The sequence below is a fragment of the Poecilia reticulata genome, chromosome 10 (assembly GCF_904066995.2).
Source record: "Poecilia reticulata chromosome 10, P_reticulata-male-v2, whole genome shotgun sequence".
Lineage (NCBI taxonomy): Eukaryota > Metazoa > Chordata > Actinopteri > Cyprinodontiformes > Poeciliidae > Poecilia > Poecilia reticulata.
This window is the reverse complement of record NC_088839.1, coordinates 5,712,153-5,849,773: the sequence shown is the minus strand read 5'-3', so window position 1 is coordinate 5,849,773 and position 137,621 is coordinate 5,712,153. Positions and strand designations below refer to the sequence as shown.

Here is a 137,621-nt window from a genome sequence, read left to right as displayed (position 1 = left end):
AACCATTTTCATGCGAGAACTGAACTTTTCTCGACATCAGATAATTGGGATCACAGAAGCAAAAAGCTCCTGCTGGCTTTGTGTGTGTGTGATAGAGACAAATTGGGGGGTGGTGGCATAGATCAGTGGACCAAATATATTTTCCCTTCCTCCCCTGTGTAGGCCGGACACGAGGCATATACAAGTGTCATCTCCTGCCGTGTGTGTGTGTGTCAGGACCCGTGCATATGTCCGCTGTGTATTGGAATCAGTCACAGCCCGCCGCCTCCCAACACGGCTGAAAATCCCCTCTCATGGACCACTGGCCAAAACAGCCCATTTGGACAGAAAGATCAGAGCGCCAGAGGGCCGTGGGATGCTGCTGCCTCTGCAGAGTGCCCTAATAAAATAATAATGCACCGACGGCACTCTGAGAGGTGGACAGAAACAGCTGCCTGGCCTGGAAAAAAATAAATAAATCTATTCATGTAGATTTATTCTTCAGCTTTCTTCAGAGAGACTTTTACTCACTGCTAGATTGTGCCATGTTGTTGCCTTCCGAAAATAAGTCAGTTTTTGTTAAAAGGGATTTTGGAGAAAAAAAAAATCAACATCTTTTATTGCAAAAGATGATTTAGGAGGGGGGAAAAAATCACTTTTGGCAAAAATTTTTGCAGGTATATATATATATTTATATATATATATATATATATATATATATATATATATATATATATATATATATATATATATATATAGATATATATATATATAGATATATATATATATGTATACATATACATGATAAAAAAAAGGAACGAAATAGAAAATGATAACTGACAGAAAAAATGTTTTCTTTTACTAAGGTAACAGTCTAAAGCAGTGGCTCTTAACCTTTTTTGAGGTACCGAACCCCCCAGTTTCATATGCGCATTCACCGAACCCTTCTTATTCCTCCTCCCCCTCCCCCCTCTCCCCGACACGCAACATACTTTTCGGTATTCTTATTTAGTAATATAATTATATTAGCTGTGTTACCACCCCCACGCCATTAGAGGCAGTAGCAACCCCGAAAAGATGCGACTAAGGAGCAGATTTAGACTATAGAATTTGGTAAAAAGAGTGGAGCTCCTTCAATCTGGGCTCCTCCGCAGCTCTGATTGGCTAAGCAATGTAACGTGATCCTCTGCAGCAAGTGATGGCAAAGCGGGGCGTCATCACGACTTTACACAAGTGTGTCTTTACCTCCGTGGCAGAAACTCCGCCGAACCCCTGAGGTTCGATCGAACCCAGGTTAAGAACCACTGGTCTAAAGTATAAAATGAATAAAATAAGGGCTTTGATCGTTTTTTAATCATATGTCAATACAGCTGTCTGTAAATAGTTCTGCAGTAAACCTTTTTGGGTTCTTCTTTCACCGGTCTCTGGTCTGTAACAGAGCAGTGACGGAGCAGCAGTCTGAGAGCAGAACACCTCTACAGCTGCTGCCTCCACTGTCAGACAGATGTCCTCCACCACGTAACAGGATCTGTTCAAGGAACATGACAAAACCCATGAAATAATCACACACACACGCGCACACACACACGCGCGCACACACACACACACACACACACACACACACACACACACACACACACACACACACACACACACAGATGTCCTCCAGGGTGGCCCTGCCACACAGCCAGTGAGACCAAAACGAAGGGTCAGTACCAACATTTCACTGAGACACATAGACAGAATCAGCGTTCTGGACTAACAGAGGCGTCCCAGAGTGGAGGGATCTGGACCATGTGAGGTTAAATCCAGACACAGACAGGATGTAAAAATGTATTAGGTCTCTGTTTTTGTTTGCTATTTTCTAAAGGTCCCATAGTATCCAACCTGTCATTCTAAAACAAATTTGGCATTGTCACTTAAGGTGCGTTTCCTTTAACCGTAGAATTGTGCATATTAAAATTATGAAAACATGAGAACATTAAACATGAGATTTATGCTGGGATGATGTGATTTCTTAGCCGTATCAAAATAGATGTATATCACAAAACACTTTTTTAGAAACACTTTTTATTTTACCTCACATTACTACTGGTGGAAATGACAAAAAGACAACAGGAAGTGGTAGGAGGATGATGATGTTTTTTTTTTCTGACATTGTTCAGCTGGCTCCACCAGGATCACACAGTTGATTAAAAGTTGTGTGTCATTCAATCATGTTGAATCCATAGCTCTAACGTAAAATGGCCGACTACAATTTCCCCAAAACGCCGCATACGTAGATGCTCCGAAGTAGGCGGGGCTTGTTGCTCCAACAACTGAATAAGACACCAGCATCTCCTCTGATTGGCTCATGAATGATGAGCGCTGGCACCATGGCTAAACTATTAATATATCTCATATAACTGTTTACATCAGTTGCTGCCATGATTTTTACCGAGTTATCATGTGAACAAGTTTATTAACGTGTGATTTAATTTAATTTCTTATTTAATCGAAACACAGCAATTGTGAAATTGTGTTTTTTCAACAGCAGAATATCGACAAAGATTTGTGCACATTTGTAATGGAAATGCACCTTTAATTTGACTGGGTTTTAACCCTAAAAGAACATTACAGATGCTCCTATTCCAACTGCTGTGGTGATGTTTTTCTACATATGTTTTTTGTATTCTTTGCCTCTTCGGAGGCATCGTTGTTTTGTACGTTTTCAGTTTTGGTATCTTAGCCCAACGTGTTCAGGTACAAAATTAAGCCTTCTGCTCTGGGAAACTTTGAACCAGCCATGTGTCAGTTCAAATTGTTTATAATGTCCCCTTAGCTTATAATGAGTAGATATAAAATGTAGATATAATAAAATCTGTCAGCGGGAGGTTGCTTGGAGTTCTTTTTGTGTGATCTGGGATTAGCTCTCAAATCCAATTCAGAGCAACACGCATCAACACATGAACTAACACAATTAAAATGAATTTTACATGAGATTTACTAATATTCCCCTGAACAAAACTTTAAAAGGAAGTGAACAGCATTTGCTTTTCACACGGCTTTATCGTAACTAGGTTGTTATTTGAGCTTCAAAACATAAAAAGAAGAAACAGAAGCAACAATCCCTCCCAGACGTCTATTGTCTCCTCTGCAGGGTTGTCTTGTTGAAAGAGCCATGCAGACCAAGGCCCTCTCTCAAGGCAAATGCTGGCAGCTACGTCTGCATGTAGCTAGCCGTAGTTTGACGCCCCTGCACAAGCTGAAGCTCCATTGTTCCATGAAATGAAAACAGTTCCCCTCGGCCATGTAGGCGACATCTCTAGGGGGAAATCCATGTCGTGCCAGCAATGCTGGAACCATAGTATTTCATCTTTTCACCAGAGAAGAAAAAAGATTCCTCCACCTGTCCATGTTCTAGTTTGGGTTTAGTTTGCAATGTGCAAAGGGGCAAGCTTGTGTCCTGGGAGGATCATAATCTTTTTTTATCTGTCTCTTTCCAAATAGTCTTTGAATGAATCGGCTCCCTTTTTGTTGCAGAATGCAGCAGTAAGTCCTGTTGCTTGTTTTTAAGGCTCTGAATGGTTTTTACCACATCTTATTTATCGGACCTCCTAAGATTTCCTGTCTCTGGGAGATCTCTGTGGTCGTCCAATCATCTTGTACTGGACACCCTGAGGTCAAGGTTCAAACCTTGGGGCACTCTTGACTTTTCTGTGACAGCCACCTGGTTTTAGAATAATCTTCCCCTGGATTTTCACTCTATTACCTGATCCAAGCATTTTAACTTAAAACTTCTATTTTTACCGAGGTTTTTAATACAATGTAGCGTTATATGTGGTTATTGTTCTGTCTTCTGTCATGTAAAGTGCTTTGGTCTTTCCTACTGGTTGTTTTGGTTATAAATAACCAAATCAAATCAATCAATCAATCATTGGGTTGCCATCAACATCAGAAGGTATATGTGTGTTTCATCAGTAGCTGTGTTTCTATTAGAAATGTGGGCTAAACTTTGACAGTATTCAAAGATGTCAAAAAAAATTTCCATTAAATAAGAAATCACATGTGAATAAGTTTTATTTTTTTTACACAATAAGTCATTAAAAAACATGCCACACCACCATCCTTCAGATACAGTACATCCTGTTGACATCCGGTTGTTGACCATGTGACTCATGTGATGTGAAAAAAAGTGTTTCCATTACAGTTTTGTGAAACAAATCAATCTGGTTATGGCAGGGGTGTCAAACTCTAGTCCTCAAGGGTCACTGTCCTGCAGATTTTAAATGTGCCACAGGTACAAAACACTGGAATCAAATGGCATAATTACCTCCTTCTTGTGTAGATCAGTTCTCCAGAGTCCTGTTAATGACCTAATTATTCTATTCAGGTGGTGCAGCAGAGGCACATCTAAACGTTGCAGGACAGTGTAGCTCCAGGACTGGAGTTTGACACCTGTGGGTTATGGCCAAAAAGAAAAAAAAGGACACTCGCCAAAACAAGAGTTTTTGAAATTGGTGTTTCCATGAAACAAATTTATTTTCAAAATGTCAAATTGTACAAGTACATGGTCAATGGAAACACAGCTAATGACACTCATCTGGATTGTCCAGTAATTTTTTTTGACCAGATCCTTCAGAACCTTCTTTTAAATGTGTAAGGTCTATACAAGGTATTGGGAAGGTTGAAGTTCACACAACTTGGTACAGGAGAGCGTTTAGGTCTGTGATCTGACACAACTGACTACCTACAGTAGTAAACTGATATGTAACACTGTAGAACAAAGTGGAAGTACAAATCTGTACAAAGAAGAGGTTACTTTGGTGAATCGACCGTAATCCACTGTCTGCATCTTATGCCATAAACCGCTTGGTTGCCTTGTTTCCTCTAACGGCGGACGCCAGGTCTTGATCTTTACTCTTACCTCCTTTCAGTCAGAAGAAAGGCACATGCAGAGAAGCTGTAGAAGAAGGTTGAAGAACTGTCAATAGAATCTTTGTTATGCTGTTCACAAAGGACAGATGTTGGAGTCTATACACACATATGCACACGCACTCACAAGTCCTGACTTTGCCATCACATCCCCTGCCAGGGCAAGGCCAATTAAGCTGGCACTGTCTCTTGGCCTTAACTACACCCTCACTCTTCCACACACACACACACACACACACACACACACACACACACACACACACACACACACACACACACGCGCACACGCACACGCACACGCACACGCACGCAGTTCCACTCAAACACACTCGGCATCTCTCTCCTCTGACGCTTCGTCTGACAGGGACAGATGGACATGTGTGAGGCTGATAAAAGAAGCGTGCGGTCCCTCGCGCCCCTCCCCACTCCTGAAACGGCTCAATGAAGATTGATAGGACCACTTACGTAAACCCTCCCACACAAGCAAATGCTCCTAGATTAATAGCCGCACTCTGGAGAACTCGTCAGACAATGGCTTTCCTAGAAGTCTGCGGAACTCTGCAAACTTCAGGCTAAATGACAGGAGCATTATTTAACATCCTGATGGAATTGATGGCTGTGTCTCTTTTTTTCTTTTACAGGCTTGTGAGGGTTATGGATAGTGAATCAATAAGAGCAAAATGATGTTTTTGCTCTTATTACAAAGGGTACTGAAGAGAGACTGGGGGACTGTTTGGACGAGGCGCTTCCAGATGAGTGAGGGACATAAAATGGACGAAAGCAAACATCAGGGATTGGACGGGGGGTTGGGATGAAGATGGGATTGGATCTTAAAAGTCTATTTAAAAAAAAAAAAGAAGATTGTTTTGTACCTATTCACAAATATGCAATATGCATGTGCACTAAAAGAAATACTTCCAGGGAAGGTATTTTTATTTTTAAATTTTTGTATGTCATTGTAATCGTAAAAATATGGCACAACTTAAGGAGAATAACAAGAAGTAAAGATAAAAACAGTTTAACCACATACTGCCAGATCGCTTCTGAAAGGAAAAGGAAAAAATGAAGAAATTTTATGTACCGGTGTGTTATTGTAATCACTGTGGTCGGCCAGCAGCCAGATCAAATGAACATCTTTCTGACTCTGTGTCCCTATAAGCTCCAATCAAGGCGCTGAATTGCAAACAGGACCAAAGCAACAAAGCAAATCAATGCTGCCGGGCCCCTGTGTGCTGCTGTTTACGGCCAGTTGATCTGGATAAAACATCAACAGACCAACAGACAAAGGTACGGAGACACAGAAAGGATTTAAACGAGGCAGCTTTATCTCAGAGTAATTACACACTAACACCTGACCATAAGCAATTATGAAAATAAAAGAATACACACCCTTATGTCTGGCTTAGCTCTCAAACAACAAGAGCTGATATGCAAATTTGGGTTTGTGTATTTCAATCTCCATACCAAACTGTTATTTTTATTTATTTATTTTTGACTAGGCTGTATAATGTACACTGGAAAAACACAAAATCCTGCCAAGTATGTTTGATCTAGACAAAACTAACTTAAATGTGACTTTTCATCAAGTTGTAGGAGCTTGTTTTAAATCAATAATTTCTTAATATTGATCAAAAGTATTAGCTCCATTGGCAATTTTTTTTCACCTGTAACAGGAGAAATGTCTTTTAATTTTTACCATTTTTACAGAGAGTATTTTGTTTGCTAGGCACACTGCATCATTTTGTAGCACAATCAAACAACTATGTTACCTTCAGCTATGAAAAAATACTAAATATATAAAATATGAATTAAAAGAAATTAGACTTTGTAATTTAACATCTCGAGTCTCTTTAAAAACTCCTGCTCTTTTTGAAACTCCACCTTCAGGAAGTCATCACAACAACAGAGGAGCATGGCTCTACGAAATTCCTATTATGAGCTCAGCTGATGCACAGGTCTATCAGGTAGGTGTTTGCTAATTACTGCTGGCTAGTCTGAAGGAGCTGAGCGGGTGAGTGTCGAGGGAGAGCTGCTCTGTGAGGCGGTAGTTTGGAAACTGAAAGCGGGGTTAGGCCCAACAAGGTGTTTTGCACATCTGAATGGTTGCCATGGGGATTAAAGGATTTCTCAAACATGCATGAAAGAATCAAAGCAATGCTCCAGGTATGATTTTGATGAGGGAATAACATTATGACATGATTTAAAGATCAATCATTTTACATCACACTGCCCCTTTGATGATTTATTGACTTAAAACAAGCTCCTACATATTGCTCAATATGTACATATAAGTTAGTTTTGTCTTATTTCAAGTATACTATGATATTTGCGCTAGGCCAAATGTACTTAGTAAGAATTTGTGTTTTTGCAGTGTAATGGATCAATACCAACATTAAAGTGCCCATTGAGACAAACAGTGCAGTTGACAGTGGGAGCAGCCTTTGCTTTCACTTCAGTGACACACAGCTGCTGAATGAGGCTCTGAGCTTTGAAGCCGTCAAGTGAGAGGTCGCTCTGATTGTCAGCTGAGGTCTGACAAACATGAAAGTGAAGAGAAAAGGGAAGGAAAAGTCGTGAGCACTTCACATAACCAAATTCATTCTGATAAATATCAAACATGCAGCTGTGTTGGACCATTGCTAATGAACAGATGAGTTCTGTTATCATCGGGACTAATGGAGTCTGAATATGAGCAGATTATGTTCAGTTTCACTTGTGGACCGACACCCTGACCCATCTCACTCACATGAAGACGTGATACATACAGACCCCCAGGTCGGGACTCGAACCCAGGGCCTTTCTGCTGCAGGGCAAGAAGGTTTGTAAAGTTAAACACAGTCAAAAATGAACAATAATTTGTGTTAACTATCTTGTCAAAAGAAGAAAAATGGGGATTCATTTTTCAAAGTCATATTTTCACCATGTTATTCATTCATTTATAATCGTCACACTTTCAAGCTAAATATTTAGTTAGCAAGATCAATATTTAGCTCCAAAATGAATATTAAATACATGAAATAAATATTTTGAATATTTGCACATTTACTAAATATTTCGCTGTGAGCTAAACACCAAAAGTGGACTATCAAAATAAAAGCTTTGTCTTGTGAACCTGTATATAAACCCCTGCTGGTGAACTGGTGCATCAAAGTTGCTTTAGATCCATTAGTAAAAATCAATAGTACCATCAAAACAGCTTATGTTATGCTTTAAGCTAAAATGTTTTAAGCTGTTTATTTAGCTTCAAGTTGAATATTTAGCTCAAAGCTAAATATATATATATATATATATATATATATATATATATATATATATATATATATATATATATATATATATATATATATAATTACAACTTGTGTTGTAATTTACAAATTAAATTAATTTATTTTTATTTTTAAAGGTGATGTGATGCCAATGTGCTGATATTCTTTTCCAGCAGAGCGTAATCTTGTGAGTAGCAGAGATGATGAGTTAGATATATGTGATGTTACTTTTCATAGAATAAGGCCTCTTTTGTTTTAACTATTACACTAATGCAGAAGTCGGGATAAATCAGATCTCAATCTGTGCTCAGCAGATATCCTTGTAAAATGGATGCATCATCTAGCTTCAAACAACGACTGAAGGATTGATTCCCTCTCTCTCTCACAATCACACACTTCACAACAATTCCCTGAAGACTTCTCTTAAGTCTTTGCTTTCTTCAGGATGCAGATTTCAAAGAGATTCTTGTTGAAATGACGTACGGGGGGTAAAGAGCTCTGGAAGTTTGGAAATCACAACAACGAGACTTCAAATCCGCAGCGCCTCGTCGACGCACAAGCTCACACACAATGCTCCGCAAAAAAAAAAAAAAAAAAACCTGCACGGCGACTCAACCCACACATCCATCCCACACAATTATTCCCTCTCAGATAAGACATAATCTCAGTTCACAAACACAGGTTGTGTGTTCTTTTTTTGGCTCATGAATTTAAAATGTGAGCACATTTGATCTTGCTGCCACAGACGGACAGAAATGATCTGCCCACCAGCAGCAGCAGCAGCTAAACAACATGACTGCACTTGGCCACAGTTCATTCTTAGGTTAGGAAACCTCTTCAGACTCTGGGTCAAGGAGAGCATTCTCCTTCCAGAATGAGTCTCAGCCATCGGGCCGCGTGTACAGGGTTCTTCCTGCTCGTCTAGAACCTGTTCGCTCCATCGTCACCTGCTGTTCTTTTGTCCAAAGCAGCACTTTGCAAATTCACCTCTCAGCAGAGCCAACTCTAAGCTCAATGAAACTGAAAAATTCAACAACCCAAGTTACTGCATACGCATTTTGCTTGTCATTTGTACATTTTACACGTTTGGGCTGGAAAATGTGAATCAGATTTGGAGGCCCTGCCGAAGGCCGCCATGTTTGTTTATATGTGAGACAGAGAGAGAGAGATGGAGCTTCAACATCATCGTTTAAAAACAAGACGCGGCTTGTCTGGCCACATGGAGACATGAGTTCTGGCATTTATTCCCTCTGGAAGCCGATTGTAAAAACGATCGTTTTTCGTAGCCTAAACGACAAAAACCTTTTCCTCTCTGTGTGGACAGGGCCTTGGAGCACAAGATGTCTTCTGGATTTCATGATAGTGTTTTTCGAGTCTCTCTGTACAAATAAAAGTAAAACCGAAAAAGAATGTGACAATTTAGCAAGTTTAGAAGTTGTTCATATAAAATAACATAACTTAATCATCAGTATCTAGCTGCTACTGACCCGTTTGAATCCTGTAACAGCTTCTCTTCCTGCCTTTTCCTGTGACATAACGATAATGTCTGAACTTTTGATGTGATTTTACTTGCACACATAATTGGGAGCCTTTTCTCAGGATCAATATTGGGAGTAAAAGTCCAAAAGTCTTCATCACTAATGTGTCTGGTGTGGCAAGTCACTAAGCCTTCACTAAATAACTAGAGTTATGATGCAGTTAAATTACACACAGGTAGACTGTTTACCAGAGCAATAGGTAGCACTGGATTTTATTTGGGAATATCAAAGTAAGGGAGAATTGAATACAAGTACATGTATATCAGTTTGTGTTTTAATTTAAAATACTTTTGAAATGTATATTTTTCTTATGCTAAGACCAACAATATACTTTAAAAAATGGTAAAACTCAAAAACAACAATACTAATAACTAACGATCAGGGGCGCCACATAGGGGGGAAAAGATATGACAATTCCAAGGGCCCCTGACCGACAGGGGTCCTTAGAATTCCTCATCATAAAATGAATTTATTTTTTGTTCATAGAAATTAAAAAAAAAATTGGGGCCCTGTCAATTACAAAATTAATCATATTGTGTTTTTGAAGATTGTTTTTAGCAGTAAAAATTTAATGTTTCCACTCCCAGACCAAAAAGCACACATCCATATTTGCCCTGAACCCCTCCCTGCATGAAATGGTTCGCTCCTGCTTAGCTTGACGGTGTTCAGCAGCAGTCAGTACAAGACAAGGACGACTGTCACAGTTACTATACTGCTAAGAAAAATGATAAAATCAGGTTTTCAAAAAAAAAATAAAATAGAGAGAGGGAGACAGAGAAATAGGTAAGAGTGTGAATTTGTAACCAAGTTTTTCCTCTGAGAGGTGGGTAGACTGTGTGAGATTGTCAACCATTTAACATATTTAGCATAGCTACAGACTACTGTTTGCCTCCTTTTCACTACCATTTAAAGAATTAAGGAAAAAAATTACCAAGATAATCATATATTTAACTTGTCCCTATACCTTTTACCACTTAACAGTAGCTGAGTCAGTCAGTGACAGTTCTTAACCTACGTCCCTCCTGACCCGTCCTCTCCTAAGTGAAATTAAAGCTGGAGTATGTAACTTTTATAAAAAAACATTTTTTCTCATATTTGTTAAAACTGTCATTATGTTGTGGCGATATGGTATAAGAGATAATCTGTGAAAAATCTATTTCCTCTGCCTTCTCCCAGTGCTATCTAGAAACAACCAGTCAGTGGCAGGAGAGTTTTAGTGCTGTCAATCACAATCTCATGTGGCTGCTCATCCTTCCTCCCCCTCGCTCTGTGCTATACTGTAGCTGGCATAGCACAGCGTATAGCTAGCATAGTGCAGAGCATAGCAAATAGCTAGCATAACGCATAGTTAGCGTAGTGCTTAGCTACGCTAGAAAATGGACCAATTTTGACAAGAAAAGACAGGAGCCGTTCAGCAGCCCTGCTGTATGGGACTAAAACATGTAAAACGGAAAACTAGAATCAGTATGAGGCAGCAGTTATGCTAAAATATATATAATAATTATTGAATAGTGAATAAAAGTAAGAAAAAAACATTTTAAAAGTTGATCTTTATTAATATATTTTATATTAATGTCCGAATGTCTACGGGTTTTTGCTAAGGGAACTCTGGCCTGAAGCAAACTTTCTTTTGCCACGGATAAGTTTGGGAAGCCCTGTAGTCTGGTGTCCAAAGTAAGCAGATTAAAATCTGCTGTGTGGGGCTTTCAGAATGAAAAGGAAGGGTGAGTGCCCAATCCCCAGCTGACTCTCTTGACTTTATCAGCGCCAAGTGATTATTCTATAAAAACAAAAAAACAACATAATTAAAGTCCAAACCTCAAACACAAAGGGATTCAGGAATAATAAGAATGCTTTTGAAAAACAAACCCACAAATGAAGTTAGAAATAGAAGTCTACTCATTGTCTTTGTGTCCCTTGTGTTCTTGTTATGGCCTCCTTCCAGTGGCAACCAGTCTGATTTGGTTCAGAGGGACTCTCTCTCTCTCACACACAACACACACACACACACGCACGCACACACACGCACACACACACATTGCACTCAGACACATGCTCAAAGACATTTTGTTTGTTTAAATCAGGCATGACAATGGAGCCACCGCCTTCAGCTCCATCCGCCACACAGTCCACGCAGAAAGCCAACAGGGGATAGAAGCTTTCCTCTGTGGACGGGTTTTTGTTCAGTGGCCAGGTATTCTTCTGTTGTTGCCTATCCGTCGTTCAGCCATTACGACCTGAGGAGGATATTTCAGAGCCGTCCACTGCTACTCTGGAACGAGGTACAAATGTAGAAGTGCTCTAAGGTTTGGGCACTGATGAAAGGATGTGCCATCTTTTCATTGAATTAGAAGGTACTGAAGGTTTTAAAACACTTCCCATTGTGACGTATCTCGGGGAACTGGTGTCTGAAAAACCTGTTAAAGTCTGAAGTGGTTCCCCTTGTCTTGAGAACTGTTTGTAGTTAAAATGACCAAACACTCAAGTTGTCCATGAAGTCTAAAGACTTTTAGACTTAGTCTACATCCATAGCCTTCCTATATACCCCTACTGCTTTGATGACAGGGTAGCATTGTAACCTGATGTAAAGCTCCAAAAAGTCGATTTTACATTTTTAAAAATCGTACTAAGTTACTCCTAATGAGAGTTTAGACTCAGGAAGGAGACTGGAGCCATGCTATCACCTCCTTCCTGTGTCGAGGCATCAGCTCTAACCACGGCGTCATCTCGCAGCTCCAGTCATTTACCTTTACATCAAAATTGGATCCTTCTTTGTGATTACTGCTGAGTGATGAAATGTCAGGACACATATTAAGTCCTTGGAAATAAATTCATTTGGGCATCAAGACAACACTGCACACACTAAATCTTTAGAGCTCATCCACCCATGAAGATCCAGGCCTTTCTAAAATGTGGAATTTAGATTAAAGCAGCACCATTGGCCAGCTTGCATTTGTGTGTGTGTGTGTGTGTGCATTTGCGTGGGTGTGTGTGTCCTCAAGGGCCATATCCAGCCAAATTGAGTAGTTTTATGAGGCATGTAGACAAAGTGCTGTGTCAAGAAAAACTTTGGTTTGAGTTTAATTTGTGCATTCATCACCTCCATTGGCTGTTCCCTCCCTGCCTTACGGATCTCGTCTTCTCTTACGACCCGTCAGCTTGTGGTGGAATTTGACAAATGTTTGGGATCCCTAGTTGATACAGGTGGAGAGCTGGGGGGAGCTACACACATTAATGTCAACAAGAAAATAAAACCGTGTTGCAGAGTTTGCGTATCGCAAGTTGGCCTCTACGATAGGCAAAATAATAAAAACTAGTTTTGTAAAGAGAAATTTAAATATCTTGACACGAATAAGCTAAATCACAAGAGCTAACAAAAAAGTCATCTTGAATTGTCTAAAGTGAATTCAGTTGAGGAGCTGTGCAGTTACACATGTGAACTATACCATGATTCAGGACAATTGTTCAGATATTTTTCTGGACATGTTGTTCAAATTCATTGTCAAGTAACCAATGTGAATGGATGTTTTTAATGAAGCTCTTGGATGTTCATGCCCATCAAATAGCATGTCCGGTCCACTTCAGGAATGGGCTGTAATGCAAGAGGTATGCCGATATTAAAACTTAACCAAGTTAATTGAGAACTCCAATATTTTTCATGAAAGCTAAGCTGAAAAGAGGGGTCACTGTGGACTTTTTAGCCCAGAAGAGAATTCATAAACAAACATATTTAAAGTACTTTATGATCTCTCAGGCCATCTGCTACTAATCTGCTTTAATGAGAACACAGAGGTGAGGATTAACTTATTATTATTATTATTATTTATTATTATTATTATTTCTTCTCCAAAAACCCAAGACACAGTTCGAAGTCTGTGTTGCTAACCTCATGGTTAGCTCTGTTCTCTGTGGACCAGAAACCACACACTCTCAGATAATAAGTTCAGATTTTGCCATCAACAATATCCTATCAGACAGTAAATATGAACCAGTCTCTACTGGGGGAAATTTACAGGCTAGCCGTAGCTAGGTCTGAATTAAAAAAACACACACAGGCTCTATGGGCTCCTGATTCACTGTGTTTGCCCTGAGGCAAAGGTTTGCTCTCACAGGGTTAGGCATAATAATGCCAAAGGCAGCTGAGTGAAATTTAATACAGGGGTGATCATGATGCAAGTCTGTCAGCCTGTTACCATCAGGTTGTTAATCAGCTAACATTATTGCTCGGTGACCGTTTATTTTGGTTCCAGTTGGTGTTTTATTCCCCCATCGCTCTCCCACTTCTCGGTGCAAATAAAATAAATGTACTTCAGATTTATGAGCCTTATATCCATATGAAAAATGTATTCTAGTGGTGTAATGATGGCAACATGCCACAATGTTTCTCGACTAAGTCTAGCTTAAAATGGACCTTCTAGCTGCTGTACAAAGATGAGTGCGTTAAACTTTATCCTCTATGTTTGAGGCTCTTTGAAGAAAGGCAGGAAGTATTCATTGTGTTGCTTTTTTGATGACAGAGTTGACTACTATTTGTAGGCTTCCACCCGTTTTCAGATGTCTGTGTGACAGCATTGTGAGTGTAAAAGAAGAAAAGACAGGATCCGAGATGAGTATGGGAGCTGGCTAACCACTAGCAAAAATGAATTAGCTGTTGATGCCAATTTCTTTCCTAAAGTGTCGCTAAAAATCTCATCTGGTTTTCATGAATCCAGTGTCATACATATTGAGCTGGTTGTATTGTTATATCTTTCTCATCTCCTATCAGTTTTTATTTAGCTGCGTTACCCTGACAGAAGCAGCTGAAATTAGCCTCCTCTTGGTGACGGCCGTCGTCGTCCAGCGGACATGGAGCTGCATCGAACAGAGTCAGTTGAGGTGGATCAGGTATCCGATTAGGATACTTCCTCTGAAGGCTTTCCAGTCACGCTCCACTGTCTGGGTTCCTTCCTTAAACATGGACGCTACTTTAAATGGTGACTTTAAAAAACCCTTTGTAAGTCTGTATAAATATTTATCACTCGCTTATATGTCTGTTTTCTTAAGTCATTGTTCAGACATCTTATTCAGTCTTAGGTGATTTGTATTGTAGCTAAAGCAAACTGAATTAAACTATGTAAGCATTTTAGGAGTCTACAATTACAAAGTGTTTGCAAGCTAGCTAGCTGATGCTATGTGCTGTTCTGTACTGTTGAACTTTATAACTTAATGTCATTGGCTTGTTGTAAACATGATACACAATGGCCTCTTAAACGGTAGTTAGTTATATAAAAAAAATTATCTGTGAAAAAAATGTACAGTTTTCAGTCTTGGGTAGAAAAAGAAATAAATACTACCCAGTGGAACATGGTAACCTTCTGTTTTTATTGTCTTGTTTACAAATACCTTCACTTGAGTTCTGGGAATGTTCAGGTCTGAAAGGTAAAAAAGAAAACCACACACGCACGCACGCACACGCGCACGCACACACACACGCACGCACACACACTCCACATCAATTCATACTGAACAACTCAGATGTCAGGGTTACTGACCTGTGTTTCACTTTCATTTGTTCAGATATTCTGATTGAAAAGTTTCCTTTGAAATTACAAATATTAAAACTGAATCCAGATGTCAGACAATGGCTTTCCAAGAATTTCTCGGTGCCTAGACTTTTTCAGATATTTTTACATTAAATACCACTGATTGCCTGAAGTACATCACAGCATATTGACGTAATTTCAAATATCTGTAAAGAGGCGGAATAGGTAATATAAGTGCAGGAGGTAATGTAGATAAAAGAAATGAACAATACAAATGAAAGTTGAGTGTCTATCAATCATGTCTCATTCTTCTCATTACCTTTTTCCACACTTTCTGTCATTATCATCATTGTTTCTCTGCCTCTGTAGAATGAATCAGAGGCCTGGGCGCAGAGTTAATTTCCAAGTCATTAGCCAAGTGTATCTGTATGTGTTTCTGTGCATAGAGGGAAGCCAACTGTCAGGCAAAGTGACCGTTGTGTGCTGTGAGTTTCATGCGATAGGAGTTGTAGGACTACAGTTCACCCTCTGGGCAAGTCTGATTCAACATGAAACACGTCTTCTCTCTGGTTTGATGTTAATGTTTTATGTGTTCTTGTGACACAGTGCAGCTGTTTTCTCAAAGTTTGCCCAAACTGAAAAAAGGACTTGTGAGATTATCTTCAGACTTGAGTTTGAGATTTGGACTTGCGTTGCAAAAATAAAAGACTTCAGACTCAATTTAGTCTCTATTAAGTCTGATTTAACTCTTAGTTGCAGTTATTCAGCTCATATAGTGAAGAGTAAAAGGAAGACTGTGTTGGCGGATTATGGGATGTCAATGGTTAATAGCAATCTGTTCATGTTAGCTAACAGATACTGGGTTGTGACGACCCACTGGCCCTTATAGAACCCAAAGTCCTGGCGCTGGAAGAGGTAGCTCTGTTTGGGCTGGGACTGTGTTGTGGTTTGTGTGCAGTTGAAAAGAAAAAAGTAATACAGAATTTGGGAAAGAGTACTCAAAGGGTAAAATAGGCTTTAAATGTCTTCAATGTCTCTTAAAGGGTAAGTATAAACTTTAAGTACCTGCCAGGTATTGAACTAGAAGTGTATGTCATAATAAAGGCAGTGGTGAGACTGGAACCCAGGTTCTTTTCAGTTTTATGGCTCCAAAATTAAAATAATAAAAAAAAGTGATTGAATGGGTTAGAGATTCTTACATTTTAGGGTTTTGTAGCATGCTTGCTTCATTTTCTTTTTGGCTCTAGTGGCCTTTATTTGAAAGTACTCAGACAGGAAAGTAGGTAACTCAAAACTGACCCATGAAACAGAAATGTAATCAAACTGCTGAAATCTCAGACAGGGGATGTTGATAAATAAGTTGTGTGCGTATTTCTTTTATGTTACTTTAAATTTCTGTTGTCTTTGAGTAAAGTCATTTTTATAGGAAAAAGTCTAGAATTATGCTCAGCTCTGCAAACAGCTACTGTTGGGCGCTACAATGTGAATTAAAGTCAACCCTATGTCCTAACAGCGGCAAATGTGTGTGTGTATTTGTGCGTGCGTGCGTATGTTTGACTGTCAAGTACAACATTATCCCACCAAGGCGAACATTTTCATGAAAGTGTTTTATTACCTCTTGAGTGAACAAAGTTACTTTGGCGCCTGGGGGAAGGTGACTCATTCACACGTATATAACAGCACTGAGTGACCTGGGAGGACCTGCACAACAACTTAATCCAGTGTTAATCCAGCCATCCACAGCCTCTGGGTCTCTCCATGGTCCCTATTTGGCATTTGCGGGCTATGGCACAAAGCTGATCTTGGTTTTTCATTGTCAGGAAATTAGATCCAGTTCAGTGCCCCAAAAGTCTTTAGATGTGTTTAAGCCCCCTGTGCAATGAACTCTGCAAATTGACTTCCAGCTACTTTAAATCAGAAGCTTTCTCAAGTTTTGCTACTTTTCCTTTGAAGGAAAGAAATTTCCAAATTTTTCCTGGTTTCAGATTAAATCAAGTATATGGTACTTTTTGTAGGGATTCATACCTTTTGAACTTTTGAAGATGATTGTGGTTGTGCAGATGATCTGTGTATTTTATTAAAATTTTATATGGTAGACAAGTGGCGCATGGTAGGGAAGTGGAAGGATGATGTTACTCCTGCTTCAAATTCCAGGACTGGTTTTGAGAAACACAAGCTGCTTGGTTCGGCTTGTCAATGACAATATTCCTTAGCCCCTTCTACAGTATGTCCTCTGAATAAATGTCAGAAACATGTAATACTTTTTAGCTCCTCCAATGACACAGTTTTACTTGGGCCAATGCAGAATAGCATTGGCACAAGGAAATGCATAGCTAAATGTAGCTAAAAGTCCTCTGATTTCATATTCTGCTGGCCGTTTGACAGCAGAATCAGTGGATCAGCCCATCAGTTGGTGGAGTAACAAATTGACTGATGAAATGTGTGAAGTCAGTTCAGGTAGATAGCATGCAGAAATGAACCCTTGTGAGATACAGGAGGAGCCAGACCCAGAGTAACCCTATAGTGCTCAGAACCTCCAGGTAGCATTGGCCCAGACCAATAGGCATTAGTCCCAGACCAACAGGCATTAGTCTCAGACCAGTAGGCATTAGTCCCAGACTAACAGGCATTAGTCCCGGACCAATAGGCATTAGTCCCAGACTAACAGGCATTAGTCCCGGACCAACAGGGATTACTTCCATACTAAGGGACCAACAGGGAATAGTCTGTTAGTCTATGAGACTAATCCTAACATGGGCCACCAGAACAGACAACAATCTGAGCCAACCTATAAGCAACAAGTAAAGCAGAACTATCCTGCCACTTCAAGTTAATGCAAATGAAAATGAAATGGACAGTCTGCCTGAAAGAATTAAATGATTCTTGGCATATAAAGGCTGAGTGACCCTAACGTCCCAAACTGATCACCAAGGCAGTATGAATCTCCTCAAACTGGCTGTAGTTTAGAAAGCTGTGGGGAGCTGTAGGGAAGCCTAGACACAAGTCAAGACCAAATCATCTCCAGCTGGGTTAACTGGATAATGGTGTCATTGTTGGAACACCCAGAAAACTGGATGCTTTGGGTTGTTGTCCTGCTGGAACTGTGGTCTCAATTTCCAGTACTCAAGGCTAGAGTACTGAAACCTTTAGATGTCTTTTTACTTCAGCAAAACTGGGTCCAATATTAGCTCATTAGCAGAGCTCTGTAGAGCATAACTGCATGCTAGTGAAGCAGTTAAGCCATTTAACTCCAGTGTGTAGGACAATGGACACATCTAAATGTTGCAAGGACTGCAGTTTGAGTCCAATGTGCTTCAAATTGAATCCCTGCCCAATCTCAGCCTCCAACAGGTTTTCCTCCACTGTCCCTGTGTCTTAGTGCCACCCTATTAACTATATCCTGTATCATCCCATGGTTCCTAAAGAGTCTAGAAAAGTCTAGAACATAACGAAAATACAGCATTTTGCAGGATGAATAACTATGAATACAGAGAGTGTATAAGAAATGTGTTTTTCCAGACTTTCCTGAAGTATTTTATGCCTGTGTTTTAGCAGGAGCAATAGATGCTGATAATGGTTGTATCAGCTGTCATTATGATCGAAAATGACTTTAAAATCAACAACAAAAACATTCTCCATTCCTTTTATCTGAACCCAAATTACAAGATTAAATGTCTTTTCTCTTCAGTCTTTCCCAGTCGTTTGCTCAATAAGGCTCCTCCAAGGTGACTCTCACACCCCACCCCACCCTCCTCTTTCCATCACACACCTCCCTAATACTCTGTCAGTCAGAAAAGATCCAGCCGTAAAAGAGAGTGAGAGAGGTGTGTGTGTGTGTGTCTGTGTGCGTATGGTTTGCGTGTCTACGAAGCAGTCAGGTAGCGATGAGAGAGGAGGAAGGACTGAAGGAGAAGGTTGGGCTGGAATAAAGTGAGGCGGGCTGACAGACAGACAGAGAGGAAAGGAGAAAATAAAGGAGAGGATAAGGCAATGATTGCTCAGATCACAGGCGGCTGGCTGATGTCTTGTCAGGTGAAGCTGTTAACTTGTCAGTAACTGTGTGTGCTCAGACATAAGAAAAGTCAACCTGCAAAAACTCGCATGCATGGAAGGGGAACCTGTATGCATAAAAGGGAAAGGTCTGGATAAGAGTTTAAAAGATGATCGTCAAGAGACGCTTAATCTAGCATGGACAAATAATTCTTCTAAACAGCCCGAAGAACCGCACTGATAAGAGAACCAACATATACCTGGCCTGTCAGAAATATATACAAAGGTACAGCAAAGCCACAACTAAATTGAAACAATAGTCTTAAAAGAAATCCCTTGGAAACCTACATTAGACAAATCTTGGATGACAAAAAAAAAAAAACCTGAGTTCCACTTCATTAATTATAAATTGTGAGTTGAATGTATGTAATTGGGGAAGCCAATTAGTGATAGGTTTTTCGATATGTTCATTTGTGGATTTGGGTAGTTTTGTTCTTTTATACAGTGCTATGAACTGGTTTAACTTTCCTTGTAGGATTTTTTTCTCTCTGAAATGTTCAAGCTGATCAAACTATTTTTATCATAAGACAAAGAGAATCTGACTAAATATCAAATGCAGTTTTCAAGTAACAATTTTATCTTTTAATTGTAAAGAAGCTATCAAAACCAGCCCTCACAGCTAAAACTGCTGTCAAGTTTGTGATAACTGGCAATAACTATGTTTGCATCAAACATTTTATGCGCATTTTGAAGTATTGCATTGGAAAATGTTAATGGAAAAGGCAAAATTCAAAATAACTTCCTTCATTTTCTAAAAAAGGTTTTCATCCTCACTTGAAATGTGATTGTATCAAACACTGGAGATGATGCCCTGAGTTTAGAAGGTTTGTTTTTAACTTAACAACCGCTTACATCCATCTTTCTTACCTTTATTTTCTCACTCTTTTTCTTCACTCTCTTGTGGTTTATCACACAGCGCCCCCTCTGGTCGGAAGGAAAAACAGTGTTTATTAAGTTATCTAATCTGCACATTTGTTGTACACAAACTTGGAAAATCAACAAGGTGGTTTTTGGCTTTCTGGAAAAAAAAAGTCAGTGTGCTAAAGAGATGGAAACACATTTGCCAAAAACGTTCTGATGTTTACCTTGCATGATTGATCAGCTGTTTCTGTTAGAATCTTTAAGCTAACGTAAGCCACTCTAGGTTTAAGAGTCCACTCTGTGTTTTTCATGTAGGTTTAGTTTGTAGGTATTCACGGTGGATTTGTTGATGTTCTTCAGTACTTCACTGTTTCATGTTTTCTTCATCTGTTGCTGATACTTTAGTCCTTACTTTATTCCCACAGAGTTGGAAATGGCTTTGTGGCCCTTGCCAAACTAATAGATGTCAATACATTTGTTTTTTACTGATAAATCAAAGCATGTTTTTACAAGTCTGGCAATTCTTGTTGCCAGTCTGGTTCTTTCATTTCTTAAAGTTTGCAGTTACAAATGCATAAACCTGTTCTCTAGGGGTTTTCTTAAAAGCATGGGATTAAAAAAACATTTTAAATAAGATTTTTTTCCTCAATTTCAACATAACCTCTGCATAGATTCCTTATCCCTTATCACTGTTTATTAGTTTCAGTCATATATATACTTTCCATTGCTCGATGTTCATGCTATAATCTGAGGGTAACAAAAAGATCCTATAAACCTGACAAGAATGGTAAAAACAATTGATGACCCATTCGATTTCAGAAATGTCCTGCTGATGTCCAGTTTATGTTTTGGGTCTTTAATGATACACAGATTTTATAAAAATGTTTTACATTGTTGAGCAGGTAAAAAAAAAATTCTACATTTTTAAAAAATTTTTAATAAAATAAATTTCATGGTCCGCCAGTAGTTCAAATCTGCCACTTTTGGGTAAGACGTTTGGACACCAATGGGGTTTTGTCATTTTTTTATGTTCTTTAGTTTTTTCCCTATTAGTTCTGCCTTGTTTCCATTTCCACTTCAGTTCTTCCGTTTATTTCTTGTTTCTATTCTCTGCCACTCTAGTTTAATTATGCTTCTTTTGTGTTAGATTTATTTCCTGTTTCCCTGAGTACTCTCTCTCAGTCTGTCTCCTGCTCCCTCAGTCACACCTGCAGCCTGTTCACTCATCAGCTCAGGTCTTTTATTCAGTGTTCATCCTCCCCAGTATTTAAGCACTTCATTCTCACCCACTGAGTTTTCCTGTCTACTCCATGTTCCTCCTTGCCAGAAAGTTAGATAGTTTTATTATATACCTTTGCTATGACTCCTGTGTTGTTTTTTGTATTTCACCTTTTTCATTAAGTCACCAAATTCACTGACCACCTCCTTTGTCTCACTGCATTTGGGTCCTAAATCGACCATCTACACACCATGACAACCACTCTGTATCATCATCATTTTTGCCCCAACATGTGAACAAACGGTCCAAGGCAACAAGTTGGTCTCGTCCTCTTTCAGTGCCTTGTCCCAGCTGCGAATGGCTCTGGATTATTTATGTGCAGCCACATAAAGCTTCCCCCTCCTCTCCGTCTCTCTGTTATTTTGCCACCAGTCCCACCATTTTCTTGCTCTTCCTGCCCACTCCATCATGCACACAGACTATTTTATGTCCCCTCTCAGTATTCATGTAGCAGAGCATATGTCTTTTCTCCTTGCATATTTATGAAGTGTTCAGCGGGCCTCCCTCCCCCCGGGGCTATCAGTAGTTATGTGTGTGTCCTTTATGCCTCCATTAAGTGACACGCTCCAACTCACCACTCAGGGTTAAATAGATGAAATTATTGCCCCCTTTCTGACAAGTCCCATCTAACATCTGTGAGTGTGTGTTGTGGCCATTAGCGAGAAAGCTTCTTCCTCCGATCTGCTGATATCCAACCTCATTGAAAATGGGTGAAAACATCTTCGAAGTCCCAGCGGAGCCCGGCGAAGACGGGAATCTACGTGTGTCAGAGTTGGGTAGCAACTAGTTGCATTTCTTCAATTACATTTACTGGAGTAACTTTTTTTAAAACTAGTATTTTTACTACGCTGCACTTTATACTTGAATAATTTTACTATGAAGAATCACCACTTGAGTACATTTCTGGATTCTCTACCCAAAGTGAACAACTTTACCGCATGAACCAAAAATTCACCAGACACAGATCTGCAGTTTTTGTTACACAGATCTGCAGTTTTTGTTACAGTTTCATAAGTTTTTTTTTTATTATTATTGAAAGAAACTGATTTGACATATCTCCTGATATGAATTATTGTCATTCTGGTCCTCAAAATACCAAAATTTCCACTTAACTTTATATTCTGGTCCATCTGAGGATGTTATTTTTAAATATTAAATGATCGATAATTTGATCAGTTACTCAGTTGATCACTTTTACCAAACATGTTTTTACTCCTACTTGAGTAATTTCTTGGATGACTACTTTTTACTTTTGGTAAAAATATGTGGAAGTAGTGCTACTTTTACTGGAGTATTAATTTTTGGCTACTCTGCCCACCTCTGGTGTCTACAGATGTCTACCAGTGAAGTTATGATCTGCTGCAGCATTTACGGCGGCGTGTTCGTTTGCTTCTCATTCTAATACCGCTCGCTGTCTTTCATCCCAAACATCCTCTTCCTCAGTAGATCAGCTATCCCAAGCTGCATTTCTAAATGATCCTCCCACCTCCCATATTAACAGCTGCTAAAACGGATTTTCTTTAGCACTGCAAGACTTTCATCACTTTGGTTTTCCTTTGATCTCTTCCAGACATGTCATCATCGCTGGCTGTGGGTTGGAGTCTCTCATTAGGAGGAATTTTAATCTGCAGGACAGGTGAGTTAAACATCGCTTCAGACTTGGTGCTTAGTCACACCAGTGACACCACACACACACACACACACACACACACACACACACACACACACACACACACACACACACACAGTCTGAGATTAAAGCACATACTGTTTATTTCAAACATATTTACATTCATATTCAAACACTGTGTTACGCATTTAGATAACTATTTGTTTGAAAAGGATGTAGACTGAAGTATGAACTTATTTGACCCAACTCTCCTTGTTTTGTGTCTTACTTTACACAACATTTAAATAAAAAAGGAAAAAAAAAAATTAGATACATTGATCGCTCCGCGGTTCACCTTTTGCGGTCTCGCTGCTTCGCGGATTCTTTGTGTGCAATTTTTTTCACAGTGCATTGTGTTCTGCGTCCTGATTGGCTAAAATATATGTAATACAGATTGGCCATTCAGGAGATGGAAACTGAAACTTTGAATGCTTGCTGAAAAAAAACTGTGGCCGGAGGCTCTGCCGTAGATCCAGCTGTGAATCTCGCGGGGCAGGTTGGAGGAGACGCTTTAATGACACGACACCGGATCACATTAATGACGTGATTGATGCACATGCACATCCGCTGACCTGAAAACAGGTTTTGTTCTTTGGTTTCAATGTAGAGTATTTAATTATGCTGTGTAATAGTTGTAAAAAAAATAAAGGTAACTATTTCGCGGATTTCACTTATCGCAGGTTATTTTCGGAACGCAACCCCCGCAAAAAACGAGGGATATTTTTGTGAAAAAGTGCATGATCGGTGATCATTGGCTCTTGTTGCCGATCCCGATCACCTGCATCTCATTTGGCAGCCTGCCTGTGCAGCTGGTCTCCTCTTTCCTTCACACTGCGCAAATGCGCAGCAACAAATCCTAAGCGATGTGGAACTATAACGCACTGAGTGAATGGGGAAGTTTGCGTGTTGCAGCGGAAAATTGAAGCACGTCAAAATACATCAACATGACGAATCTAATATGGCATAAAAACAATGACATACTTGACGGAGTTTGGCTACATGGACCTTACCAAGCTCCGCCCAGAAACGGCCCTCGAAAGTCCCATGTGACTTCATGTCTCACATTAAGCTCCTCGCAGAGCTTAGGTTCTATGGGATTTTTCGTTTCGACTGACTCTGCAGAGTATTTCTGAGTCGATTAGTTTAGCATTTCTGCTGGATTTTCACAAAATATCTCCTCCCTGCTCTGCATAATTACTCCGCTCAGTCAGAAACAGCCACTCAGAACTAGCAGTAATCAGCTAGCCGCCATGCTATCAGGAAGTTTTCATTCAGTAACTGGATTGTTTATTGTAATGGATCCTGTATTTGCCTTTGAATGTTAAGTTTTATACTTGAATTTTTTTTGGCAATGTTGAGAGGTTTTATTTTGACTCCTTGCATTATTTAGCCTCTTCAGAGCCTTCATATGTTATCAGTCTGTTAAATATAGTAATGTCAATAGCAGTACGATTTGCACAATGCCCGTTTTGTTTAGTTTTCTTCTTGGAAAAAGTTACTAAAAACGAGTTTTTTGTCTAAATTAAGGTGAATTCATGGTTCCTTTATCCGCATAATGTAACCGGTAGTGTTTATGATAAAAATAATAATTATGTGATCGGTATCGGTGATCGGTATCGGCAGAAAAAAACCTGATCGGCACATCTCTATATCTAATATATATATATATATATATATATTTTAGAGATGTGCCGATTTATATATATATATATATATATATATATATATATATATATATATATATATATAAAGAATAATACAAAAATAAAATGAGCATTGGTACATTTTATCGCAGGACCCGCAGAGGTAGGTGGGATATCTATGTGTAGTTGTGCTATTTACATGCTTACTATTCAAGCAAAGATTTTGGTACATCTTTTAGGAAAAAATCCCATAACTTTATTAAAATTTAGATCATGGATGGACATACCGTTTTTACACAAATCAATAAACAAATTCTAGAAATAAAACTCCAGATTGTGTAGAAACACTCTTTATGGTGATCCCTGCGGACTGTTTTGTCCATCCATCCATTTTCTTACACCCTTGTCCCTCAGTGGGGTCGGGAGGGTTGCTGGTGCATATCTCCAGCTAACGTTCCAGGCGAGAGGCGGGGTCACCTGGACAGGTCGCCAGTCTGTCGCAGGGCAACACAGAGACACACAGGACAAACAACCATGCACACACACTCACACCTAGGGGCAATTTGGAGGCCAATTAACCTGACAGTCATGTTTTTGGACTGTGGGAGAAAACCGGAGTACCCAGAGAAAACCCACGCATGCACAGGGAGAACATGCAAACTCCATGCAGAAAGACCGGGGCCGGGAATCGAACCCAGAACCTTCTTGCTGCGCTGTGAAGCCCACCGGACTGTTTTGTACCAGATATGTTTACATTTGTGTAAATATGAGTAAATTAAAGTTGAACTTGCTTTATGAACCTCATTCCTGTTGAACTGTCTCCTTTTGAGAATCTGTAATGTTTCCAAGCAGAAGTTTTTACTGATGGTAAAAACTGAACTCCAGTTAGTCAGAAACCACAGTGATTTTTCATTTGGTATCTCTTCAAGTGGTTCCTGTCGAAATCTAGCGTGATAGTACATTGAGTTCCACACGAATGCTGTGCATGTGTTCAGGTTTAAAATGGCATTGCATGAATGCACCAAATTAAATTCCCCATGCTGAAAATGTACTTCACTGTGTGGTAATTTAAGGTGATATCCTCCCTCACAGAGAGTAAAAAAAACTAAACAATGATGGTGTTCTGTAGCAGCGCTGATCATGTTCAATTCATTTTAAGTAGGTTTTGTATCGACCAGCACAACTTCCCCTGATGTAGTAAATCTGACTCATTTAAACATCTTCACCCAGATGTCACACTCTGGACCCAACCAGCTGCTGACCTCCGAACTCCGTGTGATGACACGCTGGGCGAACATTTCCATTTTTTGAGAAGGGAAAGAGAACATCAGAAGGGATTAAAAGGCATAAAAGAAAAAAAGTGACGGACAAATGGAGTGCTAGAGAGAGCGACACAGAGACGGGCGGTGTCAGAGTGGGAATATGGAAATGTAATATCCGGCTGATAAATCATTGTGACTGTCAGGTGCTCAGTCATCTGATAATGTGACAGACAGAGCGGCCGACGGCTTCCTCCCCAGCCCTCTGCTAATTATAGACAGACATAATGAACCTAGGTCCAGAGTAAGCCGCACCAAGCACACGTGTGAAAATAATCTCATCTTTATTTGTGTTTCATTTACGGCATGGTAAACTGTGATCTGGCCTTTAAATCTCTGTGGGAAATGCAAGGATGTGTTCTGGACCAGAGATATAAATATACAAGATGTATTCATACTGCACCAAGTACAGCCTAGTGTTTGTTTTTTTTATTGAGCAACACAAAGAACACTGCTTATGAGTAAAATATGAAGAACAGCCATATGTGAGGGAATCTACTGTGTCCATCTTCAATTACTAACACCTGCTGCTAACAGGCCTCAGGTCAACCAGAGGGAGTTTCAGAAGTTGCAGCTGTGCCTTCATTTTATGATATTATAAATTAGATGCAAATCATATCGTTCACAGTTAGCCCACCGTGTTTAAATTTAATTTAAAATAAAAATACAATGTTAATTTTTTTCCCTCCTTCACTGCATCACATTTTTATATACGTTTTGTTTAAAAAACATTTAAGGCTAAAAACAGAATGCGCAATAGTTTCCAAAAATAACCTGCTTTTCCAAGGTAATCACCAAAACAGCAGACCAACAATCCAATCCAGTAAGTCTTACGCTCTTCCTTCCTGACCAACACCAGGCAGAATTCTTTTCACTAGAATTTTTTAACACGACTCTTAGTGTTTTTAGTTTAAAATCATTAAGATTTACTACAGTTTTTGGATTATGCTGCAATTTTTTCCTTGAGACCTTCTGTACGTGAGACCTCGTTGCATTCCAGAGCATCAAGTCTCTCCACAATAGACAACAACTTGTCTTTTGGTTCAGCTAACTCTTTGCGGATACCAGTAAAAACCTGGGTAAGCTGACGAAACTACCCTCTCACTGCAGCCAGCACCGTTTTCTGATCTGCAGTGGACTGGAAGAAGCCGGCCAGCGGCTGAATTAACTGGTGGTGGCAGCTGGGAGAGGGAAATGTTTTGTGGGCATTGATTTTTAGGACCCGTTACCAAACAATGCAATAAGCATAAAGAATTACAAAGCTTGTCTACACTGATTCTGTAAAACATCTGAGGATCTTAACGCAACAGAAATACTTTTTAGTATCACTAATTTTATCTGTTGCCTTTTAAAAACAGAATAGCTTAAAAACTGCTGGCATAAGATCTTGTGGATTACGCAAGGGCCTTTAAACACCAGAATTCACTAAGTCATACCTTTGTTATCCAGCAATGCACCACATTTCCAAGATTTGTTAAAAATAGGCTTGGGTAATAACTTTTGGATTGTGCCATTCAACAAGCCCATTGGTTTGATTTTGAAAAAATCAGTACTTGTTCACAAACTCTGAACCCTGGTCTGTAAGAAGCCTTTTGGGTGCAATAAATTTGTTAAAGCAATCAAATATACAACTCATGACCTCAGCTGCTGTTTTTGATTTGAGTGGGGAGGCCTCTGCCCATTTGGTGAAATAATCAATCACACAAATGTACTGACTACCATTATTTGTTACCGTCTGTTTACCCACTAGATCCATTCCCACCAACTCAACAGGCTCCATCACCTGTGAACAGATATGGACGAACTGTTAATCCCAGTCATTCTACAGCTACATACACATGTCATCTGGTTCAGTTTAACTTCCTCCCACCTCTATGGGGTTATATTCACTCTTTTCTTTAAGATTTGCCCTTTTGCTCTGGCATTGGGGGCACTGAGCAACCTGAAATACAAAGAGAAATTAGATTAAAAACTATATAAAACCCCTAGATAAAGAGAATTAAATGCATAAAGACATGCACACCTATTTCTGGATGTCATTCTCCATCCCTGGCCAATAACAGCGACTGGCAAGGGCACTGTGGGTTTTTTGCCAACCACAGGTCCCTCCCACATCACTATGGAATTCAATGAAGAGTTTGTTAGCCTCCTCTGCTGTGGACACAACTTTGGCCAGGTGTTCTGTCTGGTTTCTGTCTTTGCATATATAATGCAGTTCCCCATCTAAAATGTTTAGACATGTTTAGGCAGCCATTTGCATTCTTTAATATTAGGCTTTATGGGATTATGATAATATATAATTACATTGCAAGTTGATGCATTTATATTTACGGCCTTGTAGTTATGCACTTGCGTTTGAGAACCAATCTCTGCTTGTTTGTTGCCCCTTCTGGGTATCTATTCTGAACTTTAAAATCCAAGATTTCTTTCGCTTTTCTGGAATCCATAGATGAGTTCAACTGACTAAGTTATAAACATAATACATTTTTGTTATCAATGTAAAAAGCTTAGGTATTGTGTGGGGACATTCGACAAGCAAGTGTCTGATGCTCTGTACTCTGAGTCTGAGCGGTCTTTATGGGAGCAACACACATCAAGAGATCTCACTATACCATGACAAAGGCAGAGCAGAAGAGAATCAAACCGTATGGAGCCAGGTGGTCAGAACTCTTCCATCCGAGTTACTTCAATGCCATCAGATTTGTTGTCATAGATCCAGTGCACAACCTTCTCCTTGGTACAGCAAATTGTGTTCAGACTTTGGGCAGAACTGGGAATTTTGCCAACAAAATCCCTTGATGAACAGCAAAGAAGAGTGGAAAACATCAAAGTACCCTATGAGGTTGGAAGAATTTCCTTATGAATTGCTTCCTGCTTTACAGGATTTGCAGCAGCTCAGTGGAAAAGCTGGACTACCATTTATTGACTGTTTTGCCAGAAAGTGGTGATCAACAACAGTCAACAACAGGACATGTGGTTTGACTATGATCCAGCTTGTATTATATTCTGTCTGCCGTTTCCAGTCTGTTGATGGATATGACGCTGGAGCAGAAACCTGCAGACATTTCTCTCACAATGTGGGGATTTGGTTTTCTGTGTGTCAATTTAGTTCCTCTGTTGTCTTGTCTGCCCTTGATTGCTCCCAGCTGTGTCTCGTGTTCCCTGATCCTTGTGTGTTTAATCCCACCTCTGTTCCCTGCTAATTGTCGGATCTTTGTCTAACTGTCTTGTCTGTCTTACGTTATGTTATCAACCAGTGCTACTAGCTTTTGAGTTCTTTGCCTTTATGCTCAGCTATTCTGCCTGGGCTTCTCTGTGCTCTTCGTTGTTCACCACTAAACTACAATTATTCATCATAACATGGGTCCACCGCATCTACCTCACCACCAAAACCCACAAAATATGTTAAACTCTTTGGCCTGCTGCACTGCACCCCCAACATGCATTTACATCTCCATGTTAAGGAGTGCATGTTGGACTACGGACCAGTTTATTCAATTTGGTGTTTTTCATTTGAGCGTTTTAATGGAATACTGGAACAACTGAAGTCCAGATTATGAGGAAATTTCTTCAGAATCAACAACTTACACATCAATGGCATACCATTGATGTGTGAATATGGTGCTGGAATTCATGATATTTAGCAATCACAAATGACTGGAACTTTACTTGATGGCTGACCTGATATGCTTTATGTAAAGCAGAAGAACTTCTCCTGCAACAGGAATAGCGGCGCCTCTGTCTCCATTCCACCACACAACCATATAGGTTAACAAACGTGCAACGACGAAAATGGTATTACTGACATTGACTGCTTTGCTATGACATCCATAGACGGAGCAGAAAGGTCAGTATGTGTATATGCTAAGTGTTGTGGAAATGGTAACAGTTTTAAGGAACCAGTCATTGACCCTTTAGCAGAGCCATGGCAGGCATTATGAAGAAGTTAATAGTTGTGTGTGGAAGTCCACTAATACAATGTTATTGTACATGTTTCTTGGCTCAATCCCCACCCAGACGTTTTTTAATACGTAAATCTGTGACTTTGACACCAGACAGTATGACTGCACTGCAGAAACAAGACATCATTCCCACAATGAATGGGAAGCAGGATGTCAACAGAATCAAACTCCTCAAGGGAGAAATCAGGTTCAGTTACGTAAGTCCTCTGGTTGGGGTGAGGAGAGAAAACTATTGCTGTAACATTTATAATCCCTTGAACTTTGACTTTTCATTTACATTTAAGACTTTCTGCTCTCTTCACTATAAATCCTATATTTTATTTGTTCAAAATGAACCCTTAGCCTTGAAATGGTGCAGCATTGATCTCTAAACATTCAGCTAGTTTCCTGTAATGGTGTTTTGTTTCTTTCTGACATTGCAAGCTGCTGTACCATTTAGTTAATGTGCAAACCACATTGATTCTTAGGAGACAAAACAGGGGATCGTGACTATTAACCACTTTATTTCCTTTTAATTAAAATCATCATAAAGCCAAATAGTTGAGTGTAAAGCTATTTTTATTCAGTAGAATAATTAGTGGTTGAAAAGCAGTTCCTAGCAGATGGCTTGCTTCAGGTAGAAAAGAAAAATATTTTGATAAGGTTGCACATCTGTAAAACTGTCTGGCTTCACAGAACACCAAAGGTTTGTTGGCTTTATGACATCAGGCTGTTAAAATGTTACAAAAAATGATTTAATTGTTCATGGGTCCAGGTAGAAGTGCAAGTGGTCGTCAGAACCAAACTATCAACCTTTCAGCGCATAAAGAAACTAGAACCAAGCTGGCTATCAGAATCTGGACAGGAGGAATGGGCATTTATCACATTATGAAAATATATTATTGTGATAAGAATTTAGATTTATCTCAATGATGAAAAATTCAAACAAGGGACATATTAAAAAACCCTAATAGCAAAGTCAAAGTATTGTCAAGATTGTTACTTTTTGTCCATGGTTTGGCTCCAAGGGAATACCAATAAATACCAATGAGTTAAAAAAATATGATTTATTATTCAGTGATAAAAATAATTTCTCTTGTAGCAGCCAGTGGCCCGAAACAGTCAATTTTAAAATAGGCAAGACTATTTTATTGTTAGTTTCATTATGACAAAAATACAATAAAATATCCTGATAAAAATTGAAGCCCATATCACCCATCTGTAAAACGTTTTCTGACAAAAGTGACTCAGTTTTGGCAAAATATGACTCGGGTTATTATTTTAGAAAGATGTCTGAAGTGCAAGTTTATCGTGGCTTTTAAACATGTTAAATCTAAATTGTGAATCCTCCCAAAATCTCAAAGGTTTTGTGTTGTAAGGACTAACCCGCAAAACAGAAACGGTGGCATAGAGAAGGAAACAAAGTACGTACAAAAAATAAGATTACTAAAATAAAGCAGGAACTACAACTCATTAAAAGACAAAACAAAGTATCTAGAACCATGATAGTTTTATACTTTCTCCTTTAGAAGATGTAGCTTTTTCTTATGACATGTCTTATAACTTATGACATGGCATCGTCAATACCTAGCTTCTCTCACAAAAATGTCCCTGTCAGTCTAGTGGTCAGGATTTGGCGCTTTCAGCGCTGCTCCCTTCTTTTGTAATACAAGCTAGCAAGAGGTCTTTGAGGATCAATGCCAAGAGTACATTAAAGACATGATGAAAACAATGCTGCAATTGAAAGTGAAGATAACATTCCCTGACCAGGAATTGAACCCGGGTCATGACAATGAGAGCGCAGAATCCTGAACACTAGACCAGCATGGACCATTTTGTTGTGGAGAATCAAGCAAGAGGACTTTGAAAATCAATACCAAGCGTGCTTTAAAGACGTGGTGAAAACAACAATGCAATTGAAAATTCCTTTCCCTGACCAGGAACTGAACCCAGGCCCCAGCAATGAAAGTGCCAAATCCTGACCAATAGACCATCAGGGACCTTCTTTTATAATAGAAGCTATCAAGATATCTTTGAGGATTAATACCAAGAGCGCTTTAAAGATGTCATGAAAACAACAATGCAATTGAAAGTGAACATACCTTTCCTTGACGGGGAAAGCAACCCCGGCCGCGGCGATGATAGCGCTGAATCCTTACCACTTGTCCATCAGTTACCATTTTGTTGTGGAGAATCTAGCAAGAGTTCTTTGAAGATCAATACCAAGAGTGTTTGAAGAGATCATGAAAACAATGAGGCAGGTGAAAAGAAACATGCTATTCCCTGACCGGGAATGGAACCCCAGCCGTGGGGGTGAGACTGCTGAAACCTGACCCACTAGACCATCAGGAACCATCTTTTGTAATAGAAGCTATCAAGATGTCTTTGCGGATCAATACCAAGAGTGTTATAAAGACATGATGAAAACAACAATGCAACTGAAGGAGGACATGCCTTTCCCTGACCGGGAATCGAACCCGGGCCACGGCGGTGAAAGCACCGAATCCTTACCACTAGACCATCAGGGACCATTTTTTGATGGAGATTCTAGCAAGATGTCTTTGGAGATCAATACCAAGAGTGCTTTATACACGTGAAGAAAACAACAATGCAAGTGAAAATGCCTTTCCCTGACCGGGAATCGAACCCGGGCCGCGGTGGTGAGAGCACCAAATCCTGACCACTCGACCGTCAGGGACCATTTTTTGATGGAGAATCTAGCAAGATGTCTTTGGAGATCAATACCAAGAGTGCTTTATACACGTGAAGATAACAACAATGCAATTGAAAATGCCTTTCCCTGACCGGGAATCGAACCCGGGCCGCGGCGGTGAGAGCGCCGAATCCTTACCACTAGACCATCAGGGACCATTTTTTGATGGAGTATCTAGCAAGATGTCTTTGGAGATCAATACCAAGAGTTAATACACTTGAAAAAAAGAACAATTAAATTGAAAATGCCTTTCCCTGACCGGGAATAGAACCCCGGGCCGTGGCGGTGAGAGCGCCGAATCCTTACCACTAGACCATCAGGGACCATTTTTTGATGGAGAATCTAGCAAGATGTCTTTGGAGATCAATACCAAGAGTGCTTTTTACACGTGAAGAATACAACGATGCAATTTACACAACTAATTCCATGACACAGGCTTTGGCGGTGAAAGCGCCAAAACCTGACCAATAGACCATCTTTCAAGATACCTTTGCGGATTAATACCAAGAAAGCTTTAATGACGAAGACAACAATGCAATTGAAGGAGGACATGCCTTTCCCTGACTGGGAATCGAACCCCGGCCGCGGCGGTGAAAGCGCCAAATCCTTACCACTAGACCATCAGGGACCATTTTTTGATGGAGAATCTAGCAAGATGTCTTTGGAGATCAATACCAAGAGTGCTTTATACACATGAAGAAAACAACAATGCAATTGAAAATGCCTTTCCCTGACCGGGAATCGAACCAGGGCCGCGGTGGTGAGAGCACCAAATCCTGACCACTCGACCGTCAGGGACCATTTTGTGGTCCAGAATCTAGCAAGATGTCTTTGGAGATCAATACCAAGAGTGCTTTTTACACGTGAAGAATACAACGATGCAATTTACACAACTAATTCCATGACACAGGCTTTGGCGGTGAAAGCGCCAAAACCTGACCAATAGACCATCTTTCAAGATACCTTTGCGGATTAATACCAAGAAAGCTTTAATGACGAAGACAACAATGCAATTGAAGGAGGACATGCCTTTCCCTGACCGGGAATCGAACCAGGGCAGCGGCGGTGAAAGCGCCAAATGCTTACCACTAGACCATCAGGGACCATTTTTTGATGGAGAATCTAGCAAGATGTCTTTGGAGATCAATACCAAGAGTGCTTTATACACGTGAAGAAAACAACAATGCAATTGAAAATGCCTTTCCCTGACCGGGAATCGAACCAGGGCCGCGGTGGTGAGAGCACCAAATCCTGACCACTCGACCGTCAGGGACCGTTTTGTGGTCCAGAATCAAGTAAGAGGCCTTTGGAGATCAATACCAAGAGTGCTTTAAAGACGTGGTGAATACAACGATGCAATTTACACAACTAATTCCATGACACGGGCCTTGGCGGTGAAAGCGCCAAAACCTGACCAATAGACCATCTTTCAAGATACCTTTGCGGATTAATACCAAGAAAGCTTTAATGACGAAGACAACAATGCAATTGAAGGAGGACATGCCTTTCCCTGACCGGGAATCGAACCCCGGCCGCGGCGGTGAAAGCGCCAAATCCTTACCACTAGACCATCAGGGACCATTTTTTGATGGAGAATCTAGCAAGATGTCTTTGGAGATCAATACCAAGAGTGCTTTATACACGTGAAGAATACAACAATTCAATTGAAAATGCCTTTCCCTGACCGGGAATCGAACCCGGGCCGTGGCGGTGAGAGCGCCGAATCCTGACCACTAGACCATCAGGGACCATTTTCTGATGAAGAATCTAGCAAGATGTCTTTGGAGATCAATACCAAGAGTGCTTTATACATGTAAAGAAAACAACAGTGCAATTGAAAATGCCTTTCCCTGACTGGGAATCGAACACGGGCCGCGGCGGTGAGAGCGCCGAATCCTTACCACTAGACCATGTCTGTTACTACCAAATAGTTAGTCCCGCCCACTCCTCACAACTCTTTGGACTCACTACTGCCCAGTTCTCTGTCTAACAGGTCCGGAAAACCCCCAGAAACTCGAGTCTTACCCTAGAGATAGTTTGTGGAGAATTATCTGTTTAAACTGGGGTCGGAAAGGACTCGTCTAGCTCTGACTACCTTCGATCCAGAAGTTATGACCCTTTACAGTTGAAGAGCAATCCGCTGAGTAGCCCTCACAGCGACATAACCCCTACAACCACTCCTGTTAACGGTAGCTCCTCTCCTAAAATAACGGCACTTGTTAACGGCTAGATTAAATTTAGTGACTTAGATTTAAGTCCCAGGGTCATTATTTTAACACTCACCAGAGGAAAACACAAAGCCATCCATTCTCTAGAATCATGTATGTTAACTTTACCACAATTAGGAGAACCAATAATAATTAAGACTGACACAATTAAACTCACTGTTCACAATTCTCATTAGAATTTTTAGGATTATAATTTTATTAAGCAAGCTTTAGCAGGGGCACATGACAACAGGTTAAATTCCCAAAAGTTATTAAAGAGTCAAAAATATATTGCAATCAACTAGGATCAATCACATCCTATCCTTATTCTTATCCCTAACCTGTTTTACTAAATTCACTGAGCGAGGCTTTGGGGGAAGCTGGTCAACTCATACCCGATGGTTCTTGGTCTCGGCAGCTGTAATCTTTTAGATGTCCTTGGTCAGAGTCTTTGTCCAGCCGGAGCAAAGTCCTCTTTACTGAAGAGAAGCGGAGAGAAGACTCACGCTTTCCATTAAACGTGCAGACTCTTTGTCTTTTCAAAAGACCTCCGTCTCTTTTCCAAGTCAGCTGCTGTGATTTGGAGATCGTTGGGTAGAAGCAGAGGAGCCGGTCGGATCTGGTGGCCGGTGGAACTTGTCCCTTCTTATCGGCGTGAAGTCTTTGAGCTTTCCCCTTGGTTCCGGGCGTGTTCCTCTGCTGGTCTTTAGCCTGCTTCCCTTGCTGACTCCTCTTCTGCGCCTGGGACGAAGAACCCCGTTTCTCTCCTGGGCTCCACCTTTTAAACCCTCTCAACTTAGGGCAGCCTTCGGGGCAGGGCTGCGTAACCCTCCCCTTGCGTCTCACTGTCGGTAGAGAGTTCCATCCTCCCCAATTCCCTCGTGACACATTCCTTCCTTATTACTCGCTTGCTGCTGACCATATGCTTCTGATTAAGCCTCACCCATCGCTCCAGACATGCTTAGACATGTCCAATGCTGAAAGAACATGTTCAAACATATTCAATGCTTCACTCTATCATTTTACCTCAGTATGTTCTTTCCTCCCTAATCATTTTTATTCCTTAATAATCAATGAGTATCATATAACAATCAAGTTGTTTAAACCTTAATTTCCATAAAGCATTATAACCTTCAACTGATTAAAAGTACAGAGCATACATTATAACATTCTTTGATTAAAAGTACTGAATACATGTTTTGAACATTCATTACAGACATTTCTTCATTGGCATGTGTATTATCACTTTATAATCACATCTCACTCATAATCATCATTTAATCATTATTCAGGGTATACTGTTATTCCTCAGGCTTTTATCCCGTTTTTCTGCGTGTACCTGGACAGATCTCACATACTCATACCAGATTTCTCGACAACCATCAGGGACCATTTTTTGATGGAGTATCTAGCAAGATGTCTTTGGAGATCAATAATAAGAGTGCTTAATACACTTGAAAAAAAGAACAATGAAATTGGAAATGCCATTCAATGACTGGGAATTGAACCCCGGGCCGTGGCGGTGAGAGCACAGAATCCTGACCACTAGACCATCAGGGACCATTTTTTGATGGAGAATCTAGCAAGATGTCTTTGGAGACCAATACCAAGACTGCTTTATATACGTAAAGAAAACAACAGTGCAATTGAAAATGACTTTCCCTGACCGGGAATAGAACCCGGGTCGCGGCGGTGAGAGCGCCGAATCCTGACCACTCGACCATCAGGGACCGTTTTGTGGTCCAGAATCAAGAAAGAGGTCTTTGGAGATCATTACCAAGAGTGCTTTAAAGACGTGGTGAATACAATAATGCAATTTACAAAACTAATTCCATGACACGGGCCTTGGCGGTGAAAGCGCCAAAACCTGACCAATAGACCATCTTTCAAGATACCTTTGCGGATTAATACCAAGTAAGCTTTAATGCCGAAGACAACAATGCAATTGAAGGAGGACATGCCTTTCCTTGACTGGGAATCGAACCCAGGCAGCGGCGGTGAGAGCGCCGAATCCTGACCACTAGACCATCAGGGACCATTTTCTGATGAAGAATCTAGCAAGATGTCTTTGGAGATCAATACCAAGAGTGCTTTATACATGTAAAGAAAACAACAGTGCAATTGAAAATGCCTTTCCCTGACCGGGAATCGAACACGGGCCGTGGCGGTGAGAGCGCCGAATCTTTACCACTAGACCATCAGGGACCATTTTTTGACGAAGAATCTTTCACGATGTCTTTGGAGATCAATACCAAGAGTGCTTTATACACGTAAAGAAAACAACAGTGCAATTGAAAATGCCTTTCACTGACCGGGAATCGAACCCAGGCCGCAGCGGTGAGAGCACCAAATCCTGACCACTCGACCATCAGGGACCGTTTTGTGGTCCAGAATCAAGTAAGAGGTCTTTGGAGATCAATACCAAGAGTGCTTTAAAGATGTGGTGAATACAACAATGAAATTTACAAAACAAATGCCATGACACGGGCCTTGGCGGTGAAAGCGCCAAAACCTAACCAATAGACCATCTTTCAAGATGCCTTTGCGGATTAATACCAAGAAAGCTTTAATGACGTGACGAAGACAACAATGCAATTGAAGGAGGACATGTCTTTCCCTGACCGGGAATCGAACCCGGGCCGCGGCGGTGAAAGCGCCAAATCCTTACCACTAGACCATCAGGGACCATTTTTTGATGGAGAATCTAGCAAGATGTCTTTGGAGATCAATACCAAGAGTGCTTTATACACGTAAAGAAACAACAGTGCAATTGAAAATGCCTTTCCCTGACCGGGAATCGAACACGGGCCGCAGCGGTGAGAGCACCAAATCCTGACCACTCGACCATCAGGGACCGTTTTGTGGTCCAGAATCTAGCAAGATGTCTTTGGAGACCAATACCAAGAGTGCTTTATATACGTAAAGAAAACAACAATGCAATTGAAAATGACTTACCCTGACCGGGAATAGAAGCCGGGCCGCTGCGGTGAGAGCGCCGAATCCTGACCACTAGACCATCAGGGACCATTTTTTGATGGAGAATCTAGCAAGATGTCTTTGGAGATCAATACCAAGAGTGCTTTATACACGTAAAGAAAACAACAGTGCAATTGAAAATGCCTTTCCCTGAACGGGAATCGAACACGGGCCGCAGCGGTGAGAGCGCCGAATCCTTACCACTAGACCATCAGGGACCATTTTTTGATGGAGTATCTAGCAAGATGTCTTTGGAGATCAATACCAAGAGCGCTTAATACACTTGAAAAAAAGAACAACTCAATTGAAAATGCCATTCAATGACCGGGAATCGAACCCCGGGCCCTGGAGGTGAGAGCGCCGAATCCTTACCACTAGACCATCATGGAACATTTTTTGATGGAGAATATAGCAAGATGTCTTTGGAGATCAATACCAAGACTTCTTTATACACGTGAAGAAAACAACAATTCAATTGAAAATGCCTTTCCCTGACCGGGAATCGAACCCGGGCCGTGGCGGTGAGAGCGCCGAATCCTGACCACTAGACCATCAGGGACCATTTTCTGATGAAGAATCTAGCAAGATGTCTTTGGAGATCAATACCAAGAGTGCTTTATACATGTAAAGAAAACAACAGTGCAATTGAAAATGCCTTTCCCTGACTGGGAATCGAACACGGGCCGCGGCGGTGAGAGCGCCGAATCCTTACCACTAGACCATGTCTGTTACTACCAAATAGTTAGTCCCGCCCACTCCTCACAACTCTTTGGACTCACTACTGCCCAGTTCTCTGTCTAACAGGTCCGGAAAACCCCCAGAAACTCGAGTCTTACCCTAGAGATAGTTTGTGGAGAATTATCTGTTTAAACTGGGGTCGGAAAGGACTCGTCTAGCTCTGACTACCTTCGATCCAGAAGTTATGACCCTTTACAGTTGAAGAGCAATCCGCTGAGTAGCCCTCACAGCGACATAACCCCTACAACCACTCCTGTTAACGGTAGCTCCTCTCCTAAAATAACGGCACTTGTTAACGGCTAGATTAAATTTAGTGACTTAGATTTAAGTCCCAGGGTCATTATTTTAACACTCACCAGAGGAAAACACAAAGCCATCCATTCTCTAGAATCATGTATGTTAACTTTACCACAATTAGGAGAACCAATAATAATTAAGACTGACACAATTAAACTCACTGTTCACAATTCTCATTAGAATTTTTAGGATTATAATTTTATTAAGCAAGCTTTAGCAGGGGCACATGACAACAGGTTAAATTCCCAAAAGTTATTAAAGAGTCAAAAAATATATTGCAATCAACTAGGATCAATCACATCCTATCCTTATTCTTATCCCTAACCTGTTTTACTAAATTCACTGAGCGAGGCTTTGGGGGAAGCTGGTCAACTCATACCCGATGGTTCTTGGTCTCGGCAGCTGTAATCTTTTAGATGTCCTTGGTCAGAGTCTTTGTCCAGCCGGAGCAAAGTCCTCTTTACTGAAGAGAAGCGGAGAGAAGACTCACGCTTTCCATTAAACGTGCAGACTCTTTGTCTTTTCAAAAGACCTCCGTCTCTTTTCCAAGTCAGCTGCTGTGATTTGGAGATCGTTGGGTAGAAGCAGAGGAGCCGGTCGGATCTGGAACCGGAGGTGGTGGCCGGTGGAACTTGTCCCTTCTTATCGGCGTGAAGTCTTTGAGCTTTCCCCTTGGTTCCGGGCGTGTTCCTCTGCTGGTCTTTAGCCTGCTTCCCTTGCTGACTCCTCTTCTGCGCCTGGGACGAAGAACCCCGTTTCTCTCCTGGGCTCCACCTTTTAAACCCTCTCAACTTAGGGCAGCCTTCGGGGCAGGGCTGCGTAACCCTCCCCTTGCGTCTCACTGTCGGTAGAGAGTTCCATCCTCCCCAATTCCCTCGTGACACATTCCTTCCTTATTACTCGCTTGCTGCTGACCATATGCTTCTGATTAAGCCTCACCCATCGCTCCAGACATGCTTAGACATGTCCAATGCTGAAAGAACATGTTCAAACATATTCAATGCTTCACTCTATCATTTTACCTCAGTATGTTCTTTCCTCCCTAATCATTTTTATTCCTTAATAATCAATGAGTATCATATAACAATCAAGTTGTTTAAACCTTAATTTCCATAAAGCATTATAACCTTCAACTGATTAAAAGTACAGAGCATACATTATAACATTCTTTGATTAAAAGTACTGAATACATGTTTTGAACATTCATTACAGACATTTCTTCATTGGCATGTGTATTATCACTTTATAATCACATCTCACTCATAATCATCATTTAATCATTATTCAGGGTATACTGTTATTCCTCAGGCTTTTATCCCGTTTTTCTGCGTGTACCTGGACAGATCTCACATACTCATACCAGATTTCTCGACAACCATCAGGGACCATTTTTTGATGGAGTATCTAGCAAGATGTCTTTGGAGATCAATAATAAGAGTGCTTAATACACTTGAAAAAAAGAACAATGAAATTGGAAATGCCATTCAATGACTGGGAATTGAACCCCGGGCCGTGGCGGTGAGAGCACAGAATCCTGACCACTAGACCATCAGGGACCATTTTTGATGGAGAATCTAGCAAGATGTCTTTGGAGACCAATACCAAGACTGCTTTATATACGTAAAGAAAACAACAGTGCAATTGAAAATGACTTTCCCTGACCGGGAATAGAACCCGGGTCGCGGCGGTGAGAGCGCCGAATCCTGACCACTCGACCATCAGGGACCGTTTTGTGGTCCAGAATCAAGAAAGAGGTCTTTGGAGATCATTACCAAGAGTGCTTTAAAGACGTGGTGAATACAATAATGCAATTTACAAAACTAATTCCATGACACGGGCCTTGGCGGTGAAAGCGCCAAAACCTGACCAATAGACCATCTTTCAAGATACCTTTGCGGATTAATACCAAGTAAGCTTTAATGCCGAAGACAACAATGCAATTGAAGGAGGACATGCCTTTCCTTGACTGGGAATCGAACCCAGGCAGCGGCGGTGAGAGCGCCGAATCCTGACCACTAGACCATCAGGGACCATTTTCTGATGAAGAATCTAGCAAGATGTCTTTGGAGATCAATACCAAGAGTGCTTTATACATGTAAAGAAAACAACAGTGCAATTGAAAATGCCTTTCCCTGACCGGGAATCGAACACGGGCCGTGGCGGTGAGAGCGCCGAATCTTTACCACTAGACCATCAGGGACCATTTTTTGACGAAGAATCTTTCACGATGTCTTTGGAGATCAATACCAAGAGTGCTTTATACACGTAAAGAAAACAACAGTGCAATTGAAAATGCCTTTCACTGACCGGGAATCGAACCCAGGCCGCAGCGGTGAGAGCACCAAATCCTGACCACTCGACCATCAGGGACCGTTTTGTGGTCCAGAATCAAGTAAGAGGTCTTTGGAGATCAATACCAAGAGTGCTTTAAAGATGTGGTGAATACAACAATGAAATTTACAAAACAAATGCCATGACACGGGCCTTGGCGGTGAAAGCGCCAAAACCTAACCAATAGACCATCTTTCAAGATGCCTTTGCGGATTAATACCAAGAAAGCTTTAATGACGTGACGAAGACAACAATGCAATTGAAGGAGGACATGTCTTTCCCTGACCGGGAATCGAACCCGGGCCGCGGCGGTGAAAGCGCCAAATCCTTACCACTAGACCATCAGGGACCATTTTTTGATGGAGAATCTAGCAAGATGTCTTTGGAGATCAATACCAAGAGTGCTTTATACACGTAAAGAAAACAACAGTGCAATTGAAAATGCCTTTCCCTGACCGGGAATCGAACACGGGCCGCAGCGGTGAGAGCACCAAATCCTGACCACTCGACCATCAGGGACCGTTTTGTGGTCCAGAATCTAGCAAGATGTCTTTGGAGACCAATACCAAGAGTGCTTTATATACGTAAAGAAAACAACAATGCAATTGAAAATGACTTACCCTGACCGGGAATAGAAGCCGGGCCGCTGCGGTGAGAGCGCCGAATCCTGACCACTAGACCATCAGGGACCATTTTTTGATGGAGAATCTAGCAAGATGTCTTTGGAGATCAATACCAAGAGTGCTTTATACACGTAAAGAAAACAACAGTGCAATTGAAAATGCCTTTCCCTGACCGGGAATCGAACACGGGCCGCAGCGGTGAGAGCGCCGAATCCTTACCACTAGACCATCAGGGACCATTTTTTGATGGAGTATCTAGCAAGATGTCTTTGGAGATCAATACCAAGAGCGCTTAATACACTTGAAAAAAAGAACAACTCAATTGAAAATGCCATTCAATGACCGGGAATCAAACCCTGGGCCCTGGAGGTGAGAGCGCCGAATCCTTACCACTAGACCATCATGGAACATTTTTTGATGGAGAATATAGCAAGATGTCTTTGGAGATCAATACCAAGACTTCTTTATACACGTGAAGAAAACAACAATGCAATTGACAATGCCTTTCCCTGACCGGGAATCGAACCCGGGCCGCGGCGGTGAAAACACCAAATCCTGACCACTCGACCATCAGGGACCGTTTTGTGGTCCAGAATCAGGTAAGAGGTCTTTGGAGATCAATACCAAGAGCGCTTTAAAGACGTGGTGAATACAACGATGCAATTTACAAAACTACTTCCATGACACGGGCCTTGGCGGTGAAAGCGCCAAAACCTGACCAATAGACCATCTTTCAAGATAACTTTGCGGATTAATACCAAGAAAGCTTTAATGACGAAGACAACAATGCAATTGAAGGAGGACATGCCTTTCCCTGACCGGGAATCGAACTCGGGCTGCGGCGGTGAAAGCGCCAAATCCTTACCACTAGACCATCAGGGACAATTTTTTGATGGAGAATCTAGCAAGATGTCTTTGGAGATCAATACCAAGAGTGCTTTATACACGTGAAGAATACAACAATTCAATTGAAAATGCCTTTCCCTGACCGGGAATCGAACCCAGGCCGCGGCGGTGAGAGCGCCGAATCCTGACCACTAGACCATCAGGGACCATTTTTTGATGGAGAATCTAGCAAGATGTCTTTGGAGACCAATACCAAGAGTGCGTTATATACGTAAAGAAAACAACAGTGCAATTGAAAATGACTTTCCCTGACCGGGAATCGAACCCGGGCCGCGGCGGTGAGAGCGCCGAATCCTGACCACTAGACCATCAGGGACCATTTTCTGATGGAGAATCTAGCAAGATGTCTTTGGAGATCAATACCAAGACTGCTTTATACATGTAAAGAAAACAACAGTGCTATTGAAAATGCCTTTCCCTGACCGGGAATCGAACACGGGCCACGGCGGTGAGAGCGCCGAATCCTTACCACTAGACCATCAGGGACCATTTTTTGATGGAGTATCTAGCAAGATGTCTTTGGAGATCAATACCAAGAGAGCTTAATACACTTGAAAAAAAGAACAATTAAATTGGAAATGCCATTCAATGACCGGGAATTGAACCCCGGGCCGTGGCGGTGAGAGCGCCGAATCCTTACCACTAGAATATCAGGGAACCTTTTTTGATGGAGAATCTAGCAAGATGTCTTTGGAGATCAATACCAAGAGTGCTTTATACACGTAAAGAAAACAACAATTCAATTGAAAATGCCTTTCCCTGACCGGGAATCGAACCCGGGCCGCGGCGGTGAGAGCGCCGAATCCTGACCACTAGACCATCAGGGACCATTTTTTGATGGAGAATCTAGCAAGATGTCTTTGGAAACCAATACCAAGAGTGCTTTATATACGTAAAGAAAAAAACAGTGCAATTGAAAATGACTTTCCCTGACCGGGAATCGAACCCGGATCTCGGCGGTGAGAGCGCCGAATCCTGACCACTAGACTATCAGGGACCATTTTTTGATATAGAATCTAGCAACATGTCTTTGGAGATCAATACCAAGAGTGCTTTATACACGTAAAGAAAACAACAGTGCAATTGAAAATGCCTTTCCCTGACCGGGAATCGAACACGGACCGCGGCGGTGAGAGCGCCGAATCCTTACCACTAGACCATCAGGGACCATTTTTTGATGGAGAATCTAGCAAGATGTCTTTGGAGATTAATACCAAGACTGCTTTATACACGTGAAGAAAACAACAATGCAATTGAAAATGCCTTTCCCTGACCGGGATTCGAACCCGGGCCGCGGCGGAGAGAGCACCAAATCCTGACCACTAGACCATCAGGGACCATTTCTTGATGGAGTATCTAGCAAGATGTCTTTGGAGATCAATACCAAGAGTGCTTAATACACTTGAAAAAAGAACAATTTTGTGGTCCAGAATCAAGTAAGAGGCCTTTGGAGATCAATACCAAGAGTGTTTTAAAGACGTGGTGAATACAACGATGCAATTTACACAACTAATTCCATGACACGGGCCTTGGCGGTGAAAGCGCCAAAACCTGACCAATAGACCATCTTTCAAGATACCTTTGCGGATTAATACCAAGAAAGCTTTAATGACGAAGACAACAATGCAATTGAAGGAGGACATGCCTTTCCCTGACCGGGAATCGAACCCGGGCCGCGGCGGTGAAAGCGCCAAATCCTTACCACTAGACCATCAGGGACCATTTTTTGATCGAGTATCTAGCAAGATGTCTTTGGAGATCAATACCAAGAGTGCTTTATATACGTAAAGAAAACAAAAGTGCAATTGAAAATGACTTTCCCTGACCGGGAATCGAACCCGGGCCGCGGCGGTGAGAGCGCCGAATCCTGACCACTAGACCATCAGGGACCATCTTTTGATAGAGTATCTAGCAAGATGTCTTTGGAGATCAATACCAAGAGTGCTTAATACACTTGAAAAAAAGAACAATTCAATTGAAAATGCCATTCAATGACCGGGAATCGAACCCCGGGCTGTGGCGGTGAGAGCGCCGAATCCTTACCACTAGACCATCAGGGTTCATTTTTTGATGGAGAATCTAGCAAGATGTCTTTGGAGATCAATACCAAGACTGCTTTATACACGTGAAGAAAACAACAATGCAATTGAAAATGCCTTTCCCTGACCGGGATTCGAACCCGGGCCGCGGCGGAGAGAGCACCAAATCCTGACCACTAGACCATCAGGGACCATTTCTTGATGGAGTATCTAGCAAGATGTCTTTGGAGATCAATACCAAGAGTGCTTAATACACTTGAAAAACAGAACAATTTTGTGGTCCAGAATCAAGTAAGAGGCCTTTGGAGATCAATACCAAGAGTGTTTTAAAGACGTGGTGAATACAACGATGCAATTTACACAACTAATTCCATGACACGGGCCTTGGCGGTGAAAGCGCCAAAACCTGACCAATAGACCATCTTTCAAGATACCTTTGCGGATTAATACCAAGAAAGCTTTAATGACGAAGACAACAATGCAATTGAAGGAGGACATGCTTTTCCCTGACCGGGAATCAAACCCGGGCCGCGGCGGTGAAAGCACCAAATCCTTACCACTAGACCATCAGGGACCATTTTTTGATGGAGAATCTAGCAAGATGTCTTTGGAGATCAATACGAAAAGCGCTTTAAAGACGTGGTGAATACAACGATGCAATTTACAAAACTAATTCCATGACACGGGCCTTGGTGGTGAAAGCGCCAAAACCTGACCAATAGACCATCTTTCAAGATACCTTTGCGGATTAATACCAAGAAAGCTTTAATGACGAAGACAACAATGTAATTGAAGGAGGACATGCCTTTCCCTAACCGGGAATCGAACCCAGGCCGCTGCGGTGAGAGCGCCGAATCCTGACCACTAGACCATCAGGAACCATTTTTTGATGGAGTATCTAGCAAGATGTCTTTGGAGATCAATACCAAGAGTGCTTTATATACGTAAAGAAAACAAAAGTGCAATTGAAAATGACTTTCCCTGACCGGGAATCGAACCCGGGCCGCGGCGGTGAGAGCGCCGAATCCTGACCACTAGACCATCAGGGACCATTGTTTGATGGAGAATCTAGCAGATGTCTTTGGAGATCAATACCAAGAGTGCTTTATACAGGTGAAGAAAAAAACAGTGCAATTGAAAATGACTTTCCCTGACCGGGAATCGAACCCGGGCCGCGGCGGTGAGAGCGCCGAATCCTGACCACTAGACCATCAGGGACCATTTTTTGATATAGAATCTAGCAAGATGTCTTTGGAGATCAATACCAAGAGTGCTTTATAGACGTAAAGAGAACAACAGTGCAATTGAAAATGCCTCTCCCTGACCGGGAATCGAACACGGGCCGCGGCGGTGAGAGCGCCAAATCCTTACCACTAGACCATCAGGGACCATTTTTTGATAGAGTATCTAGCAAGATGTCTTTGGAGATCAATACCAAGAGTGCTTAATACACTTGAAAAAAAGAACAATTCAATTGAAAATGCCATTCAATGACCGGGAATCGAACCCCGGGCTGTGGCGGTGAGAGCGCCGAATCCTTACCACTAGACCATCAGGGACCATTTTTTGATAGAGAATCTAGCAAGATGTCTTTGGAGATCAATACCAAGACTGCTTTATACACGTGAAGAAAACAACAATGCAATTGAAAATGCCTTTCCCTGACCGGGATTCGAACCCGGGCCGCGGCGGAGAGAGCACCAAATCCTGACCACTAGACCATCAGGGACCGTTTTGTGGTCCAGAATCAAGTAAGAGGTCTGTGGAGATCAATACCAAGAGTGCTTTAAAGACGTGGTGAATACAACGATGCAATTTACAAAACTAATTCCATGACATGGGCCTTGGTGGTGAAAGCGCCAAAACCTGACCAATAGACCATATTTCAAGATACCTTTGTGGATTAATACCAAGAAATCTTTAATGACGAAGACAACAATGTCATTGAAGGAGGACATGCCTTTCCCTGACCGGGAATCGAACCCGGGCCGTGGCGGTGAAAGCGATGAATCCTTCCACTAGACCATCAGGGACCATTTTTTGATGGAGAATCTAGCAAGATGTCTTTGGAGACCAATACCAAGAGTGCTTTATATACGTAAAGAAAACAACAGTGCAATTGAAAATGACTTTCCCTGACCGGGAATCGAAACCGGGCCGCTGCGGTGAGACCGCCGAATCCTGACCCTTAGACCATCAGGGACCATTTTTTGATGGAGTATCTAGCAAGATGTCTTTGGAGATCAAAACCAAGAGTGATTAATACACTTGAAAAAAAGAACAATTCAATTGAAAATGCCATTCAATGACCGGGAATCGAACCCCGGGCCGTGGCGGTGAGAGCACCAAATCCTGACCACTCGACCATCAGTGACCGTTTTGTGGTCCAGAATCAAGTAAGAGGTCTTTGGAGATCAATACCAAGAGTGCTTTAAAGACGTGGTGAATACAACGATGCAATTTACAAAACTAATTCCATGACACGGGCCTTGGCGGTGAAAGCGCCAAAACCTGACCAATAGACCATCTTTCAAGATACCTTTGCGGATTAATACCAAGAAAGCTTTAATGACGAAGACAACAATGCAATTGACGGAGGACATGCCTTTCCCTGACCGGGAATCGAAACCGGGCCACGGCAGTGAAAGCGCCAAATCCTTACCACTAGACCATCAGGGACCATTTTTTGATGGAGAATCTAGCAAGATGTCTTTGGAGATCAATACCAAGAGTGCTTTATACACGTGAAGAATACAACAATTCAATTGAAAATGCCTTTCCCTGACCGGGAATCGAACCCGGGGCGCGGTGGTGAGAGCGCCGAATCCTGACCACTAGACCATCAGGGACAATTTTTTGATGGAGAATCTAGCAAGATGTCTTTGGAGACCAATACCAAGAGTGCTTTATATACGTAAAGAAAACAACAGTGCAATTGAAAATGACTTTCCCTGACCGGGAATCGAACCCGGGCCTTGGCGGTGAGAACGCCGAATCCTGACCACTAGACCATCAGGGACCATTTTTTGATATAGAATCTAGCAAGATGTCTTTGGAGATCAATACCAAGAGTGCTTTATACACGTAAAGAAAACAACAGTGCAATTGAAAATGCCTTTCCCTGACCGGGAATCGAAAACGGGCCGCGGCGGTGAGAGCGCTGAATCCTTACCACTAGACCATCAGGGACCATTTTTTGATGGAGAATCTAGCAAGATGTCTTTGGAGATCAATACCAAGAGTGCTTTATACAGGTGAAGAAAAAAACAGTGCAATTGAAAATGACTTTCCCTGACCGGGAATCGAACCCGGGCCGCGGCGGTGAGAGCGCCGAATCCTGACCACTAGACCATCAGGGACCATTTTTTGATATAGAATCTAGCAAGATGTCTTTGGAGATCAATACCAAGAGTGCTTTATACACGTAAAGAAAACATCAGTGCAATTGAAAATGCCTTTCCCTGACCGGGAATCGAACACGGGCCGCGGCGGTGAGAGCGCCGAATCCTTACCACAAGACCATCAGGGACCATTTTTTGATGGAGTATCTAGCAAGATGTCTTTGGAGATCAATACCAAGAGTGCTTAATACACTTGAAAAAAAGAACAATTCAATTGAAAATGCCATTCAATGACCGGGAATCGAAACCCGGGCTGTGGCGGTGAGAGTGCCGAATCCTTACCACTAGACCATCAGGGACTATTTTTTGATGGAGAATCTAGCAAGATGTCTTTGGAGATCAATACCAAGACTGCTTTATACACGTGAAGAAAACAACAATGCAATTGAAAATGCCTTTCCCTGACCGGGATTCGAACCCGGGCCGCGGCGGAGAGAGCACCAAATCCTGACCACTAGACCAACAGGGACCGTTTTGTGGTCCAGAATCAAGTAAGAGGTCTTTGGAGATCAATACCAAGAGTGCTTTAAAGACGTGGTGAATACAACGATGCAATTTACAAAACTAATTCCATGACATGGGCCTTGGTGGTGAAAGCGCCAAAACCTGACCAATAGACCATATTTCAAGATACCTTTGTGGATTAATACCAAGAAATCTTTAATGACGAAGACAACAATGTAATTGAAGGAGGACATGCCTTTCCCTGACCGGGAATCGAACCCGGGCCGTGGCGGTGAAAGCACCAAATCCTTACCACTAGACCATCAGGGACCATTTTTTGATGGAGAATCTAGCAAGATGTCTTTGGAGATCAATACCAAGAGTGCTTTATATACGTAAAGAATACAACAATTCAATTGAAAATGCCTTTCCCTGACCGGGAATCGAACCCGGGCCGCGGCGGTGAGAGCGCCGAATCCTGACCACTAGACCATCAGGGACCATTTTTTGATGGAGAATCTAGCAAGATGTCTTTGGAGACCAATACCAAGAGTGCTTTATATACGTAAAGAAAACAACAGTGCAATTGAAAATGACTTTCCCTGACCGGGAATCGAACCCGGGCTGCGGCGGTGAGAGCGCCGAATCCTGACCACTAGACCATCAGGGACCATTTTTTGATGGAGAATCTAGCAAGATGTCTTTGGAGACCAATACCAAGAGTGCTTTATATACGTAAAGAAAACAACAGTGCAATTGAAAATGACTTTCCCTGACCGGGAATCGAACCCGGGCCGCGGCGGTGAGAGCGCCGAATCCTGACCACTAGACCATCAGGGACCATTTTTTGATGGAGAATCTAGCAAGATGTCTTTGGAGATCAATACCAAGAGTGCTTTATACACGTAAAGAAAACAACAGTGCAAATGAAAATGCCTTTCCCTGCCTGGGAATTGAACACGGGCCGCAGCGGTGAAAGCGCCGAATCCTTACCACTAGACCATCAGGGACCATTTTTTGATGGAGTATCTAGCAAGATGTCTTTGGAGATCAATACCAAGAGTGCTTAATACACTTGAAAAAAGAACAATTTTGTGGTGCAGAATCAAGTAAGAGGCCTTTGGAGATCAATACCAAGAGTGCTTTAAAGACGTGGTGAATACAACGATGCAATTTACACAACTAATTCCATGACACGGGCCTTGGCGGTGAAAGCGCCAAATCCTGACCAATAGACCATCTTTCAAGATACCTTTGCGGATTAATACCAAGAAAGCTTTAATGACAAAGACAACAATGCAATTGAATGAGGACATGCCTTTCCCTGACCGGGAATCGAACCCGGGCCGCGGCGGTGAAAGCGCCAAATCCTTACCACTAGACCATCAGTGACCATTTTTTGATGGAGTATCTAGCAAGATGTCTTTGGAGATCAATACCAAGAGTGCTTTATATACGTAAAGAAAACAAAAGTGCAATTGAAAATGACTTTTCCTGACCGGGAATCGAACCCGGGCCGCGGCGGTGAGAGCGCCGAATCCTGACCACTAGACCATCAGGGACCATTGTTTGATGGAGAATCTAGCAAGATGTCTTTGGAGATCAATACCAAGAGTGCTTTATACAGGTGAAGAAAAAAACAGTGCAATTGAAAATGACTTTCCCTGACCGGGAATCGAACCCGGGCCGCGGCGGTGAGAGCGCCGAATCCTGACCACTAGACCATCAGGGACCATCTTTTGATAGAGTATCTAGCAAGATGTCTTTGGAGATCAATACCAAGAGTGCTTAATACACTTGAAAAAAAGAACTATTCAATTGAAAATGCCATTCAATGACCGGGAATCGAACCCCGGGCTGTGGCGGTGAGAGCGCCGAATCCTGACCACTAGACCATCAGGGACCATTTTTTGATGGAGAATCTAGCAAGATGTCTTTGGAGATCAATACCAAGAGTGCTTTATACACGTAAAGAAAACAACAGTGCAATTGAAAATGCCTTTCCCTGCCCGGGAATCGAACACGGGCCGCGGCGGTGAGAGCGCCGAATCCTGACCACTAGACCATCAGGGACCATTGTTTGATGGAGAATCGAGCAGATGTCTTTGGAGATCAATACCAAGAGTGCTTTATACAGGTGAAGAAAAAAAAAGTGCAATTGAAAATGACTTTCCCTGACCGGGAATCGAACCCGGGCCGCGGCGGTGAGAGCGCCGAATCCTGACCACTAGACCATCAGGGACCATTTTTTGATATAGAATCTAGCAAGATGTCTTTGGAGATCAATACCAAGAGTGCTTAATACACTTGAAAAAAAGAACAATTCAATTGAAAATGCCATTCAATGACCGGGAATCGAACCCCGGGCTGTGGCGGTGAGAGCGCCGAATCCTTACCACTAGACCATCAGGGACCATTTTTTGATGGAGAATCTAGCAAGATGTCTTTGGAGATCAATACCAAGACTGCTTTATACACGTGAAGAAAACAACAATGCAATTGAAAATGCCTTTCCCTGACCGGGATTCGAACCCGAGCCGCGGCGGAGAGAGCACCAAATCCTGACCACTAGACCATCAGGGACCGTTTTGTGGTCCAGAATCAAGTAAGAGGTCTTTGGAGATCAATACCAAGAGTGCTTTTAAGACGTGGTGAATACAACGATGCAATTTACAAAACTAATTCCATGACATGGGCCTTGGTGGTGAAAGCGCCAAAACCTGACCAATAGACCATATTTCAAGATACCTTTGTGGATTAATACCAAGAAATCTTTAATGACGAAGACAACAATGTAATTGAAGGAGGACATGCCTTTCCCTGACCGGGAATCGAACCCGGGCCTTGGCGGTGAGAGCGCCGAATCCTGACTACTAGACCATCAGGGACCATTTTTTGATATAGAATCTAGCAAGATGTCTTTGGAGATCAATACCAAGAGTGCTTTATATACGTAAAGAATACAACAATTCAATTGAAAATGCCTTTCCCTGACCAGGAATCGAACCCAGGGCGCGGCGGTGAGAGCGCCGAATCCTGACCACTAGACCATCAGGGACCATTTTTTGATGGAGAATCTAGCAAGATGTCTTTGGAGATCAATACCAAGAGTGCTTTATATACGTAAAGAATACAACAATTCAATTGAAAATGCCTTTCCCTGACCGGGAATCGAACCCGGGCCGCGGCGGTGAGAGCGCCGAATCCTGACCACTAGACCATCAGGGACCACTGTTTGTTGGAGAATCTAGCAAGATGTCTTTGGAGACCAATACCAAGAGTGCTTCATATACGTAAAGAAAACAACAGTGCAATTGAAAATGACTTTCCCTGACCGGGAATCGAACCCGGGCCGCGGCGGTGAGAGCGCCGAATCCTGACCACTAGACCATCAGGGACCATTTTTTGATGGAGAATCTAGCAAGATGTCTTTGGAGATCAATACCAAGAGTGCTTTATACACGTAAAGAAAACAACAGTGCAATTGAAAATGCCTTTCCCTGCCCGGGAATCGAACACAGGCCGCGGCGGTGAGAGCGCCGAATCCTTACCACTAGAGCATCAGGGACCATTTCTTGATGGAGTATCTAGCAAGATGTCTTTGGAGATCAATACCAAGAGTGCTTAATACACTTGAAAAAAAGAACAATTTTGTGGTCCAGAATCAAGTAAGAGGCCTTTGGAGATCAATACCAAGAGTGCTTTAAAGACGTGGTGAATACAACGATGCAATTTACACAACTAATTCCATGACACGGGCCTTGGCGGTGAAAGCGCCAAAACCTGACCAATAGACCATCTTTCAAGATACCTTTGCGGATTAATACCAAGAAAGCTTTAATGACGAAGACAACAATGCAATTGAAGGAGGACATGCCTTTCCCTGACCGGGAATCGAACCCGGGCCGCGGCGGTGAAAGCGCCAAATCCTTACCACTAGACCATCAGGGACCATCTTTTGATGGAGAATCTAGCAAGATGTCTTTGGAGATCAATACGAAGAGCGCTTTAAAGACGTGGTGAATACAACGATGCAATTTACAAAACTAATTCCATGACACGGGCCTTGGCGGTGAAAGCGCCAAAACCTGACCAATAGACCATCTTTCAAGATACCTTTGCGGATTAATACCAATAAAGCTTTAATGACGAAGACAACAATGTAATTGAAGGAGGACATGCCTTTCCCTGACCGGGAATCAAACCCGGGCCTTGGCAGTGAGAGCGCCGAATCCTGACCACTAGCCCATCAGGGACCATTTTTTGATATAGAATCTAGGAAGATGTCTTTGGAGATCAATACCAAGAGTGCTTTAAACACGTAAAGAAAACAACAGTGCAATTGAAAATGCCTTTCCCTGACCGGGAATCGAACACGGGCCACGGCGGTGAGAGCGCCGAATCCTTACCACTAGACCATCAGGGACCATTTTTTGATGGAGTATCTAGCAAGATGTCTTTGGAGATCAATACCAAGAGTGCTTAATAGACTTGAAAAAAAGAACAATTCAATTGAAAATGCCATTCAATGACCTGGAATCGAACCCCGGGCTGTGGCGGTGAGAGCGCCGAATCCTTACCACTAGACCATCAGGGACCATTTTTTGGTGGAGAATCTAGCAAGATGTCTTTGGAGATCAATACCAAGACTGCTTTATACACGTGAAGAAAACATCAATGCAATTGAAAATGCCTTTCCCTGACTGGGATTCGAACCCGAGCCGCGGCGGAGAGAGCACCAAATCCTGACCACTAGACCATCAGGGACCGTTTTGTGGTCCAGAATCAAGTAAGAGGTCTTTGGAGATCAATACCAAGAGTGCTTTAAAGACGTGGTGAATACAACGATGCAATTTACAAAACTAATTCCATGACAAGGGCATTGGTGGTGAAAGCGCCAAAACCTGACCAATGGACCATATTTCAAGATACCTTTTTGGATTAATACCAAGAAATCTTTAATGACGAAGACAACAATGTAATTGAAGGAGGACATGCCTTTCCCTGACCGGGAATCGAACCCGGGCCGTGGCGGTGAAAGCGCCATATCCTTACCACTAGACCATCAGGGACCATTTCTTGATGGAGAATCTAGCAAGATGTCTTTGGAGATCAATACCAAGAGTGCTTTATACAGGTGAAGAAAAAAACAGTGCAATTGAAAATGACTTTCCCTGACCGGGAATCGAACCCGGGCCGCGGCGGTGAGAGCGCCGAATCCTGACCACTAGACCATCAGGGACCATCTTTTGATAGAGTATCTAGCAAGATGTCTTTGGAGATCAATACCAAGAGTGCTTAATACACTTGAAAAAAAGAACAATTCAATTGAAAATGCCATTCAATGACCGGGAACCGAACCCCGGGCTGTGGCGGTGAGAGCGCCGAATCCTGACCACTAGACCATCAGGGACCATTTTTTGATGGAGAATCTAGCAAGATGTCTTTGGAGATCAATACCAAGAGTGCTTTATACACGTAAAGAAAACAACAGTGCAATTGAAAATGCCTTTCCCTGCCCGGGAATCGAACACAGGCCGCGGCGGTGAGAGCGCCGAATCCTGACCACTAGACCATCAGGGACCATTGTTTGATGGAGAATCGAGCAGATGTCTTTGGAGATCAATACCAAGAGTGCTTTATACAGGTGAAGAAAAAAACAGTGCAATTGAAAATGACTTTCCCTGACCGGGAATCGAACCCGGGCCGCGGCGGTGAGAGCGCCGAATCCTGACCACTAGACCATCAGGGACCATTTTTTGATATAGAATCTAGCAAGATGTCTTTGGAGATCAATACCAAGAGTGCTTAATACACTTGAAAAAAAGAACAATTCAATTGAAAATGCCATTCAATGACCGGGAATCGAACCCCGGGCTGTGGCGGTGAGAGCGCCGAATCCTTACCACTAGACCATCAGGGACCATTTTTTGATGGAGAATCTAGCAAGATGTCTTTGGAGATCAATACCAAGACTGCTTTATACACGTGAAGAAAACAACAATGCAATTGAAAATGCCTTTCCCTGACCGGGATTCGAACCCGAGCCGCGGCGGAGAGAGCACCAAATCCTGACCACTAGACCATCAGGGACCGTTTTGTGGTCCAGAATCAAGTAAGAGGTCTTTGGAGATCAATACCAAGAGTGCTTTTAAGACGTGGTGAATACAACGATGCAATTTACAAAACTAATTCCATGACATGGGCCTTGGTGGTGAAAGCGCCAAAACCTGACCAATAGACCATATTTCAAGATACCTTTGTGGATTAATACCAAGAAATCTTTAATGACGAAGACAACAATGTAATTGAAGGAGGACATGCCTTTCCCTGACCGGGAATCGAACCCGGGCCTTGGCGGTGAGAGCGCCGAATCCTGACTACTAGACCATCAGGGACCATTTTTTGATATAGAATCTAGCAAGATGTCTTTGGAGATCAATACCAAGAGTGCTTTATATACGTAAAGAATACAACAATTCAATTGAAAATGCCTTTCCCTGACCAGGAATCGAACCCAGGGCGCGGCGGTGAGAGCGCCGAATCCTGACCACTAGACCATCAGGGACCATTTTTTGATGGAGAATCTAGCAAGATGTCTTTGGAGATCAATACCAAGAGTGCTTTATATACGTAAAGAATACAACAATTCAATTGAAAATGCCTTTCCCTGACCGGGAATCGAACCCGGGCCGCGGCGGTGAGAGCGCCGAATCCTGACCACTAGACCATCAGGGACCATTGTTTGTTGGAGAATCTAGCAAGATGTCTTTGGAGACCAATACCAAGAGTGCTTCATATACGTAAAGAAAACAACAGTGCAATTGAAAATGACTTTCCCTGACCGGGAATCGAACCCGGGCCGCGGCGGTGAGAGCGCCGAATCCTGACCACTAGACCATCAGGGACCATTTTTTGATGGAGAATCTAGCAAGATGTCTTTGGAGATCAATACCAAGAGTGCTTTATACACGTAAAGAAAACAACAGTGCAATTGAAAATGCCTTTCCCTGCCCGGGAATCGAACACGGGCCGCGGCGGTGAGAGCGCCGAATCCTTACCACTAGAGCATCAGGGACCATTTCTTGATGGAGTATCTAGCAAGATGTCTTTGGAGATCAATACCAAGAGTGCTTAATACACTTGAAAAAAAGAACAATTTTGTGGTCCAGAATCAAGTAAGAGGCCTTTGGAGATCAATACCAAGAGTGCTTTAAAGACGTGGTGAATACAACGATGCAATTTACACAACTAATTCCATGACACGGGCCTTGGCGGTGAAAGCGCCAAAACCTGACCAATAGACCATCTTTCAAGATACCTTTGCGGATTAATACCAAGAAAGCTTTAATGACGAAGACAACAATGCAATTGAAGGAGGACATGCCTTTCCCTGACCGGGAATCAAACCCAGGCCGCGGCGGTGAAAGCGCCAAATCCTTACCACTAGACCATCAGGGACCATCTTTTGATGGAGAATCTAGCAAGATGTCTTTGGAGATCAATACGAAGAGCGCTTTAAAGACGTGGTGAATACAACGATGCAATTTACAAAACTAATTCCATGACACGGGCCTTGGCGGTGAAAGCGCCAAAACCTGACCAATAGACCATCTTTCAAGATACCTTTGCGGATTAATACCAATAAAGCTTTAATGACGAAGACAACAATGTAATTGAAGGAGGACATGCCTTTCCCTGACCGGGAATCAAACCCGGGCCTTGGCAGTGAGAGCGCCGAATCCTGACCACTAGCCCATCAGGGACCATTTTTTGATATAGAATCTAGGAAGATGTCTTTGGAGATCAATACCAAGAGTGCTTTAAACACGTAAAGAAAACAACAGTGCAATTGAAAATGCCTTTCCCTGACCGGGAATCGAACACGGGCCACGGCGGTGAGAGCGCCGAATCCTTACCACTAGACCATCAGGGACCATTTTTTGATGGAGTATCTAGCAAGATGTCTTTGGAGATCAATACCAAGAGTGCTTAATAGACTTGAAAAAAAGAACAATTCAATTGAAAATGCCATTCAATGACCTGGAATCGAACCCCGGGCTGTGGCGGTGAGAGCGCCGAATCCTTACCACTAGACCATCAGGGACCATTTTTTGGTGGAGAATCTAGCAAGATGTCTTTGGAGATCAATACCAAGACTGCTTTATACACGTGAAGAAAACATCAATGCAATTGAAAATGCCTTTCCCTGACTGGGATTCGAACCCGAGCCGCGGCGGAGAGAGCACCAAATCCTGACCACTAGACCATCAGGGACCGTTTTGTGGTCCAGAATCAAGTAAGAGGTCTTTGGAGATCAATACCAAGAGTGCTTTAAAGACGTGGTGAATACAACGATGCAATATACAAAACTAATTCCATGACACGGGCATTGGTGGTGAAAGCGCCAAAACCTGACCAATGGACCATATTTCAAGATACCTTTTTGGATTAATACCAAGAAATCTTTAATGACGAAGACAACAATGTAATTGAAGGAGGACATGCCTTTCCCTGACCGGGAATCGAACCCGGGCCGTGGCGGTGAAAGCGCCATATCCTTACCACTAGACCATCAGGGACCATTTCTTGATGGAGAATCTAGCAAGATGTCTTTGGAGATCAATACCAAGAGTGCTTTATACAGGTGAAGAAAAAAACAGTGCAATTGAAAATGACTTTCCCTGACCGGGAATCGAACCCGGGCCGCGGCGGTGAGAGCGCCGAATCCTGACCACTAGACCATCAGGGACCATCTTTTGATAGAGTATCTAGCAAGATGTCTTTGGAGATCAATACCAAGAGTGCTTAATACACTTGAAAAAAAGAACAATTCAATTGAAAATGCCATTCAATGACCGGGAATCGAACCCCGGGCTGTGGCGGTGAGAGCGCCGAATCCTGACCACTAGACCATCAGGGACCATTTTTTGATGGAGAATCTAGCAAGATGTCTTTGGAGATCAATACCAAGAGTGCTTTATACACGTAAAGAAAACAACAGTGCAATTGAAAATGCCTTTCCCTGCCCGGGAATCGAACACAGGCCGCGGCGGTGAGAGCGCCGAATCCTGACCACTAGACCATCAGGGACCATTGTTTGATGGAGAATCGAGCAGATGTCTTTGGAGATCAATACCAAGAGTGCTTTATACAGGTGAAGAAAAAAACAGTGCAATTGAAAATGACTTTCCCTGACCGGGAATCGAACCCGGGCCGCGGCGGTGAGAGCGCCGAATCCTGACCACTAGACCATCAGGGACCATTTTTTGATATAGAATCTAGCAAGATGTCTTTGGAGATCAATACCAAGAGTGCTTAATACACTTGAAAAAAGAACAATTCAATTGAAAATGCCATTCAATGACCGGGAATCGAACCCCGGGCTGTGGCGGTGAGAGCGCCGAATCCTTACCACTAGACCATCAGGGACCATTTTTTGATGGAGAATCTAGCAAGATGTCTTTGGAGATCAATACCAAGACTGCTTTATACACGTGAAGAAAACAACAATGCAATTGAAAATGCCTTTCCCTGACCGGGATTCGAACCCGAGCCGCGGCGGAGAGAGCACCAAATCCTGACCACTAGACCATCAGGGACCGTTTTGTGGTCCAGAATCAAGTAAGAGGTCTTTGGAGATCAATACCAAGAGTGCTTTTAAGACGTGGTGAATACAACGATGCAATTTACAAAACTAATTCCATGACATGGGCCTTGGTGGTGAAAGCGCCAAAACCTGACCAATAGACCATATTTCAAGATACCTTTGTGGATTAATACCAAGAAATCTTTAATGACGAAGACAACAATGTAATTGAAGGAGGACATGCCTTTCCCTGACCGGGAATCGAACCCGGGCCTTGGCGGTGAGAGCGCCGAATCCTGACTACTAGACCATCAGGGACCATTTTTTGATATAGAATCTAGCAAGATGTCTTTGGAGATCAATACCAAGAGTGCTTTATATACGTAAAGAATACAACAATTCAATTGAAAATGCCTTTCCCTGACCAGGAATCGAACCCAGGGCGCGGCGGTGAGAGCGCCGAATCCTGACCACTAGACCATCAGGGACCATTTTTTGATGGAGAATCTAGCAAGATGTCTTTGGAGATCAATACCAAGAGTGCTTTATATACGTAAAGAATACAACAATTCAATTGAAAATGCCTTTCCCTGACCGGGAATCGAACCCGGGCCGCGGCGGTGAGAGCGCCGAATCCTGACCACTAGACCATCAGGGACCATTGTTTGTTGGAGAATCTAGCAAGATGTCTTTGGAGACCAATACCAAGAGTGCTTCATATACGTAAAGAAAACAACAGTGCAATTGAAAATGACTTTCCCTGACCGGGAATCGAACCCGGGCCGCGGCGGTGAGAGCGCCGAATCCTGACCACTAGACCATCAGGGACCATTTTTTGATGGAGAATCTAGCAAGATGTCTTTGGAGATCAATACCAAGAGTGCTTTATACACGTAAAGAAAACAACAGTGCAATTGAAAATGGCTTTTCCTTGCCCGGGAATCGAACACGGGCCGCGGCGGTGAGAGCGCCGAATCCTTACCACTAGAGCATCAGGGACCATTTCTTGATGGAGTATCTAGCAAGATGTCTTTGGAGATCAATACCAAGAGTGCTTAATACACTTGAAAAAAAGAACAATTTTGTGGTCCAGAATCAAGTAAGAGGCCTTTGGAGATCAATACCAAGAGTGCTTTAAAGACGTGGTGAATACAACGATGCAATTTACACAACTAATTCCATGACACGGGCCTTGGCGGTGAAAGCGCCAAAACCTGACCAATAGACCATCTTTCAAGATACCTTTGCGGATTAATACCAAGAAAGCTTTAATGACGAAGACAACAATGCAATTGAAGGAGGACATGCCTTTCCCTGACCGGGAATCGAACCCGGGCCACGGCGGTGAAAGCGCCAAATCCTTACCACTAGACCATCAGGGACCATCTTTTGATGGAGAATCTAGCAAGATGTCTTTGGAGATCAATACGAAGAGCGCTTTAAAGACGTGGTGAATACAACGATGCAATTTACACAACTAATTCCATGACACGGGCCTTGGCGGTGAAAGCGCCAAAACCTGACCAATAGACCATCTTTCAAGATACCTTTGCGGATTAATACCAAGAAAGCTTTAATGACGAAGACAACAATGCAATTGAAGGAGGACATGCCTTTCCCTGACCGGGAATCGAACCCGGGCCGCGGCGGTGAAAGCGCCAAATCCTTACCACTAGACCATCAGGGACCATCTTTTGATGGAGAATCTAGCAAGATGTCTTTGGAGATCAATACGAAGAGCGCTTTAAAGACGTGGTGAATACAACGATGCAATTTACAAAACTAATTCCATGACACGGGCCTTGGCGGTGAAAGCGCCAAAACCTGACCAATAGACCATCTTTCAAGATACCTTTGCGGATTAATACCAATAAAGCTTTAATGACGAAGACAACAATGTAATTGAAGGAGGACATGCCTTTCCCTGACCGGGAATCAAACCCGGGCCTTGGCAGTGAGAGCGCCGAATCCTGACCACTAGCCCATCAGGGACCATTTTTTGATATAGAATCTAGGAAGATGTCTTTGGAGATCAATACCAAGAGTGCTTTAAACACGTAAAGAAAACAACAGTGCAATTGAAAATGCCTTTCCCTGACCGGGAATCGAACACGGGCCACGGCGGTGAGAGCGCCGAATCCTTACCACTAGACCATCAGGGACCATTTTTTGATGGAGTATCTAGCAAGATGTCTTTGGAGATCAATACCAAGAGTGCTTAATAGACTTGAAAAAAAGAACAATTCAATTGAAAATGCCATTCAATGACCTGGAATCGAACCCTGGGCTGTGGCAGTGAGAGCGCCGAATCCTTACCACTAGACCATCAGGGACCATTTTTTGGTGGAGAATCTAGCAAGATGTCTTTGGAGATCAATACCAAGACTGCTTTATACACGTGAAGAAAACATCAATGCAATTGAAAATGCCTTTCCCTGACTGGGATTCGAACCCGAGCCGCGGCGGAGAGAGCACCAAATCCTGACCACTAGACCATCAGGGACCGTTTTGTGGTCCAGAATCAAGTAAGAGGTCTTTGGAGATCAATACCAAGAGTGCTTTAAAGACGTGGTGAATACAACGATGCAATTTACAAAACTAATTCCATGACACGGGCATTGGTGGTGAAAGCGCCAAAACCTGACCAATGGACCATATTTCAAGATACCTTTGTGGATTAATACCAAGAAATCTTTAATGACGAAGACAACAATGTAATTGAAGGAGGACATGCCTTTCCCTGACCAGGAATCGAACCCGGGCCGTGGCGGTGAAAGCGCCATATCCTTACCACTAGACCATCAGGGACCATTTCTTGATGGAGAATCTAGCAAGATGTCTTTGGAGATCAATACCAAGAGTGCTTTATATACGTAAAGAATACAACAATTCAATTGAAAATGCCTTTCCCTGACCGGGAATCGAACCCGGGGCGCGGCGGTGAGAGCGCCGAATCCTGACCACTAGACCATCAGGGACCATTTTTTGATGGAGAATCTAGCAATAATTCTTTGGAGACCAATACCAAGAGTGCTTTATATACGTAAAGAAAACAACAGTGCAATTGAAAATGACTTTCCTTGACCTGGAATCGAACCCTTGCCGCGGAGGTGAGAGCGCCGAATCCCGACCACTAGACCATCAGGGACCATTTTCTGATGGAGAATCTAGCAAGATGTCTTTGGAGATCAATACCAAGACTGCTTTATACACGTGAAGAAAACAACAATGCAATTGAAAATGCCTTTCCCTGACCGGGAATCGAACCCGGGGCGCGGCGGTGAGAGCACCAAATCCTGACCACTAGACAATCAGGGACCGTTTTGTGGTCCAGAATCAAGTAAGAGGTCTTTGGAGATCAATACCAAGAGCGCTTTAAAGACGTGGTGAATACAACGATGCAATTTACGAAACTAATTCCATGACACGGGCTTTGGCGGTGAAAGCGCCAATACCTGACCAATAGACCATCTTTCAAGATACCTTTGCGGATTAATATCAAGAAAGCTTTAATGACGAAGACAACAATGCAATTGAAGGAGGACATGTCTTTCCCTGACCGGGAATCGAACCCGGGCCGTGGCGGTGAAATCGCCAAATCCTTAACAATAGACCATCAGGGACCATTTTTTGATGGAGAATCTAGCAAGATGTCTTTGGAGATCAATACCAAGAGTGCTTTATATACATAAAGAATACAACAATTCAATTGAAAATGCCTTTCCCTGACCGGGAATCGAACCTGGGCCGCGGCGGTGAGAGCGCCGAATCCTGACCACCAGACCATCAGGGACCATTTTTTGATGGAGAATCTAGCTAGATGTCTTTGGAGACCAATACCAAGAGTGCTTTATATACGTAAAGAAAACAACAGTGCAATTGAAAATGACTTTCCCTGACCGGGAATCGAACCCGGGCCGCGACGGTGAGAGCGCCGAATCCTGACCACTAGACCATCAGGGACCATTTTTTGATGGAGAATCTAGCAAGATGTCTTTGGAGATCAATACCAAGAGTGCTTTATACAGGTGAAGAAAAAAACAGTGCAATTGAAAATGACTTTCCCTGACCGGGAATCGAACCCGAGCCGCGGCGGAGAGAGCACCAAATCCTGACCACTAGACCATCAGGGACCGTTTTGTGGTCCAGAATCAAGTAAGAGGTCTTTGGAGATCAATACCAAGAGTGCTTTAAAGACGTGGTGAATACAACGATGCAATTTACACAACTAATTCCATGACACGGGCCTTGGCGGTGAAAGCGCCAAAAACTGACCAATAGACCATCTTTCAAGATACCTTTGTGGATTAATACCAAGAAAGCTTTAATGACGAAGACAACAATGCAATTGAAGGAGGACATGCCTTTCCCTGACCGGGAATCGAACCCGGGCCGCGGCGGTGAAAGCGCCAAATCCTTACCACTAGACCATCAGGGACCATTTTTTGATGGAGAATCTAGCAAGATGTCTTTGGAGATCAATACGAAGAGCGCTTTAAAGACGTGGTGAATACAACGATGCAATTTACAAAACTAATTCCATGACACGGGCCTTGGCGGTGAAAGCGCCAAAACCTGACCAATAGACCATCTTTCAAGATACCTTTGCGGATTAATACCAAGAAAGCTTTAATGACGAAGACAACAATGTAATTGAAGGAGGACATGCCTTTCCCTGACCGGGAATCAAACCCGGGCCTTGGCGGTGAGAGCGCCGAATCCTGACCACTAGACCATCAGGGACCATTTTTTGATATAGAATCTAGCAAGATGTCTTTGGAGATCAATACCAAGAGTGCTTTATACACGTAAAGAAAACAACAGTGCAATTGAAAATGCCTTTCCCTTACCGGGAATCGAACACGGGCCGCGGCGGTGAGAGCGCCGAATCCTTACCACTAGACCATCAGGGACCATTTTTTGATGGAGTATCTAGCAAGATGTCTTTGGAGATCAATACCAAGAGTGCTTAATACACTTGAAAAAAAGAACAATTCAATTGAAAATGCCATTCAATGACCGGGAATCGAACCCCGGGCTGTGGCGGTGAGAGCGCCGAATCCTTACCACTAGACCATCAGGGACCATTTTTTGATGGAGAATCTAGCAAGATGTCTTTGGAGATCAATACCAAGACTGCTTTATACACGTGAAGAAAACAACAATGCAATTGAAAATGCCTTTCCCTGACCGGGATTCGAACCTGGGCCGCGGCGGAGAGAGCACCAAATCCTGACCACTAGACCATCAGGGACCGTTTTGTGGTCCAGAATCAAGTAAGAGGTCTTTGGAGATCAATACCAAGAGTGCTTTAAAGACGTGGTGAATACAACGATGCAATTTACAAAACTAATTCCATGACATGGGCCTTGGTGGTGAAAGCGCCAAAACCTGACCAATAGACCATATTTCAAGATATCTTTGTGGATTAATACCAAGAAATCTTTAATGACGAAGACAACAATGTAATTGAAGGAGGACATGCCTTTCCCTGACCGGGAATCGAACCCGGGCCGTGGCGGTGAAAGCGCCAAATCCTTACCACTAGACCATCAGGGACCATTTTTTGATGGAGAATCTAGCAAGATGTCGTTGGAGATCAATACCAAGAGTGCTTAATATACGTAAAGAATACAACAATTCAATTGAAAATGCCTTTGCCTGACCGGGAATCGAACCCGGGCCGCCGCGGTGAGAGCGCCGAATCCTGACCACTAGACCATCAGTGACCATTTTTTGATATAGAATCTAGCAAGATGTCTTTGGAGATCAATACCAAGAGTGCTTTATATACGTAAAGAAAACAACAGTGCAATTGAAAATGACTTTCCCTGACCGGGAATCGAACCCGGGCCGCGGCGGTGAGAGCGCCGAATCCTGACCACTAGACAATCAGGGACCATTTTTTGTTGGAGAATCTAGCAAGATGTCTTTGGAGACCAATACCAAGAGTGCTTTATATACGTAAAGAAAACAACAGTGTAATTGAAAATGACTTTCCCTGACCGGGAATCGAACCCGGGCCGCGACGGTGAGAGCGCCGAATCCTGACCACTAGACCATCAGGGACCATTTTTTGATGGAGAATCTAGCAAGATGTCTTTGGAGATCAATACCAAGAGTGCTTTATACAGGTGAAGAAAAAAACAGTGCAATTGAAAATGACTTTCCCTGACCGGGAATCGAACCCGAGCCGCGGCGGAGAGAGCACCAAATCCTGACCACTAGACCATCAGGGACCGTTTTGTGGTCCAGAATCAAGTAAGAGGTCATTGGAGATCAATACCAAGTGTGCTTTAAAGACGTGGTGAATACAACGATGCAATTTACACAACTAATTCCATGACAGGGGCCTTGGCGGTGAAAGCGCCAAAAACTGACCAATAGACCATCTTTCAAGATACCTTTGTGGATTAATACCAAGAAAGCTTTAATGACGAAGACAACAATGCAATTGAAGGAGGACATGCCTTTCCCTGACCGGGAATCGAACCCGGGCCGCGGCGGTGAAAGCGCCAAATCCTTACCACTAGACCATCAGGGACCATTTTTTGATGGAGAATCTAGCAAGATGTCTTTGGAGATCAATACGAAGAGCGCTTTAAAGACGTGGTGAATACAACGATGCAATTTACAAAACTAATTCCATGACACGGGCCTTGGCGGTGAAAACGCCAAAACCTGACCAATAGACCATCTTTCAAGATACCTTTGCGGATTAATACCAAGAAAGCTTTAATGACGAAGACAACAATGTAATTGAAGGAGGACATGCCTTTCCCTGACCGGGAATCGAACCCGGGCCTTGGCGGTGAGAGCGCCGAATCCTGACCACTAGACCATCAGGGACCATTTTTTGATATAGAATCTAGCAAGATGTCTTTGGAGATCAATACCAAGAGTGCTTTATACACGTAAAGAAAACAACAGTGCAATTGAAAATGCCTTTCCCTTACCGGGAATCGAACACGGGCCGCGGCGGTGAAAGCGCCGAATCCTTACCACTAGACCATCAGGGACCATTTTTTGATGGAGTATCTAGCAAGATGTCTTTGGAGATCAATACCAAGAGTGCTTAATACACTTGAAAAAAAGAACAATTCAATTGAAAATGCCATTCAATGACCGGGAATCGAACCCCGGGCTGTGGCGGTGAGAGCGCCGAATCCTTACCACTAGACCATCAGGGACCATTTTTTGATGGAGAATCTAGCAAGATGTCTTTGGAGATCAATACCAAGACTGCTTTATACACGTGAAGAAAACAACAATGCAATTGAAAATGCCTTTCCCTGACCGGGATTCGAACCTGGGCCGCGGCGGAGAGAGCACCAAATCCTGACCACTAGACCATCAGGGACCGTTTTGTGGTCCAGAATCAAGTAAGAGGTCTTTGGAGATCAATACCAAGAGTGCTTTAAAGACGTGGTGAATACAACGATGCAATTTACAAAACTAATTCCATGACATGGGCCTTGGTGGTGAAAGCGCCAAAACCTGACCAATAGACCATATTTCAAGATATCTTTGTGGATTAATACCAAGAAATCTTTAATGACGAAGACAACAATGTAATTGAAGGAGGACATGCCTTTCCCTGACCGGGAATCGAACCCGGGCCGCGGCGGTGAAAGCGCCAAATCCTTACCACTAGACCATCAGGGACCATTTTTTGATGGAGAATCTAGCAAGATGTCGTTGGAGATCAATACCAAGAGTGCTTAATATACGTAAAGAATACAACAATTCAATTGAAAATGCCTTTGCCTGACCGGGAATCGAACCCGGGCCGCGGCGGTGAGAGCGCCGAATCCTGACCACTAGACCATCAGTGACCATTTTTTGATATAGAATCTAGCAAGATGTCTTTGGAGATCAATACCAAGAGTGCTTTATATACGTAAAGAAAACAACAGTGCAATTGAAAATGACTTTCCCTGACCGGGAATCGAACCCGGGCCGCGGCGGTGAGAGCGCCGAATCCTGACCACTAGACCATCAGGGACCATTTTTTGTTGGAGAATCTAGCAAGATGTCTTTGGAGACCAATACCAAGAGTGCTTTATATACGTAAAGAAAACAACAGTGTAATTGAAAATGACTTTCCCTGACCGGGAATCGAACCCGGGCCGCGGCGGTGAGAGCGCCGAATCCTGACCACTAGACCATCAGGGACCATTTTTTGATGGAAAATCTAGCAAGATGTCTTTGGAGATCAATACCAAGAGTGCTTTATACAGGTGAAGAAAAAAACAGTGCAATTGAAAATGACTTTCCCTGACCGGGAATCGAACCCGAGCCGCGGCGGAGAGAGCACCAAATCCTGACCACTAGACCATCAGGGACCGTTTTGTGGTCCAGAATCAAGTAAGAGGTCTTTGGAGATCAATACCAAGAGTGCTTTAAAGACGTGGTGAATACAACGATGCAATTTACACAACTAATTCCATGACACGGGCCTTGGCGGTGAAAGCGCCAAAACCTGACCAATAGACCATCTTTCAAGATACCTTTGCGGATTAATACCAAGAAAGCTTTAATGACGAAGACAACAATGCAATTGAAGGAGGACATGCCTTTCCCTGACCGGGAATCGAACCCGGGCCGCGGCGGTGAAAGCGCCAAATCCTTACCACTAGACCATCAGGGACCATTTTTTGATGGAGAATCTAGCAAGATGTCTTTGGAGATCAATACGAAGAGCGCTTTAAAGACGTGGTGAATACAACGATGCAATTTACAAAACTAATTCCATGACACGGGCCTTGGCGGTGAAAGCGCCAAAACCTGACCAATAGACCATCTTTCAAGATACCTTTGCGGATTAATACCAAGAAAGCTTTAATGACGAAGACAACAATGTAATTGAAGGAGGACATGCCTTTCCCTGACCGGGAATCGAACCCGGGCCTTGGCGGTGAGAGCGCCGAATGCTGACCACTAGACCATCAGGGACCATTTTTTGATATAGAATCTAGCAAGATGTCTTTGGAGATCAATACCAAGAGTGCTTTATACACGTAAAGAAAACAACAGTGCAATTGAAAATGCCTTTCCCTTACTGGGAATCGAACACGGGCCGCGGCGGTGAGAGCACCAAATCCTGACCACTAGACCATCAGGGACCGTTTTGGGGTCCAGAATCAAGTAAGAGGTCTTTGGAGATCAATACCAAGAGTGCTTTAAAGACGTGGTGAATACAACGATGCAATTTACAAAACTAATTCCATGACATGGGCCTTGGTGGTGAAAGCGCCAAAACCTGACCAATAGACCATATTTCAAGATATCTTTGTGGATTAATACCAAGAAATCTTTAATGACGAAGACAACAATGTAATTGAAGGAGGACATGCCTTTCCCTGACCGGGAATCGAACCCGGGCCGCGGCGGTGAAAGCGCCAAATCCTTACCACTAGACCATCAGGGACCATTTTTTGATGGAGAATCTAGCAAGATGTCGTTGGAGATCAATACCAAGAGTGCTTAATATACGTAAAGAATACAACAATTCAATTGAAAATGCCTTTGCCTGACCGGGAATCGAACCCGGGCCGCGGCGGTGAGAGCGCCGAATCCTGACCACTAGACCATCAGTGACCATTTTTTGATATAGAATCTAGCAAGATGTCTTTGGAGATCAATACCAAGAGTGCTTTATATACGTAAAGAAAACAACAGTGCAATTGAAAATGACTTTCCCTGACCGGGAATCGAACCCGGGCCGCGGCGGTGAGAGCGCCGAATCCTGACCACTAGACCATCAGGGACCATTTTTTGTTGGAGAATCTAGCAAGATGTCTTTGGAGACCAATACCAAGAGTGCTTTATATACGTAAAGAAAACAACAGTGTAATTGAAAATGACTTTCCCTGACCGGGAATCGAACCCGGGCCGCGGCGGTGAGAGCGCCGAATCCTGACCACTAGACCATCAGGGACCATTTTTTGATGGAGAATCTAGCAAGATGTCTTTGGAGATCAATACCAAGAGTGCTTTATACACGTAAAAAAAACAACAGTGCAATTGAAAATGCCTTTCCCTGCCCGGGAATCGAACACGGGCCGCGGTGGTGAGAGCGCCGAGTCCTTACCACTAGACCATCAGGGACCATTTCTTGATGGAGTATCTAGCAAGATGTCTTTGGAGATCAATACCAAGAGTGCTTAATACACTTGAAAAAAAGAACAATTTTGTGGTCCAGAATCAAGTAAGAGGCCTTTGGAGATCAATACCAAGAGTGCTTTAAAGACGTGGTGAATACAGCGATGCAATTTACACAACTAATTCCATGACACGGGCCTTGGCGGTGAAAGCGCCAAAACCTGACCAATAGACCATCTTACAAGATACCTTTGCGGATTAATACCAAGAAAGCTTTAATGACGAAGACAACAATGCAATTGAAGGAGGACATGCCTTTCCCTGACCGGGAATAGAACCCGGGCCGCGGCGGTGAAAGCGCCAAATCCTTACCACTAGACCATCAGGGACCATTTTTTGATGGAGAATCTAGCAAGAAGACTTTGGAGATCAATACGAAGAGCGCTTTAAAGACGTGGTGAATACAACGATGCAATTTACAAAACTAATTCCATGACACGGGCCTTGGCGGTGAAAGCGCCAAAACCTGACCAATAGACCATCTTTCAAGATACCTTTGCGGATTAATACCAAGAAAGCTTTAATGACGAAGACAACAATGTAAGTGAAGGAGGACATGCCTTTCCCTGACCGGGAATCGAACCCGGGCCTTGGCGGTGAGAGCGCCGAATCCTGACCACTAGCCCATCAGGGACCATTTTTTGATATAGAATCTAGCAAGATGTCTTTGGAGATCAATACCAAGAGTGCTTTATACACGTAAAGAAAACAACAGTGCAATTGAAAATGCCTTTCCCTGACCGGGAATCGAACACAGGCCGCGGCGGTGAGAGCGCCGAATCCTTACCACTAGACCATCAGGGAGCATTTTTTGACGGAGTATCTAGCAAGATGTCTTTGGAGATCAATACCAAGAGTGCTTAATACACTTGGAAAAAAATAACAATTCATTTGAAAATGCCATTCAATGACCAGGAATCGAACCCCGGGCCGTGGTGGTGAGAGCGCCGAATCCTTACCACTAGACCATCAGGGACCATTCTTTGATGGAGAATCTAGCAAGATGTCTTTGGAGATCAATACCAAGACTGCTTTATACACGTGAAGAAAACAACAATGCAATTGAAAATGCCTTTCCCTGACCGGGAATCGAACCAGGGCCGCGGTGGTGAGAGCACCAAATCCTGACCACTCGACCATCAGGGACCGTTTTGTGGTCCAGAATCAAGTAAGAGGTCTTTGGAGATCAATACCAAGAGCGCTTTAAAGACGTGGTGAATACAACGATGCAATTTACGAAACTAATTCCATGACACCGGCTTTGGCGGTGAAAGCCCCAAAACCTGACCAATAGACCATCTTTCAAGATACCTTTGCGGATTAATACCAAGAACGCTTTAATGACGAAGACAAGAATGCAATTGAAGGAGGACATGCCTTTCCCTGACCGGGAATCGAACCCGGGCCGTGGCGGTGAGAGCGCCGAATCCTTACCACTAGACCATCAGGGACCATTTTTTGATGGAGAATCTAGCAAGATGTCTTTGGAGATCAATACCAAGAGTGCTTTATATACATAAAGAATACAACAATTCAATTGAAAATGCCTTTCCCTGACCGGGAATCGAACCAGGGCCGCGGCGGTGAGAGCGCCGAATCCTGACCACTAGACCTTCAGGGACCATTTTTTGATGGAGAATCTAGCAAGATGTCTTTGGAGACCAATACCAAGAGTGCTTTATATACGTAAAGAAAACAACAGTGCAATTGAAAATTACTTTCCCTGACCGGGAATCAAACCCGGGCCGTGGCGGTGAGAGCGCCGAATCCTCACCACTAGACCATCAGGGACGATTTTTTGATGGAGAATCTAGCAAGATGTCTTTGGAGATCAATACCAAGAGTGCTTTATACAAGTAAAGAAAACAACGGTGCAATTGAAAATGCCTTTCCCTGACGGGGAATCGAACACGGGCCGCGGCGGTGAGAGCGCCGAATCCTTACCACTAGACCATCAGGGACCATTTGTTGATGGATTATCTAGCAAGATGTCTTTGGAGATAAATACCAAGAGTGCTTTATACACTTGAAAAAAAGAACAATTCAATTGAAAATGCCATTCAATGACCGGGAATCGAACCCCGGGCTGTGGCGGTGAGAGCGCCGAATCCTTACCACTAGACCATCAGGGACCATTTTTTGATGGAGAATCTAGCAAGATGTCTTTGGAGACCAATACCAAGAGTGCTTTATATACGTAAAGAAAACAACAGTGCAATTGAAAATGCCTTTCCCTGACCGGGAATCGAACATGGGCCGCGGCGGTGAGAGCGCCGAATCCTTACCACTAGACCATCAGGGACCATTTCTTGATGGAGTATCTAGCAAGATGTCTGTGGAGATCAATACCAAGAGTGCTTAATACAATTGAAAAAAAGAACAATTGAATTGAAAATGCCATTCAATGACCGGGAATCGAACCCCGGGCCGTGGCGGTGAGAGCGCCGAATCCTTACCACTAGACCATCAGGGACCATTTTCTGATGGAGAATCTAGCAAGATGTCTTTGGAGATCAATACCAAGAGTGCTTTATACACGTGAAGAAAACAACAATGCAATTGAAAATGCCTTTCCCTGATCGGGAATCGAACTCGGGCCGCGGCGGTGAGAGCACCAAATCCTGACCACTCGACCATCAGGGACCGTTTTGTGGTCCAGAATCAAGTAAGAGGTCTTTGGAGATCAATACCAAGAGCGCTTTAAAGACGTGGTGAATACAACGATGCAATTTACGAAACTAATTCCATGACACGGGCTTTGGCGGTGAAAGCGCCAAAACCTGACCAATACACCATCTTTCAAGATACCTTTGCGGATTAATACCAAGAAAGCTTTAATGACGAAGACAGCAATGCAATTGAAGGAGGACATGCCTTTCCCTGACCGGGAATCGAACCACGGCCGTTGCGGTGAAAGCGCCAAATCCTTACCACTAGACCATCAGGGACCATTTTTTGATGGAGAATCTAGCAAGATGTCTTTGGAGATCAATACCAAGAGTGCTTTATATACGTAAAGAATACAACAATTCAATTGAAAATGCCTTTCCCTGACCGGGAATCGAACCCGGGCCGCGGCATTGAGAGCGCCGAATCCTGACCACTAGACCATCAGGGACCATTTTTTGATGGAGAATCTAGCAAGATGTCTTTGGAGACCAATACCAAGAGTGCTTTATATACGTAAAGAAAACAACAGTGCAATTGAAAATGACTTTCCCTGACCGGGAATCGAACCCGGGCCGCGGCGGTGAGAGCGCCGAATCCTGACTACTAGACCATCAGGGACCATTTTTTGATGGAGAATCTAGCAAGATGTCTTTGGAGATCAATACCAAGAGTGCTTTATACACGTAAAGAAAACAACAGTGCAATTGAAAATGCCTTTCCCTGACCGGGAATCGAACACGGGCCGCGGCGGTGAAAGCGCCGAATCCTTACCACTAGACCATCAGGGACCATTTCTTGATGGAGTATCTAGCAAGATGTCTTTGGAGATCAATACCAAGAGTGCTTAATACACTTGAAAAAAAGAACAATTGAATTGAAAATGCCATTCAATGTACGGGAATCGAACCTCAGGCCGTGGCGGTGAAAGCGCCGAATCCTTACCACTAGACCATCAGGGACCAATTTTTGATGGAGAATCTAGCAAGATGTCTTTGGAGATCAATACCAAGAGTGCTTTATACACGTGAAGAAAACAACTATGCAATTGAAAATGCCTTTCCCTGACCGGGAATCGAACCTGGGCCACGGCGGTGAGAGCACCAAATCCTGACCACTCGACCATCAGGGACCGTTTAGTATTCAGAATCAAGTAAGAGGTCTTTGGAGATCAATACCAAGAGTGCTTTAAAGACATGGTGAATAAAACGATGCAATTTACAAAACTAATTCCATGACATGGGCCTTGGCGCTGAAAGCGCCAAAACCTGACCAATAGACCATCTTTCAAGATACCTTTGCGGATTAATACCAAGAAAGCTTTAATGACGAAGACAACAATGCAATTGAAGGAGAACATGCCTTTCCCTGACCGGGAATCGAGCCCGGGCCGCGGCAGTGAAAGCGCCAAATCCTTACCACTAGACCATCAGGGACCATTTTTTGATGGAGAATCTAGCAAGATGTCTTTGGAGATCAATACCATGAGTGCTTTATACACGTGAAGAATACAACAATTCAATTGAAAATGACTTTCCCTGACCGGGAATCGAACCCGGGCCGCGGCGGTGAGAGCGCCGAATCCTGACCACTAGACCATCAGGGACCATTTTTTGATGGAGAATCTAGCAAGATGTCTTTGGAGACCAATACCAAGAGTGCTTTATATACGTAAAGAAAACAACAGTGCAATTGAAAATGAATTTCCATGACCGGGAATCGAACCCGGGCCGCAGCGGTAAGAGTGCTGAATCCTTACCACTAGACCATCAGGTACCATTGTTTGTAATAGAAGCTATCAAGATATCTTTGCGGATAAATACCAAGAGATTTGATGATGACAACAATGCAATTGACAGAGGACATGCCTTTCCCTGACCGGGAATAGAACCCAGGCTGCGGCAGTTAGAGCGCCGAAGCCTGATCACTAGACCTTCAGGGACCATCTTGTCGTGGAGAATCTAGCAAGAAGTCGTTGAAGTTCAATATCAAAAGTGCTTTGAAGAAATCATGAAAACAATGAGGCTGGTGAAAAGAAACATGCGGAATCCTACAAAGGGGGAGGAGTTGAGGGGGGGAGTGCAGGGGGGAGTGTTAACAGCTTAACAACTCTACTTAACATGTGAATAGCAACAGGAGACCCAATTTTTCAAATTGGATGAAAAAACAATGACATCACAATTCGTTACTTATATGTGATTGGTTGGTAGATATCTCCCCATTGGACACACTAGACCTTTATAATTACAGGCCTGGTTAAGCCCCTCCCTAATAAATAATAAACAATAACCCAGAAATAAAAATACACCAAGCACAAAGCATAAATTTATATTTTTTAATTTTTGTTGAAAAAGAAATATGTACATATATAACACATCTACAAATAAAGAAACCACACATACATAAAATAAAAGACAACTACAAGAAACCACACATATATATAAAAAACACATCTACAAATAAAGAAACCACACATAAAATAACACATCTATAAATAAATAAAAAACTTCAGTTAAAAAAAAAAAAGATTACAGCACAAAATGCTTGTCTACTTCTTGGCCGTGTGGTGGTGGCTTTCTTTCTGAGCATGATCCAACATACCAACGCTTATGACGCAACATGCTGTATTTAGGGTTACGTTCAAGTCTCTCTTGTAGTTTGGAGCAGAGGTTGCTGAGCTCCTAGCTGCAGAAACTTGGTGGTCTCACAATCCAGCCCGATACACCCTCGAAGACGCCATCCTCTTCATCAGACATGAGGCCAATGGTGACACCTTCCCAAAAGGAAATCTCCTCTGCTGCCAGGACGCTCTCCCTCGCCTCCAGCAGCTGTTGACACAGAACAGACATTAAGTCATAAAGAATCTTTATGAAAACATATTGTTGAAACTATACTGACATTTTAAGTGTCTTGGTTTAGAAACACCAAATATGGGGAGGTGTAATCCATTTGTCATTGAAAACTACGGCTATGTGGTAAAGTATCAACTCCTGAATATCATGTGAATGAACATGATATTTAACAAAACATTGATAAAACTACTTAAGTGATTTGTCATTAACCATTGAGGCTACATTAAAATTATTGCACACAATCTTGTCCCAAAATGTTGCAGCTTCTTAAAAAAATTTTATGTTATTTTTCTTTTCACTGCTGATTGCATTCATACACACATATATACAAACATGCATACAAAACTGATGCATTTGATGCAATTGTGACATCTCTAGTAATAAATCTTACCTGCTTCTTTCTTTAGCTACAACTGGATGACTGGCAGTAGGTCCTGGATGCAGCTGGAAAAAAATGTTGTGCATTGTCAATACATAGTATAATTACATTATGTACATAAACATTCTAAAATAGTAGATACTCACACACGGTTGCATCTCTGTCCTCATCATGGACATCAGAATGTTCCAGAAGAGTCTGATTGACACAAATGTGACTCCCATTCTGTGGAGTCTGTGGAAATAAATGTAAAAAAATTAGTAGCAAATATATTGCTTTCTCAAAAATACGTAAGTAAATAAGTTAAAATTATTCTCAACCAGCCATTGCACAATCGGGAATCAACGCAGTGATTATACATACCGGCTTCATGACTTCATCCTCAGATCCGTCCTCCGTCCGCCATTTTGTAGATATTTACTGCGTTCCACACTCTGCCTTGCTGTACTGCGTTACAACAAAATAAATAAAATGACCGGAAGATCAGTTTTCCTTACAAATATGCGAGTTTTCACTATTCACTAAATGTGAAATCATAACTTACTGAATTTCTCTTCTTCCTGGTGGACACCGTAAGAGCACCTCGGCACCGTGGTCTGAGGTCTGGCTGGTAAGGCTTGGCCATTTTTCAGGTCTGAAAAAAATCAAAGAAGATGCGAGTATTTTTAAGAGTTCAGAACATTACATGTAATAGAGATCGCAATACAAAATCTCACCCTACACTTGTTTCGGAATTAAGAAAACGACAGACCGCTTTCTGTAAGAAACAAACAAAGCAACTCGCCTCACACGTGCTCGCTACTCATAAAAGCTTTCTTACCGTGAGTTCGGTCTTGTTGGACCGCTGCGGTGTCATCGGTTGTCTTCCGCCGGAACATTGCTTAATATCAAAAATTCCGTGAATTTCTTAAGCTCTGTATTGTGTTGTGGAATGACCACTACCACTTCAATATAGCATGACTCTGAGTCTTTAAAGCAATCAATGAACATTAACATTAGTTTGAATAGTATTCACAAAAATACTTTATGTACAATCTACCACTCTGGAACATGGTTTTTATTATTATTATTGATTAAGTTGTGCAATTCCTCCCATCACAAGATAAATCTTCAGATAGGAGGAATGTCAAAAGTAAGATCACGTTTCACAAAAGTCTATTGTTTGTAATCATGCATATTCTTCTTTTATATCATCAATTCAACCAAAACTAAGTTTTTCAGTGCTCCTAACACACATGTAATATATATTTTAATGGATAAGATAGATTGTTTTCTCCAAACATACTTCTTTATGGTGAACAGAAATTAAAAAGGATTAGCTACAAAATGAATAAGAGTCAAAAGGCCAGTGCTCAACAGTTGATTTGCATTTGCATGGCACTCAGCAACTTCATTTAAATACAAAAACCTCTACTAGGCACAAGGGGAGGGGGGTGATAGGGGAACACGGACACACAGCGTTTTTGATCATTTTTGGCAGTGTTTGACTCTGACAAAAAGCTCTTGCCGAAAGCCCTCAATCTCCATGAACACGGCAGAACAAGGTGTCAATAGTTGACGAAAATCCCATTTTTTGTCCTGTGAGACCTGATGAAAACAACGATGCAATTGAAAATACCTTTCCCTGACCGGAAATTATGGTCTAGTTTGATTCCTGGTCTGGAAAATGTGACAAAATTGGACTCTGCCTTCTTTGAGAAATAACATATGTTCAGATAAGTTTTCAAGACATTGATATGTTTTTTTTGTCATGATTTTAAAATACATGGTCTTTTGTGTATTGCTTATGAGGGGAAAAAACCTTTTAAAACATAGTAAAAATGTGGAAACTTTCCAGTAGTTTGGAAAGGTATTCACTACTGTTGAACTTTATTACTTGTCATAAAGTTGTCATAAAGGAGACATTCCTGCCCACTTGTGCTGACAGGCTGGGCAAGGAGAGCAATCATTTGTTGGATCAACACAAATCCGTGGCTCAGATCTGGCCTTTAAGGAACAGTGGCTTAAAGAAAGCCATTGCTTAAAGATGTTATATAGGAGATATGGGAAACAAGATTAAATCAAACTGATTTCTATTTTGGCCTTAATGTAGACCAAAATAAAGACAAATAATCACAAAGCATTTTGCATGTATACAAAAGGCTTTGTGTAGCAGAAACTAAAGCTGAGCACACAATCCCTACAGTTAAGGCTGCCACATACTTTGGTATAGTGAGCCACATGATGGGTGATATTTCATTGTCAATGTACTGATTGCCCTCTTTTTTTAAGGTTCTGTTTTCACTAGTGGCCTTCAGTTCAGAGTGATCAGACAGGAAAGTGGGGGAAGACATGCAGCAAAGATCATCAGGTTCGGATTTGAACCTGTGACCAATGCATCAAGGATTAAAGATTCATTATGCGGATTGTGCTTTACCCCTGCGCTACCACAGCACCCCTAATTTACCCTCATTTGTTGTTGCAAATTCCTTCATGTCTCACAATTCAGATAGATACTAGCAGGTTTGATGAGCTGGTTGGGCGCCTGGTCTGATTGGCCTCTGCACACCTGTCAGCACAGTGCAGAGTATGTGGCAGTCACATTGCATGTCCATGCGACTGGTTGAGCCGGTTCTCAACCTTATCAACTCGGCTAATGCATACAAAACAGTTCAATGTGCCACCAATCTGTTTACTGTGTGACACAGATTATGCGGTCATAAAAACAGACTTTTGTGCGGATGTGTCTGGTGGACGTCCGTTTGGAGTATGCATTGAGGATGAAGTCTGTAGTATGTGGCAGCCTTTAAAGATGGTGGTAGCACAAGGCCTATGATGCTGTAGGGACTCTTTCTTCAGCAGAAACTGTGATGGTGGTTGGATTTGATGGAAAATACGGATGGAGCTTGAGACGGGAAGAAAACCTGGTCGACATCCGAAAGCCTTACGACTGGGCCAGAGGTTCTCCTTCCAGTAGAAAAACTTAACATTCAGCCAGAGCTGCTACGAAATATAATCAAAATCAAATTTACCTATACGCTCTTCTAAATGATTTGTGCTTGAGCTGTTTTGCGCAGATGTACAAAGAAAGTACGAATGTACCCAACCAGACTTTCAGCTGTAACTTCAGCTGAAAGTTGCTTCAACAAAGCATCAGTTAGAGATTGTTAGGGGAAGGACCGGTGTAGGATACATACTTCTGTGTACAATTTTGAACTGTTACAAAATATCCCAATAAAATTTATGAAGGTTTTTGGTTTTAACATGACACAGAAGCATCCATTCCACTTAAAATGTTCAACATTGCAAGTACTTCCATACTGATCTCTTGAAGTGACAGTAAAAGAGAAAAGCTCTAGCTAAGCAACAGGCAGTGATTTAAGTATTAAAGTTCAATAGTTTCCAGTATATTTAGTGAAGGAAAACTTTGTAAACTAATCTGTTTTATGCTTCGGTAGTATCTTTCCAATTGAAAATAACAAGATTGTCTTCATGAAAATTTGTCTAACACAGCAAAACAAAAAAATCATTTGGAGAGAAAGCTTTGGAAGGCAATGAAAGAGACAGAGAAGCAAAGAGGGGAAAAAAGCAACTAACAAAGCTGATCTCTAAAACCTTTCAACTTCATATTTTATTCATTGGTAATTAAAAGAGTTGAGCTGACTCAAGGCAAGGAAGACAGAGACGGAGAAGCCGTCTGAACTTAGACCATTTAATCACTGTCCATGTGTTCAGGCTTTAACATGTCTAACCTCACTTTGGTTTTCTAGAACAGCAAAAATTTTGGCCAACACATTTTTTTTTTACTTGTACATTGATTAAATAAGTATTTTTCAAGTTTGTTAGGATTTTGGTAGGGCTGTAGTGATACAATAATCTCACAATACGATACGATACATGATATTCTGCTCATGATACAATATATATTGCGATATTCAGCAAACAATACAATTCAATACACTTTTGCGATTTTATGAAAGACTTTAGAGGAACAGAGTGATTTTGGTGACATTTTGTGACTGTCATAGACTTGGATTAAATGAATTTAACTGAAAACAGATTAAAAGCACCAACTACACAATACCTGGCTCTGGTTTGACACAGACTTAAAGTCGACAGCTGGACAAAATGAATCAAAGAAGTGGTGAGAAAACATGTTTCTTTTAATTGAAACAGTACAAACTGTAGCTTACATGCATTTGTAAAGTAAATAAAATGCACCAAGTACCCTGCTCTGAATAGTTTGATACCTTTTTAACCTTGACACTTAACATCTGAAGGAATCACTCTAAGCCTGATGACCTAATTAATCACTCTCCTGGCAAAGGAAGCAGTGAGTGAGCAAGGTGACAGTTGGATGTTACGATATTTGTGGATGAATATCGATTTTTTCTAGGACAGGAAATATCGATATATATCGCAAAATCGATATTACACAGCCCTAGATTTTGGGTTGTTTTGAGGTTAGTTTATTATTCTTTGTTCCTTAGCCGATTTAATTAGATCGATCATGTTCAGTTTTACTTTAGTTCAGTCCTTCTAGTTTATTTCTTGTCTCTAGTTGTTGTTACTCTGGTTTAATTGTATTTCTTAAGTCTAGTTATCCTTTAGTATTAGATTTATTTCCTAGTTCCCTTGTGCCACTTTCCCCTCACACTTATAATCTTTTTCTAATCAGCTATCTGTTCCTTGATCAGTAATCAACCTCCCCAGTATGCATACACAGTCACTCAATCACTCCTTGCTGGTTCCTCCTGTTACAGTCCATTACTTCCCTGTTGTTCCTATGATTAGTTTTTTGTTCTGCCCTGGCTTCCTGCGCTCTCCATGTTTTTTTTTTTGTAACTTCTTGTTTATTCATTCTTCATTAAATCTTCAAATTCAGCTCAACACCTTAGGTTTTAGCATCTGAGTCTGACACCAACACACATCATGACAGTTTTTCCACTTGCGCAAAAGAAAATATAATGGAAGAAATGCATTGCACCTACAGAATTGTACATGATCACTTGAATGGAGGTACAAAAGCATTTGTAATTTGCTCAAAGGATTAAGGAAATGTTTTTTGATGTGCAGATGTGACAATGATTTGACACTTGAGAGTTTACCAAAGCAACTGAGAAAAACTAAATATCTATGCTTCCAAATATATTTGAAAATGTCATAAGCTGATTTAGAGTTCTCTTTTTTTTGTTTTTTACATAGGTTTTTCTAATAATTCTACAATTTTAAAGCAAACTTTAGAGATGATTTTTAAAGAAGATGGATTGAGTCCAGTAGAAAGAGGCCAAATCTTCACTCTGGGCTGTGGAACAAAGTGACAGAAAATCAGTGTGAGAAGCTGATAGGTCGGACCAAAAGGTCCGGAAGCAATGAGCTTTAGACTGCTCATTCGCTCCATTTTGGAGTTACTTTCATTTGGTCGTAACTCATTCTTCTACACAGATACATTGTTATTTCCCTCCAGCTCCCCTTTAACCTCCTGTCCTGTCTATAAGAACAATAACCTTTTTAAAATTTTAAAGAAATGATCCGCAGCAAAGGAGAAGTTCGCTCTGAGCAGACCCACTTCCTCCCTCACCCCTCTGCTTTCCCTCAGGCCAAATATTTTGCTGACCAAGACTTAGCCAGCCATCAAGAGTTACAATTTTCCTTCTGCTCACATTTCACTTTATGTCAAGTCCGCTCGTAACGGGGGCCAATAAACTCTGATGTTCTCATTTGAGGAGTGGAGAGCAGAGCTTTTTAAGCCACAGAAAACTTTTTTTTCCCTTCGCTCTTTCCGTTGAACCACAGTTCTCTTCAGTCTGCATGGGGCGATCCTCAAATCCGGATTTGACAGAAGACTACAGAGGAGGAAAAACATTACACTCAGCAGAAAAAAGAGAAGTGGTTCCGGAGAAAGTTCGGATGGAGAAAGTTAAAACCTGTCTCCTTCAGAAAATCTGCAGCCAGAAATGGAGTTTGAACAACGTAGGTTGCCCAGGTTATGCTGAAGTGTGACGAATTAGGCCCAGTTTAAATGGATGTTGCCTTAATAATTAATCCAAGGGAAATTGTATTTTGCCATGTTGAATGAAAAATGAAACATTTACAGAGAAAAGCAAAGAATAAATAAAAAACGGAGATATTATGCATTTAATCTTCAAGTGTTTCTTTAACCCTGACACGAGGAGTTATGAATGAGGGCAGGAGAAAAAAACCTTGCAGCTCCATTTCCTGTGTAATATATGTTACAGGCATTTAAATTGACCTTTATACAATAATGTGGTTCTACATTTTGCTGTGTGTCCTGCAGAGTATTTCAGCTCCAACAACAAAATGCGACATGGTTTTCAGAAGAAACGGTAACATTTGTAGGAAGGTGAACCTTCACCTCGGTCTAAAGTCTTTTGTCTCCATTAACAGGTTGTCTTGTAGAATTGCTCGGCTTTTAGCTTCATCCAACTTCCCATCCACTCAGGCCAGTGTCTGTGTCCCTGCTGAAGAAAAGCAATGTATATTCAGTCTGATGTGCAGAGTTGGTTTTCTACATACAATTTGTGTGTAGACCAAAAAGTTCAACCTTTGTCTAGCATGTCTTGATTACTTTGTGCCACGTTTGCTGATCTCTGAAGCTACTCTAGAGTTGCCAAACTCCTCTTGGCTGCCTCTAATCAGAACTTTTCTTGCCTGGCATGTCAGTTGAGGTGGACGGCCATGTCTTGGTATGACTGCAGTTGCTCCATACTCCATGCCGGATGACAGATTGAACAGCGCTCTGTCATCTCCACGCTATACTCCCTAATTTGTCTGCTGTGCTCCTTGGTCTTTGTGACGCTGTTTGTTCTCTGATGAACAGCATCTTGTTTCCATGTGACTTGGTTTAGCTGTGCAAGGAATGTCATAAAAATTGACACCTTCATTTGGTTTAGTTTTCTGTCTCCGCCACAGTAGACAGTAGTGGTAATATCACATAAGGCAAAAAACTTCTTGGGTATAAATACTTTTTTAAATAGTCTCATGCTATAGTATAAATGGCAGCACAACAGAATTTCCTAGAGAATTCCAGTTTTTCAGGACAGAACGGTGCTGGAAACATGAACTAAAAAAGCTCAGCTGAGTAGCGGGGCTTAAGTGACAACAGTCCAGGCTGTAATCACAGATAAGGGTGCCAATATGGTGGCTGCTGTGCACAAAGCAGGTTAAGCATATTATCTGTATTTTGCACACATTGAGCCTAATGGTTAAATAAAAAAAGTCAACTAAAGCTCTCCTAAATTTTTATGACCTTCAGCACAGAACTGTTTTTTTTTTTTTGTTTTTTTTTAAGTTTTCTATCCTCACAGCACAAAAGCGGCTCAACGGGCTGAATGTCCCAGAAATCAAACTGATACTGAAAAGTAGGTAAAGAAACATCGCTAGGGGAACAAGACCTTTTTCATTTTGTCTATGCAACCACACTGTTACATTTGATTGTAAATAATTGAGTTATTATGAGTAACACTGCGGTTTGGAAAAACATTTAAGAGTATCCAAGAGCTCTTCTGCCCCAAACAAACCCTCATAGTGATTTTGCAACACAGGGATTTTATACAAGATCCTTTCAAGATATATTACAACAGACCAAAGAATGCCCTTGAACAGCTTTAACTGATGGGTTTGGCCTTAGTATGGATGGCTGGGAACATTATTGATGTTTTATGATCAGCGTTAGCACAGTTGTCCTGGTTGTATATATGTATGTAGCAGGTATAAAACACATATAGCACTAGACTACTGCAAACGACATACTGTTACTGTTTAGCTTTATTTTGAGGTGCTTGGTATGATTATTTTTTTGTTTCCGTTTTTTGGAAAGAAACTCAAACCCAAATCAGCAATTTCACGTTCAAGAACACGTCTAAAAAACCACAATGCGGATTTTAAATGTGAAAGCGACAGATAAAAAAAACTAAGAAAAAAAATAAAACGCCCAAAGTCGCTAATAATAAGATGTGGCAACACTGCTTGGCTCCCAAAGAGAATATTTTCCATCTGTTGTTTGATATTTTTTGGAAATGGAATATTATCGTCATAGTATATGTTTTTAAGACTTCAAAGGAACTTTATCTGAAGTCAGAATAGGCATCAATCGTTGGTCGTCAGTGAAATAATGCTTTACTTCAGATTGGACTCTGAGCTGCAGTGTTTTTGCCCTTTTTGGTTTTCCATCTCCATCTTCCACCCCTCTTCTCCCCCGCTCTCCTCCCAGCTTCAATCCGTTCTGCCATCTCTGCTGATGGGAGTGTAAATTGTGGGGATCTTTGAAGAGAGAGTGATGGTGGTCCTTCTTTCTTCTTTTTTTTTTGACAAGCTACCAGATCGGTTAAAGTGGAGGACAAACTCAGAGGAGAGGGGAGTGGAGTTTACAAAGGAAAGAAAGAAGAAAGGAACGAGATCCAGGTCGTGAGAAAGACTTAGATGTAAAGATGCGTGGGGGAAAAAAGACAAGAAGGCAGAGAGGTGTCTGTAAAATTGGTAGAAAAAAATGTTCTCCTAATTTCAATCTGAAATTATCATCAGATTTCTTATGGATGCATAGAGCTGGTTAGGGAATTCAAAGTGTAGAAAATTATTTGCTCAACTTCAACGCCTCTAAAGGGATAACTATAAGAGACTACAGCTGCAGTCACAGTTCGTCCTTTTTCCAAGACTTAAAGGCAGTACATGACCTGCAAATTGAACAACAGAGATTTCTTTTTTGTTTAATAGTCTCAAAGAGGAAAAATGAAGAAAATCCGTAGACGGTTCTTGAACCTGTCCTGCTGGCAGGTTCAAGGGTTTTGGAGTTTCTCACAATGATCCTCATCAGGCCGGTCAGCGAACCTCAGACCAACCGTAGAAAACGCCAACTGCAACACTGCTGATCAAGCTGTCAGTCTGAATTTATGCTGCTATTCAGCTTGAAGGCCGAAGGTTTTCAGACAGAGAAGCAAAACACTCACAAATAAGTAAACTCTCCCTAGCAACCACAGAGAATATCTGGTTGGCTTATTTTTACCCTGATACAAAAATACAGATCTCTGTAATAAAACACAGAATAAATCAGATTGTACATGTTACAAAGATTAAATCTAACTAACTGTAGATTTTTTTTATTGATTATTTTTATGTCATAAAGATCATCCTTATTGTACATCTCAAGCTTGTACCATTAACAGGTACATAGTGTTAAAAAATGTTTGATTACAGTGATTCCTTGCCGATAACCATTTTGTTTTTCAGTTTATATGGTTTTATAATCCAGAAAATAAAAAAAGCCAATGTGTTTACCTCTAAGCAAATCTCTTTACAGCTTTTCCTTTTCCCGTATGCAACATGAAATGCCTCGCTGCCATTTTCCATGAAATATGTGGACACTCTCGTTAAAAACAAACGTTGGTTCTCTGTTTTCTCTGCCTCCTTGCAGACCCGATTGCAGCGTTCCTTCTCAGAGATTTTATTTGTGCAGGGGAGTTTGTATGAAAGCACTTCACCCAAAGAACCCAGTAAGTTCTCCGTCATTTCTATGGGAGTTTAGCTGAGGTGAGAGGTGTGTGTGTCTGTTTGTATTGTAGGTCCATAGGAGAGTGAAAAAAGAGGGAAACTAAAATATAAATAAAAAATGTCTTCTCAAGGTAATTACTTGCATTCAGTATAATATATTTTTTTTTCTTCAGACAGAGGAGATGTGGAGGAGAGGATTACAGAACGGGAAGCTTACGGCAGAAACGGAGAGATGAAAAAGATTGATGAGAAAGACCGTCCTTTCCATAAGAATGCACACCACTTTTCCCTGTCAACAAAACACGGCCATTAATGGGCTTAAATGATCCTTACAGTGCCCCCCCCCCTCGCCACGGCAACACCCCACTTTTACACTCATGAATGAGCAAAGATGCCTGCTTGAAAAAAAAGGTGTCAGTCAGGAGAGATTGAGCTTTGTTATTACTTGGAAATCAATATTTTAAATTCCACCAATTAGATTAAATTTAGGATTTATCTCATTATGTGAAATCATTGAATTATGAGCTGCAGGTGCGTCACAGATGGACTAAAATGGGACCTTTTTTGTTTGCTGATGGATCACCTTTGTAAATTTAAATTGCAATCAAGAAATCCAGCAAATCGAACCCATTTGACGACACGATGTAGGCGAAAATATCTCAGAATGCAACACACGCAAATATTTTGCTTAGTTATGAATAAAAACTTGAGCACCCTCAAAGCTGCAATATGTAACTTATATATAAAGTAATTTTTTTTTTTTTTTTTACATATTAATAGAAACAATCATTATCTTGTGACAAAATATGAGGCAGAACTTGTGAGGGAAAAAAAATATAAACTAGCTTCTCTACCTTCTCCCAGTGCTACCTAAAAACAACCAATCAGATCCGGAGGGCGGGTCTTAGCGCTGTCAATTGATCAAGTGTATTGTGTACCTTATTTCAACAGGCAGTTCAAAGTGCTTTACATCACTCTTGTGTACGCCCTGCTTCCTCCCTCTCTGCTCTCTGCTAAGCTACAGATTCTCCCCATCAACATAGCCTGCCATCAATGCTAAGGCTACTTAGCATAGCCACAGATGAGAGCGAATAAACAGTATTCCTGTAACTGTAAGTTGTTTTTACACCATTAGCACATTTAGCTGTTGATTAACAGCATTAAGACCAACCTCCTGGCTCTGATAGGTTGTTTCTGACTTAATTTTTCTCTAGGTGACAGAAGGTCAGAGGAGTTCAATTATTTTTTATCTGTATCATATTATCTGATATTAATATGTAAGGATATGCAGGTAAAGACAATGGTTTGTCTGTCAGAGCACTGTGTGTTGAGGCTGCAGTCATTAATGTGCTTGTCCTGGGTTGTGTAGCAGAAGGTCTTCTGATGCATGTTTCTCCTCTTTCCACCATATTTCATAGATTTCAATTTGCTGTTCAATAAAAGGATACTACTGCTGAAAACTCTTTAAAAAACAAGAACAAAAAAAAAAAAAACAGCAGCCCTACCCCAAAGTTTTTAGTCTTTACTTGTAAGTAAATCACTTTATTGTTTTGAAAACCAAGAGATTATGGTGTGAACATTTCCTTTTGTAAAAATAATAATTCATGGAATTTTGTTTATCTTTCACATCTTTTCCATGTTCTGTAGACGCGTTCGCCCTCATGACCCTTAGCCGTAACCAGGGGTGAAAATAAGGGGGTACAGCAGGGTACTGCGTACCCCTAAAAGATTTAGCGGGTGTATGCAGTACCTGCAAGAGAGGGGAGCCGCTGTCTGCTGTAAAAAATCAATGGGTTCACTGAGCAGCCGTGACTGATTAGTTTTTCAAGAAAACTAAAACACGACTTAATCAGTTAATAAATAACTTTTTTCCCATTTCATATTGTTTCTGAACTGTTTGTGCTTTGCTAGAGCAGGGCTTCAACACGTCAATTGCGGAAGGTTTTGAGTCGATCTCGGCATTAGGTGACAAACTGAACGCAGCCAGGAGGCTGAGAGCAGCACGTCCTCCTCTGACTGGCTTAAAACGTTTGTAACTTTATTAAAGAACAACAACAAAAAAATCAACAAAACATGTTCAAGTTAATGACCCAACAACAATAATAATCTCAGTGATTATTGTTTCAATAAAGTGTTGCGCAATTCTGTGCGTTTTGTTTCCATTACCAAAATAACTAGCAGATCAGGAGTTTAAAATTAACTAATCAATCTCCGCTGTGTTGAGGGAGCGCTTATTAATGATCTCAAAATAAATATCAAGCCTGCAAACCTAATATCGTAATGGACCGAATGTTATGTTTTTAACGTAATCTCTGGTCGGCTTGGAGAGCGCAGGAGGTTGCCATGGCAACGTGTGTGCTTAAATGAGAGAGAGAGAGAGAGTAAAAATGTGAGTGGTTTAGAGTTGATCACCTGTTCAGGTTGTTTTACCTTTGTTTACCTTCCTCATGGCGCTTTACAGCCGCTGTAGTTTCTTAACATTCAATAAACAACAAACTTGGACTAATTATCTTGTTGTTCTGTGAGTATTACGTCATTCACAACAAACATCAAACACGGTAAATATGTTTCATTAAGTATTTAACAAACAAATGGGTTCTACCGCAATAATTATGTGAAATTAAATTAATTGTCTAATATAAAAAAAAATCGTTTGGTGCTGTCGGGCTCAGTGTCTGAGAGGCTTTTCCTTTATCAAACACATTTTTTTGCCTCTTATTTAGTGGAAATATTGATGTTAATGAGACTTTCTCCAAAATGATTCCTCTGGAACCTGTTGGAGGAAAAATATCCCAACTTCAGAAGATGTGCTTTTGACTTAACAGAGCTCTGTGGTTCCTCCTATCAGTATGAAAGTCAGGGTGAGGAGGTGCCATGTTAGGAAGAGAAGTGGAAGCTGCAGGATCTTCAGAACAAACTGGTCATGATGCTAGGCTACTGATTATCCCTCTATGTGTACACAAGGTCAATATAACCAGTTTAAAAGCTTAAATGAATGGTTATATGCCAGACATGGAAAACTGGGATGCACTCCACCCCAGGATGTTCAGAATTTAGGTCTCATGGCATCTTAAGGTGTCAACATTGCAGCCGGTGGGCTGAAGGAAATACAGCTTTATTTTGTAGCAATTCAAGAGCTACCAGCTTTTATCGCTTCACAAAAAAAAATTAATTAGCACAGAAACTCCAAAGCACACAAAGAAGCTATATATATATATATATATATATATATATATATATATATATATATATATATATATATATATATATATAATTATTATCATTATTTTTGTCATAGTACCCCCAAGAATTTAAAACTACTTTCACCCCTGGCCGTAACCCCGTCTGAAAGTCAACCAAGTTTTCTCCGTTCGTCTGTTTTTGTCCAGGCCAATGAGTCCCTGTTCCTCTGGCATTGTCCAGAGCACTCCTTCATTCTACTTTCAATATAAGTCATTGAACAAGAAGGTGAGAAGAACAATACTACTGTTCAGAGCACATTCTATCCTGCGAGTATCACTGTCCCTCAGCCCCATTTCCCCTTTCACCTCCTCTTCTATTAGCCACTATCTGGCCTTCATCTCTTTGTCTCGCTCTAGCCTCTCTGGCTTCCCTGGGCCATCATCAGTTCAGCTGACAAAACGCTTCCTTCTGTCCTTTTGTTGCGGTCTTTTTCCTGCTCTTTATCTTTTTCTGCTCAATCACCTACTTCCCCCTCCACCCTCCTTGTAGTTGCCTTCCATTTTCACTTTTGTCACCTGTGTCTTTTGTGTGTGTTCTCTGAGAGTGAAGATCCAAAATTGTGTTCCATTCACCTCTTTCGCCAGTTCGGGGGTGAAGTTAGGAAGATAATGCCATCTTTCTTTTCTTAGTCTGGGCTTACAGTTCAATAGATGTTGATAGTCATTCTTTGAAAGGTTTTTAAGTTGATGCTTGTGGAACCGTTACGGTTCAGAACGCCGCACGTCATATTGTATGTCTATGATTTAGCAACAACCAGGAATTGATGAAATATCTAAAAAAATATGATTTTAGTGGGTTTAAACATGAAGACAAAGATTTTCTACAAGTTGATTGATGCCTCTATTTTACAGCGTGTGCAGTATGAAGTTGATAAAGCAAATAGTAAACATCAATAGATGGTCATTCCTGTGACAACTGTGTAGAGTGTTTTAAATCCGTAGCAGGACTTCATGTCCACTAAGGAGTGTACAATGTCTCTACAGCCGCTTCTCCACTAGATGGCCTCTAACCCGTTCTGCCCCATTTGTCTCCATTATCAGATCTTACTCAACTCTTCCATTTTTCGTAAGGATTTTAGGTGTAGTACAAGCCACAAGGGATAAGGGAATGATTTACAGGTTTATTGACTTGTGATTTATGTGATTTTATCGTTTAGTTTTGTGCTGACCGGTGTGAAACTCCAGAACTACATGACATCAGTTTGATGTGATGTTCATTTTATTGTGTTTGGAATTTGCATACATATCAGTAATACTTGTACAATACATGATGTTAACTTATCATGGTAAAGATACACAGTTTAACAGATTTGCTACCGTCTCTTGTTTTTTCTTCTTTATTTTATTTTCAGTTCTGGTTTCTCCTGGCCAGCTCTGCCTTCTCTGTTCTCTGATGTCACTTGATCTGATATGTGACATCAGATCAGCCCTGGATCAAACCATGTTGGGGGAGGTTAACACCGCAGCAGCACCCTTTTTTCAGTTGACATTAATAGGATTATAGATATATTTCAGAGGACAAAACATCAGCATTTTACCAAAAGAAGAGTGTGTGCATTTGTTTGTTCTAAACCAGATCAGAAAAACAAGTTTGTCATTACTCTGCAATAGCAGAATGTTTATGATTTTATCCCATTCACATGATTGCAAATCTGCCTTAAATTTGCTTGATGAAACATTATCCATTGTAGCGTACAAAGTCTGACTCCAACTAAGCTGCTGCCACAGAATACATGCAAAAGCTCCTCAAATTTCACAGTAATAATCCAATGTCATTTCTTAAGCTCATGCAATGCTATGCAGACGCTCTGTCTGCACTGATGAATATTCTCTCAACACTGAAAGCAGCTCCAACTCACAGCAGCCTGACATACTTTCTTTGAGTTAGCAGCAAAAGCGCTGAAAAAGGCCTTTTGTAAATTTAAATGTTTCTTATATTTCTAATAGAAATTGAAGTGGCTGTGACTTTACCACATCATTGAACGCTCACGCACTTTTGACCCTTAGTTCCATGCCACTGTTTCTGGTTCCCATGAATAAAGTGCTTATGCAACACTGATTGTATTAAACTTAAGAGGTTAAGTAGCACAATGCGATTCGCCATTCTCTTTTAAAATCTGTCCTTGAATGCGTAGAATAAACCCGACAGCTGTGCGTTGTGCTCATGTTCACACGTCCACAGGCAGAGTTAAACAGGAAGTTTAACTCTGACATCTGGTTTCAGAAACGCCGGTGGCTGGTGTCGTGTAAATGAGCAGCTGCATTGCAACAAACATGTTAACGGTTTAACTGAAGAGCAGCTCTGTGTAAACAGGGCCTTAAAGAGGATTGAATGTTCATTCCTCGAACGTTCACTTAACTTTCAATATAGAAAAAAAACTAAATAAAAAGGACAATATCAATCAAATGTCAAATGTCTGCAGAATGTAGAATCAGGATGAGGTGCCAATATTCCAATACATATTCACAATAACAAATAGGGACCAAGTAAAAACTGACACAAACACTTTGACGACGTGACTGGACTTGATGTTCTACAAAATGAACTTAATTTTCTTAAGTTTAGACCCAATTAACACTTGGCTTTCAATACACCAACAAACATAGCGCAGTGTTTGAGTCTGTGAGGGTCAACCTGATATTAGAATAGTAGAAAATAACTCAACAACATCGCTTTTATCCTTCCAAATTAACTGCCTAATTGACAAGTTAATGTGACTGCTGTACAACAGCAAAACAGAGCTTTTGCAAACAGTGTGAAAAAAAAGATCTTTCCTTGGAAAGAGGATAAAATGCATGTTTTGCAGACCCTGATGAATAACTGGGTGAGCCGAAATAAATCTGTCTTCATAAGGCAATTCTCAATGACAAGTCAGTAAAATATTGCGACATTTCCGCCTGTGTGGGATTTATTTTGCCAACAATGGCTGAAAGCCAAGAAAATAGCTGAAATATCAAAATAGTGGAGGAAATGAAGGTCAAGTACTGTGTGTTTGTGGGGTCGGGTTTGATGAATGGATAGGATGAAAGCGTGACATACAGACTTTGACATTTCGCAGGTTGCTGTGAGCGATAAATGAAAAGTAACGTAGCATGAGGGAACATGAGTGCAAACTGGTACAAACTATAGAAATAGAGTGAAATTGAAATTGAAGAGAAGTAAGAATAAATTCTCAATCTTTTATGACATTGTTTCTATTTTAATGGTTCAAATTTGTCTACAGCGCAAGCAATTTCCGGTAAGGTAGGCAAATGTTAGCGACTGGGTAAAATTTAAAACTTCAACACAGGAAGCAATCATTTCTCAATAGCCAAGAGTCCTCTGAACGAAGCAAAGCGTAGTACAACTTGTTCTTTTATTGGTAACTCAAATAACAGAAGTACTTCATGAAAAGTGAAACATTAAAACAAGATTTTGGGGGGCTAAATATTCTAGTCTGCACTACCTAAAGGGAAAATTCAGAGGAAAAAAGTTATGTTGTCCAGAAGGAACTACAGTGAAACCCACAGGAGCCTGCTGGGCCCAAATCCTGCCAAAAATGTTGGATTAAAGTATCTTTTCCTTGTCAAAACTTTCCAAAGCAAGCCCTTGTGGTGTTTCCAGCTCCTTCCTACAATGTTCATATTAGGCTTAAACAAGTCTGAGCACAAGAACGAGATTAGGTTAAACATCCCGGAGACGTTCTTTATAGTCGAGTCCCGGAATTCTTCGGAGACGTGGGGTTTTGTTAGACATCATTGGGAATGAATTTTTTAAAAAGTTACTTAACTCTTATATTCCTGAAAGATTAATGTCCGGGATATCAACTTTGAAATATAACAAACTGGACCCCGGGGAATTTTCTCCTCTGGAGGATAATAAGACAAGAGCTAAACTGTGATCATTAGCTTCCCGTTTTCTCGTCTGACACCCCGGCGCTCTGCTGCGTCTCAGATAAAGCCTTTTGCTGGAAGACTAGAGCGCCTTAAATATCTCGAGAGGTGGAAAAAAATATATATAAAAAGTCCCTGTTTTTGAGATGTTTCGAATCTGATGTGAATGCAGTGCTTTACTTAAGAACACACATCTTTGACACACTCGCCCCCCGACGCCGTTTCATCTGTTCTAAATGTATCCAATAAACATGTCAGACTGCAATGATGCGGCGCTTTTACCAGCCAGTCGATGACAGCTATACGTTATTACGCTAACAAGCAAATTTTTATTTAATGACACATGTTTCACATGATGACGAAATGGAAAAATTGTGAACATTAAGTATTTTTTTCTTCCATTATTAATTCTCATAGAGCATTCAAAAACACTGACAAGTGTTTATACAGCTTTAAAAAAAAGCTATAATTATTTTCATCTCCAGTGTAAGCTACATTTCATGCTTTAAAATTAAGAAGTTACGGAGACATTTGGTGATATGGGAGGAAAAAAAAAATTGTGGCCATGATTTATCTCGTGCGAACAAATTGTTTAATTCGTGGCCACAACTTATTTTGTGGCAACAATTTATTTTATGGTAACAACTGAATTATAACAAGTTGTTCCCAATGCATTGTGTCAAACAAACCAAACCCTTTGAAATGTTTATTCCCCTCCTCGCCTGTAGTGGTGCTGTAACAAGAACCACTGAAGGAAACAAATGGAAAACTTCTGAAGACATCGAAGGCAGCTTCCTCCGTCACAAAATGTAAACAAAGTGGAATGGCGTGAAATTTTAGCGGTTGTAGGATTTCTTTTTCGCCTTTGGCAAAAGCAGACGAGCCATTTCTGTCGCTTGCATGAGAGTCACGTGCTTGTTTTGGTTGTATTTACCCAGAATGCCCTGAACTACGGTCTGCTTCCTGCTTTTCGAGATTTCTCCGGTCTGCTTGGCATTTACGTTTGCATTGAAATCAAGTCAGAATTCACTTCAACCGAACCGAGACCAAGATCCTTCTTTCTGAAAAAAAATTTGAGTTGAAAAAACTTTTAATTTTCTTTAGGATTTATATTAAAGTATGATTCAACTGAATGTGAATTGAATATACATTGATAACATTTAATAACCTTTGGGATATACAGTTTACCATTTCAAATATTTTAGACAGGGATTCTTAGTTTTTAAAAATATATATTCTTGAAAGCTCATCCCGTTCTTGTGCTCCTGTGTCACATCGTCTCATGACCTGGATGGATTGTTTCTCTGCTAGCTCCTTTAAAATATTTGTCTCAAGGTTTAGATTCAACAGGATAAGAATAACAGCCATTTCCCTCATCTAACCTGCCATCTCTGTAACTTGAAAGTGCAAAAACATTCTAAGAGCAAGACAAAGTGTCCAATTCTCAGAAAACCTGTGAGAAATTTGAAGTGCTCCAACTCTGTGTGATTATCGACAATTGTGAATAAGGCTGTGGTTATTCACTTATCTCACTTAGTTCAGCCAGGAAAGTTTTTTTCTCTTTCTTCAAGGATGTGACCTCAGTGCACTTAAAAGACATTTCTGTTTCTACCTTTGAAAAGTCCTTCCAACAACATTTGGCAGGTAAAGGTGAGCGAAAAGGTCTCTGAGCCAGTTAAAGTGTTAAAATGTGTTTTAGCTACAAACACCTGCTGTGAAAATAACATCCAAAGCTGGACTAATAGAAGGAATTGCTTGTCTAGAATCGTCTCTTCTATCTCGGCTGAAAACAGCGTTGATCACAGATGGAGCTCTGCTAAGGCCAAGCTCATCTACTAGGAAATACTATCATAAATCTGTGTTTGGAAAATAAATGCTATTGACTGTGTTTGAGCTTGAGAAGGATGGCATGGCAGCAATTCAATTTCCCGAAAGAAAAGCACTGGTTAAAATTTTTAACTGAGAAATATGGACCAATGAACACGTTAACAAAATTGTTGGTGCTGCTTTGTTAATGAACAAAAAGCCCACAATGATCACTGAAATAACTTCAAACTGAAAAGTTATAATTAATGACAAAAATATAAAAATCAACCAATGAATTGTGATCCAATACAATCATAAAAAAATAATAAAACAACAGGCGTGGACAAAAATGAAGATAAGGCCGCAACATCCTTCATGCAAAATGCCGAAACAGGTTCTCATAGACCAAATGTGTCAAGCTCAAGACCCGGGGGCCAAATCTGACCCACCAAAGCTTTTTATGTGGCTCTCTAGACACCAAATTATATCAATAAGATGGTTTTTAGGACAGTTTCAGTTATGCGATTGTTAAGTTTTCCAGTGTTTAAAACAGATTTTTGGGAAGCCTCATGCTTGATTTTAGGTGTAGCATGGATCAGATTCGTACAGCGGGAGGATTCCCTTCATGAATGTTTAAACAAACATAAAATGAAAGAAAAGGCATAAAACGGTAGCCCAGTAGGTGGCAGTAACGCATGTCTAAATGTTGCTTGTCAATGGCCACAAAAAAGAAGAAGAAAAAACAGCAGCCATTGTTCACCCCAGCGCCATGGATCATGCGATTGGAAACTGGTTTTGGAGCCTCGTCACCTGGTGCTAGACAATTGCAACAATAACTGGCAGTGTTTCCAGGGTGACCAAATAAAGCCTATTTATGCCAAACAGACCCAACTACTGACCAAACCTTTAAAATTGTCAGGAACTACACCAGAAAAGCAGATTACTTTACTCTGACCTTCTCATTCAACACAGTCAAACTCCCTCCTTTGACTTTTGGATCTTAATATTTGTTTTACAATGAATCACAGACTCAGGAAGAAATAATTTGTTCCCCTTTTGGCAGCCCCATGTGTGTTCATCCGCCCCATTTTTCTTATTACACAGATCTCAGTCATTCTCTCTGCAGGTCATCCCGTGTGTCTGTGGCAGGTCATCAAGGAGGATGCAATCACCGCTAATGTGTCAGCGGCTCGCTCCCCCGTGGACGGCCACGGGACAAATTTCCGGCACTGTTCATGCATCAGAAACAGTCAATAAGTTCTGACGCCACCGAGTCTCCTCTACTGAGTTAAAACGTCCGTTTCCCCCCAGCACATGTAAACTTAATCAATTTGTAGCCTCTTTCACCTAGATTCTAGATTTGACTTAATTAGAAATCACTATCTCTAGTGATCATTGGGTGAAAGTCAGGGTGCACCCTGGACAGGTCACCAGTCCATTACAGCAATACATGTTTCTATATTTATATATATATATATATAGATATGTTACATGGCTGACACAATTCTGGAGAAATCTGCTGACTCGGTTGTCATTAGGACCACAAATGGGGAGGGGAAACCAAATGATGTCAAAAAACCCTGGCTGCTCAGGGTATTATGTCCAACCATATTAATTTAAAGTTATGTGGAAGGATAACATTTCTAAAGGTACATTTTATTAGATAAATGTGGCATTTATTCTATTTCTAAAACATTTTCAATGCTGTTTCAGCCTTAGGCCCACATTTGACGTTACATTTAAAAAAAAATAAAATCCAGAAATAGGCAAGTCAAACCCAGACTGAAAAATTCTATACTCTTTACAGATTTGTCAATGATTTAAGAAACGTTTTATACCTGAAAACAAAGGGGGACAAGAAAACTGATTCTCAATTTTCCCCTAAAATGTTTTGATTTCAAATCCAGTCTTGTTCTCGTTAACCTTCCATTGTGTGGCATTTTGTCTCATGAGCTAAACACATCATTAGGTGATTCTTTGTTACATCAAAAATCATGAATTGGTCACACTGGAAACAGTTTTCATAGGCAGGATGGTTTAATTCTGTGGTTCCCAAATTGTTCATTACTCAAACATTACTATTCAGTCAAATACATAGTTACCTAGTATATAATCAGCTCTATGATTACTGATTCACATCCCAAATTCACATGAGGGATGTGAATATGTTGGTCACACTCGTCTCTTTCTGCACACTCATTCTCTGGCTTGTTCTGCCTTTTTTTCTCGTTGATGTAAAAAACGATTCTTGCCACAAATTCTGAAACAACTTCTAAAGGACAAAGGGAACAAAACTCTTTTACATATATGTAGCTATAGAAATTGAGTCAAGGGTATGAAGGACAAAGTTAAACCCCCCATCTATCTAATAAAGCTCCAAAAATAAACCGAGTTCTGAGTAGGTGTGGTACAAATTGTGTAATGAGCCTCACTGAGGGGCTTAGATAATGTTTTAGTGGATGATTGGACTTTTAACAACCTTCACTGCAACTTCAGGACAAGTCAAAGTGTTCACAATTCTGATTTTAATGTGAACAAATGCCCTTTATAGTTACTGAAAACTGTAAAATAGCCCTTTAGCTTAGCATCAACGGGACGTTAAGAGGCAGATGCTAATTCAGGGCACATTATTTACCAACGGCTTGTTGGCCAACATGTTGACAATTTTATATGATGAGCTAAATGTTTTACAAACTGCTTGTTGCCAACTAGCTTGATGAGAAATAACAGCTGACTGTCTGAAACATATTGGTGCCATAACCTGATGTAGCAACCAGTTAGCGCTTTGTGAAAGATTTCACATGAAGAGGTTGATGCTATGTCATGACTCATTTTTTAAAGAAAGACAAACTGTAACTGTATTTTCAAAGACATTAGTTCATTATTGTGATGACTCGGTTGTGGTTGGGCTAGGAAGCTAATTACAGTTTTCATTTCATTTCAAGCAGCTAATCCGTGGTGAGAGTTAGCTTAATAAGTTAACATACCAAAGCTTTCAGTGCCAGTTAAGTGTCATTTATTGAATAAATGACACAAAAACTGCTGTGTTACCAACACCAAGTGCTTAATAAACATGATTTGATTTAAAGATAACTGGACAGAATATTTCTCTTCTTGTTAATCTAACATTTCTCTTTCATACATTTTATTTGTTGTTGGCTTTCAGGGCCCTGTGATGGACTGGTGACCTGTCCAGGATGAACCCTGCCTCTCATCTGATGGCTGCTAGAGATGGGCACCACCAACCCCACTCACCACCCTGCAAGGATCAGTGTGTTCAGATCATGGATGGAAAGATTTTTAGGTAGTTTGTCTCCTTAAGTCCACACTTAAAACAGCTTCATAGTTAATGCCAACATCAACTGATTCTATGACATTGCTGACTATTTTTTTTCTACTTCTAACATAAACAGGCAAAGAAGACACCCAGAAACGTTTTTCCACCCCAGGCATCCGGTCCCAATCATCATCAGTTCTGATGATGTCACATATATTTATTTGCCATTTTCTGTTATGGGAGCTTTAGCGAAAGTTCAAGCTGGAAGACTCCACCCCCTTCGTTCGCCCATCGACGTCATGCTCATCTCCGACCTCAGCGCTGGACTTCACCCGGCGCGTTCAATCAGCAATCAGGCTCTGCATAAAAGGATCCACACCCAAGCCATCGGCTGCTTCCCAGCTGCGTTCAACCCACCACCTCCCCTTCTCCACCCACATCCTTCAGCTCTAGGATGGCACCCTTTCCCGACCACCACCATCAGTGTCGGGCCCCGGGGGAGAGCATCCCTAATCAGTTATCGGGACGTTCATCGAGTTCACATCAAATCTCAGCTCAAATTAGCTGCCGGGGTCCGAGCCCCAAAGAACTGTTGTTCATTCCTGTCATTAAATCTTTTAATTGTTCCCTTTTGTCCGTCTGAGTCTCTCCAGGTTGAACTCTTTAAATACAAATGCTTTCGCTGTTTAATTGCTCTATTGTTCTTTTTTGTAGGTTCCTGTAAGGTGCAGTGAACGTGAATGTTCTGTCGTTGATCCTCACTTTCATGTTTTATTGTCACACTTAAATTTTCATGTTTATGTGTTCACTTTTGATGTGTAAACTGATAATTTATGTAAAGTTCATAAAGTTGTGAGTAAAATTGGACAATTTTAAAATGTCGGTAATAAAACAAAATATTTGAATTGGAGTAACTAAAATTGTAGTTTATTATCAATAGCAGGAAATCAAAATAAAAATTAAATGTCATTTAAATACATTACTAATATATTAATAGTATATTTAAAATATATTTGAAGTATATTAAATATATATTTTTAATATAATTCTATGACAGAATTATTACACTCAAATTAGTTGTTCCAAAATAGTACAGTTTAAGTACTTCGATAAAAGTATACTAAAGTATGTTAAAATTTAGTATAAGAAAGTATACTTCTTTTCACCTAGGTGAGCAGCGCATATACACACACAGACTCCTTTTGCCAATTGTCAACTTAATTTTACTTAAGGGCGTCACTGTAAAAGGGACAGAAAACAAAAGCAAGCCAGAAGTGTTCAGATTTTTCTAAAGATTGTGTATTCTTTTCCTTCCCCTTTAATTACTCTCTGCTTTCTACTGATTTATGAGATGAAGCAGCAGTGCCGACCGCCAACCAGACACTTCATAACCACAACACACAAAAATATTACACAAGATGTCATTGTTGTGCACAAGAAATGATAGTTGAGCTCGCCTTTATCATTACCTTTTTATTACCTTGGTATGTTTATAAGTCTTTGCCTTAAGCCTGCGCTTTTTCTCTGACATCAAACATCCCCGACTCTTATTTTCTATTTCCTTTCCACTTTTATGTTAATCACAGCAACCAAGGGAGGGAAGTGATGAATCACAGGTGAGTAATGTTTGTACATGAGGGTTGTTGTTTTTCTTAATGTGTAACCCAGAATTACAGCAAAGCACCTCAAAGAACTCAGCAATAAAAAGTTTTAGTTTAGTCTTAAAAAGAAAACTTTTGTCTGTTTTCCTTATAATTTCAGTTATAGAAAATTATTGCTGAGATCTTGTTTTTTTATTTTTTATTGTTTCAGCATCCTACTGAACATAACATAACCAAATGTTAGCTAATACATGCAATTAATATAGGTGTGAATGTTGCATACATTCACACATGAAAACTTCATCAACACATTCATAATTCATAAACCGGATTTAAAATGTAGCCCCTCGCTTTGCCCTGATCCCTTGGCTTTTGAGCAATGTTTAACATTTCTCATAGAAAATTAGGGCCAAAGCCGGGCTCAAGCTTCCACATGACAGTGGGAATAAAAATAACTGCATGAATCCTGACGCGCCGCCTGAATAAGAAAACCCATCTGAATTTCAAAAAAGTTCTCGTGTGCATTAAGCAGGGTTATCAGCATTCAGCGAAGCAGCGCCGGGTGCTGCTCTAACCAGACTACAGAGACGCCAGAAAGAGCGAGATCATCATGACTGTCAAACGAGTTAGTTGGCCAAAGGGGGGAAAAGATGAACAGGCATCACATTTTCTCCTGGCACAAAAGAAGACGTTGGGAGGAAAAAAAAAATCTTCCCAAACATCCGATGGAGGTTGGAAATGAGCTTCGGTGGCCTGGATTTCCACATTCAAACTTGCAATGGATATTGCAATCATAAAGTGTAATTTTTCTCCTTATTTTGACTTTCACTTTGTTTTAAATTTAGTTCATAAAAATGATGTTGCATCATCCATAGTTACTACTCCTGAGTGTCAATGAGAATTAAATTAACTTTGAACTCAAGAAAAACTGTTTTTAATTGGTGAGTAAATTAAATGAACTGCAGTTCACTCTGTCAGCGTTAAGCTAGCAATTGGAGTCAAAACCCCTAAATCTGAAACCAAGTCAAGACAAAGACCAGCGTCCCAACATACACAACAATGAATGTGAAACATGATCAAAAGTGTTTCTCAAATTAATCTTCAATGAATTCAGCGGCCTACATTCCCATAAAAACACATAGATATTAAACACTTAGAGCTGAGACAAACATAATCTTAATCATAACCAAAGCTAAATGTGTGATACAAAATACCAAACATTCAACACTTGAAATGTAGAAAACTTGTGTATTGTACCAAAGACAGTAATTCTATTTCAAAGTTTATGTTTAGGAGCAACTTTTGTAAACAGGAGTCATTCGTAGCTTTGATACGTCATCATAGCAACATGAGATACCAAATACGAAGAGGTCAGAAAGTCTGTGGACAAACTGCATGTGGTTTATAAAAGTACAAAACTGATTTAATTGGGAGCAGCTGCTCACTTTCTCGGCATGCAAGTGAAAGGGGAAGGGTGTCGGGAGTTTTTAAAAATCTCATAATTAGCATTGAGCCACGTTATTCAGCTCTAGTGCAATGGAAGAAACCAGAAGAGAATGGCAGAACAGGAGTGTTTACAAATGGGTTCCAACCGACCCCACACCCATTTCACTTGTATCAGTTGCCTCAGTCCTCGAACGCACAAGGGTTAAATACTGTGGAGTTTGATTACTAGTGGCTGATTGGAAACAGGGCACAGCTGAAAGGGAAGGCCGGGCAGGCAGACTGAGGGAGCTGAACAGAGACTCAATCCACAGAGAGAAGTAAACAATAATTTAACCCTTGTGCATGCGAGGACTGAGGCAAACATAGAGGAGTCCAATTGTGTGGGGTCAGTTGGACCCCACACACCCTTGTATCACACACAAGGGTTAAGAGCATGAAATCCAAAATGTACAAAGAACAAAATACTAAAATAACTCAGAAACTAAATACAAAGGAATTAACAGATGTGTTAAGGACACAAAAATAACACAGTTTTTTCCTTTGGTTATAGATTATTCTGACAGTATGACGGAGCGCTCAGTCATCATATCAGATAATGAGGGAAAAAATTGTGTTTTATGAAGTAAATCTAAATGTTTTCTTAGGTTTTTAGGCAAATCTTCCAACAAATTTCTAATTTGCAGGTCTTACACTTCCTAATGTTTAAAATACTAGGTAACTTCTTAAAGGTTTTCATGTTTTAAAATAAAGCTTTGAGCTTCCAAAAACACAACAAAAACACATGAATATGCTCTGAAAAACAGGCTTTATGTTTTGCCTTTGGAGATTAAGACTACACCCATTATCCCTGTGAAAGCATCTATCTGCATGCCGCTCGTTCCCCGTCTAGAGCTCGACTCGTAAATGCATGTGACAAATGATGGACGGATGACTGATCTATTATCAGCCACGGAGGATAATTAGCGAGCGTAGCGGCGCTGCTGTGACAGAATCCATCCATACACCAACTCACCATCTGCAGAAATGTTTTTCACCAGAACGCCCATTTGCATTGGTCTTCAGATTGTTCCGTTCACATCCTGTGGAGGTGAGCTGTGTGTGACTGAAAACCTGTTCACAATTAACACACACAGAAGAAATGGAGGTGGTTGGACAGTCTGCGCACCTTTTGGGAAATTAAGATTTTTTCCTTTTATGTTTGTTTGTTTGTTTGTTTGCTTGCAAACCTGTTAATAATTCATGCCGATTGATTTTCTCCTAATTCAGAGGCACCAGCTCTGTTGAGATTCTTTAGTGAAAATTCTTCCAAACAGGTACTGCTCACATTTGAATATTGTGAAAAAGTTCAATATTCTTTTTCCTTCAACATTTTAAATCTTTCTTGCATCAAAAGTGATGGAACACAGAAGTCCACTTCTACAAAATTTCCTTTTAAAAATTTGCACTTTCACGACTTTTCATGAAGTTTATCGTGACTCTACGGCGTATAATTCACAAAGTGTCGCTGTGATGGAATCGCTGGGCTTTTTCATTGAACATTCCATCATAAACCCGCAAATACGAGGCGTCTCTATCTCCCCTCTGGCCGTTTATAAATCACAAGTGGACAAAGCAATCTCTCTCACAGGCGCACTGAGTGGTCACTACGAACAGAGAAGCGTAATATAACACCGGTCTGTTTATATGCCACACTGCATTGGTACATTCACAAAACATAAGGAAAGGGGGAAAAGGCAAATAATCCTGCTTTGAACTGTCTGTTAAAATAGGCTATTGTTGAAGATTTATTGCTAAAAAAAAACAGGAGGAAAAAAGTTTCATCTCTCATTGTGAATCGTGCCTTTCCATTGACACAAACTGAACCGAGGCTCAACACCATTTGAAAACTTGAGATGTGATGTTCATAGATGTTCTCCATCCCATCTAACTGAGCTTGAACTAGTTTCCAAAGAGTAAAGGGCAAAACTTTAAATCTGTAGACAATGTATCCGACTGAGAGCAGTTGAATTCAAGCATTGCATATTTAAAAAAATGATTATTTAGGAAAGCCACTTTGTTCATTTACAACAAACTCATACAATAGCATTTTATTTGGCAGCTGAAATGCTTAAGATTTCATATTTAGGTCACCAGCTCCGCTTCCATTTACCACAAAATTGCGGAAATTGGAATTACAAAAATAAATCTGCTTAATGGAAACACTATGATTTCAAAAGAATCTCAGTTTTTGATCAAACCTTTGCACTTTAATAAGGTATTTTTTTCAGCCATATCAAGATAAGTGTGTTACGCAAAACGGCAGTGGAAACACTTTTTTTGCATCGTGCCGATTTGTATTCAGCAGCAAGGCCCTTATTTTTAGACTCCGCCTCCTCGGACAACACGCAGCCTCCTTCACCACAGCAGCTCATCAAAGTTGAGTTTGTCATTCTAGTGTGTTGAATCCGTCGCTATTCTGTAAAATCGCTTACTACAATTTCCCCAAACGTAGTTGCCCCAACACCTGAATAAGACGCCAACATCTCCTCTGATTGGCTGATAGGTGATGAGCGCTGGCATCATGGCTGAATTATGAAGATCTCACACATAAGTCTTTACCACCGTCGTGGTTTTTAATGACTTAAAATGTGAACAAACTCATTTATGTGTGATTTTTTTTTGTACTTCTTATTTAATGGAAACACCTCAATTGTGAAACTGCTTTTTTAACATTAGCACAATGTCCAAAGTGTTTCTCGTACATTGTAATGGGAATGCAGATTAACTTGGAGGGTTACATTACCCTCATGTACAGAGGTTTTAAAGTGTGGCTCCCTCTTTTCCGTCTCTCCGTTTATGACCGTACAGATTGAGATTCAGTAACTGAAGGCCACAGAACGTGGCATGTGTCCACGTCCCCATCCAGCCATCAGCAGGCTGCTACGTACACTGACATTAGATGCCCAGTCAAATGGTCTTTTTAGTTTTTGCTTTGGATGATTTCTTCATAAAATAACATGAAAGTACTTCAAGCTATGCTCAGGTAATAAAACTAGCATCACAAAACCCGTTGGAAGGAAATAAAAGAGCAAGAATCATCCCTAAAACCTCCTAACCAGAGATACATCACAGTTACTGAGGTTTGTGTGGCTGACTGGTATCTCGTTGCAGCTCATTAACATGTAAATTGGGTCATTTTGTTAGCATCCACTTCATCCTTTCTCTCCTCCCAACTTTGCCATCATTGCTGCTCCTGGTAGATCTAAATTCATTAAAGTTTTCCTGTTGGCTGTACAACGTCAGCTTTACAGATTTTTATTGTAATGAGAATTCCCAGAGAGACACTAAAACACAACTGAGACGTAAACTACAATACTGTTAAAGACGCTGTAACCAAACGATCCTCCCGGTATTCATATACTTTGAAACATCAGAGTGATCCTGTTGAGCAACCTGTGTAATCTCTCATACTGCTTAGAAAGAGGTGAAGTTGAGAGTATTGGGATTAACCTTTGGAGCTCAAATATTCACTCTGTGACTGAGAGATAAGTTGTAATTATTTATGCTAAAGAAATGTTTGCAGCAGGAACATCGAGCTCTGAATAATTAAAGCTTCCATCTAGCAGGAGAAGAGTTTATCTGGTAAATGGTCAGGAGGGAATTTGAGTTATAAAAACATCAACATGCAGTTTTAGTTTTAGAAGTAAACAGGTGGAAGTCGAAGTAATATCACCACGTTAATCCGCCAATGGCTCATTTTTAGCTTGGTGCTTTTGCTAATTTTGAAAATGCTTAGCGCACTTAAGCGCTAAATTACTTGGCTGTTTTGTGAACCTTCAGTTGAATAAAGTTCGACGTCCATGTTGAAGTTTCGGTTGTCGACTGTTAGGGATTATTCAAGTAGTTAGCCATTTATATTCATGCTGTTATTCCATTTCCTCTCCTCAAAATCTGTTTTTGTTCCCACAGATAACTTTATTTAAAACAAAAACAAACATACAGGAACAAAATAAATAGGGACCGGTTGTTGAAATATTTGCAACATTCCCACCACAAACTAAATAAAAAATAAAAATTATTTTATTTCATCCATAAGCTTTTTGAAGAGTGAAATTTGGTCTAATTATATTGTGATTTGTTGAAAGGTGTTGCAGGTATGCAATTTGTGCTTTGTGAAATACCTTTTCAAGGAAATAATATGAAAACTGACAGAATCTGGGAAAATGAAAAACTGAAATGTTGAACTCCAAACAGCCGGTTTATGACAGAACAGTCAGTTTTATTGAATGATGTGGCTTTGTTCTAAAAATGAGCTCATCAAGCTTCAGTAAAGGCAGCATCAATAAAACACTTATGGGCTGTGAGCTCAGTCTGCAGTGAGTCTAATGTTGACTGCTGGTGTTTTTATGCTTACCTATTTCTGCTGCAAACGCTTCAACGCCCCTTTTGTGTTTTCACAAATAGGATAAAGGCTTCATAAAAATGAAACAGTGTTTTCAAGGATGTACAGTTTCTGCATTACTGGTTACTATTGTTTTAATCAAGAAAAAATAGAAAATAGCCACTATGGAACAGACTGGAAATTATTATTATTATTATTATTACTGTTATTATTATTAGAAGACAAGCAAATACAAAATAATTGTATACTCCAGGCTTTTGAAAGCTTTCTTCTGGCTCGTTGTATAATATGAGTTCTGCAGCACCAGATACTTAGTTATGTCGATCGCCTCGACGCCGGGTAAATCCTCAAGATTACTTTTTTACCGAGATAATACGGATCGTATCCTAAATATATGTGTTTTTTTTTTTTTGCCTCGTCTGTTTCAGCCTAGTTAGGGCATAAGCGCACTTGCTCTGATCCACTTTTCTCTGTTTTGACCCGTAGAAATCCACTTCCTGGCCCCCATCTGAATTTTGTGCATCATCCGAGTCTGAAACCCAGCAATTAACTCCTCTTTGGAAAAGCCTAAAACCACCTCAAGCAAATGTATGAACACTTTTAGTGAAAGTGAGGAAGTTATTTTAAATTTTACCGTTTCCATCAAGCTTTTCTAACGTCATACTCAGAAAAAGACATTGAAGGAAACACTGCAAATGATGCTGAGTCAGAGGCCCAGTTACTTCTAGAAGAAATGTTGGCAGCAACCAGAACCTGTGAAGCCAAAGTTTCATCTCTAAACGAAGAGATGCCAAAACTTAGACTTCTACACAATTCAACACAATTAAAATTACCAGTTAATTCACAATTAAAACAGAGTAAACAATACCATACAGTATTGCATGCAGTCTAGCATGCACACCAGAGTAAACAACCAGTCATTAAAATGTTTGCATTTATATATCTGACTGATTTGCTGCAGACTAATTAACTCCAGCTGATATAGCATAATGCCATAATTATTTTTTACAGTGCTGTAAAGTAGTCACTATTTTTAAGTTCATAAAAGACTGCTGAGATTTTATGTGCTACTAATGGCGAAGGCATAGAAGTTTCTAGGGATCCGTTTAATGGCGATTCAGCAATAAAAACGCATCTGGTCTCTTATATCGTTAAAAAAGAAAGATGGGTTTGCTAGCAATCTAGGCTTTAATTCAGTTTTAAATGAAACGGCAAGAGAGGCTTTTTCCCCCTCCAACATCTGTAAACTCCTGATAATTATGACTGTAGTCTATAAAAATGATGAATTGGAATCTTGCAATGCAGGATTTGACAAAAACAAAAGTGTTTCTGCAAAGGAAACATCCGGATCACTCCCAGTGATGTCACTGGGAGTCATGACGACACAAAGGTTTCAGGGTGAGTTGTTGACTCGGGCATCATGGTGGACGACCTGCTATAGGCGGCTTCCACACATTCCCATCAAGTCGGACAGACTTTTTACAAGTTGACTGCAACGTCTCTGACAGAAGGAGCCGTTCGACTTGACCTGGAAATGATTTTCATCACTTATGAACCAAGATGGACGCCGACAAAATACTGAACCACCAAGTAGCAACAACAATAAGGATCATCTTCAGCACTTAACCAGGTATGAAGCTCTTCATATTTAATGTTATTGTTTAATTAATTAGTTTATTCAATTAAATCATGATTTACAACATAATAGTAAAACTAATTGCACTGCTTCTTCAGAGGTTAGAAAAACATAAAATTTGTGACAGCAGGACAATAAGATGCACGGGTTTGACCTGGAGAGAAGTGGCACTTTGTAAAGAAAATGGTGCTCAAGATTATAAATGCTTCTCACAAATTGTTGTTAGCGATTGTATATTTTACAACAGTTTAATTATCTTTTATAACGGTTTGTTAAAAGAGTGCTATTCATATATAGATCCCTCCTCCAGCACATTCCTGAAAATAGCTGTTTCTGTCAGAGCAAAGAGAGCACACCTAGATGGTAACATAGCTGATGATAATGAAGTTTGAGTCTGTCATACCTTCGCTGCAGGCTCGTGTAAACACACTTTAATTATCTCCAACCAGACACACACCGTGGCCTTCCAGGCAGCTTGTAGGTGGTGTGAGTGGAAACGTTTGTTCATTCGCTGCAGGCGCACAGACACAAGCAAATGACATTATTTGGTCTATTTGACTCATGCGGTTTATTAATTAGTGTTTATTCATCTGTGCTGTCTTTGAGTTTATCTGAATCTGCACATTCATAAAACATCTGCAGCGGATGCAGGGAACCAAGGATTCTTTATGTTCACATGGAGCTCCAGGTGCCTACAGATGTCTGTATGCACCAACAAAGAATGACAAAGGAGCAGATCGCCACGGTAACATTTAAAGACATTTGGTAAAAAAGAAAAAAAAGAAAAGAATATATATATAATTAGAAATGACCAAATCAGACCAAAATGTAATTTTTTTTGTCTCCAAAAATTGTAATGAGTGGAGAAAAGATTCAATACCCAGAACACTGAAGGTCCAAAACAACCAGAACTACAGTAGATCGGCTTAGAGTGTGTTAGAGTGACCCAGTCAAAGTCCAGAGTTATTTTAAAAAGACAATGAGCAAACATCTCAGTCTCCAAATATACAAATCTTCCCCAAAAACCTCCCAGTTGGAAGTAAAAAGTTAAACGTGTCTCTATAAAAACACAGAAGGGCTGAATCAAGAATGTACACCACTCTTTTCTGATCTTTATATGTAAATAAATGGAAAACTGTGCTTCACTTTCCCCCGGTTTACAAGTGTGCACCACTTTGTTTTGTTCCATCACATAAAATCCTGTGAAAATACACAATTCTGTCAGCAAATTTAGGATAATTTCAAGGCATCAATAATGCTGCAAGGCATTATTGATCTAAGTGCTGAAAACTAGAAGATGCACCAATGTGATTTTTTTTCGAGAGAGCTGATACTTCAGCTGTGAAAAAAGGTATGATGCAATTCTTTAAAAAGAGAGTGAATAACTTTTCATTATTGTCAAAGCCAGGTCAGGCTCTCTGCTTCCTCTGCAGATCTGTAGCTTTGACTGCCAGCATTGTCTCAGTCTGTGATCTAATGTTGCTGTTGTGTTTCCTGATCAGTCACTGTGATATTCAACATAAGCCTCCACATATAGGATTTTAATCTCAAAGCTGATTTCATAGCAACATTCTAATTAATACATATGGGGGCTTTCACTTCACACTTTGTCTCTCAGTATTCCTACTGCATCAGTTACTGCATGTTAGAGTTACTGACTGACTTTAAGGATGTATTCACACCAGTGATGTTTAGTCCGCTTTAATCCAAATCCGCCTACAAACCTGAATCTGGGTTCGGTTGAAGCAAACTCTGGTTTGGTTCAAATGAACGTGGCTGTGTTTCCATTACAAAATGTTACCAGAACTTCAGTATTTCGCTAATGCTGAAAAACACAATATCACAATTGTGGGGCTTACATTAAATAAAATAATGCAATAAAAATCACGTGAATAAGTTTGTTCAAACAATAAGTCATTACGTAATGTCACCCTCCGACCATCATGTTCTTCTTCATAGTTTGCACTAGTGGCAACACTTGCATGATGCACAAAAAGTGTTTCCATTGCAGTTTTACAAAATAAAACCCCAAAACTCGCCCCATCCTAGTGCCAAAACAATGTGACTTTATATACGAAAATATCATTTTTCAAAATTCCAGTTTCCATTAGAAATGGAAATACAGTTAGTGAAGGCCAAGTGGACGGAAGGCTGGCCCACTAGGCACAAGGGCTATTGCACAAGGGAATTCTGGGTAAATACAACCAAAACAAATGCATGTGTCTAGTTATAGTAGTAGAAATGCTTTGTGGTCATTTACCAAAGACAAAAGATGAATCCTACAACTGCTCATTTCTGAAGCGAAATGAGCATTTTTGTTTACATTTTGTGAAGAAGGAAGTTGCACTAAGTGTCTTCTGGAGAGGTTTTTGTGTCGTTTCCTTCAGTAGTTCTTGGTGCAGCACCTCCACAGGTGTGGAAGGGAACAGGTTACTCAAAGGGTTTGGTTTGTTTGATACAGTACAGTGAGAAAAAGAACCACATCCACTGAAAATGGAACAAAATTTGTCATTTTGTTCCCCAACGGAACTGGACTAAAAGGTGAGAACCCCCAAAGATTACTAGCTTCCTTCAATTAGTCAGATTTTTAAATAGGAGTTTAATGTCTTCTAAAACTACTACTTCATCCATTTGAGTCCAATGCACCAATCACAATGCAAGATATGCGTGTGTGTGTGTGTGTGCGTGCGTGTGCGTGTGTGTGTGTGTGTGTGTGTGCGTGTGCGTGTGTGTGTGTGTTTCCCCACCCACAGTGTGTGCATGGTGTTGATTCATAGCAGCTCTTACCATTAAAGTGAGCTGAAGGGCGCCGCTAATGGAGCGTGGACAGCTGTAGCTGTATTTCTATCACCAACCTGTACTTTTCCTATTGTACATCCCGCCACCTACTGTAGGACCGCTGTTCGTCTCCACGGTGACAGCGCCGCTCATATAAATTGTTTAAGGCACAAGTGCTTAGACCTTTCCGTTGAAGGGCTCTGGCTTAAAATTTATGCTGCAGTAACTGACTCCAGAACGAGGGCTTGTTAAAACATACCAGAGTCTGTGTTTGAAATCCAAAGGAAAAGAATTAACAAGCAGCCAGAGCAGGTGCAGAGCAAGAGGACTGCAGGGAAGTAATAACAAGAGTGGATCATGCTGTCATAAGCCGACTGTCAAATCAATCTCTGCGAAGCCTGCGACTATCAGCTTTCTTTAAATGTTTAAATGTTGAAGTCGGAGTGACTGCTGAAAGGACAAGGTCCATGTTACACAGATCCTCACAACAAGCCGGTGTTTTTAATCCGGACTTTCAAAGGCACTAGACGTGCTTTTACAGATGACAATTACAAGAAAGCAGTCAGTAGTTTGGCTGAGAAAAAACAAGTATTGCATTTTTTGCACCACCAACAGCAGCTTCAGTAATTTCACACAACTATTACACTGAGCATCTGTTTGCTCAAACGAACAAATTCCCCCAGCATTCATTGAACTGCAGACATCACCAGCGGTGTTTCCATTAACCATAGAATTGCACTAATTGAAATTAGGAAAATAAATTTGCTTAACGTAAGCATAGCAATTTTGAACAAATTCAAGATTTTCAATAAAAAGTTTTTGTGCTAGGATGAGGTGCTTTTTTTCCCCAACAGTATTGAAATAGATGTATTTCTTTTTTAAAAGGTTTTATTGGCTTTATTTGATAGCGAATTGACAGGAAATTGGAAAACATTCAGCAAAGGTTGCCAGGCCAGGAATCGAACCTGTGACGGCCGTGTCGAGGACTAAGGCCTCTTTATGTTGTGCTGTAATGTATTTTTGAAAACTGCAAGGGAAACGCTTTTCCCACATCACATGTAATATGATCAACAGCCGGATGTTACTACTGGAATGACAAAGAAGACAACAGGAAGTGGTAGGAGAATGACAGTCCTCCATAGCTCTTCTGTAAAATGGCCGACTCCAATTTCCCCAAAAGCGCCCCAAGTTATAGATAGACGATAGATGATGAGCGCTAGTGCCATGGTTGAAATATGAATATATCTCATGTAACTGTTTACATAGGTTGCTGCCATGATTTTTAATGACTTACTAGTGTTCTGTTATTACTTAGTTTTTATAAAAGTTACCTACTGCAGCTTTTAATGAGAGGTGTGAAAAAACATGGAGGCCTTAAACAATTGTGACAAAAACTGACACCTCGGGGAAAATGTCCTGTGAATGCTTGGCATGAACCAGATCATTCCAGGAGGAGAAACAAACAAAGAACATACCAGCTGTGAAGTCTGGAGTTGTAAGCATCGTGATACGAGGACGGCTATCATGTGCCCCATTAGGGTTTGGCTATAGACATGAGTGGAAGCCAACAGAAGGTCCTGGTGAAAATAGAAAGACAGAGTGTGTTTGTGTGTAACAAAAAAAGACAGTTAATGTGTCACTTCATGAGATTAGATTCCTCTTTTGAAAAGAAAAGGCTTTATTTGCCGTTCAATATTGTCGAGCAATAACAGTCGTGTTGAAAGGGAAAGAAAGGTCTTGCAGACGGGAGGCAGATGGAGAGAGCAGAGACATGGAGGTGAAAGAGAGGCAGCAGAGTCAGACAAAAGAACAGAGGCAGCGGGAAGACGGGGGGGGGGGGAGCCCTGGGGTATCCCTGCAGACAGAGATAGAAGGCTACAGCTAAATAAAAACAGAGGAGAGACAAAGGGAAGTATTGTGAGTGATATGAAAGCACAATTTCCAATCACACACACACATTCACACACACTCAATGACAATAACACTCGGGTTTCTTCGGTGCGATTGAAGGCGTGATCTTTAATAAGAGCAGAGTGAAGGTGTGCATTCAGAGAAGAGTTTCCTCTTTTCCAAAACCCCGTTATTGTTTTCCCAATCAGCCAGTAAAAGTTGAACAGAACAGGATGCTGCTGAGGCCGTTCCCCTGGCAACCGCCGGAGGAACTCCTTGTTCTGCTGAGTTTTAAAACAGCAGTACTACGTCTTATCTAGTTGAGCCATTTTATAGCACAAACAAGTAACTATGTTCACTTTGGTTGTAATGCTATGTGTATCAAATATGACTTAAATTAAAAAGTCAAATTTCTTTTAACGTCTTGAAATTTGGCTGCCATCTCTTTAAGAAGCTCCTGTTCTTTCTGAAGCTCCGCCTTCAGGAAGTCATCACAGTATTTATCTACTATTAAGCCTTCAACAACGTTTTTTATCAGCGTTTCACTGAGAAGTACCTCCTATAATGAGCTCAGCTGATGCTCAGTTCCACCAGGTGTTTGCTAATTGATGCTGGCTAGTCTGAAGGAGCCTAGGAGTAGCTTCATCCTCGAGGGCAAGGTTACTATTCACCGAGGCATTTTGCACATCTGAATGGTTGCCACGGGAGATTAAGGGATTTCTCAAACATGCTTGAAATAATCAATGCAACGCTCCAGGTGTGATTTTGATGTGGGAATAGTATCAGATGATGTGAAGCTCAAAAAGGTGATTTTACATCATACTTCCCCTTTAAAGTTTTGCCACTCAAACTAATGACATTAAACCACAATGGACACAATGAACTTTTATAAACATTCACGGTTAGATTTGAAGCAGCAAACAAGCCCACAGCATAACAGGATGCAATCAGTACAATATTTGACCTAAAGTCAACATACTTTTGAAAAATGTGAAACAAACTCAGCTTTTATTCTCTTTTGTTGTTTTTCTTACTTTTTGTTTTTACTTCAAGAATGAGACGATGAAGTGCTCTTGAAGTAATCAGTCTGGCCATTTTTATAAAACTTACATAGAACATACACAGCTTTAAAGTGATATATTGATTCCAGAGGTCAGGTTGCTATTCATTTGTTAGTTTTGCTAACAAATGTTAAAAATGTGGTTAATCAGTTATTACAGCATCTGAAAATAGATTAAAATCACGTCAGGTTTAAAAAAAAATTCTCCAAGTATTCTGAACCATGTTTTAATAATTTTAACATTTTTTACTTATTCTGAATGATTGCAACAATATGTTATGGATGACTGCAGGAGCTTTTGTTAACCTTTAGATTGTTGAATGAACAAAACAACAGAATAAAGAAAACTTCTCCCTTGGGGATTGCTGTGTTTGGGTGGTGACTGATTGTCTCTGGCAGTGTTGTGAGAGCCCGTTGATTTAATGCTTTCCATTTTACACAATTGAATCAAAACAACCCCATACTGTCTCACAAACATTATTGCCCCATACCCATCTTCATCCATTTCTCGGCAAACATTTTCTCTGTAATATCGCATGACAGTCAGGAAGGAGATTGATAGCGGGATTCTTTGCAGCATTAAGGCTGGATTATTAAGTTTTAATGTTTTTAGGTTTTCATTCTGTGGCTGTTTTATCACATTTTGTTTGGTCCATACATTATGCTTCAAATCTAGAGGTTTTTCTTTGATGGTTTTGTTGATGTAGACTAGCATGAGCATAGGCGCCAAATCCAGAGCACCCATGTGTGCCAGACAGCCTAAACTTGTCATTGTTTTAATGACCACCGCAACGAGTCATGCAACCATGGTGAGAACCATCGATATATTTGTGACTGGATAGGACAGCACCTATTAGTCGCTATAGCTAGTGACGCTCAAGGCAGGCGAAAACTTCCAAATGCCCAAGTAATGATTCATTTACATCATGTAATAATGTTATTCCCTCATCAAAAACATGAGGGAGTATTGCTTTGATTCTTTTAATGCATGTTGGAGGAATCCTTTAACCTCGGTGGCAATCATTCAGCACAGATCCTGGGAGGATCTAGAAGAAGCTCCTCCTCAGAGCTGCAGTTCAAAAGTTTCCTCTTCACAGAGCGCCTCTCCCCCACTCAACTCCTTCAGACTAGCCAGCAGCAATTAACAAACTCCTGGTGGAACTGCACATCTGCTGAGCTCATTATAGGAGCTACGTTTAAAAAAATGTTGTTCAAGGGTTAATAGAGAAGCCATGTTGTGATGAATTCCTGAAGGCGGGGTTTCAGAAGAAGGAGTTCCTTAAAGAGACAATTTCAAGGCGTTAAATTACAAAGTAAAAATGTCTTTAAGTCATACCTGATGCATATATAACATTTATAAAATCTGAAGGTAACATAGGTACTTTATTGTGACATAAACTGGCACTATGTGCTGCCCCTTTGATGAATTCCTGGTTTACTCATTTTCTATAATTTTCCTCATCCTTTACATGATTCTTTTAAACTTTTTATTTATCCATAAAAACCAAGCCATATGTTTTGAAATTCCCCGTTAAATATCAGTGCGGTGAGCTGAGATCATCCAGAGTTCAGACAGACTCAATTTTCAGCCCTATTTTTGTTTTCTGCTTTTGCTCCTCTTCCATGTTTGCCAGGTCCCACACGTCGCCCCGTTCTCCCCGTCACCGACTTCTCTGCATAGGCACCAAATAAGACCATAGACCATTGTATTAATGGACCTCTGACCCCTTTTGTGCTCTGTCTGAATCTCAAAAACTGACCACATGAAGCATAAACCACACACAGCTACACAAAGCAAGCAAAGAGCCTGACACAACCTAGATTCTCCTGGCTGTTTGAAAAGAGGAGGTTTGACTGATCCCCTATAGACTCTGGAATCATGAAAGAGAAGGCAAGACTCAGAAGGAAAGGACTAAAAGGTCAAATCTCAGGTGAGAGAGAGACAGAGAGAGAGACAGAAAAACAAAAACAACTAGCTCGACAGTGAGCTAGCGAAACCAGGAGATTCCTCCTGGGAGACGTGGTAATGAGATTCATTGAAGAAGGGTGGGGGAGAAATTAAAGTTTCACAGAACTTAAAGTAAATCCTATTTATGGGGGGCAATTTTCATATGCATGCAGCATTTCTCACCACACACACATTCCCCGACACACAAAGGTTCTCTCCTTGCTAATAAGATCCATAATACTCGCCACAGAGACAGACAAGGACCATTCAGCCAGCACAATGCCTGGGTTATGAAGCCTCGAAACAGCAAAGATAGCTGCTTAATGAAAAATAATTATGATAAAACTAAAAGAGGGTGTTATATTTGGAGAGAGTATGTCATGTTTTTGTAAAATTCACCGTAATGGAGAGACATGACTCCGCCTTATGCAGTCAGACTAATGGGAAATCACTTGTTTTCAAGGTAGGAGTTGTCTAAAGTTTTAAAACAGTTTTGCCCTTGGAATGATGACGTAATTAAAGATAACTTGTGTACCTGCAGTGTACCTGTTGCTTTGGAATAAGAAAAGACTGTGTGACCCTAACCTTTACCACCAAAATCTAAGCAGCTCATCCTTTGACTTTATGTGATGAGCAAATTTCTCTACAGTGTTTGGTATCCCAGATTCAATGATGAGATTTTGTGCATTGTCTTCACCTCCAAAGAGGACTCTGAAAGACACTCGTTCTGCCATCATTCTTTGCTAATTTAAGATGGAGACACAAAGTGGACAAGGTATTAGTTTTGTTTATTTAAACACTTAACCACCCAAGCAGACTGGAGATAATAACAGCATATTACTCTCCTGTCCTTTTTAGTTTCCTTAATTTCTCTATTTGGTACATTAGCAAAATACATTTGGAGAGAGAAAAATATTATAGAGAAATGTGTGTAAAAGCTGGTGGAAAGCGTTTTAACTTTTATTATTAAATAGTGTATTGACTATTTGTCCCCAAAACTTAAATTCAAAAATCAAAAATCTCAAAACTAAAAGTGATCAAAACAAAAAGTGAATCTAACTCAAATAGTCACCTGATGCACCGTGGATTCTGGTTTACACAGCCCAAAAAGATCAAAAAGTCGAAATGCAGTTCTTTGGTCGTTTTATTTCATAGTTCAGGCAAAAGGTTACATGTTTCACAGGATTCTCCTTCTCCTGCTCTGATTCCTGCACCTGTTCTCTGGCTGATAGACTGACTGACGACTGAAGACTGATGACTGGTAAAAAACCTTGTGACCATCCACGTGCATAATAAGCTACCTAAGACCAGGGGTGAAAGTAGTTTTAAATTCTTAAGGGTACTATGACAAAAAATAAAAAAATAAAAAAAAAATATATATATATATATATATATATATATATATATATATATATATATATATATATATATATATATATATATATATATATATATATATTTTTTTTTATTTTTTATTTTTATGTATATATATATATATATATATATATATATATATATATATATATATATATATATATATATATATATATATATTTTTTTTATTTTTTTATTTTTTGTCATAGTACCCTTAAGAATTTAAAACTACTTTCACCCCTGGTCTTAGGTAGCTTATTATGCACGTGGATGGTCACAAGGTTTTTTACCAGTCATCAGTCTTCAGTCGTCAGTCATATATATATATATATATATATAGAGTCTTTGTGTGCTTTGGAGTTTTTGTGCCGATTAATTTTTTTGTGAAGCGATAAAAGCTGGTAGCTCTTGAATTGCTACAAAATAAAGCTGTATTTCCTTCAGCCCACTGGCTGCAATGTTGACACCTTGAGATGCCATGGGACCTAAATTATGATCATCATGGCATGTAACCATTCATTTTATCTTTTAAACTGGTTATATTGGTCCTGTGTCCAGACAGAGGGATAATCAGTAGCCTAGCATCATGGCCTGTTTGTTCTGAAGATCCTGCAGCTTCCATTTCATCTTCCTAACATGGCGCCTCCTCATCCTGACTCTCATACTGATAGGAGGAACCACAGAGCACGGTTAAGTTAAAAGCACATCTTCTGAAGTTGGGATATTTTTCCTCCAACAGGTTCCAGAGGAATCACCTCAAGCCAGATGTTGGACTGAATTTTATTTCAATGTCATTTGTGAATGTTAGAGCCTCATTTTCAACAGTGGAGCTATAAAGGTTGAAAAAGGTTATTATTCTGGAGAAAATCTCATCAACATCAATATTTCCACTAAATAAGAGGCAAAAAAAATGTTAGAGTAAAAGCCTCTCACACTCTGAGCCCGACAGCACCAAGACTATTTATCTATATTAGACAATTAATTTAATTTCACATAATTATCGCGGTACAGGCCATTTGTTTGTTAAATACTTAATAAAAAATATTTACCGTGTTTGATGTTTGTTGTAAATGACGTACAGTAACAAAAAAACGAGATAATTAGTCCAAGTTTGTCGTTTATTGAACGTTCAGAAATTACAGCGGCTGTGATGCACCAAGAAGAAGGTAAAACAACCTGAACAGATGATCAACTCTAAACCACTCGCACCTTTTTACTCTCGTCTCTCTCTGTCATTTAAGCACACCCTTTGCCATGGCAACCTCCTGCACTCCACAAGCCGATCAGAGATCACGTTAAAAATATAACATTCAGTCCGTTACTTTGCGATCATTAATAAACTTCTCATGAACACAGCGGTGGTTGATTAGTTAATTTTAAACTCCTGCTCTGCTGGTTATTTTTGTAATGGAACCGAAACGCACAGAATTGCGCAACACTTTGTTGAAACAATAGTTACTGAGATTATTATTGTCGTTGGGTCATTAATTTGAGCATAATTTGTTGATTTTTTTGTTGTTGTTCTTTAATAAAGTTCTGAACGTTTTGATAAGCCAATCAGAGGAGGACGTGCTGCTCTCAGCGTCCTGGCGACGTTCAGTTTGTCACCTAATGCTGAGATCGACTCAAAACCTTCCGCGATCGACGTATTGCACCGCTGCTTTAGCAAAGCACAAACAGTTCAGAAACAATGTGAAATGGGAAAAAAGCTATTTATTAACTGATTAAGTCGTGTTTTAGATTGTTCTTGAAAAACTAATCAGTCACGGCTGATTAGTGGGTGAACTCACGGCTGCACAGTGAACCCATTGATGTTTTTACAGCAGACAGCCGCTCCTCTCTTGCAGGTACTGCGTACCCCCGCTAAATCTTTTAGGGGTACACAGTACCCTGCCATACCCCTTTACTTTCACCCCTGCCTAAGACCCACCTATTTATACCGTAAAATACCCACATCCCAACTGAATTAATTAACTAATTAAGTGAATTCCTAATCAAAGAACTTATTCTAAATAACCAATTAAACAAAAATTCTAATGATAAATCAACTAGAAAATAAACAAAAAATAAGAATAAACTAAGCAATTTAAATTCTAAGATTTAACTGAAAATGGAGAAATAGCTCTTACACATAGTATGATAATCTGAATACTCAGAATCTCCTGCCATTTATTTCTTCCAAGTATTTCCACTTGGCTTATTGGAAAACCACAAGGACAGTTACACAGTTTATATGATGAACACATTAGGAGTAAAGCCAGGAATATTAGTAGTCATCCTTTTCAACCACTTCACCAATACCTTCCAATGTTATCATCAAGGATATGATACGGAGTATAGGCAGCAACAAGGACCATATGTAAGCACTGACTTGTGTGAAAAGCAGTTAAAGGAATAAGCTCTGAAATATGATTTGCTGCTTGTTGAAAAAAATATTCTAGTCGGTTGCACATCCCTTGATTTTTAATAACTGCACAGTATTTAATGTTGTCATTCTGTCCTTACTGTCCAGGATATCATTCCTAATTAAGTTATTTATTTTTATACTTTGATCTTTGTGTAACTCTACATGGCTGGTCTTGTGTTTTATTCTATTGTGCTTATTTGTTTTAGATTCTAGATAAAACTATGAGGAAGAAAACTTGAAAACATACAGTCATGGCCAAAAGTTTTGAGAAGGATTCAAATGTTAATATTTACAAAGTCTACTTTGATAAGTAGACTTTGGCAATTTGCGTATACTCCAGAATGTTATAAAGAGTGATCAGCTTAACAGCAATTAATTGCAAAGTCAATATTTGCCTAGAAAATGAACTTTATCCCCCAAAACACATTTCAACTTCATTGCAGCCCTGACTTAAAAGGACCAGCTAACATCGTTTCAGTGATTGCTCCATTAACACAGGTGTGGGTGTTGATGAGGACAGGGCTGGAGATCAATCTGTCATGATTAAGTAAGAATGGCACCACTGGACAATTTAAAAAGAGGCTGGAGCTTGGAATCATTGTTTGTCTTCTGTGAACCATGTTATCTCTAAAGAAACACGTGCAGTCATCATTGCACTGCACAAAAATGGCCTAACAGGGAAGAGTATCGCAGCTACAAAGATTGCACCTCAGTCAACAATCTATCGCATCATCAAGAATTTCAAGGAGAGAGGTTCCATTGTTGCCAAAAAGGCTCCAGGGTGCCCAAGAATGACCAGCAAGCGCCAGGACTGTCTCTTAAAAGTGTTTCAGCTGCGAGATTGGGCTACCAGCAGTGCAGAGCTTGCTCAGGAATGGCAGCAGGCAGGTGTGAGTGCATCTGCACGCACTGTGAGGTGGGTCCTTGGAGCAAGGCCTGGTCTCAAGGAGGGCAGCAAAGAAGCCACTTCTCTCCAGGAAAAACATCAGGGACAGACTGATATTCTGCAAAAGGTACAGGGAGTGGACTGCTGAGGACTGGGGTAAAGTCATTTTCTCTGATGAATCCCCTTTCCGATTGTTTGGGACATCTGGAAAACAGCTTGTTCGGAGAAGACGAGGTGAGCGCCACCACCAGTCTTGTCTCATGCCAACTGTAAAGCATCCAGAAACCATTCATGTGTGGGGTTGCTTCTCAGCCAATGGAGTCGGCTCTCTCACAGTCTTGCCTAAAAACACAGCCATGTAAAAAAAAATGGTACCAGAATGTCCTCCGAGAGCAACTTCTCCCAACCGTCCAAGAGCAGTTTGGTGATGAACAATGCCTTTTCCAGCATGATGGAGCACCTTGCCAAAAAGCAAAGGTGATAACTAACTGGCTCAGGGAACAAAACAGATTCTGGGTCCATGGCCTGGAAACTCCCCAGATCTTAATCCCATTGAAAACTTGTGGACAATCATCAAGAGACGGGTGGACAAACAAAAACCTAGGAATTCTGACAAAATGCAAAGCATTGATTGTACAAGAATGGACTGCTATCAGTCAGGATTTGGTCCAGAAGTTGATTGAGAGCATGCCAGGGAAAATTGCAAAAGTCCTGAAGAAGAGGGGTCAACACTGCAAATATTGACTTTCTGCATTAACTCATTCTGTCAATAAAATCTTTTGTTACTCATAATATGATTGCAATTGTATTTCTGTATGTGATGAAAACATCTGACATACACACATGAAAACCAGAGGGCAGCAGATCATGTGAAAATATAATATTTGTGTCATTCTCAAAACGTTTGGACATGACTGTACACATGGTGGGTAAAAAACAAATTTCTAAATTTGTTTTTACAATATGTGCTACTAAATGTGTCATTTGTGTTCTGGTAAATCATTTTTTTTAACAGTGATAACATGAAAGAAAACGTACTTATTGTTGAACAGTAACAGAAGATCCCAAAGAATAGAAGAAACTGACCTTGTGGTCAAGCAATCCACTCTGCACATGTAGTTTGATACGTTAGAGTTGATTTTTGAAAGCTGATCAAATCATCAGAGGTTTTGCCCTGAATAATTCCCCAATAATTTCTTATTAGACCATAAACCAACTTTTAAATTCACCCAAGGCTCTCTGACCTGTTTGACTGGAAGATGTTTCTGTGGTTCCAATGTTGTTTCATGGTCTATTAAAGGTTCCAGTGGAGGGTTGCAGGAAGTGAAAGGTTGCGTCCGTTGATCTCCCACTGCAGTCGCACTCACTTCCTGTCTACATGCTGGGCAGACTACTGTCTGCAACACTAACGACCTCTTCCAAATTACCGCTCAATGCAATATTGACTTTATGAACCTTCTCATTCAACAAAACTAAGTTTTTTATATTTAAATTAATCATTTGTCTTTTAACTCAGTAGGGATATAGTTTCACTAAAGAAACATAAAAGAACTGGGTCTGTTCTTTTATGGTGAACCAGTGCCTGAACATCATTTTTCTCAGGTATCCAGTGACAGGGACATCAACATCTGTGAGATGAGATGTCAATAACAGAGCAAACATTTAGCGGCGATAGCAGCTTTTGTTTAGTCTGCTTTAATCAAACTCCAGTCCGGTTCATTTGGGGAAGTGTGAATGCTCAGTCGAACTCTGATTTGGATTAAACAAGTGAATTCTGGTCCGCCTAAAAAACTCCATCTCAGTTTGGTTGAAGTGAACACTGGTGAAGTTCAAATGTATATTTGAGCGCCAAGCAAACCGGAGACTACTCCGAAAGCAGGAAGTGGACTATAGTGGAAGGTATTCTCAGTAAATACAATCGACTTGTTGTCTCCTCTCCTGCGGTTCTAGGACACAAGAGAAATTGTACAACCACTAAAATTTCACTCCACCCCATTCTTGTTTACATTTTGGCTAGTAGGAAGTTGCCTTCAGTGTCTTCTTCTGAGGTTTTTGCATTATTTCCTACTATGGTTCTTGGTGCAGCGGCTCCATGGGTGAGGAGGGGAAAAGGTTTTCCAAAAGGTTTGGTTGATTTGACACAGTGCACTGTGAAAGAGAACTGCACCAGCTGAGAATGTGAAAAATCTTGCGACTGAACTGAGTCAACAAACAATCAGGTGTGAAAACACTGTTAGTTGTTTAAATCAGCTCCGTTGGGCCAAGGACGTTTTCTTAAAACAAGATGGAAACTAATTTCCAAGGACTGGAATTTAACCTTTCTGATATAGATTAAGGATTAGACACATTTTTAATTTTTATTTTTACTTTGTCTTCCTGGACTCTGACAAGTGTTCTCACTAGCTGTGTTTCCACTGACCATAGAATTACGCGATTTGACATTTGGAAAATAAAATTGGCAATTGAAGATGTAAATTTCCCAAAAAATCAGTAATTTTTTAATAAAAAGTTTTGGCGCTAGGATGAGGTGGATTTACTTTTTCTTTTGGTTTATTGTGCCAAAGTGTCACAGGAGTCACATGATCAACAACTCAATGTTGCCACTGGCCGAAACCACAAAGCAGAAGACGACAGGAAGTAGTTTGAGGAGGGTGGTGCTGTGTGTTTTAATGACTTATCACATAAACACCACCATGACTTTAATTTCTTTTCCTATTTAATGGAAACACCATAAATGCAAAGCTGTCAATATTCTGCTAATGTCAACAAAATACAAAGTTCTGCACACATTTGTAATGGAAACGGAGATGGAGATAAACTGAACTCCTCCCATTTGTTGAGTCAGTTGAACTCTACAGCTGATATAATTAGTTTACCACGCTTAGCCAGCTTTTTCATTGTTCAGAGCAAGTCTGAATTAGGATTATTGTGCCTTTTTGACACCTTTTCTCGTTGACTAACTTTTAAAATAAGGTGCTTTCTCAATATTGAACATTGTGAATACATGACTTTCAAGCTAAATTTCACTTCCCACATTGAATTTGAAGCTTAACGTGATGATGATGAATCTGAACGTACACTCTGCACACACCGCATATCGAGTTCATTATGGTCCATATGTCGACAGCTGAGTCAGAACTTTGCAGTTGGACTCTGCAAAATTAACAAGAATGTGTTGAGTAGGTTTCTCATATGCACTGTGACCGACATATGAGACGTATGGGAGTTCTTCGAGACGAGTGTAAAATTTAAAAGACGCCAACCAGCTGTCAGGCTTAGCGAGTGAGGAAACACTGGGTTGAGTCTGACATTATGAATGGGTGCTTTAACTAATAGCTCTGCTGGACAAAGTTTAAGCCGGATATTTGGACGTCTCAGCAGTTGCTGGAATGAGGGTGCCAAGAAAAGGGTGGAAATAATCTTTGCTTAATTTGGGGATGCTCAAAGCTCACTGCTTTGAAAAAACAGAAATATAAACTGATAGAAAATCGTGGGGATCAGAAGTAGGTTTGTCACAATAACAAATGTTTCTGGATGATAAATTATCCCAGAAGTTATCGCGATAAACGATAATATATTGCTGTTTTGAGACCATTTTAATCTAATACAATGGTAATGAATAATGATAGTGGAAGAACACGTTCTCAAAGATCAATACATTTTAAATTCTAATGAACATCTTACACTGCAACTGGAAGATATTTCAAATATTGAAGATAAATAAATAAAACAACAAAGAAAATGGAATTATTTAGCCCCTGTAAACAAAATCATCCTTCATAAAAATGGCTGATTGAGACCAAAGCACCAGACTGAAGACCTTTATTGTCCAATTTTTGATGGAGAGAAAACTGATAAATCATGGAAATAGAAATTATTGAAAGATTTTTTGCTTATTGCCACATTCCTAATCAGAAGAAGAGGTGAATTGTCAGAATCTGATCAATTTGGAGAACTTTTACAGTTAAAAGTCAAGATGACTGAATGCTGAAAACAAATCAGATGTTTTATCAAAGTACCGGTGGAAAGGTTTGCACACTGATCCAACCAGCCTGCAAAAAGTTGTTACATGTTTTTGTTTGACATGTGCATTTCTTTGTCAAATTAGAGCTGAAAAAAAGTGATTTTTTTTTTAGTCTCGTTCGTTTACGTCACAAAAAACTGACTGTTTTAGGGTATGTAAACTTTCGAACTGAGTACATCCCGTCTCGTTCCAGTGATGCAGGATGTGTGTCATGTGGTCAGAGTCCAGAGTTCCACCTCTGATGATGATCGGCAGCGAGAACGTAATCTCCCCATCTGCAACACGAAATACAACAATATCCTGGAATATGTAACAAGCCCGATGCGTACCGCTGCGTCCCATCTCCGTAAATGATCTCATTTCCTAAATTAGCCAACGCAGATGCAGATGAGGCCACGGTATACCAGAGGAACGCCGTTCAGTAGAGATCGGGGGAAAAGATCCTATTGTGATTGCTGTCTTAAGCAATCACACCCATCCTTCCCCCCCCATCCTGAAAACCCCTGTGGAGTTAACAAGCGCGCTTCTTCAAATGGATTTCTAATTGCCTTGTTTAGACAAATGGGCCTCCGTAGCAAGATGCTACGCAGGCCGCCTGTGATGCTTCTCCCAATCGTCTCCGAAGGTGGAAAATTGGCCTTTTAAAAGTGCTTTACAAATAACTTTTAATTAAACACAAGAATTAAAAACGCTTCAGTTGAAAATGTGTGGCAAAATGTAAAGGTGCTGTTGGTGTTTTAGTGAAAAATCTAAAGGGAGAAGAGCCAAAACATTTCCCGTAAGACGGCTACAATTAAAATGTATTAGAGAGTTGCAAGTCAAATGCAACAATATAATAAACAAAATGAACATGGTTCTTGTTTATGTAACTATTTAGCCGTTCTTTTGTCATATCTTGTATCAATTATCGTTAAAAAAATTCTTGTCACGATACAAAACAGAACGCAAATAATTGCATTAAAAATTTAAAATCTGTGTGCTTAATTAATCAAAATTAAAATAATATATTTACATTTTTATCTTCATTTGTACTTTGCACTGTGAACTGGTTGGTAGTTTATTATTTTTCATTATTTTTTTTACATTTTTACTTTCTAGTTTAGTCGAGTACCTCTAGTGCAGGGGTCACCAACTCCAGTCCTCTAGGGCTACCATCCTGCAACTTTTAGATTCACCTCTCCTCAAAAATGTCTGAATTTCCTCACCGGCATTAATTCCTCTCTGCAATAGGCTGGAAATGAGCAGTTTATTTGATCCAGGTGTGTTTGTGCAGAGACACATCTAAAAGTTGCAGGACGGTAGCCCTCGAGGACTGGAGTTGGTGACCCCTGCTCTAGTGTAACAATTTTATTGAAGTATTTTAACATGAGGTTGGAATATTTTTGGCAATAAATTTGTATATTTTAGAAATTTAGAACATTAGATGAAATTATTCCTTCATCTGTTATTTAGTTTCTAACCTTTCAGGCGGGTGGTCACAAAACAATAACTGAGACTAAAAACTAGTATTTAATGATAATCAAGTGGTGCCCTAACTTGGAAATGTACAAATTTTGTTAATTGCTTCTGGCATTTATTAATAATCATTCATTAAAACAGCATCGTGTATTTCCTTTCACCAGTATGTTTGTCAGTATTCCCAGTAAAGTCGGAGTTAAAGTTGACAATACGATACGAGTTCTCTTCAGTTCTTGTTTTTGTTCCATGTTTGAAAGCGGGACCAAGCCACAGCGGTGAGCCGCTGGTTACACAATCAGTGTTGTTTTTCTTTCTTTAGAATTAGACCAGAAAAAAAAGAAAAGATTTCAATATGAAACAATAAAAACAAATCTTCTCGAGCGGAAAAGGCTGTGGTGAAATATTATTATGCTTCTGGTTGCTGTTCTCATCACTTAAAAATGTCAAACAGGAAGTGAGCTGTTAGGTGTGTGTAAATGTACGGCATGCTGTTCATCTCTCAGATAAAACTGTCATCAGAAAAAGACAATAAAAAGATTCAAAACTGTTGATTTTAAAATGATGAATTTTTGTATGTCTTTTTTAATTTTTTTAATAGCTAGGACACGAGAACCCAAAGAGGAAGTCAATAGCGTCTCACATGGAGTTACAGAGCGTTGTCTCCGTGTTCCTGAAACAGACTACATCCTGCAGATAAAACAAAGAGAAAGCTGCTGTGTGGAAGGAAAAACAGCTTCCTTCCACACAGCAGCTCTCATAAATTAAAGTTGAAAAGCGGAAAAAAGGCTCCCTGTCGTCATGAGGACATAGAGATGGGTTAAAAAAAACGAAGAAAAGTAAATGATGAATAAATTGATGTGCTCAATGATAATTACTGTTTCAGATGTTGTTCCACTCAGGTCTAATGTGATCATTTAAATCATGAAAATTTCACACTTCGATTTGTGTTCATCACCTTGAAAATGAATTGGGAGTAAAGCCTTTGTCTCGTTTCAGCAGTGAAAATAAAAGCCACCGGACGTAAGAAAAGAAACGGACGCATTGTTAAGGTTAATTAAGTGGCGTTATCGAAGGAAGGGAAGAATAACTAAATGTCAGTGTGAGAGCAGAAAACATCCCTTTAGCAAGGCGACGTTTTTAAAACAGATCAGAGAGAAATATCAAACAAACAACACAACGCCGTAATCGTATGTGGGTTCATCTGCGGCGACAGCTTCGTGTGTTAAAAGCCTCCGTGGCCACAGAGGTTAAGGGCCAAAACACAGCTCTGTTATTTGGTGTTAATCGGTTGTATATGTAGAGAGTAAAGACAATTAGAGCGGAACGACGACCCTGACCTGGTCCCAGTGCTCTGCCAGAAAGAAAAAGTAGAGCGTTAAATATCGGTTTGTTCCTGGACTCAGTGGTTTCAATACATTTTTTTTAACTGCTAACTTTAGAAGAAGATGTGCTGTTTTTGAATTATATCAATTGTTTCAATGCTCAGAGTTCTAGCGTTGCAAACATACAAAACATTACAGAGTATTCTTGGTCTCTAGTTTCTACAGCAAATATCTTAGTTCACTTGAAATAAGACAAAACCAACACAAGTAACTTTCCAGCAAGAAGAGTTTGTTTTAAATCAAATTTTTCTTAAAAAAAAGTCTTGATGAGTACTTTAACAATATTAAGTAATTGACTTAAAACGAGCTCCTATATCTTGCTGAAACGTGACTTGTAAGTTAGTTTAGTCTTATTTCAAGTGTACTAAGATATTTGCACGGGAAACTAGACAAAAACATACTTGGTAATATTTTGTGTTTTTGCAGTGGAAGAGTTATTTATTCCTGTTCATGAACTGCTTCTGGAAATGTAAAATGATTTTCCAGTTTTCCTCTAATGAAACCTAAACTGCCTAACTGAGTTGTGTTTGATTCAACGAAAGGAATCGCACTGCTTCACATTATTTCTTTTCATGTTTAAACTTAAACAGCAAATTTCAGGAAAAACACAAACTGTAGTGGAATTTATTTGAATTTTATGAGCCAGACCAGAAAGTGAAGCAGAATTAGAAAGTGGAAGGGTAAACGATGATATTCAGTTATTTTTTTTTACAACTAAAAATCTGTGGTGTGCATTACCGCCCTTCATCTCCCTTCATCTTCCATGGTCAACATTTCATTAATTAGTCACACCTGGTTCCCATGACACCCATCCACCCTCCCAGTAGTTGAAAGCCTGTCAGTTTCCTCTCCTCTGTGTCAAATTTGTTCTCCATTATATCTTTTCCTCCATGGTGAAGTTTATTCCTCAAAGTAAACCACGGTTATCCTAACTCTAACCCAGCTTTGGAAAAGTAAGTTTTCTTCCTTGACATTGAACTTTGGCAGGAATGAGTTAAATTCATAAAGCTCCTTTCTGGGGGTCGTGACTGTGTGAACAAAGGTAGACAATAAGGGCTTAAACCAAACAACAAGGAGGCCAATTTTTGTAAGACAGCTCTCATAAAGACCGACTTCTGAAAAGTTTTCCTACAATGAAGCCCATAAAAGTCAGCTGAATAAAACGTGACCCCGAAATGATTTGACCTTACAAATCGTAAACAAGCTTGTGTCTGATTTTTTTCTTCCTGTTATTTCTTATTTTTTCCTGTTAAAATCAAAGCGGGCTGCTGCCCTCTCAAGTCCTGCTAACCTGCACGGCTTGTTAAAACTCCAAAGGCAGCGGCGCATTTAAAAACACAACAAAAGCAACTAATGAGAACGCTGACACGTCCTGATCTCGGCATGAATGCTCCGCGGAAAGGTTAAAGAACAAGTGGAATTATTGTCCAGCGATAAGTCTGCTGCCAACACTGCTTTTGCTTCTGCTTTTCACATTCAGTCCATTCAGTCCGAAAACAGTTGAAGGGGAAAAAAATCTAACATTTTGAAAAAGTCAGAAATGTCGGTTGTGGATGTTTACATGAATAAGAGCTGTGTACAGAAGTAAAAAAAAAAAAAAAAGAAATTGTTTATAAAGTTGGACTTGGTGGTGTCTTCTGAATTAGTTGTACCAACAGATAATAATAATAATAATAATAATAATAATAATAATAATAATAAAAAAGGTTAGATATATTATTAATTCTGTTTATCCCTGATAAGCTGGAGGCTATTATGTCTCCAGCTATTATGTCTGATAATAGCTGTCTGTACTCTACAGTACTGTACATAGTACTGGGGCCCATTATAATGAGAAGACATATGGAGCAGCGGTACTTACAAGTACAGCAAAACCTCAAATTTCTGTCTATTTTGTTTTTAACTTGTGTAAGAGATCAACATGGAGCGATCTGATCCCTTTAAAATGGAAGGAAGAAGTTTGTCAAATGTGGTCAAAATATTTCACAAATGAAATAATGACTAGTGTTTCAGATTGGACACTCACAAATAAATACGCTTGGATCTAGACGCTAACATTGGAGCTCTGGCTGCTTGTTTATGTTCCTACAAGTTTGCTAGTTTTTTTCTGCAGTATTGTACAGTACTTATGGACAAATATTTTTGCAATCATTCAGATTAGATTACTAGATTTTTTCCATAAACATGGAGCTTTTCTGCAATTCCTCGAGGTGGGTGGATCAATCCAAAATATCGATACCAAGTCTATATCAGTGCTGGATCGATACTAGTGTTTTAACATTCATACTTTAGTTTCAGATTCCATCTTGAAATTTTATTTTATTTGTGTGTCAGTATGCTTTGATTTACTCTCAAATCATGCATTTTTAAATTGCTATTGTTTATTATATTAATTTGTTCTTAAAAGTATTTTGTAGACACCTACAAACTTTGTCCAAATTCAGTTCCAGGTTTGAATGAAATAATTTAAAGCAAAAACAAAACAAAAAAAACACATATACGTCAAAAGTTTGAAGATGTATCAAAATAAATAAAATGTATCGGTATCGGTGATGCATTTACCTGGTATCAGATTGATACTAAAATATCCAGTATCACACACACGTAGACTTTTTATTAAGATTCAATCATATTCATGATTAAATCAGAATTGCGTCTCATGTCCAACACAACATGAGACGTAATCAGATCTGCACCAGACACGGCAAATCTGGACATAAACAGCGGCTTAAAATTAATGTTTGAAAATTATGAGAGAGGTTTGTGTCAGTGAAACGTGTCACACCACAATCCCACAACTCTCAGCTCTGACTACACATCCAAACAGATGTCTGTATAAAAGCCACAGTCAATGCTCCACTAAAGGCTGTTGCTATTAGTTGTGCTTTCCTTTTATCGGCTTCCTTTGTCTTTGTCATGATTTTGTGATGATGCTGTCGGCTCTGAATAACTTTAAAATCCTTCCATAAATGGTTCCATCCATTATTACTTCCATAAACAAAGCGTTGCTGTAAGACGGAAACGTTCTTTTGCACGCTTTGAGGTCTGATTGAGGACTCATCATTCAGTAGCATGAACGCCAACGCAGAAACCAGCATCAAAAAATTGAGGATCAAGATGTGCTGTGTGAACTTAACCTGTGAAACGTAGAGAGGAAACTACAGTAGAAACTAAATCTAATCTGGTTCTATCTCCAGTTTCACCAAGGCAAAAAGTTTCAGAACAATGTGATTAAACACTGCTTAGTGATTTGTGTGGTCAGACATTAGCTAGCAACTTTATGTTTGAAATGTACTCTACAACATTCAGATTTTATTTATTCATTGATATTTTTTATGCTGTTGTACAGGCGAAAAGCTTAGAATGAATTTACTTCAACTGGGCATCAACACTATGAAGAATAAGAAATGAGAACAGATTGACGAGTTTCAACCAGAACTGGGGTTTGAAAAACAGATGGAATAACTTCCTTCAGTAATTGTTTTGAGAGTGCATCTATTATCTGTGCTGTATTACTATTGATAAATTCAAAGTTAATAAGTAGATAAATAAAGCAAAGGAAATCTATAGCTGAATATTACGTAACAGCTTCTCAAACTTAGCTGACACAACTTCTGATTTAAAAATGTTGTAGTGAACTTCACATTTGGCTTTCTCTGCCGCTAATGCTAACACCAACCTCATGGCACTCATTTTCTCACACTGTTTAATTAAAGGTCCTCTGGCTTTAATGAGTCTTACCCTCTGTTGGTCTGTGCTTGCATCACTCCTTCTAGTCGGGCAGTGAGGAAATACTTTCAGCGTCAGACTGCAGCTAAGGTGATGAAATGAGGGCATATCACATGCAAACCACGATTTTAACAAAGTGATCAATTATGACTCTATGTCAATGTTAAACAAGGTGAAAAGCTTAAAACTTACCCAGAAAGTGTCTCGTCCTGACTCAGTGTTGAACTAAATCATGTTGTACAACGAAAGCGGGTGAAGTACAGCAGCTGCGTTGCTGAAACAAATGGAAAAACGCACTTTAGACATGTTGCTACGCGACGTCATGCAGGCAAGAGCCCAAAGAAACTGCTGGCTAACGACAACTACCATGGATTTTAGCCGTCAAATCGTCAACATCTCTAATTTCCGCCTGAAATATATATAAAAAAGGAAGTGTAGTTGTTACTATAACAGAAGGCGGCTGCAATAATTTGTCAACACTGCAGCAACAACAAAACAAGGTCCAAGGGTGAACTTTTAAGTAGCCAGGAAAAAGTTTTAACAATAAAAAAGGATAAAAAGAAAGCAATGATAATTATTCAAACTCATTTAACAAAAGGACTTCAGTTCCAGAAGTGTTTCACAAATATCCGTATAAAACGCAATTAGAAACAATATTACAATAGGATATCTACAGTTCAGTAGGAAAATTATATCTCAATCACACCTTGTCATTTCAAAGACAGTTTCATGCTACTACCCAGACTCCAGCAGATGGGTACGGCGATGCTTTAGTGCTTTCCGGGGTAGATATTCTGTCTCCCTTTTGCCAAACCCTGTTGCTGTGGCTGCTGTTGACTGATCTGCGTTCTCTGGTTAATAATACACAGGGTTACAAAAACAATTTTTTGGAAAATAGTTATCTTTTGTCAACTGATTTATTACAAACATCCACTACTGAATCCAAAAATAACATCCATTTCTATCAATCAGGTCACGTTTTTATGATAAGTTCATTTTTAAATTAATGTTATGGACATGTGAAGTGCATGTTACCGTGATCATTGTTCCAAATTTAGGGCTTGAACTTCCGTTTTGTGGAAACCCGAGAATGCTCAGCGACAGAGATGTCTCTCTTCACAGTCCAACAGTAATCATCCATCATGACTGCATCCCAGCGTCCCTGATATCTGGTCTCCATTTCTTTTATGTCCTGATGAAATCTCTCGCCCTCCTCGTCGCTCATTGATCCCTGATTCTCCGGAAACCGATCCATATGTGAGAATAAGTAATGTATTTTGATGCTCATGTTGCATCCGAGGTTTCTAAAAGCAGTCAGCATATTGGTGACAAGTTCTGCGTAGCTGCTGGCCTTGGTATTGCCAAGAAAGTTCTTCACGACCAAAACAAAAGCCTTCCACGCTTCCAGTTCCTTTTTTATTGTTTCGAAATCTGAGTCTCTGATAAGCTGACGGATTTGAGGGCCGTCAAAGATGCCAGCTTTCAACTTCTCTATGGTCAATCCTGGAAAAGCCTGGCACAAGTAAGTGAAGCAGCCACCATTCTTGTCCAGAGCTTTGGTGAACTGTTTGATCAAGCCGAGCTTGATGTGCAGCGGTGGGAAGAGTATCCTGTCTCTGTCCACCAGAGGGTTCTTGATGACGTTCTTTACTCTGCAAGGCACCAATTCCTCCCGCACAGGCCAGTTCCTCCTCGTGTAATGCTGATCTCTGTCCCTACTGTCCCACATGCACAGAAAGCATGGGTACTTTGTGAACCCGGACTGCTGTCCTAACAAAAAGCTAACCATTTTCAGGTCAACACAAATGAACCACTCATGCTGATAATAACAAATTTTCTCCAGCACATACTTCACAGCTTCATACTTCTCCTTTAGTGTAGTCGAGTGAGCGAGGGGTACAGAGGCAAACAGGTTGCCGTTGTGCAGCAGAACACATTTCAGCGATCACTTGGAGCTGTCAATAAACAGTCTCCAATCTTTGGGTTCGTATTGTGGCACTCCAAGCATACGCAGAAGCTGTGCAACATCTGTACAGTACACCAAGTCCTTCTCTTCAGAAAAAAGCGGAGGTACTCTTGATGTCTGTTGCGATAGAAGGTGATGCGAGCACTGTCAGAGAGGAGGTTCTTTTCCTTCAATCTGGATGCCAACAGTTCGGCTAAGGATTTTGACAAGCCGAGATCGCGAACTAGATCGTTCAACTCATTTTGGGAAAAAGGATGTGGAGCATCACTGTCAAAAACCACTTTTTCTTCGTCTTCTTCTTCTTCAACACTGGTGGAATCTTCGTCACTATTATCAGGAAGTTCTCCAAAGACAGGTACTGGAATTTCATCACAATGAGCTACAGGACGACGTGCTGATTGAAGATCAGGATACTTTAGGCTGCTCCGGTTCTTTCTGCTGATCCCAGTAACATCAATGCCACAGAAGTAGCAGTCACTGCAGTGGTTTGTTGGCTCCCTCCAGACCATCGGAATTCCAAATTTCAGACATGAAGTCAATTCTGCGGCAGTGCGGCTATGGACGGCATGTAAAAGAATCGTCCTTTTGCCCTCTGACAAAATCAAATTTGTCCTATTGGTAATATATTGAAAATAGAGATTAAGAATTGAATGTTGGTTTTTTTAATGAGACTTTTTAAACTGTTATTTTGAGATGTTTCTATGCTCGATCTACTTCAAATGCATACTGTTCACACACAGCAGTGTTCACACTGACCCTGGAAAATGGATGGATTATATTTTGTTTTGTTTTTTTTAGTTAATATTTAAGTCGTCTGGAGATGATAATAAAAAACAAAGTGACTTTGAAATCTTACAGTATGTGGGATAAATACCTGCAAGGATTCGTTCCTGCCACACGGCGTACTCGCTCACACCACTCACACCACTCACTGATAATCAGAGCCAATTTGGAATCATCAGCTAGCCTCACCTGAAGGAACAATGGATACGGAAACCTGTAGCGAAAAAACTGCAAACCCTAACTGCTTTTGAAAAATATAAAAACGTGTGTGTGTGTGTGTGTGTGCGTGCGTGTGTGTGGTTGGAGCGCCTCTAGTTCATCATCTAAAAATCTCAAGTCAGCCACACAATGAGCTCCGTGCTGCACACACGGACCCCACCCCATGCATACACAAACAGATTTTAATAATCAGACACACATGGAGTTTTCAAAGAGATAAGAGGCAATACATTGTTGTGCCTTCTCCCCTAAACCCTGAGCTCCAATCTGATTAGAGGGAAGATCAAAGCCAGGCAGGCAGGCTTTTCTGCATGGGGCCTGACTCTAATTTGCCTAAGGGGACCCGGAGCACAAATAATAATCTTTTTTTTTTTTTTTCCTTTTCCATACGCTCAGGTTCCATGTCTCTCTTTCATTTCACTTATTCTTGTTTGTATTGTACTCTTTTATGTGTTTGTGTTGCTTTTTTAAACTGGGTTCTATAGATATTTCCTCCCCGCTGATCGGCTGTTTGTCGCTGCAGCTCATACATTTTTCTGTATTTTCTGTTGCTTCAAACTTTAATTTCTCTCTTTTAATTACCTTTTAGTCCTCGTGTCTACACGAAACTAAAACTCTGTTTGCCAATAATCTCATTGGAGGAAGCCTCTTGGCGCTAATTCTGTTCACTGGATCAACTCTGGTTATTATGAGTAAGTGTCCAAAAACATCTTATTAGTTATTATTCAAATTAGTAAATTTAAGGATGGAACAACGAGCAAATAAATGACTAATATTATTTTACACAGTCAGAAATACTTAATAGGAAAACTTGATTTTTGATCATTTTTAAATGATTTTGGGCACTGTTATTTAATGTTTTTTAAATCCTCCCTTTCAGGAAGTTTTTTACAAATGGACAAAAAAATGTAAATATTTTAATCAGCTCTCTTAAATATATATTTATCTCTCTCTCTCTCTCTATATATATATATATATATATATATATTTTTTTTTTTATTTATTTTTTTTTTTTTATTTACTTGCACCTTAATTTTTTTTCCTCTCAACGAGTTTTCAAAAAAATGTTCTACCTTGCCCTTTCAAGGCCCCTGAAGCTTGTATTTCACGAAGTCAGGAACACAAAATACAGTAACTACAGTATTTTTATTATTAAGCTCCAGTGTTAGTCAGCATGTCTTGAATGACTGTCAGTGTTCCCCTCCTTGGCTGGGACTTAGAGAATGCATTAATCGTTGTGTTAGACCTCAGCGTGAAACCCTTTGGATAAAAGAAGGCATTTCAAAGAACCTCACAAAGCTCCTATGAGGATCTTGTACTTGACAGGTGACTATTATTGTGAATAAGCATCTCTGACAGTTTGTTTTAGCAATATGGAAAAGGCTTCTTTCTCCCCTTTCTACTTCGGAAAAGGTTAACATCATGCTTCTTACAAAGAGGAGTGTTATATATGTGGAAGGTCCCAGCAGGATGCTGACAGGCAAACTCTTTGCAAAAAAAGTTGAAGGTTGTGAAAAGAAACTTGTCAGAAATACTAAGCTTTTATTCCCTGTGTTGTCAGCAAAAATACACAAGACGGGTCACAAGTTTAATATGTCCAGGTCATAAACCGTTTTATTAGGTCACTGGACAGACCGGCTTACTTGTATGCACATCCCCTTCTTCACACTTTGTCTTGTTACAGTCACAAACTTTTGTTGGGATTTTATGGGAAAAAGGGAAAGTTGAAAGCAATATTATTTGTATTCAATGCCTGTTTATTCAAAGACCACTAAATAAAATCAAGTGCAACCAACTTCCTTCAAAAATTACCTCTTCACTTTCACACCAAGATACTTGAGGCAGAGTCAACGTGTGGAAACAATAGCTGAAGTTTCAAACAAAGGAGTGCAAGACTTTGTCGATGTTCCGCTCACGTCGCAAAAATCACAATTTTGCAATTGCTGTTTTCATTAAATAAGATACAATTTTAAAAAATAAGTTTGTTCATGCTTTACGTTGTTAACCATTTTGCGCCATCATCCTCCTACCACTTGATGTCTTTTTTTTTTTTTTTCCTGTCATTTCCGCCAGTCGTAACATTTGTTGATTGTGTGACGGGAACAAAGTGTTTCCACTGCAGCTTTGTGAAATACAATAATTTCGACACAGCCAAAAAAAACCATCTCACCCTAGTGCAAAAGCCGTTTTTATTTTTTTTAAATTGGCACGTTTCCATTAAGCAAATTTATTTTCTTAATTCCAGTTTGAGCAATTATATGGTCAATGACAATTTTATACTTGCGGTCAAACTTGTGGAAGTCAGGCTGTAGGGTTTGTCTTAATCTGTAACTAATAGTTTCTAGAGACAACTCAATTCTTTCATTGGCTTTCTATATTTTCCAGCCGTTCATGAGAGTTTTTAATAAGAACTAAAGCAGTGGATTTACATATGGACATCAGCACTCTGTTGGAAGAAATGGTCAAGGTTTAGATTTGGGGGGGAAAAAACCCACCTGGGTATAGGCTTTAAAATTCCATTATCTGCTGTGCGAGTTGAACCATGTGGCCCTCTTTATTCCTCTGATGAAAGACGGCGCCCACTGCTACATTCACGGTGGTTAAAGAGTTTGCCCTACACGTTCCACTGTCGGCTCAGTTTGTGATTGAATTTCTACCCCAGGCCTCTTCAGCATTGCCTCAAAACGATTCCTCTTCATTCGATGAAGGCTGAATGCGACAAGACATGCCTTTGAGTATTTCAATTTCTGAGGAGACTCCTAACTTTCAGAGGTTAGTGAAATGAAATGAAGTCATTCATGGCACATTAAACTGAATCCATGTCTGACTTAGTGCCCGTGGCTTCATAAGCCCAGCAGTTTAGATATTATACTTTGAATGATTCCCAGAATAATGGAACTGCTGCCCATATTCTGTGATTTCAAAGAGCTAAACTCTGTCGTACATTCAGAGCAGCACGTATCACGGGGAACGGTTTGGGACGTAGCGTTACCATTCAGTTCCTGAACTGATAATGAAATGAAATGAATGTGGCTAGTAAATAAGGAAGTTAAGAGCTCCTACATTCTTTCTGCTTTAAACCTTTACTTCTTAAATGTATCTACTATTAACTGATTTTTTATTGTCTAATTCTAAATTATGTCGTTTAATTTGAGCATTGCCCATCCAGTAGACATACATGTATGTACTCGGCAGGAACATGAGCTTAATTAGCCCGAATTGGACATAGTTCCAACTACTAAAAACTTCCAGTAGGATCTTTGATATGAGTTGAAAATCCATCAATGACCATTATTTTGCTACCAGTTTATTATTTTGCAGTTCTGATTATTAACTATACGCTAAACATGCTAGCTGAGCAAATTGCTAAGCTAAGGTGTAGATATTGTCAGCTCTGGATCATCTTGTTTTTGCTTTGAATTGATAAAACACTCTTCGTCACTCCTCCTAGTAAAGCAAATAATTAATACCTGCTCAGAACAAGAAGTGCAGAAAAATATTTTCAACTTAGCTAGAATCTGTGTCGTCAGATTACAGTTTCCCTGGTCGGTCTTCCTTTAAAATATCACAACAGCAAAAGGAAAAGGTACAAGAACTGACAAATAAGTGGATATTGCTTTGAGGGCCTAAAACATGGATTAGTTATAAAAGGTCCACCGAGGCACAAAAGAACAACTGTAATGCATGGACGCTCACAAACTGACAACTATTCCTGGGTGATGCCGCAATAAAGGAGACAATAACTCACAAAGAAAAGCTGCTGCCTTCTTTACTTCCTGCCTTAGATGTAGGAAGCAAAAACATCCTTTCATTGTGTTCTACTCTTTCAGTCCTGTATTAGTTCCTATGTTATTTTCTACATTTCCATCTGTTCAATGGCTTTTTTTAAGTCTCGGTTTTCCCTATCACTTTTTGTTTACCAGATTTCAATTATTCTCTCAAATATCCTCAGAGTGCTGAGCGGGGAAAAAGAAACAAAGCTGTACTTTATAAGGAGGAGCATCTTTATGAACACACTGACACATGGGAGGCAAAGGAGAGCGTGTGAGATGTTGATTAACAGCAAATAGTAGAGAGGGTAATGGGAATTAGGAGTTTTATATATATATATATATATATATATATATACACACAAAGAAGTGTGGTCATTTCAGAGCTCATGGCCTTCAGAAAAAATTGCGGTAGTCATTTTAGTTTTAGTCTTGCCTTAATTAATGAACTCTAAATCATTATAGAAGTGACCTTTAGGCTACTCAGAGTTGTCCCAAAAATAAAATTGCCCCTCTCCCCCCAAAAAAACGCAAATTAACATTTGAAGGAAATCATCTCTGTTCTGTAATTCTAGGATAGGTAAAAAGCTTGATTTGGTCAGTGACAATTTTCTTCCCCAGTTTAAACTATGATAGCAGGGCTCTAAGATTAATATGAAATTCCATGACAACACGAGTGTCCTCCTTAATTTTAAGAGGTTAAAATACAAGGGTACTTTACTTGGACTTCCTTTTTACTGAAGCGAAGAAGATAAAAATAAAAAAAGAAGAAAAACAAACAGGCAGTGTTCAGTTAACTTACTATCCCTGCAAAATATATCGTTAGCTGTTTGGTGTTTAGTCTGAAGCAAGTGGTTGAAATAAGCTGAACTGAGGACACAAAGAGACGGTGAACAGAATGAAAACACAACTCGACTGAACCTCCAAAACCGACACTAAGCAAAAGGAAACCAAATGGAAGAATTTAATTAAACGCCTTGGTGGGTCAGTGTATTTTATTTGCCTCTAGGAAGCTATTTATCACGTTTTCCTATTTTTTTTAAAAACCGTGTCTATTAGCATCTTCGGCTACCATGCCTGTTGTGTTCGTTAGCTAGCTTTTGTTGCACTGCTGTCTATGAGAATCAAAGCACAGCATTAAAGCCTGTAAGCAAAGTGACAAGCGAGCCCTAGCCTAACTACCCTGCAGTGTGAACCATAATACTGTCTAATGGATTATTTATGGGTAAAGCAGTTTACAAAACTTGTTCTAAAGCTTTCAGACACACAACGAAACAAACACACAGATCCAATTTAGAGTTAGAGGCCATTAAAGACTCTAAACAGAGAGCAGAACACGGTTAGAGAAGGCAGTGAGAGTTCATCTGCAAAATGTTTTACATTAGGAAAAATGCACAATAATGAATTAACTTTTTTTTTAGAAACTCCTATTGTATGGAGTAATGGGGGAACAACAGCCAGGAAGGTTAGCTGTGAAATTAAGCTAACCCAGTCTCCAAGCTTAAGCAGAAAGATTTTTACAGGAAGTTGGTTTTATTGAGACAAACAAGTGCGTATCCATGTTTTCATCGGGGACAACACACTTCGGAGGAGGTAATGCTGCGCAGCCAGGCCAATACGCAATGGGAGTAGTGGACAGTTTTCATTAGAAACAAGCAGAGCATACAATTTAAAAAAACAATAAAGGGAAAAAACGGAAGTTTAGGATGCAGCTGCAATGAGCATAATGTCCTTCAGGGCTATTCTGCAGGGATGTGACTCTGTAAGAGCCAACTCTTCTGAGACCGCAGTGGAGAACGCGTGAAGCTCAGCAGAACGGATGATAGGACACGGACTCCCAAAATGATTCCATTTATACGATTTTATGATGAAATAACAGAGTGAATGAACAGATTATCTGTGCAGGGTTTGAGCACTGAGTTATTATGGCTATCGCTACTATTTGGTGTGTTAGTAAATAAGGCCAGAAGATCAAAATGGAGCACTTTAAGCTGTGAAACGAGGGTAGATAATAGGATCTTTGCTAATGCAGCTGTGAGCGAAGTGAACCGGCAGGAAGGCAATAGTGTTGGAGGACCAGTGAAAGCAGAAATATAAACAAATCTGACATGATCTCCAACATATCTGCAGTAAAATCAGTTTTCATCAAAATAACAGCAACTAAACGCATCAAACATTTCTACATGATAACCAGTTCACTATAACAGAATTATAGAAAACCAAACCATTCAACAACTTAAACATGCATATTGCTTATTCTGCGTAAGTGAATCATAAATCTCTCATCCAATGACCATGCAACGACACGTTACAACCCTGAAAATAGGGGAGAAAGAATCAACGATGAATTTTCAATTAAAGTAAAAAAATTATAATAAACTGCAAAATTATCTGTTTTCACATATTTCTGCATAGAAATTACAATAGATAGGTAAACCTAACGGCTAGTTTAACAACTTAAAGATTTAGGAAAAACTGTCTTGCGGGTTTATCTTAATCTAAGATAAGAGCTTAGATTAAGCTGTTAAACTAATGATACACAACTGAGACACATAAACTATTCCAACTATTCATAAAAGAGAAAAAAAATTAATCCAAAGTTCACAAAAATAATAATTACCTATAAAAGCTAATAAAGAAAACAAAGAACTTATAGTTAAATATCTGTGCATGTTCGCTCACACAAAAACAGTAAACAGTTTAGCTTTTGCTGTTAGCTTAATGGCTATTATCTAGTACACAACTGACACACTGACATGTAAGAAAAACATAATGACTACCTTCCTATTAAGGCTTATAAACTAAAATAATATCTGCCTTTAAACGTGTTTCCTCATAAAAAAGCAACAATGAACAGGTTCCTACCTTCTGCTGTTAGCTTAAGAGCTATTA

The 137,621-nt window shown here is 40.5% G+C and overlaps 1 long non-coding RNA gene and 84 other non-coding genes across 87 annotated transcripts; all 85 read right to left on the bottom strand.

Annotated features, from left to right (window-relative positions):
- Positions 1-32,437: 32,437 nt before the first annotated feature.
- On the bottom strand, positions 32,438-32,509 carry trnae-uuc (transfer RNA glutamic acid (anticodon UUC)). The gene has a single exon. It is a non-coding gene; the product is annotated as a tRNA-Glu (tRNA).
- Positions 32,510-32,777: 268 nt separating this feature from the next.
- On the bottom strand, positions 32,778-32,849 carry trnae-cuc (transfer RNA glutamic acid (anticodon CUC)). Its single transcript has one exon. It is a non-coding gene; the product is annotated as a tRNA-Glu (tRNA).
- A 401-nt stretch (positions 32,850-33,250) lies between these two features.
- On the bottom strand, positions 33,251-33,322 carry trnae-uuc (transfer RNA glutamic acid (anticodon UUC)). Its single transcript has one exon. It is a non-coding gene; the product is annotated as a tRNA-Glu (tRNA).
- Positions 33,323-34,200: 878 nt separating this feature from the next.
- Positions 34,201-34,272, bottom strand: trnae-uuc (transfer RNA glutamic acid (anticodon UUC)). The gene has a single exon. It is a non-coding gene; the product is annotated as a tRNA-Glu (tRNA).
- A 98-nt stretch (positions 34,273-34,370) lies between these two features.
- On the bottom strand, positions 34,371-34,442 carry trnae-cuc (transfer RNA glutamic acid (anticodon CUC)). The gene has a single exon. It is a non-coding gene; the product is annotated as a tRNA-Glu (tRNA).
- Positions 34,443-36,864: 2,422 nt separating this feature from the next.
- Positions 36,865-36,936, bottom strand: trnae-cuc (transfer RNA glutamic acid (anticodon CUC)). Its single transcript has one exon. It is a non-coding gene; the product is annotated as a tRNA-Glu (tRNA).
- Positions 36,937-37,514: 578 nt separating this feature from the next.
- trnae-uuc (transfer RNA glutamic acid (anticodon UUC)) lies at positions 37,515-37,586 on the bottom strand. Its single transcript has one exon. It is a non-coding gene; the product is annotated as a tRNA-Glu (tRNA).
- A 778-nt stretch (positions 37,587-38,364) lies between these two features.
- Positions 38,365-38,436, bottom strand: trnae-cuc (transfer RNA glutamic acid (anticodon CUC)). The gene has a single exon. It is a non-coding gene; the product is annotated as a tRNA-Glu (tRNA).
- Positions 38,437-40,870: 2,434 nt separating this feature from the next.
- On the bottom strand, positions 40,871-40,942 carry trnae-cuc (transfer RNA glutamic acid (anticodon CUC)). Its single transcript has one exon. It is a non-coding gene; the product is annotated as a tRNA-Glu (tRNA).
- Positions 40,943-41,520: 578 nt separating this feature from the next.
- On the bottom strand, positions 41,521-41,592 carry trnae-uuc (transfer RNA glutamic acid (anticodon UUC)). The gene has a single exon. It is a non-coding gene; the product is annotated as a tRNA-Glu (tRNA).
- A 779-nt stretch (positions 41,593-42,371) lies between these two features.
- Positions 42,372-42,443, bottom strand: trnae-uuc (transfer RNA glutamic acid (anticodon UUC)). The gene has a single exon. It is a non-coding gene; the product is annotated as a tRNA-Glu (tRNA).
- A 233-nt stretch (positions 42,444-42,676) lies between these two features.
- On the bottom strand, positions 42,677-42,748 carry trnae-uuc (transfer RNA glutamic acid (anticodon UUC)). Its single transcript has one exon. It is a non-coding gene; the product is annotated as a tRNA-Glu (tRNA).
- Positions 42,749-42,846: 98 nt separating this feature from the next.
- trnae-cuc (transfer RNA glutamic acid (anticodon CUC)) lies at positions 42,847-42,918 on the bottom strand. The gene has a single exon. It is a non-coding gene; the product is annotated as a tRNA-Glu (tRNA).
- A 98-nt stretch (positions 42,919-43,016) lies between these two features.
- On the bottom strand, positions 43,017-43,088 carry trnae-cuc (transfer RNA glutamic acid (anticodon CUC)). Its single transcript has one exon. It is a non-coding gene; the product is annotated as a tRNA-Glu (tRNA).
- A 98-nt stretch (positions 43,089-43,186) lies between these two features.
- On the bottom strand, positions 43,187-43,258 carry trnae-cuc (transfer RNA glutamic acid (anticodon CUC)). The gene has a single exon. It is a non-coding gene; the product is annotated as a tRNA-Glu (tRNA).
- A 269-nt stretch (positions 43,259-43,527) lies between these two features.
- Positions 43,528-43,599, bottom strand: trnae-cuc (transfer RNA glutamic acid (anticodon CUC)). The gene has a single exon. It is a non-coding gene; the product is annotated as a tRNA-Glu (tRNA).
- A 98-nt stretch (positions 43,600-43,697) lies between these two features.
- On the bottom strand, positions 43,698-43,769 carry trnae-cuc (transfer RNA glutamic acid (anticodon CUC)). Its single transcript has one exon. It is a non-coding gene; the product is annotated as a tRNA-Glu (tRNA).
- A 268-nt stretch (positions 43,770-44,037) lies between these two features.
- Positions 44,038-44,109, bottom strand: trnae-cuc (transfer RNA glutamic acid (anticodon CUC)). Its single transcript has one exon. It is a non-coding gene; the product is annotated as a tRNA-Glu (tRNA).
- A 310-nt stretch (positions 44,110-44,419) lies between these two features.
- On the bottom strand, positions 44,420-44,491 carry trnae-uuc (transfer RNA glutamic acid (anticodon UUC)). Its single transcript has one exon. It is a non-coding gene; the product is annotated as a tRNA-Glu (tRNA).
- Positions 44,492-44,589: 98 nt separating this feature from the next.
- Positions 44,590-44,661, bottom strand: trnae-cuc (transfer RNA glutamic acid (anticodon CUC)). Its single transcript has one exon. It is a non-coding gene; the product is annotated as a tRNA-Glu (tRNA).
- A 269-nt stretch (positions 44,662-44,930) lies between these two features.
- On the bottom strand, positions 44,931-45,002 carry trnae-cuc (transfer RNA glutamic acid (anticodon CUC)). The gene has a single exon. It is a non-coding gene; the product is annotated as a tRNA-Glu (tRNA).
- A 311-nt stretch (positions 45,003-45,313) lies between these two features.
- On the bottom strand, positions 45,314-45,385 carry trnae-uuc (transfer RNA glutamic acid (anticodon UUC)). The gene has a single exon. It is a non-coding gene; the product is annotated as a tRNA-Glu (tRNA).
- A 403-nt stretch (positions 45,386-45,788) lies between these two features.
- trnae-cuc (transfer RNA glutamic acid (anticodon CUC)) lies at positions 45,789-45,860 on the bottom strand. Its single transcript has one exon. It is a non-coding gene; the product is annotated as a tRNA-Glu (tRNA).
- A 97-nt stretch (positions 45,861-45,957) lies between these two features.
- trnae-cuc (transfer RNA glutamic acid (anticodon CUC)) lies at positions 45,958-46,029 on the bottom strand. The gene has a single exon. It is a non-coding gene; the product is annotated as a tRNA-Glu (tRNA).
- A 439-nt stretch (positions 46,030-46,468) lies between these two features.
- trnae-cuc (transfer RNA glutamic acid (anticodon CUC)) lies at positions 46,469-46,540 on the bottom strand. The gene has a single exon. It is a non-coding gene; the product is annotated as a tRNA-Glu (tRNA).
- Positions 46,541-47,418: 878 nt separating this feature from the next.
- On the bottom strand, positions 47,419-47,490 carry trnae-uuc (transfer RNA glutamic acid (anticodon UUC)). Its single transcript has one exon. It is a non-coding gene; the product is annotated as a tRNA-Glu (tRNA).
- A 98-nt stretch (positions 47,491-47,588) lies between these two features.
- Positions 47,589-47,660, bottom strand: trnae-cuc (transfer RNA glutamic acid (anticodon CUC)). Its single transcript has one exon. It is a non-coding gene; the product is annotated as a tRNA-Glu (tRNA).
- A 98-nt stretch (positions 47,661-47,758) lies between these two features.
- trnae-cuc (transfer RNA glutamic acid (anticodon CUC)) lies at positions 47,759-47,830 on the bottom strand. The gene has a single exon. It is a non-coding gene; the product is annotated as a tRNA-Glu (tRNA).
- Positions 47,831-48,098: 268 nt separating this feature from the next.
- trnae-cuc (transfer RNA glutamic acid (anticodon CUC)) lies at positions 48,099-48,170 on the bottom strand. Its single transcript has one exon. It is a non-coding gene; the product is annotated as a tRNA-Glu (tRNA).
- A 744-nt stretch (positions 48,171-48,914) lies between these two features.
- Positions 48,915-48,986, bottom strand: trnae-uuc (transfer RNA glutamic acid (anticodon UUC)). Its single transcript has one exon. It is a non-coding gene; the product is annotated as a tRNA-Glu (tRNA).
- A 98-nt stretch (positions 48,987-49,084) lies between these two features.
- Positions 49,085-49,156, bottom strand: trnae-cuc (transfer RNA glutamic acid (anticodon CUC)). The gene has a single exon. It is a non-coding gene; the product is annotated as a tRNA-Glu (tRNA).
- Positions 49,157-49,254: 98 nt separating this feature from the next.
- trnae-cuc (transfer RNA glutamic acid (anticodon CUC)) lies at positions 49,255-49,326 on the bottom strand. Its single transcript has one exon. It is a non-coding gene; the product is annotated as a tRNA-Glu (tRNA).
- A 98-nt stretch (positions 49,327-49,424) lies between these two features.
- trnae-cuc (transfer RNA glutamic acid (anticodon CUC)) lies at positions 49,425-49,496 on the bottom strand. The gene has a single exon. It is a non-coding gene; the product is annotated as a tRNA-Glu (tRNA).
- Positions 49,497-49,976: 480 nt separating this feature from the next.
- trnae-uuc (transfer RNA glutamic acid (anticodon UUC)) lies at positions 49,977-50,048 on the bottom strand. Its single transcript has one exon. It is a non-coding gene; the product is annotated as a tRNA-Glu (tRNA).
- Positions 50,049-50,146: 98 nt separating this feature from the next.
- On the bottom strand, positions 50,147-50,218 carry trnae-cuc (transfer RNA glutamic acid (anticodon CUC)). Its single transcript has one exon. It is a non-coding gene; the product is annotated as a tRNA-Glu (tRNA).
- A 98-nt stretch (positions 50,219-50,316) lies between these two features.
- Positions 50,317-50,388, bottom strand: trnae-cuc (transfer RNA glutamic acid (anticodon CUC)). The gene has a single exon. It is a non-coding gene; the product is annotated as a tRNA-Glu (tRNA).
- A 438-nt stretch (positions 50,389-50,826) lies between these two features.
- Positions 50,827-50,898, bottom strand: trnae-cuc (transfer RNA glutamic acid (anticodon CUC)). Its single transcript has one exon. It is a non-coding gene; the product is annotated as a tRNA-Glu (tRNA).
- A 574-nt stretch (positions 50,899-51,472) lies between these two features.
- On the bottom strand, positions 51,473-51,544 carry trnae-cuc (transfer RNA glutamic acid (anticodon CUC)). The gene has a single exon. It is a non-coding gene; the product is annotated as a tRNA-Glu (tRNA).
- Positions 51,545-51,812: 268 nt separating this feature from the next.
- On the bottom strand, positions 51,813-51,884 carry trnae-cuc (transfer RNA glutamic acid (anticodon CUC)). Its single transcript has one exon. It is a non-coding gene; the product is annotated as a tRNA-Glu (tRNA).
- Positions 51,885-51,982: 98 nt separating this feature from the next.
- trnae-cuc (transfer RNA glutamic acid (anticodon CUC)) lies at positions 51,983-52,054 on the bottom strand. Its single transcript has one exon. It is a non-coding gene; the product is annotated as a tRNA-Glu (tRNA).
- Positions 52,055-52,535: 481 nt separating this feature from the next.
- On the bottom strand, positions 52,536-52,607 carry trnae-uuc (transfer RNA glutamic acid (anticodon UUC)). Its single transcript has one exon. It is a non-coding gene; the product is annotated as a tRNA-Glu (tRNA).
- A 403-nt stretch (positions 52,608-53,010) lies between these two features.
- Positions 53,011-53,082, bottom strand: trnae-cuc (transfer RNA glutamic acid (anticodon CUC)). The gene has a single exon. It is a non-coding gene; the product is annotated as a tRNA-Glu (tRNA).
- A 574-nt stretch (positions 53,083-53,656) lies between these two features.
- trnae-uuc (transfer RNA glutamic acid (anticodon UUC)) lies at positions 53,657-53,728 on the bottom strand. The gene has a single exon. It is a non-coding gene; the product is annotated as a tRNA-Glu (tRNA).
- Positions 53,729-53,826: 98 nt separating this feature from the next.
- trnae-cuc (transfer RNA glutamic acid (anticodon CUC)) lies at positions 53,827-53,898 on the bottom strand. The gene has a single exon. It is a non-coding gene; the product is annotated as a tRNA-Glu (tRNA).
- A 438-nt stretch (positions 53,899-54,336) lies between these two features.
- On the bottom strand, positions 54,337-54,408 carry trnae-cuc (transfer RNA glutamic acid (anticodon CUC)). The gene has a single exon. It is a non-coding gene; the product is annotated as a tRNA-Glu (tRNA).
- A 574-nt stretch (positions 54,409-54,982) lies between these two features.
- On the bottom strand, positions 54,983-55,054 carry trnae-cuc (transfer RNA glutamic acid (anticodon CUC)). The gene has a single exon. It is a non-coding gene; the product is annotated as a tRNA-Glu (tRNA).
- Positions 55,055-55,322: 268 nt separating this feature from the next.
- On the bottom strand, positions 55,323-55,394 carry trnae-cuc (transfer RNA glutamic acid (anticodon CUC)). The gene has a single exon. It is a non-coding gene; the product is annotated as a tRNA-Glu (tRNA).
- A 98-nt stretch (positions 55,395-55,492) lies between these two features.
- On the bottom strand, positions 55,493-55,564 carry trnae-cuc (transfer RNA glutamic acid (anticodon CUC)). Its single transcript has one exon. It is a non-coding gene; the product is annotated as a tRNA-Glu (tRNA).
- Positions 55,565-56,045: 481 nt separating this feature from the next.
- trnae-uuc (transfer RNA glutamic acid (anticodon UUC)) lies at positions 56,046-56,117 on the bottom strand. The gene has a single exon. It is a non-coding gene; the product is annotated as a tRNA-Glu (tRNA).
- Positions 56,118-56,520: 403 nt separating this feature from the next.
- On the bottom strand, positions 56,521-56,592 carry trnae-cuc (transfer RNA glutamic acid (anticodon CUC)). The gene has a single exon. It is a non-coding gene; the product is annotated as a tRNA-Glu (tRNA).
- Positions 56,593-57,166: 574 nt separating this feature from the next.
- trnae-uuc (transfer RNA glutamic acid (anticodon UUC)) lies at positions 57,167-57,238 on the bottom strand. The gene has a single exon. It is a non-coding gene; the product is annotated as a tRNA-Glu (tRNA).
- Positions 57,239-57,336: 98 nt separating this feature from the next.
- Positions 57,337-57,408, bottom strand: trnae-cuc (transfer RNA glutamic acid (anticodon CUC)). Its single transcript has one exon. It is a non-coding gene; the product is annotated as a tRNA-Glu (tRNA).
- Positions 57,409-57,846: 438 nt separating this feature from the next.
- Positions 57,847-57,918, bottom strand: trnae-cuc (transfer RNA glutamic acid (anticodon CUC)). Its single transcript has one exon. It is a non-coding gene; the product is annotated as a tRNA-Glu (tRNA).
- A 573-nt stretch (positions 57,919-58,491) lies between these two features.
- trnae-cuc (transfer RNA glutamic acid (anticodon CUC)) lies at positions 58,492-58,563 on the bottom strand. Its single transcript has one exon. It is a non-coding gene; the product is annotated as a tRNA-Glu (tRNA).
- A 268-nt stretch (positions 58,564-58,831) lies between these two features.
- On the bottom strand, positions 58,832-58,903 carry trnae-cuc (transfer RNA glutamic acid (anticodon CUC)). The gene has a single exon. It is a non-coding gene; the product is annotated as a tRNA-Glu (tRNA).
- Positions 58,904-59,001: 98 nt separating this feature from the next.
- Positions 59,002-59,073, bottom strand: trnae-cuc (transfer RNA glutamic acid (anticodon CUC)). The gene has a single exon. It is a non-coding gene; the product is annotated as a tRNA-Glu (tRNA).
- Positions 59,074-59,555: 482 nt separating this feature from the next.
- Positions 59,556-59,627, bottom strand: trnae-uuc (transfer RNA glutamic acid (anticodon UUC)). Its single transcript has one exon. It is a non-coding gene; the product is annotated as a tRNA-Glu (tRNA).
- A 233-nt stretch (positions 59,628-59,860) lies between these two features.
- On the bottom strand, positions 59,861-59,932 carry trnae-uuc (transfer RNA glutamic acid (anticodon UUC)). The gene has a single exon. It is a non-coding gene; the product is annotated as a tRNA-Glu (tRNA).
- Positions 59,933-60,335: 403 nt separating this feature from the next.
- trnae-cuc (transfer RNA glutamic acid (anticodon CUC)) lies at positions 60,336-60,407 on the bottom strand. Its single transcript has one exon. It is a non-coding gene; the product is annotated as a tRNA-Glu (tRNA).
- Positions 60,408-60,981: 574 nt separating this feature from the next.
- Positions 60,982-61,053, bottom strand: trnae-uuc (transfer RNA glutamic acid (anticodon UUC)). Its single transcript has one exon. It is a non-coding gene; the product is annotated as a tRNA-Glu (tRNA).
- Positions 61,054-61,151: 98 nt separating this feature from the next.
- trnae-cuc (transfer RNA glutamic acid (anticodon CUC)) lies at positions 61,152-61,223 on the bottom strand. The gene has a single exon. It is a non-coding gene; the product is annotated as a tRNA-Glu (tRNA).
- A 913-nt stretch (positions 61,224-62,136) lies between these two features.
- Positions 62,137-62,208, bottom strand: trnae-cuc (transfer RNA glutamic acid (anticodon CUC)). The gene has a single exon. It is a non-coding gene; the product is annotated as a tRNA-Glu (tRNA).
- Positions 62,209-62,611: 403 nt separating this feature from the next.
- Positions 62,612-62,683, bottom strand: trnae-uuc (transfer RNA glutamic acid (anticodon UUC)). Its single transcript has one exon. It is a non-coding gene; the product is annotated as a tRNA-Glu (tRNA).
- A 233-nt stretch (positions 62,684-62,916) lies between these two features.
- trnae-cuc (transfer RNA glutamic acid (anticodon CUC)) lies at positions 62,917-62,988 on the bottom strand. Its single transcript has one exon. It is a non-coding gene; the product is annotated as a tRNA-Glu (tRNA).
- Positions 62,989-63,732: 744 nt separating this feature from the next.
- trnae-uuc (transfer RNA glutamic acid (anticodon UUC)) lies at positions 63,733-63,804 on the bottom strand. The gene has a single exon. It is a non-coding gene; the product is annotated as a tRNA-Glu (tRNA).
- Positions 63,805-64,072: 268 nt separating this feature from the next.
- trnae-cuc (transfer RNA glutamic acid (anticodon CUC)) lies at positions 64,073-64,144 on the bottom strand. The gene has a single exon. It is a non-coding gene; the product is annotated as a tRNA-Glu (tRNA).
- A 98-nt stretch (positions 64,145-64,242) lies between these two features.
- Positions 64,243-64,314, bottom strand: trnae-cuc (transfer RNA glutamic acid (anticodon CUC)). Its single transcript has one exon. It is a non-coding gene; the product is annotated as a tRNA-Glu (tRNA).
- A 403-nt stretch (positions 64,315-64,717) lies between these two features.
- On the bottom strand, positions 64,718-64,789 carry trnae-uuc (transfer RNA glutamic acid (anticodon UUC)). The gene has a single exon. It is a non-coding gene; the product is annotated as a tRNA-Glu (tRNA).
- Positions 64,790-65,022: 233 nt separating this feature from the next.
- On the bottom strand, positions 65,023-65,094 carry trnae-cuc (transfer RNA glutamic acid (anticodon CUC)). The gene has a single exon. It is a non-coding gene; the product is annotated as a tRNA-Glu (tRNA).
- A 98-nt stretch (positions 65,095-65,192) lies between these two features.
- On the bottom strand, positions 65,193-65,264 carry trnae-uuc (transfer RNA glutamic acid (anticodon UUC)). Its single transcript has one exon. It is a non-coding gene; the product is annotated as a tRNA-Glu (tRNA).
- Positions 65,265-65,838: 574 nt separating this feature from the next.
- Positions 65,839-65,910, bottom strand: trnae-uuc (transfer RNA glutamic acid (anticodon UUC)). The gene has a single exon. It is a non-coding gene; the product is annotated as a tRNA-Glu (tRNA).
- Positions 65,911-66,178: 268 nt separating this feature from the next.
- Positions 66,179-66,250, bottom strand: trnae-cuc (transfer RNA glutamic acid (anticodon CUC)). Its single transcript has one exon. It is a non-coding gene; the product is annotated as a tRNA-Glu (tRNA).
- A 98-nt stretch (positions 66,251-66,348) lies between these two features.
- trnae-cuc (transfer RNA glutamic acid (anticodon CUC)) lies at positions 66,349-66,420 on the bottom strand. Its single transcript has one exon. It is a non-coding gene; the product is annotated as a tRNA-Glu (tRNA).
- Positions 66,421-66,823: 403 nt separating this feature from the next.
- trnae-uuc (transfer RNA glutamic acid (anticodon UUC)) lies at positions 66,824-66,895 on the bottom strand. The gene has a single exon. It is a non-coding gene; the product is annotated as a tRNA-Glu (tRNA).
- Positions 66,896-67,603: 708 nt separating this feature from the next.
- On the bottom strand, positions 67,604-67,675 carry trnae-uuc (transfer RNA glutamic acid (anticodon UUC)). The gene has a single exon. It is a non-coding gene; the product is annotated as a tRNA-Glu (tRNA).
- A 268-nt stretch (positions 67,676-67,943) lies between these two features.
- Positions 67,944-68,015, bottom strand: trnae-cuc (transfer RNA glutamic acid (anticodon CUC)). Its single transcript has one exon. It is a non-coding gene; the product is annotated as a tRNA-Glu (tRNA).
- Positions 68,016-68,113: 98 nt separating this feature from the next.
- On the bottom strand, positions 68,114-68,185 carry trnae-cuc (transfer RNA glutamic acid (anticodon CUC)). Its single transcript has one exon. It is a non-coding gene; the product is annotated as a tRNA-Glu (tRNA).
- A 481-nt stretch (positions 68,186-68,666) lies between these two features.
- On the bottom strand, positions 68,667-68,738 carry trnae-uuc (transfer RNA glutamic acid (anticodon UUC)). The gene has a single exon. It is a non-coding gene; the product is annotated as a tRNA-Glu (tRNA).
- A 1,050-nt stretch (positions 68,739-69,788) lies between these two features.
- Positions 69,789-69,860, bottom strand: trnae-cuc (transfer RNA glutamic acid (anticodon CUC)). The gene has a single exon. It is a non-coding gene; the product is annotated as a tRNA-Glu (tRNA).
- A 1,595-nt stretch (positions 69,861-71,455) lies between these two features.
- Positions 71,456-71,527, bottom strand: trnae-cuc (transfer RNA glutamic acid (anticodon CUC)). Its single transcript has one exon. It is a non-coding gene; the product is annotated as a tRNA-Glu (tRNA).
- A 98-nt stretch (positions 71,528-71,625) lies between these two features.
- trnae-cuc (transfer RNA glutamic acid (anticodon CUC)) lies at positions 71,626-71,697 on the bottom strand. The gene has a single exon. It is a non-coding gene; the product is annotated as a tRNA-Glu (tRNA).
- Positions 71,698-71,795: 98 nt separating this feature from the next.
- On the bottom strand, positions 71,796-71,867 carry trnae-uuc (transfer RNA glutamic acid (anticodon UUC)). The gene has a single exon. It is a non-coding gene; the product is annotated as a tRNA-Glu (tRNA).
- Positions 71,868-72,440: 573 nt separating this feature from the next.
- trnae-uuc (transfer RNA glutamic acid (anticodon UUC)) lies at positions 72,441-72,512 on the bottom strand. The gene has a single exon. It is a non-coding gene; the product is annotated as a tRNA-Glu (tRNA).
- Positions 72,513-72,610: 98 nt separating this feature from the next.
- On the bottom strand, positions 72,611-72,682 carry trnae-cuc (transfer RNA glutamic acid (anticodon CUC)). Its single transcript has one exon. It is a non-coding gene; the product is annotated as a tRNA-Glu (tRNA).
- Positions 72,683-80,410: 7,728 nt separating this feature from the next.
- Positions 80,411-128,296, bottom strand: LOC145553022 (uncharacterized). Of its 3 annotated transcripts, XR_014089195.1 has the most exons (5): positions 128,184-128,296; positions 128,004-128,076; positions 109,309-109,410; positions 80,852-81,155; positions 80,411-80,768 (listed from the first exon to the last, which is right to left on the bottom strand). It is a non-coding gene; the product is annotated as an uncharacterized LOC145553022 (long non-coding RNA). The 3 variants fall into 3 exon arrangements; XR_014089196.1 differs by lacking the exon at positions 80,852-81,155; XR_014089197.1 differs by lacking the exon at positions 109,309-109,410.
- Between the last annotated feature and the right edge of the window lie 9,325 nt (positions 128,297-137,621).